We start from the raw sequence: 130,749 nt of genomic DNA, 5'->3' as shown, positions 1-130,749 counted from the left end.
TCATTTATAAACGTTGGGTCAGGGTTTTCTATAAAAAATTTGAATTTTAGCTTTCTTGGGTCAGTATTCCAATATTATTTGTTGGGTCTCAAAAGCGTGTCGATTGAGGTTTGCATCAATTTAAGACTCTATTTTCTATATAAACCCATAAAAGACGGCTTAGCCCATGGTTGATATGTTATTTCCATCATTTTTCAATAAGAAACTCCCTGAGAATAGATTCTCTTATATTTTTCCTCGATTCCTTGATTCTTCTTGGTTGGTTTTGAGAAGAGTTGTATAATTTTTGTGTTTGTTTGATTTTGCAATCCACCGCATATGAAGAAGGGCTTGTTGCATCAAGGCTTTAAGTGTGAAATTTTTGACATAAAAAACAAGGCGTGTTGCACCGTTTTACTTCAATTTAGTCTTGTATGAAGCCTGCCCATTGCTACTTTGTAGACCATTTCTTAGAAAAACTAAAAAGCCTGAGAAAAGAAAAATTTGTTGAAAGAAAAAAAAAAAAAAAAAATGCCCATGGCTCATCTTTCGGCCCCTTGTTGGCCCAATTTTTTGGCCTTGGTGGTTTTATTTGATGACCCAGCCCATTTAATGCTCATAATTATCCTCATTTCAGCCATTTGTTGACTCTCATTTAGCCTATAGTTGGCCCATCTCCCACCATTGACCGCCACCAACTCTAGTCACCACCATTGGCCGTGCGCCTGCCATCTCAAGAAAAAAAAAAAAAAAATCATTCTTTTTAAAGTCAAGCTTCCATAATCTTTCACCTTAAGGAATGTTAGAGTATATTTGATTACCCTACATTTAGGAATTTGATGAATATTTAATTAAATTATATTATCCTAAATAAAGAGATTTAATTATAGACTTGATTAGATAATTTGTAAACTCTATAAATAGAACCTTTTATACAAACACAATATATTATCAATTAAATAAGAGCAAGATATAAACCTTAAGGCTTTCACTGGTAGACATATATTATAGACCGAACCATATAAAATTTTTTGTTTCCAATTTCTATTTATTCCTTTATTTATTTGTTATTCCCTATGATTTTCTTCATTGATTGGGACCCAAACTAGCGCAATAACAAGGGATCAACCTTATCTATAATGAAAGATAGAAATTTTCTATTTCATACAAACTCATCTAATAAAATGACACGTGTCCTATAGCTATTAAAAAAAAAAAAGTTTAACACAATTTATTAAAAGAGTTTGTATGAATTTGCATCAAACCAATTTGTAGTTAGGTTTATCCGTTGAGGCTATTACTAATATTATCTCCAAAATGTTGGGTATAAAATCTTATTGCTTATATATATATATATATATATATATATATGGAGATCTTACACTAATAATCTGTTACATTTAGTGATACTTTTATTGAGACAAGGGTTTTTCCTTCAACAAATTACTGTTGGGTTGAGACTTGAGAAACACGAGATACCACATTATCAATCACCAATCCAAGGTCTTCTAGCTTCTTGTCAAGTATCTGCACAACAAGATTATCTGCATTATTCAGCGCAGCGTGGCAAACGTTGCTGGAAACTATGATGTGTCCGACCATGTCTTTCAATCCATGGGCATCCGAAACCGATTGCGTCGTCTTCATATACACTCTCAGCTTGTGGAGCGTTCTTCTCACGTTGTCTAATCCCTCAATCAAACCCTCCACACAGATATGAAGGTTGCCTTCGGCGGCGGCGATGATCCTTGTCGCACCCTTAAGACGTGGGATTAGGAGGATGAATTCTTTGGTGTAGCCAACCTCGCCGATGCCTATGGTGATGGCATCTTCTGCTGCCAGTGCTCGGCACTCGTCAGCACTAGTGCTGCTGCTGCAGCTGCAGGAGGCAGGTTGATTGGAGTCGACTGCATGGGCGATGACACCGAGTAGTAAAAGGGTGAGTAGAATGAAGGTTTGAGTTGCCATTGGTGTGAGGGGAGATTAGGTTGATGAGAAGAGGATGGGGCTTGGGTTGTTTTTATAGGAAGACTTAGATTACGTGCATGAAAGGAGGCTAAGAGGTGCTTTTGGTGTGCTATGAATTTGTTGAGTATTGGAAAAGATATGTTTAAATTAGTTTAACTACTTTCCCTTCCGTCTCCAACTACTCATTTTAAGACTTGTTTTAATTCGTGGGAACGTTTAGCAAAGTTGTACATGATTGTTAGAAGTTCGCAACTAAGAAAATGTTTGAGATTGTGTTTGATAAATAGAGTTTTAAGTCAAAAAGCGGGTTTTGACAAAAAAATTATTTTTAAGCTTTTGCCAGAAGTGCGTTTTGGCAATTTTTATTTTTTTTTGCTTTTTAGACCCTTATAAGGACTTTCAATTTTTTTAACCAATTACTTTTTCTTCAAACGGTCTTTTTGAGAGTTAAACGCACGCCCAAATAGGCCCTAAAAGTATTCAAAACATTGCTCATTTTTTGTTTTTTTTGATATATCCGCACAAGAGAGAAAGGGGGATGAAACTTGAACTAGTGACTTAAGGACAATATTGCGGCAATTTTCAAATTACAAGTTGGGCAAGGAAAGGTTTTTGTGGGAGGGTATAATAAACTTGCTGCAAGGAAGGTTGGGCCAATGGAGGTCATTGGAAATAATGTACTTAACCTTGGTTGGGCTCTTAAAGTTAAAGCCCATAAGCAGTTGAGAATTCACCTACTCACTAGAATTTTTATGAATTTTTAAAACCCTACGGAGATAGTTGTGTCGGGAAACATATGATTAAAGTTCAATTCATGGTCCAATCTGTACCCCTTTTTCCTTTCGTCTGTCTCCGACCACTCATTTTAAGCCTCCTTTGTTTTAATTTGCGGGAAAGTGTTTAGCAAATCTGCGACGATGGGAAGTTGGCCACATGCATCTTTTAAAATTACAAGTTCGGCAGGATGAATTCTACATTTTTAAATCAAGAAAAATAAGGGGCATGGGCACAAATACGTCAAAGATTAAGGAAATTAGATAGCCATACAGGTTTAAACACTTCTGGTTAGTTAGACGCAGTGCTCCCAAGGGATCATGTTTTCGCCAATTTTAAAAAAAAAATTAAAATTTTACCTCTCAATTTTTTTTATTTCTTAATTTTGCCCTCTCAAACTTTAAATGTTAACTTCGTGCCTGGTTAAATGAAAAAGCCAAGTTAAAAAAAAAACCCTATGTCCTTTACTGGCAATTCTTACTTCAAAAGGTTCTTCTTTTTTTCTTTTTTTACAGCCGAGGAAAACACTCGCTCCGAATTTTCAAATAAAGGTTTCATTTTGGGCCGAGATCGGTGAAGAGACGACCCATTTCAGGCCACACCGAACCGAACCCAAGTGGGACGTAGGTTAACAAGCCATTTTAAAAAGTCTCATCGAACCTTTTACGGTTTACCAGAGAGAGACGGAGACGGCAGTAGCAGAGGAAGGACGACTCGAATCCGATCAAAACTGAAAACATGGGTCGCCAAGCCGTGGCTAAGCTGATCGGCTCGATCGCCTCCCGCAGAGCTTCAAGCACAGCGGCTCAGGCTCGGCAATACGGGTCGGCTCCGCATCCCTCGCCTGCCGTGTTCGTTGATAAGAACACTCGCGTCATCTGCCAAGGCATCACCGGCAAGAATGGCACCTTTCACACCGAACAAGCCATCGAATATGGCACCAAAATGGTATCTTTCTCTTGCTCTCCCATATATGTGGTAGTTTGTTTTAGATTTCAATGGGCTATGTGCTATTTTATACGATTTATTTTTTAAAATGTTGTTTAATTCACTTAAATTCCACCATATTTAGTGAAGAAATCCCATTTTCAGAATTGATTTATACCTCAAATGGCACAATTTAGTCGCTTTTGTATGCATTGAACCTCTTCTCTTTCACTCCATATGATTTATTGTGCATGATCCTTTTCACAACCCTGAGATTTTGTATTTCTTTTTTAGTTACAAGTCATTTTAATAGTTGGACTCTTTTATTTAAGTACCGTTTCTATGGTTTTATGAACAAGTTATGGTCCATAAATTATTATATATATTAGGGTTTTTTTTATAAAGTTTCAATATGATTCTGGGTCTTTGTTTTGCCTACACATAGGCCTTTCTTCATTGCTTCATGCCATCTGTTTTGGTTTCTAGCAGGAGTTTGGTAGAAACCCCTTCAAATTATATGTGGATTCATGCAAAATGGTTACGTTAATTTTTGTCTACTTGTTGCATTGTAGAGGTTACGGGGTAATGGTGCAGGGTGACAATGGCTGGATTATTATGTTCATCAATTGCAAGTTTTATTTTGCTTGAATTAAAATGTCTACTAGGGAGTCATACATTTTAGCTCAAATGCATGTGAGACCTCCCTGTTTTTGTGTTTATTCTTGGTTGAAATTCTTGTGGCTTCTTAATAGTCCGATACTTTGCTTCACAAAAGGGTTGGAAAGTGAAGTAGGTTTTTTAGCCTGTGATCTAGACTCTGTATGAATGTGTTTTTTAAGTGCCTAAATATAACATCTTCTTTCATATTTCTGTTTTGGAATTGGTATCTACTTTCATTTGGTTATAATATCATTTTTATTTATTTTTAGTTATAATTTCTAAGGGCAATGTTGTGATCTGTATTTTTTTTTTTGTTTTTAAACTTTTTTTAACTAGGTGGGTGGTGTGACACCAAAGAAAGGTGGAACAGAACACTTGGGACTTCCTGTTTTCAACTCAGTTGCAGAAGCAAAGGCTGAAACAAAGGCCAATGCCTCAGTCATATATGTCCCTCCACCATTTGCAGCTGCAGCTATTTTGGAGGCGTTGGAAGCTGAGTTGGATCTTGTTGTGTGCATCACGGAGGGGATCCCTCAACATGATATGGTACAATAAATTTTACGTGAGAGGATTCTATTTTGAAAGAGGATGAATGTAGTGAAACTCAAAATCTGTTGACTGAGGCAGAGCAATTTACATTTCTTAACTAAAGAGTGCTTGTTTATGGCATCAATTGGACTAATTTAGTAACTTATATTGGGATATTTTTTTCTTTCAAGGTATATCTTATTCTTTTAATGGACAGAAAATCTTTTTGGTTCATATTTCTAATGGATCGTTGGCATTAAAATATTTTCATCTACGTGATTCAGATTGAACTCTTTAATCCTGCTTTTTTTTTTTTATTTATTTATTTTCATTGGGGTTATGTCTAGCTGCTAGAATAATTATTTGGTTTGCAATACCCGGATATCTATTAGATGTTAGATAACAAATTTGATCAAATTTATAGACTATGGTCATGCCATATTTGATCTTTTGACATGCCTAGTATTTACAAATTACTTTTTGCTTTTCAAAGTTTTTTGGAAAATGGCCTTGAAGTTATTATTTATGGTTTCAGGTACGAGTGAAGGCTGCTATTAACAGGCAATCTAAAACTCGGTTGATTGGGCCAAACTGCCCTGGTATTATCAAGCCTGGAGAATGTAAAATTGGAATTATGCCAGGGTACATCCACAAACCTGGTCGTGTAGGAATTGTTTCCCGATCGGGTACATTAACCTATGAAGCGGTGAGTCCTAATTTTGACCAAATGGAGTACCTTCTTATGAGACCAAGTCTGTAAGGGTAGTTTGATTTATATTTCAGAAATTGATGTGATTATTCTTACTTGATTGATCTTCTGTGGGGCCTAGCTGAGGTGACTTCTTTAAAGTTGACTCCGACAGCAGTAGTATTGTGTTAATGTGTTATATTTTTCCTTATGGAAATGGAATTTCTTGCTTTGTCCCTCTTGATCTCACACTCATGGAGAGCTTATGAGAATTAATCGTCATGGAAGTATTTTCTTCTGTCAAGATGACCCCTAATTGTGCTGAAATATTGTACCTTTCTAACAAGAGCAATTTTATTTTATTTTTTCTACACACATATGCCATATTACACGACCTGTGAAAAGTTGGACCATCAAATTTCAGCCACTTGGTCAATTTGGGTTTGAAGATGCCTTGAATTACCTTGTATCTTTATTTGATGTCTATCTGTTTTTTGGGTACTATGTTCAGCCAGTTGTTCATAGTTTTGATGTTTATGATTATTTACTTTGCAGGTTTTCCAAACAACTGCTGTTGGCCTTGGACAATCAACATGTGTAGGTATTGGAGGGGATCCTTTTAATGGGACAAACTTTGTTGATTGCATTGAGAAGTTCATAGTGGACCCTCAGACAGAAGGTGAATTGTTTTTTTTTTTGAATATTTTTTTTCCTTATTGTGGTTTGGCTAGCGAGTTATAGTTGCTAGTATTCTCCTTGTTTGGGATTTTTTAGGTAATGCCTAAATCAATGATGGAGTTATTGGCGTTTTGGGGGCCGTTTTAAGATAGTAGAGTAATGTTGTTTAAAATGCCATAACATTATGGCTTATGTGGAGTATTTGGAGGGAGAGGCATGCTAGGACTTTCGTGGATCTGAAATATCATTTGCTTAAAATGAAGTCAGTATCTTTGTGTTCATTTTATTGGATGAGAATGTTTGGGGTTTTTACTTGTCTTTCTTGGGTTTATTTGATCTCTTTTTGATGATGAATTCTTGGATTTATTAGATCTTTGTGATTATAGATCTTAGTTTTATTTTTTTCTTTTTTTGAAAGAAAAAAGAAGTTTTTGAATCTCTTAATGCTTCCCATGCGCTAGGCCTATGTCTTTTTGTTCTTTAGTCAAATTTTAGTACTTATTAAAAGTTTGTTTGGTTATTCTGAGTGTACCTTTCAGTTTACAATGTTAGGAAGAATTTGTGAATTATTGTAGACTAATCATTGGGAGTTGGAAAGATTTCAGGCCATGTATGTCTCTCTCTTCTCTCTAATCGTTGGTAGTGGACACTGGCTTTGCTCATTACCCTCTAGGGTGTATGGTTGTATTCATATGGAATGTAACATAGTCTAATATTACGGGGTTAATTTATATAGAGAAATGCAGCACAACTGAAAAGGCGTAGGAGTATTCTTGGGCGTTAAAGTCATTGGGTCTTATGGAAATCATCAGGTAGCATAGAAATTGTTTAGGCATTTTCAAATGATTTTGTCAACCCTCCCTCTCTGTCTCTGTCTAACACTGTTGTTTGCTCAAAGCCTCTTGTGTACTGCTATGGGATTTTTTTGCCGTTTTTGTGTAAAGTTTTAAAGTACATTATCCAGAAATGGGTCAACAAATATAGTTCATCTTATAAAAGTGTGAAATTTATATTTAATTTTATAGTGTTCTAGGTTCTACTTTAATTAAGGTTCAAATATGGTTTTCTTTTTAAAATCTCAAAAAACTTGTTCTCCACTTTAGTTGAAAGTGTGATGTCAGTATATATGGCCAGCTAAAACTTAAAAAAAAAAAAAATTGGATTGGATTTGATGTGTTGATGGGTCGCCCGCCCAGTTACGCTATTTGTGGAGCGTGTTTTTGTTGTTTGAAGCTGCATCCGGTTTGAAGGTTAATTTAGCTAAGTCGATGCTAATTCCGGTGGGGAATGTGGAGCAAGTGGAGTTGTTAGCTGGTATTTTAGGGTGTGAGGCCGTTACTTTGCCAGTGAAGTATCTTGGTCTCCCGTTGGGAGGCTCTTATAAGTCCAAGCATATTTGGGATGGAGTTTTCGAGAAGATTGAACATCGGTTGGCCAGTTGGAAAAGGGTGTATTTGTCGAAGGGGGGTAGGGTCACCCTTATCAAGAGCACTCTCACTAACCTGCCCACTTATTACTTGTCTTTATTCCCTATTCCGGTGAGTGTTGCTATGCGCATTGAGAAGCTTCAACGCAATTTCTTATGGGGTGGGATAGGTGAAGAGTTTAAGTACCACTTGGTGAAGTGGTCGCAGGTTTGCACTCCGATCAAGTAAGGAGGGTTGGGAATTAGGAATTTATTGGTGTTCAATCGCGCTCTTTTAGGGAAGTGGTTATGGCGATATGGGATGGAGAGAGATGCTTGGTGGAGAATGGTGGTAGATTCGAAGTATGGAAGCTTATGGGGAGGGTGGTGTTCTGTTGAGCTTGGAAGAGCATTTGGGGTGGGGCTACGGAAGAATATTAGGAAAGGGTGGGAAACTTTCAAAGGCTTTACGAGATTTGTAGTGGGGGATGGGACTAGGGTTAGCTTTTGGCATGATTGGTGGTGTGGAGATACAGCTCTCAAGATCGCTTTCCCGATTCTTTTTAGTACTGCTTGTGCGAAGGATGCCTCAGTTGCGGATAACTTGGAGATGATAGGTGGGTCCAATCAGTGGAATGTGAGTTTTTCTAGAGAGGCTCATGACTGGGAGGTGGATGTCTTTACCTCTTTCTTCCAAATGCTGCATGCAGCTAGAGTGAGTCGAGGCTTTGAAGATAGATTATGGTGGACCCCCTCCAAAAGAGGACATTTCAAGGTCAAGTCTCTCTTTTTCTCTTTGGCGTGTTCGGAAGGGAGGAGGTTTCCCTAGAAGAGTGTGGCGGACACAGGCTCCTCCAAGGGCAGCATTCTTTGCATGGTCAGCGGCTTGGGGCAAAATTCTAACCTTAGATAATCTCAAGAAGCGACATGTGATTGTGGTGAACAGATGTTGTATGTGCAAGAAGAGCGAGGAGACGGTGGATCATCTTCTTCTGCATTGTGAGGTAGCGTCTGTGTTGTGAAGTGCCTTTTTTGGTTGCTTTGGGTTATCGTGGGTGATGCCTGGTAGGGTTGTCGAGTTTCTGGCATGTTGGTGGTCTTCAGGTAGGGGGGGGAGTGCTACGGTCTGGAAGATGGTGCCTACTTGTATGTTTTTGGGTGTTTATGGAGGGAGAAATAATAGGTGTTTCGAGGACTTGGAGAGGTCCTTTGAGGACATTTTATCCTATTGTTTCCATACTTTGTATCTTTGAACTGTAGCGTTTGTCTTTCCGGTGTCGATTAGCTTTGATGATTTCCTTGTACGTTTTTCCTCTTCTAGTTAGGTGATCTTCTTTGTATACTTCCAGTGTACTTTGGGGCGCCTACGCTTTTAATAAAGTCTGCTGATTACTTATAAAAAAAAAAAAACAATGTAGCCCAAACTCAAGAAACCTAGGTTGTAGCAGGATTATTGATATGTTCTTTTTAGATCTCTAAAGGGAAGGAAAATTATATATGCAACATTGCTGAAATATTTGAGGTTGTTGATAACAAGTCCTAGTGCTAGGTTTAGTTGGGTGGTAATTAACACTCCCAAACATTTCAACAAGCTCATATGATATTTTAGCAATTACATGGAAAAATTACTTGACTTTGGTTTAGTAGTTAAAGTTTGTAGCCCAAACTCAAGAAACCTAGGTTGTAGCAGGATTATTGATATGTTCTTTTTAGATCTCTAAAGGGAAGGAAAATTATATATGCAACATTGCTGAAATATTTGAGGTTGTTGATAACAAGTCCTAGTGCTAGGTTTAGTTGGGTGGTAATTGACACTCCCAAACATTTCAACAAGCTCATATGATATTTTAGCGATTACATGGAAAAATTACTTGACTTTGGTTTAGTAGTTAAAGTTTGCTAGGTCCAAGTCCAATCGAGTTTGGATATATCCCTTTCAAACACCAATACCAATTTACTCAAAATACTAGGAGAGATCTTCCAAATCCGAAGATTAGATTAAATAAAAATTGACACCAAAGAATCAGAGTGGGACACTTCCTTAATGTAATGTCCCTAGTGAAGGAATAGACAGAAATGTGGTAGGAACATCATCTTCTCATGATTATGGAGGCTTATGGTGTCTTGCATTGTAATACTAACCAAGCAAGTAATGTATACAAGCATAAACATTTTAAAAATATACAAATATAATTTTTTTCCCCTCCAAGAACCTAAAAAGAACATATCAGTAATACTAGGGCACCGTGAAGTAAAGTGTACTATGAACAAGTTAAACATTTCAATAAGTTAAAAAGTTACTTGAGTTTGAGCTTAGTATCCAAAACCCATTAGGTCCAAGTCCTTTTATAGTTTGGTTTAGTTGGGCAGCAAACATCAAGACCATTTGATCAAGGTCCACTCAAGTTATTTAAATCCATTATTGGAACATATGAATGCTGAAAATCATAAAGTACCCGTGACTCCTAAAATTAAATAAATTTTAAATCAAACTAAACCAACTTCTTGAGTGTTTTAGGGTAGTTCTTGGTCTTGTGGAAATTATTAGGTGCTGTATATTTTGTTTTTAGACATTAACAATAGTTTTGTCAACTCTCCTCTCTCTCTCTCTCTCTCTTCGACACACTCATCTATCTCTTTTGTTTCGAGCTTGTCTATCACCCATAAGATTTTTGGTTGTCTTGGTGTACTGTTTTAAAGTACATTACTCAGAAATGAGTCAAAATGTCATTTGTCTTACAGAAGTGTGTTATCGTTATTTAATGTATTATACTGTTCTAGGTTATACTTTAAAGTATTTAGGTTCAAGTTTGTTTTGCTTACTTGATAGACTTGAAATTGTACAAAGGTGATGATATAGTTAATCTGCTGTGGCCTAAATGAAGTTGTGCACTCTGTTGGTAAAATTTCTTGCTGTAATAGTGTATCTTATCCAATTTTCTTTGATTGCACAAGAATTTTTTTTTTTTCAATCTTATATTTAAATAAGGTGGTTGAAGTGACTTGTGATTGATGTATTCTTTTGTCCATTGCATCTTTATTGTGTTTACTCTTCTTTAGACACCTCATGCTTCAGTTCTGTTGATAATCTGAGATAGAGTTTAAAACTTTATGTTGAAAGTCAGGAAAATCATGTGCAGATGATCAAATAATGATATGCTTTGTGCGTGTCAGGTATCGTACTTATTGGAGAGATAGGTGGAACTGCAGAAGAGGATGCTGCTGCATTGATAAAGGTATGCAGTGCCAGTGATAACAGTACCTTCCAACTATTTTGTTGAAATCATCTAATCATGCCTTCCTACCCCTGAAGCCCCACCCCTCACAGAAAGAAAAGGGGGGAAATACATTTTACCTCTTGTGATTAGGCTGCAACACCGAATACCCTCATGGTCATGTCCAAAGTATGAAAGTTGACATAGATGTTACACATTTACCCATTAACCAATTATAAATAGTGTTGCTGAATTTTTTTACAGCTTTCCTGGTACTATCACATATTCAATCAAGGTTAAAAACCTAAATCACAGTAGTTAATTTGTCAAGTTTTCAGGCTGATCGTCATCATTATCTAGCTATATAGGATGATAGTGCAGATAAAGTGTACAATTAATGCATGTGGTGTAATGTGATTGTGCTATGTACACATTGACTTTAAAAATTTTGAACCTTACTCATGTGTTACATACTAAAGTTTAAGGAGGTTCTGTTTTATGGCCTACCTACAAGAGGATAATATGTATCTTCCCCAATAAAAAATTGAAAATTCCTAATATGTATTATTTCCCCTTTAATTGTTGAAAGTTTCTTAAGTTTACAAAACTTTGGCACTTTCCCATACTTTAGTTGCCTTTCCATGAAAAGGATTCTTCTTTTAGTATCTCTGAAAAAAAACTCCTCTCTCTCTTTCTCCATGAGCACCACATGAGGGACGGTGGTACCATCATAGGCATGGAGTCACTCTCTTCTTCGATTTTACCTCTCCCTTCGCTACTTACCCCTTTACATTGTTCCTCTCCATGCAAACAAACAAAATGAAATAAGAGGTATTCGAAGCATATAAGGATATGCTTTGAGGTGTCATCCAAAAGCTTCACCTTTAAATTTCCTCGTGTTAGAAAGAAAGAATGAAAGAACAAAAAAACAAGAAAAAGAAAAAAGAAGAGATTATTGTGGAGTCGTGTTGCATGTACGAGAGCAGTGATGAGATTGTGTATCATCCTCTTCGTCACTTGTTTAGTGGCTAGAGGGTTATGGTTGCTTGTATTTTCTATCTTTGGGGTTGTGTGGTTATGAAAAACGTTGAATCATGTTTTATGCCTTGGGTTCTATTTGTGGTCTTTTCTAACTAGGCCTTACGATAAACCAAAGTTTTTTTTAATTCAGTTTTATAATATATTCATAAGGGATAAAAGAGATCATATGTGCACCACATTATGTGGGTGAAGTGGGCTAAAAATTATCCTGCTGGTACTGAGCTTTATTTGATACAAATGTTGTTATAAGAATATCTATAAAGTATTGTTCTTATAGCATTACAGGGCATAGGAATCCTGGAAGAATATCAGAAAATGGTGGGAGACATTCTCAGGCTTTACTAGGCTTGAGGTGGGGGATGGGACTAGGATTAGCTTTTGACATGATCTATGGTGTGGAGATACGGCTCTTAAGGTAGCATTTCTAGTTTTATTTGGTATTGCTTGTGCAAAGGATGCCTCTGTTGTTGCTAATCTGGAGTTTTTGGGTGGATCCAATCAATAGAATGTGAGTTTTTTTAGAGAGGTGCATGACTGGGAGGTGGAGGTCTTAGCTTCCTTTCTCCAGGTATTGCATTCAGTCATAGTCAAACGAGGTTGTGAAGATAAACTGTGGTGGGTCTCCTCCAAAAGAGGTTTATTCAAGGTCAAGTCATTCTTTTACTTCTTGGCTTGTTTTGAAGTTGCTTTCCATGGAAGAGTGTGTGGAGGACGCAAGCTCCTTCTAGGGTGGCTATTTTGCGTGGTCGGCGGCGCTAGGAAAGATCCTGACCTTCAATAATCTTAGGAAGCTGCATGTTATTGTGATGAACAGATGCTGTATGTGCAAGAGGAATGAGGAGATGGTGGAGTATCTTCTTCTTCATTGCGAGGTAGCTTCCGCTTTGTGGAGTGCCCTCTTTAGTCGTTTCAAGATGTCTTGGGTTATGCCTAAACGGGTTATCGACTTGTTTGCTTGTTGGTGATTGTCTGAAAGGCTGAGAAGTGCTGCGGTTTGGAAGATGGTGCCTACTTGCCTTATTTGGTGTTTATGGAGGGAAAGAAACAATAGGTGCCTTGAGAACTTTGAGAGGTCCTTGGAGGATTTTGTATCCTCTTTCTTTCATACATTGTATCTTTAGCCTGCGGCATTTGTGTCCCCTTTGTCAATTAGTTATGATGATGTCCTTGTTCGCCTTTTCCTTTCTAGTTAGATCATTCTTTTTGTATACTTCTGGTGTACTTAGGGGTACCTTATGCTTTTAATAAGATTGATTTTTGTTTTTGTTCCATAGTTTCTTTCTTCTTTTTCTTCTACTTGGCATGCTTGGCTTTTTTGTTTTTTGGTATACCTTGTACAATCTTGTACAAGATGCCTCTTTATAGTTTCCTTAAGTTGATTACTTTTTGCTTTGAAAATTAAAAAAGTTATAGTCCACACCATGTAGATTCTATACATCACTGCTTCAGCATTTCTTGTTTGTCAGTATGAGTATTAAACTGATCCTAAAACTTATCAAACAGGAAAGTGGGACTGAGAAGCCAATCGTTGCATTTATTGCTGGACTAACTGCTCCCCCTGGCCGTCGTATGGGTCATGCTGGAGGTATAATACTTTGAAAATGCTTAAATATGATTGTTTGATTTGAATACATTGAATTGCAGTGCATATTATTTGTAAGGAATCATGATACATGTACATTTTTAACTTGTGATCTGCAATAAAAATTACAAGGGATAGATTTATTATGTTACTGCAAGATTGGGAGTGGAATCCTTGGGTGCCTTTTTACCTGCTTTACAGGCTAAATTGAGGATAGGAGAGTATAAGTTGGACTGACAGTAAACTCAGGAATATAATTGAAGGAAATCCTTTCTATAACTTTTTTAGGGGGGCCACAAGAGGAAGAGTCTAATTAAGGGGAGATTAACTGCTAGTTGTTAATGCATCTGTAAAAGGAGTGGAGGCTCTGCTGGCCATCTTGTGTTGTATTGTTTAGTAGCCAAAAAAAAAAAGGTTTTTGCATTTTTGGCTGCAGTTGCCTGGTGATGCAGAGAACAATTGAACTTGAATAGTGTTTTATTTGAACTTTGTGTTTCAATTAATCTATAAGTTAACAATTTTTAGTTAAATTTTCGTTTTGCTATTTGTGCTTGGAGTAATGCCACCCTTCACACTCATTTTACATTGTTGGCTAACATAGTGTGTTTTAAGTAGTTTTTCTTTTCTTTTTCTTAAGTAACTAACATAGGAAGTCACTTAAAACACACTACACCAGCCAATGATAAAGAGAAATGCTAGGCTTACAAAAAGTTTTACAAAAAAAACTTTTACAAAGTGATGTGGCACCACATGATTGAATTTCTCAATATTTGGATTTATCTTATTCCCAATCATGTTGTGCCACATCACTTTATAAAATTTTTTGTAAACTTAGCATTTCTCATATTCTCAGTATGTCATTAAACAATAGATGAGTGCTACACATCCCAAATTTGTTTCCCCAAAGTTGGTTCTCAAATGATGTGTCACCATCTCATGAGATTTATTATTTTGGGAAGTGTGTCACTAACTCTTGAAATTGTGACACATCATTTGGGAACTAAATTTTGGGAAACAAATTTGAGATGTATAGCATTTTTCTAAACAATATGAGTCAATAGAAATTGATTAGAACCTCTCTCATTGAGAAGTGTTCTAATTTCTATATCCATTTTAACTATTTCATACTACTAATATGTATAACTAATTGGAGTCGATATATTTGCTGTTTTCTGCACATGCAGCTATTGTATCGGGTGGGAAGGGCACAGCGCAAGATAAGATCAACACCCTAAGGGAAGCTGGGGTTACAGTGGTAGAGTCTCCTGCAAAGATTGGTGCTGCCATGCTCGATGTTTTCAAACAAAGGGGCCTTGTAAGTTAGTTTGGGCAATTGAACTTGGCAGCAATATTTATACATTTTGTTCTTGCACAATATCGGAAACGGTGTGAAAATTCCACCTTGATTTTTAGTACTGATCCGGATGGTGATAGAGTTTTTGGAAGGTTGAGAGTTCTTCCATTTTCTACCTAATAGAATTGTGCTTATTCAATAAACCACACTCATTGTTTTTGAGATATCTTTTTTACACATCATGGATGAAATGTCCAAAAATTCAATATAATATTGTGTTAGGGATGTTCTTTCCTAATATTGCTTTCAATTTTTAACAAGAGGCCTACTAGGTTTCTTCTTTTACACGTCAGGCCAATAACATGATGTGGTGTGCATGGATGACCATGTCAAAGTTGCATATTCAGATTTGTTGCCCTTGTTGCCATGAATTAAGTCATACTAGAAACATAGAAAATGTTAATTCATGGAGTTCCAAAATGTAATGCCCTAATGTTCATCTCAAAAGGTGAAATTTTACTTATTCAGTTTTCCATTATACCCTTTTTAAGGTAAACAATATTGTTATTGAAAATTGTGTCACCTCTAATATAATGTAAAGGATATTTGAGAAAGATTACTATATTTTTATCATTTTGTTAATAATTGAGCCATTTCAAACCAAGACGTACAAAGTGAGACACAAGGAGTGCATTTAATTCTCAGCAGGGTTCATGCAACTTGCAAGTATATGGGCGTATGGAGTGATAATTTATTGAGTGATAGTTTCTCTTGAAACTTACAGGAATACTTTAGAACAGAAAATTAAATGCTTAAAAACATGACGTGGCCATATCTCTAAAAATTAAAATTACAGATTAGGCCAGAACATTGACCCTTCTTCACTACAGTAAGGAGCATAAAAGCAGACATTTGAGTGTATCTTGATATATCATTTTGCATATGTGTGTTCAATACCGTTTGACCTCTATTGCCATCAACAAAGTTAAAGCATAGGAAGATTATCAATCAGCTCAAAAGATTGTAACCCAAATCATTCTCTAACCTTTCCAACACATACAGTTTAGAGACATGTTACACATTATTCTCTCAACCATCTTTTAACCATCTTTTTTTGCAAATCTAATAGATTCATCATTGAATTTGTAGACTAATGTGGGTTCCATAAAAATTTAATTGTAAATTCATTCATTCACTAAACGGAGATGTTGAAAGAATGATTTTTATCATTTCTCTATGGTTTAAATCTAAATAACAAGACTTAGACAGCATTTCCAATATTGACTGGGATCAATAGGAGGAAAAATTGACCGTTTGCAACAAAAAGAAAAAGAAACTAGTCAGCATAAAACAAAAATAGCCGACTCTTACCATTCCTCTTAACGCCAGCCACAAACCACCTAAGCGTGACTATTATGAAGAGACTACTTTTGATCCATGCTTCAAAGCATGCTCAAATTTACGTCCACCAAAGCTGTAAAAAGAGTGTTAAGAAGTTTACAAAAGCTTGCATCATTGAAGAATATCACATGCATAAGAGAGATATGCTAGGATCAAGAAATGATATGAAGTGCTTCCATATAGGGCTGTAAACGAGCCGATACACTTGACAGCCCGCTCGATACTCGTTCGGTTAAGCTCGATCTGAACTCGAGCTCGACATAGTACAAACTCGCTCATTGCTATTGAAACCCGCTCGATTAACTAGTGATACACACCCGACTAGCTTGATTTAATTCGACAGGGGCTTATGAGCTCGACTCATTTAAAGCTCGACTTGCCTAGCTCGCCCGACTCGTTAACTCGATTATATATATATAAAAGTATGCCTTTCAATAGATTAGTTAATATTTATATATTTATTATCATACATGAAACTTTTGATAATTTAACAAAGTTTTTAAAGGCTTGCCAAAGTTGTACACCCCATAATTAGGGCTGTTAAGTGAGCGAAGCGTCTCGCGAGCAAACTCGGGCTTGGCTCGTATAAGCTCGGCTCGTGCTCGACTCGAATATTAAATGAAGCGCTTCGTGAACACAAATCCTGGCTCGAATATTAAACGAAGCAAGCTCGGCTCGACTCGACTAAGCTCGTGAGTTCGGCTCGTATAAGGCTCGCCTCGCTTATTAGGCTCGGCTCGTATATTTTTTTATCAAGTAACAAATAAGAATATATAATCAACATTACTTATTTACTCAATAATAACAAATATATTATATACCTTTGTTTTTTTAAAAAAAAAAAAAAAAAAATTATTTATGCATATGTGTGTGTATATATTATATATATAATATATGTATATATTAATATAAAAACATATAAGAAATATATATATTATCATTAATAACTATTTTTTAAAATTTTAGTTGATTATGTATGGAATTGTGAGATGGAGATTAATATGTTATATTTGTTTAATGTTCTTTAACATTTTAGTTGATTATGTGTGGATGATTGTAATGTTGGGATTAATTTGTTTTGTTTGTTTAATGTTCTTTAGCATTTTAGTTGATTTTGTTAGTTTTAATTGTAAGGTTGACATTAATCCGTTATGTTTGTTAATTTTCTTTAGTATTTTAAGGTGCAAAATATTCTGTATGGATGATTTTTGTAATCTAATACACTTAAATTACCAAAAACAAAAAACAAAAAAAAAACAAACAGTCGAGCTCGAGCTCGAGCCTGGGCTCGAGCTCAAGCAAAATTGACGAGCTCGAGCTCGAGCTCGAATAGGGTTCCAACCCTGTCGAGCCGAGCTCGAGCAACAAAGTCGGGCTCGAGCCTGGCCCAAAAATAAATGAGCCGAGCCTAGACAGCCCAAGCTCGGCTCGTTTACACCCCTACCCATAATACCAAAAAAAATAAATTAAAGAAAACATAACAGCAGTTTCGTCACTCCCCTTTTTGGCACGAGAGACAGAGGGGCTAGACTTTGTCCTTTGGATCATCCGAAGCTTTAGATTGGAGGGTGACTTTGCAGTAGATACTACCTTTCTAAATGACCGAGCTCTTGTGGTGGTAGCACTCTGTTCATTTTCTTCAGCCACCTCTTCATCACAAAAGTGACATCCAACTGTACTTGCGATAGCTTAGAGTAAGTGGAGTTGTGTAGGGCTGGCAATTTTGATATGACCCACGAACCTAACACAAACACGATACGAAGTTACCGGGTTTGGGTCATAAACGGTTCAACCCGTTTATTTTGTTCTTGGGGGCTCAACTCGAGGGTGACACTCGTTTAAATTATTTAAAAAAATAATTTTTTTTTTAAAAAAAAGCCCACATGTGCAGCCTTTAGATTAAAAGCACATTTCAACCCAAGCTTACTCAGCAACCCATAACAAGCTTCCTTCTTATTCTTTTACTCCCAAAACTGCATGTTTTTTTACCTTGATACAGCTATTAAGCATTATATCAATAATTCTTGCCAGCTGATTTTACCTCCATGAAATGTGCTCCACGTGTCCAACTTTATTGAATAAGCTGCAAATCTATTTTCACTTCATCGAGAATATTCCCGCCTTTCTCTTTTTGCAACCCAACCCTAGCCGTCTCCTTCTTCTTCCTTTCTTCTCACCCTAATTCCATCTCTTAGGTTTAACTCCTCATATTAAACCCTAACACGCCGTCGCTCGTCAACCTCGCCTCTCTCTCTTGCGTCGCCGCCGCATCCCTCTCTCTCAGCTCGCGTCTCTTTCTCCCTCTCCCTCTCACTCCGTCTCCAATATCTCACTCTCTCATGCTCTGATTTTGTCTCCGGGTTGACACGGTAACCACTAATTTTAGTGTGTCGTGTCCAGGTTGGAGATTTCCAACCATTTAGCTAAATGGGTCGTGTCCGGGTGGAGGCCAATCAGGTGGCAGGTCATTACAAGTTGACGGGTTTTGCCAACCCTAGTAACACCCCACCCTTTTGACACACAATATTGTTCGCTTTTGGCTCTCCCGAACCAAACTTCTCAGGAGTTCACCCATCCTGGTACTACTCTCGCATAAGCTTGCTTAACTGCAGAGTTATGATGGGATCATGCTTTAAAATGCGTTGTTGTCATAAAGAGTGTAAACATACATATAAGCACATCTCCATCTCCATACTCAGACAATGTAGGACGTCACAATCACCCCCTCTTGGGACCCAGCGTCCTCGCTGGCGACCTTTATGGGATTAGCCCATTCTTGGCTTCCCAGCGAGTGCCCGTTAGCGACCCCATGGTCTTGTGCACGCTCCTTTATCTCAGGTTGGGCAATGGCTTTGATACTATTTGTAACACTCCACCCATTTGACACACAATATGATCCGCTTTTGGCTCCCCCGAACCAGACTTCCTAGGAGGTCACCCATCCTGGTACTGCTCTCGCATAAACTCGCTTAACTATAGAGTTCTGATGGGATCATGACCATCATGGCTTTAAAACGCATTGTTTTCATAAAGGGTGTAAGTATACATATAAGCACATCTCCATCTCCATACCCAGGCAATGTAGGACGTCACAGGAGCTTCTTGAGTCTTCAATTGAGTAACTACGTTTGTAAGTGCAAATACTATCGATTGAATCCCCGTAAGCTTAGTGTCAAAATGCTCCATGTGAATACCCATCAAATTTAGCTTCTCCATCACACTAGCTAGAGATACATGTGTTGTAGCACTATGAGCCCCAGAAGGTCCAACATCCTAAGATGTCCCATCTGAATTGTTGGGTGCTAGAAATTCATCAATGTCCATATTTTGGTTGTGAACACACATTTGAGCAATTGATCTTCGCACAGTTGCTCGAGAGAATGGACTAAGAGGCTTGAGTTTTGGTTCAGTGGCCAGTACCATGACAAATTTGGTAATGATGCGCGAGATGAGGCTTCCAAAAGGCAAGGACATGGTTGTTTCAAAGAAAGCAGCCTCCATAAGGGGTATAGCGACTGAAGAGAAATCAATTGATACATCCGTGAGTAGCACATACAAAAATCTTGCTCGGGGAAGATCCAAATCCAAATGATGATCAATCGAATATATGTTGAGCATCATAATACGAGCAACTAGTTTCACAAGGTGTGCCAGCTTCCCAATCGAGAGCACATTTTGGCAGAAATGCCAATGCTTGTAAGAATCAACAGAAGTAAAGACCTTGGACATGACAGCCTTGGATGGGAGGATAGCAGGGATCATCGATGATCAGAATGTCAGTGACTTCGGCAATCATTTCCCAAGTGCTTCTATCATGACACCACAAAGATGAGTAACCAAGTGCAAAGGGTCGTCTTCTTCTTCAGACTCATCCTCCTTCCCCTTGATGTTTGCATAAAATTCACGAACAAGTTTGACATATGGGCGAGCAGGCGGTAGCACAAATACTCCCATTTGTGCTGAGTGAAGAGCTAAGGGATGAATTGAAATTCCCCTTCCTCTTGAAGATTCGAGCAATTGACCTCACATTCTGCCATAACAGTCGGATCCTCAAACTGATCAAAGAATGCATCATGGGTAGATTGATGTGGTCTTTTTGTGTGCAAAAACAATCAATAATAAAATTAACACTCGCAATAGGACGAATCCTTGTAGGATAAGACTATATAGAGGGTTTCGAACCTCAAAGACTGCAATGATGTTATTATCAAGTTTTTCAGAATTAAATATAACTTAATTAAAAGATGATTGTCTGTTTTTGGATTTATAAAGTAAATGCATAAAATAAAGCAAAAGTAGATTGTGATGAGAGAGAGAATATGGGGTTGATTTCATCACTAACTGCATAACAATGGTCAATCATAAATTAACAAGGAAAATTCATATTATGCATGATATAGGGCTCGTCTTACTCAAGTAATCTAGAAAATACCATAATTAAGAAATAAGTATAATCCATTTACGGATGGCAGGGACAATCTGCTTAACCTCTAGATGTGGTACGGTCTGTCTTCCCTAAGTATGGACTATCAAATATCTTAATCAGTTACACACAATCAATGGATAAGCATAACTCATCTTCGGTTAGTACGAATTGTCTACCTAAATTACACCTAGGGTGTAAAGTAATTCGCCTTTCTTAGGCATGGCCTATCAAACCTTCTTGATCATGTGTCAGTTAAAACCGTTGTATAACAATCATTCATATAATCACAGAAAATATGAAGGATTGAATTCAATCAATATAAAAGACTTTCTAAGACAAGAGAGTAATTTCATAATGATTTAATATAAACATTAAGATCTATTTTCACAGTTATACAACCATCATGCATATTGAAAAATCCAAATTAAAATATAATTAAACTATTGTTACTTTGAAAGGGCTACATCAACACCCTATTACACAATTAGTTGCTCATGCTAGTGCTGGGATGGCCTCCTGCCATGTTCATCTCCTCTTCAACTCTCCAAGCCTCCAAGAAGATATGTTCTATCTAAAACAAAGCACGCCTCTCTTCAATGCTTAAAGGCCTATTTATAAGGTGTAAAACAAACCCTAGAAGCACTAGGAATCCTAGAAAAATCGTACTTCAGTCTCCTAGTCAAATTAGGAAGCAATCCTATTACAAATCGGAATAGGATTCGTCCAAATTTACATTCTTATATTGCGGGACGATTTCGGTATTGCAAATGCTCGAATTAGGAAAATCCTATTCCAATGATTTGTAGTATTTTGAGTTAGCTTTCAAATGACGCTAGTTTCACCTCAATCCAATACTTAAACTGAAAGTTATGGTCAAAATACTGAGACATGTGCAGAATCTGAAATTTAATCTAATCCGATTTTAACTCCAATTTGAGAAATTTTGATTTAATCATTTCCTTGATTTGATTAAACTTAACCATATCTTCATGAATTGGTTAGATTCAACCACATCTTCTAGGTTTTCTCAAAGTATGCTTCAAGCCCAAAATCAATGAAATTTCTTGCATCTTTATTTAAAACCTGAAAACAATAAAACAATACAAAATCAAACAAACAACAATGCTAAGAAATTAACATATGCAAGTTAAGGGGCTTGAATGTGCAACATTCGGCGCTTATCATAGACACACTCCAAAATGGTACCCAATCTTAGGCCTTTCTTCAGGAGCGGGAACTGGCTCGGAGACAAGTTCATCTGCATGTGCCGTTCTCTTTTGTGCCTTCGTCTTAGAGCGAATAGGTAGCTTCTTTGAGGATGGCACACCACGAGCCATATTCTACAAAACAAATTGAGAACCAAAAAATAAAAAATAAAACAAACCAATACAGCCAGAAAATGTGGGCTTTAGGATTAACCGTGAGGTAGTGATACTAAATAGAAACTCAAAAACATCACATAGTTCATGTAAGCATTTTACCGAGCACATGAAAAGCCATGAAACATTTTTGAAGATAAACATGCCATGAACCATATGTAATATGACCGCAATGCATTATAGAAACATGAAAATGAGATGCATAGGCAATACGAACCAAATAAAAGGAATTTGCATAATTTAGAAATTTTATCGAACACGTGATGTGCATAAAATCTTTCAACCTATGTGAGGTGCACTCCAAGTATGAAAATGACCTAAGTACAACGTAGAAATTCTACGGGGATGCAACCCAACCAACTACCATCAATAAGAATCAAACAAGCGAACCCCAAATCCAACAGAAAAACCCCGAACTCGTAATGTATGAACCTTAGCCTTATGGAGTTTCCCAAAAATATGAAATGCAGAAAGAAATTAGAGGAATCATACCTGAGATAAGCACATAACAATAGAGATTGATTAGAGGATTTGAGGCACAGACGATTGAGGAAATGCAGAGGCTTACACGAGAGAGAGAGAGAGAGAGAGAGAGAGAGAGAGAGTTGAAGAATAAACCTACAAGTGTTGAGCGGCAAGCACATAAATATTTAGATGAATCAGACAAGATCTCAGTAAGGACCTCGTGCAGACGAGGTTTAAACACGCTTCAGACGAGCTTCTCTGTGATGACCTTGTTCTAACCGAATTCAGATGATTCTGCAAACGAAAGTCTCGGTGAGACTTGAAGTAGTTTCTCATCCGAACACACTCCAAACACAATAGCGGACGAGTGTCTCTGTAAATATTAGATTTGTGACTTTCCTTGACTTCTCTTTTTGCTTTGGTTCAGTGGAGTGCATAATAGTGGCCATAATGTTCTTTTGCTCACATGACCACCAAAATGGTGGAAAAGAAATGGTGCAAAAGAGATAACCTTGTTTTGTCCACATGCATTCATTTCTTTAATGGCCCACTTTGAATTTCTCTTGGCTTGGCTTTTTCTTTTTAGCTCACTTGCACCGAATTTCTTCCACCAAATTGGCTTGGGCATGAAACCACCCACTTGCATGTTATTTTTTTAATGAAAACAAATAAGTCGACTTGTCTTTGTGAATTAGTGGAATTCGATGGATTCTAGACTATAAGCCACTCTTTCATGACCCATGCCACAATTCTTTTTCATGACCTATGTGGCTTCTTCTAAATGCATTTTAAACTAGAATAAATGCATTTTTCCTTAAGAACCTGTAAAAGACTATAAACATAAAAATAAATAAAAAATAAAAAATACAACATTATATTACAATGTAACTAAGGGATTGATGTGTGCAAGTTAAAAGGCTTGAATATGCAATATTCGACACTTATCAGTATTGTAGAATGACAAGATATGAAGATTTTAAAAGTGGCTTCATGAGTTTTGGACACTTGTAGAAGGAGTTATGATTTTTGGAAAGTGCAAGTGTCAAAGTTGAAATCCCAGTCAAATAGAACCACCGAATTTTGAGAGACTTTTAAGGTATCAAAAAGCATTGGGTTGCTATAATTTTTGGATATGTTGTAAGGCTTTGAAGAAAGAAAATTTTAAAATAAATTTTGTCTCATTCAGAGTTAAATTGAAAGAGTTGTGATTTTTTCCAAGTTTGATAGGTCAAGCTGCCAAACAGGTACAGTACCCACAACGTGTGGAATTATTTGGATGGGTTAATGATCTCAATAGACCGCTACGCTCACTGATTCTCTTTTCTGAATCTAATTGTCTCTAATTCGTTCTCTTTCGTGTTCGTTCTTTCTTTCAGCTCTTTACTAAAGTGAGGAGAGGCTTTGGCCATTGGCTAAAGTGAGGAGAGGCTTTGGCTATTGGCTTGTATAAAAGCCTCCTCCTCTAGTCCCACATTGCTAAGATAGAAGCTTCATTCCTCATATCCTCTCTATAAATAAGAGAGCATTATATGTATTCAATAACTCAAATTAAATAAGACGTAGCCTATAAGGCTTTAGTGTGTAAATGTAGGCTATATGTCAAACTGCCTTAATCTTATGTCTCTTTCTCCTCTCGCTTATTATTCTGCATTCTATTCTCATCACATTATGAGTTTCAACATGGTATTAGAGCTAATAGGCTAATGCCGATTATTAGATTCTGGATTTAAATTTTTAGTTTTGTTTCTTAGCATTTGATTTGGATTGTTTTCACAATCACAAAACCCCTTATTTCTTTTACCTTTGTTTCCACCATAAGCTTGTCAGATTTTGTTACTACCTTGGCATTTTCTTTGCCAAATTTTATTTCTTTTGGTGTTGGTACCACTCGTTTTCCGCAGTCAGACAATGTGTGGGCTGATTTCCACCCATCACAATGGTTCCCATTTCTAGTTAGAGAGAGCATTCTATGTATTCAATAACTCAATAAAAATAAGATGTAGCCTATAAGGCTTAAGTGTGTGAATGTAAGCTATATGCCGAACCACCTTAGTCTTGTGTCTCTTTCTCCTCTCTCGTTTATTATTCCACATTCTATACTCATCACATTATGAGTTCCTACACTATGATACCCTTAAGGCTTGAAATCCATTGCTATTTATAGTCATATGAGGTCCTCTTTTTAAATGAGCCTCATTTAATCGGACAAAGTTTTCCTCCAAACTGAGTTGAAGAAATTTCCTTCAACCTAGTCTATAAAAGTGACATGTGTCCCTTGAACATGTGAGATGCACATGTTTTTTTAATCGCAGGGACAAAGTTGGAATACATTTTATTAAAAACTCATCTGAATCTCACATGTTATTAAAAAAATAGATACATGTTACTTTTATAGACTAGGTTGAAGGAATTCCTCCACCCCAGTTTGGACGAAAATTTTATCCCATTTAGGTGGCGTTTGGCAACCAGTTTGTTGCCTGCCTAGACATTGTTCAACATCTGATTTCATGCTTTCCAACACTTGACCCCCAAACCCAGTTTGTAAAATTATCTTTTTACCCATTTATTTTCTTTTCCAGCCTACAAACTCTTCTCCTACACACTTTCCCTTCGTCGCTCACCCCCTTTGTTAGAAAACCTTTACCTCTCCCGCTCTCCCTCCCTCACGCACCCTCTATGAGAAAGGGGAGAACTCCTTTTCCTTCATTATAAAGGAGCAGAGCTTCTCTTTTCTGTAAATCAAAGTCCCAGCCAACGCACAGGGAGGAAGAAGAATAAGAAAATTTGGGTATTCTTCTTTCCTTCTCTCTCATCCCTCCTTCAATTCATTTTTCTGAATCCCTCTCACTTTCACTCACACCCTTTGGTCCCCCTTCAATGCCCGAGTCCCTCTCCCCCACAACAAGACAAAATTTCTCCCCTCTTCTTCAGTAATAACCAAAGGCAGGAGGAAACCAATAGGATTCAGTTCGGCAACTACTAGAGGCAATTTTTCTCTCTCTCGCTCAAATCTTTTTTTCTTCCCTATTGGGCTTCAAGTTTTAGAGTGTGTGATAATAATGATGAATTTGGTAGCTTTCTTTGAATGAGCATTCGAACATAAAGTCAAAATTTGGGTGAATTGTAGAAATTATATAGTAGAAACCCGTAAACCCCCTTTTTCATGTCACAAATTGGTCTCAAATTTGTGTTGAAGCGTGGTTGTCAGTTTTGAGGTCAAATTTTTGTCAAGAACTGAATGGGTATTTGTATTTGATTACTATTTGAAGAGTAACAATTGTTTAGGAATTGGGGATTTTGAAGGGGGAACAGTAAACCTATATATTGCATATCACGGTTTTGTCTTAATTGTGGAGTATTGATGTTACCTTTGGATTCCATTTGTTGAGTGGGGTTACTCATATGGGAAGTAGGGGGCAATACTCGCGTCGGGGGGGGGCGACGCTTGGTTCGGTAGGCAAGGGGATTTTCAAGGAAAAAAAATAAAAAGGTGAAGGATGGAGAAGCATGGGGCAATATGGTCAAAAGCGGGTGAAATTTTGAGGTTGAAAGTTCAAACTTGATGGTCAACCAGTCAAATTATGCACAGTATCTGGGACAACCCGGTTGCCAAACTAACCCTTAATCCACTCAAACTCACAAACATATCCACAATTTTTTCTTCTTCAAAGAGTAATGACAACTACAACTTGGCAACCACCACTGTTTACCAATTGAGCCAATAACTATTTCTTTCCTATATTTAGGAAATTCCTCTAACCCAGTTTGGAGGAAAACTTTGTCACATTTAATCCACCCAAACTCACAACCATATGCACCATTTTTTCTTCTTCAAAGAGTAATGACAACTACCACTTGGCAACTACCACTTTTTACCTTTGAGCCAATAACTCTTTCTTTCCTATATTTAGCACATGGTGCTTGCATTGTTTGAGTTCCAAGATCCTTTTTTATTTTCCTATTTTTCCTCTCTTTTTTATTTTTTATTTTTTGCATAGCTTACCATACCTTTATTTCAACCTCAGTTTTGGCCCTCAATATGTTAGAATTTGGTATTCATCGTGAAATAATGAATTGTTGCTCTTTGAGTCATCTTCCCAACGCATCCGACCTGGCCTTAATCCGAATTTCAAATTAAGTGAATTTCTCATTAAGACCTTACAAAACACTATAAACATAAAAATAACACAAAAAAATTATATTAAAATGTAATTAAGGGATAACTTGTGCAAGTTAAGGGGCTCGAATATTCAATATTCGATATTTATCACAAAACAATAAGGAGATGAGAAAGATGTTGATCGTAATAAGCGGAGAGAATAGTGAAAGAGTATAGGTTGTTGAGTAATCAAGAAGGGAGGAGAAATAAACAAAAACAATAAAGAGAAGAAGGTTGTTGGGCGTAATAAGTTGGGAGAGAATAGTGAAAGAGAGTAAGTTGCTATGATTCAACTCACAAATAAGAGAAAAAACAAAATAAAGTGAAGATGTGTGTGGCTCTAATACCATGAGAAGATTTGAAAGGAATTGATATAATTCACAATTTACAATACATTGTAGTGAGGAGAATGAGCTATATTTATACATCAATGCTTTGATATGTTGTTTTGTTTCTTCCTTTCTCTGTTTGGTGTGAAACATAATTAGAAAGAAGAAAGACCGAGAAGAAAGAGGAAGAAGGAAGAATGTGTGAAAGAGAAGGGAGATGGGGTGAAATTTTTGAGAGGAGGAATTCTATTTATAGAAAAACTAGCTCCATCTATTAGTCTTCATTTACCATTTTCTAATTACCATTTCCAACTACTATTCACCAATTACCATTCATTCCTATAATAGGCTACGTTTGGCAACCGGTTTGGCAAGTATGTCGTTCATTATTGTTCATCGATGGACGGCTGACAGCTACAACCTGCAGAAGAAAAAACGTTCGCCCAGCTACCCCGTTGAAAAAAATGCTCCCTGCCTCGTTAACCCAACCCTGCTTGTTGACGAAATTGCCCCTGCAATTTGTTTAGGTGTCTAATTTGTTTAGATATGAGGAAACGAAGGACAATTTCATAACATAATTAGGCATTGTTAACGAGGAGTGGCTTCGGTTTTCAAAGACCGAGGAGTCTAGCATACGATTTTGTAAGGAATAGGCTGATGGGCTGCCCATCAAGCCATAGTGCAAAACCACAAACCCCTTGAAATTGGTTACCAAACGCCCCCATACTTATACAATATCATAAATTTCTCAAGAATTAATATCATTGCCTAATATGAATATTAATAAAATTATATTATTAAATTAATATATCATAAATAAGGGTTTTAAAAATCTGGGGCACTACACTTCAGCTCTTGTATATTCAATATTGTCCATCACTCAAATTCTTAATATCAAGTGAAGAATTAACCGCAACACTTCAAATACTCAAGATTTTTGATTGTCAAGAGTTGGAGTGTTGAACCTTAGATTTTAATTACTTATTATTGGTATATTTATTAGAGGATAAGGTTATAAGAATATCCATATTAGACAAAATATTATTTCTTGAGTAATTTATGAGATTATATGAATATTATTATAATAAATAATTGTTAGTTAAAAGTATAGCAAGTTAGAAAGAAGAGTCATATGGTTTTGGACACCAAAATTTAATAGGAGGAAAGAATGAAATTGTTTTAAAGGATTGTAAAATGATAAGATATGAAGATTTCAAAAGTGGTTAAATGAGTTTTGGACGCTAGTAGAATGAGTTATGATTTTTGGAAAGTGCAAATGCCAAAGCCGAAATCCCAATCAAATAGAACTATAGAATTTCGAGAGACTTTTAGGGTATGAAAAAGTATTTGGTTGCTATGATTTTTGGATATGTTGTGCGCCTTTAAATGAAGAAAATTTCAAAACAAATTTTGTGTCATTCGAAGTTAAATCGAAAGAGTTATGATTTTTCCAAGCTTGATAGGTCAAGTTGTCAAACAGTACACAAGAGGGTTTTGGAGTGTGGGTTTAGCTATGTGACAAGAAGGTAAGAAATGGGTGTTGTACATGTTTTTGTGAAATAGAGGCTAGGCATTTCACTTTATACACTTGAAGAGAGAAGAAGGTTAAGAAGATATTTACTTCCTTACAAGTTTATCTGATAAGCGTTTATCCTCTTATAAAAAAATACTACTTTCCTAAATACCATGTGTCCTTGATTACATGCCTATTGCATCACTCTTATTTTATATTTATCTACGCTTGCATAACTAGTGGCGGTTATAAGATCTTGTTTTTGTAGGGGTAAGGAGTGAGAGTAATAATTAATATATATAATATAATGATATATTTTAATATACTTTATCCTGTTATATATAAGACTCATATTTTTTATTTTATTTTCAAATGTAATGTGACTTTTAGAATCATTATTAAATCAACATTTAATACCTTCTTTAATTTAATTCCCCAAAAAAGGTAAAATTATTTTACAATTATTTTCAAATTTATTACTACAATCTTTTATGCTATGATAAATATTCTTGGTTTCTCTCTTGCAAAACATTTAGAGTAAAAACATGTGGTCGTACAAGAGGATTTGTTTAAGCCACTAAAATGCCACCACAACCCAGGTGAGTTGACAAAAAAATAAAATAAAAGAAAAAATAAAATAAAAGTAGGTCTTGGAAATATCAGAGAAGGGATCCCAAAACAACAACGTTTTAGGCACAAAAAAAAAAAACGTGTTTTTTTTTAAAAAAATAATAATAAACAAATCATTAAAGATTAAAAATTATAAAAAATCAATAATTAAAAAAATTAAAACAAAAAGTAGAAAAAAAAAAAAAAAAAAAAAAAAAAAAACCAAAGGGGTGGCTAGAGTGACCTCCCATGGCCGGTCTAGGGGTGGAAGAACCGTCCCCATGGCCTTTGGGGTGGTCCAACCACCCCAAAAAGGCCAAAAGAAAAATAAATAAATTTGGGTTTAGTTTTTGGGGTGGCCGGACCACCCCCATTGCTCTTGGGGGTGGTCCGGCCACCTAGGGCTGGCAAAATGGGTTGGCAGGTTGACCCGTTTACAATTCATCACCCGTTTAAGATAAACCCAAATACGACCCGTTTAGCTAACGGGTTAGCCCCACCAAACCCCGACACGATACAACAATTTCACGAGTCACCCGATATGACCTATTTAACCCGTTTATTTTATTTCATTTTTTCTTAAAACTCTTTTGCTTTCTCTCTCTCATCTATGTCGTCTCCGTCTCTCTGTCTGGTCTGTCTTTCTCGTCTCTGCTAGCCAAAAACCCATCAACGTGAAGGTATGGTAGAAACCCATTTTTGAATGAAGGAAATTTCTATGATTTTGTAGAAGAAAGATATGTTGGTGTGGGCCTTGTAGCTTTGTGGGTAATAGGCTAATAGCAGTAGGAGAGAAGAAGGATGCGTCAAGAGTAAGTCTCTGAGAGGGAGAAAGAGAGAAGGTTGGAGCAAGAAGGAGGCGTCTTGAGTTTGAGTAAGTTTGTGTCTCTGTAAGAGGGAGAAAGATAGAAGGTGGGACTGTGGGTTTGTGGGAGGTTGAGCAAGAAGAACAAGGAGAAAAAAGAAAGGAAAAAATAAATATGAAGGAGATAGGGGTGGGTGATGTTGTCGGTAGAGAAAGAAAAAAAAAAAGGAGAAAGTGGTGGGAAAAGTGAAATTGCGTGAATCAAGACTTAGAGTTTCTAGGTGATAAGGATGAGTCATGAGTGAATGGGTAAAAAACAAATTCAATTATTTTTTTTTTTTTTTTTTTTTTTTTTTAATTATAACTGTTTTTGGCAGGTCACCCCGTGGCATGACAAGCCAGACACGAAATAAACGAGTCGACCCATTTTTGACCCAAACTCATTTATGATAAACCCAAATCCGGTAATTTCGTGTCGTGTTCGTATCAGGTTATCGGGTCGTGTCAAAATTGCCAGCCCTACGGCCACCTTGGGGTGGTCAAACCAAGTCAAAGGCCATGGGGGTGGAAGATCCACCCCCAGACCGGCCATGGGAGGTGGCTTTAGCCATCCCCTTGGCCAAAATGGGCTGGCCAATAAAGCTGAAAGGAGATAATAGATTGTGGAGATTGGGGTTCCCGGGCTTCTTCTCATTCTGAGTGGCTTTAGAAATGCGCCTCAAGGTAGGGCAGGGTTAAGAATTCTTCCACCTTGATGGACCTTAATATCTTAATGATGACTGCGATAATGACCATGATGATATTAAATCTCAACAAAAATCCACAGAATGATTACTCCTAACAATGAACTTTCCTTTCGATATATATATATATATATATATATATATATATATATATATATATATATATATATATATATATATATATCTCAAGGCAGGGCAGGGTTAAGAATTCTTTTGAGGTGGACGTTGAGAGCCAGTAAACCTTGCTTTTGTTAGTGTAAAATTGCTCTCTTTCTCTCTCTCTCAAACTTTTTTTTTGTCTCACTCTCTCAAAGTATGGAACCTTTGAAGGAAAACAGAAGGTTCAATCTCCACTCCAGTTCTCACCCGTTCATTAAACACCTGTCTAAACTTTCTAGTCTGGAAATGAATATACGTTGGAATATATATATATATATATATATATATATATATATATATATATATATATATATATACTCGAACTCAAGATACTTCAAAGCAACTTACAACAACAACTATACAAAGCTATACAAACAAATCGCAATCTTCTGAAATTTAACCTAAAGCATTGTCCTATACAACAATGAAACAAAACAATTGCAAATCCATAAAAGAAGTAACATGCAGACAACTTTATAACCCTAAAAAATAGAGACATAAAAAGAAAACATAAAAATTTCAGGATTTTTGCAAGGGCGGGCGCCCCTGCCCCGGCCCTGCTTGTATCTGCCATTGTGCATAACCCACGTGATATCCCACTCTTCTCTACCCTTGCACCAAATTAATTAAATCCCTAATATCAAGTCTCAACATTATTTTGTCCTTTTTTTTTTCAAAATTATTAATATATCTTTATGGCTTAAATAACTCCTTTAACCCTAAATACAATTGTCTGATGTTTTTTAATTCATCCATAATGTAAATCATAGTTTAAAACAAATAAATAAAATCAAGACCTATAAATTAAATTCCACCAATCAAAATACATTTCCATAAATATCAACATATTTCTTTAGACACTTCTTTTTTCTTCTTCTATTTTTTTTTTTTTTTTGAAAAGGTTCTAAGCATTCATTCATCAAAAGATCACAATACCTCAGATATATGTTCATGCATGCTAAAACAAGAAATCATCCCTCTAGATTCTATCTTCTCCCAACGTGAGCGCAAGCTTTGCAAGACAATGTGCACCACCATTTGCAAGTCTATTGACATGCTGCATTGTCCACTCCTGGAAACTGTTCATCATCTCCCTCGTGTCATTCACCACTTGTCCATATAAGCTTTAGCAATCTTCATCCCTCCAGAGAGCAGTGACAATAATCAACACATCACCCTCCAAAATGATTCTGTGTAGCCCCAACTCCCTTGCGAGTTCAACCGCCTTCCACACTGCCATGGCTTCAGCCATGGTAGGATCATATACATGCTCCTTTCTAGCACAGAGCATTGAGAGAGTATCCCCTTCATGGTTGCGAACAATTACCCCAATACCCATCCTGTTATGATTGATGTCCATTGTTGCATCCCACTTGAATTTTACACTCCCCATACTAGGCTTATGCCATTCAACTAAGGGAATGGGATTTGGAGCTACTTCCCTTCCATTCCTTCTCTTCGCAGCATTATTACAAGCTTCCACTTGTTCCTTTGCTCCGCTAAAAAGAAACCTAGGGCCCAAAAATTTCCCACAAAAATCACTGAATTCCTCCTTAGCCATATTAATCTACCTAATGTTGCCATCCGTTACAGTTGATCAAGATTAAGCCTATCCATAAGCTTTTCGACAATATGGATAAAATCATCTCCACCGCTTGTGCATTTATGGATCTCCAGTACACACTCCATCCAAACATCCATTGTAGATGGACAACTCCAAAGAATATGTCCAATAGTTTCATTTTCCAACCCAGAAATAGGGCATGGGGGATCTTCTATAATATGTCTTTTGAATAACCTCTCCTTCGTGGGTAAAATATCGTTGCATGCCTACCACATGAAAGTATTCACTACTCTTGCTGCTTTGCTATTCCATATTCTCTTCCAAAGGTCTTGTAATGGCTTCAGAGTTAATTATGTCCAATTCTCAAAATTAACTCTTTAATTAGATATTAAAATTCGGGTCACTACAGAATTATCCCCGTCGTGAGAGATAAACTCTTACACCGAATTATTCCTCCTCAGCTCAAAGGCCAAGAAAACAATTAAAAGAACTAAAAATCACAAATCCAGTAGCGGCAGCAAGGAGCGAGATGGAGGATGGAAAAGAATTGACTGGTATGTGAGATTCATACGAAAGCGAGTGAGATTCACGCGATCCACGCTCCGATGCGTGACGAACGGAATGAGAACCCGTCAGTGTCAATGGGACGCAGGGGAGCCCGTGAAGTAGGTGTAGTGGCGCGTGGATGGCTTGAGCCAACGGAGGAAAGTTATAACACCCCGGTCCCATATTGGGAAGATGAGCATAAGCCCACATAGAGTGGGTGGTTTATAAAGATAATTATGGGTGCTAAGTCCCGCATTGCCTAATTACTAGGTAAAACTAGGCTTTATAATGAATTTTAAGAAAGCTCCAAATTGACTAGTCCTTTTAGGGTTTTTAACACCCCAGTTCCATATTGGAAAGATGAGAAGAAGCCCATCTAGAGTGTGTGATTTATAAAGATAGTCATGGGTGCTAAGTCTCATAATGCTTAGTTACTAGGTGAAATAAGGCTTTATAATGAATTCTAGGAAATCTCCAAATTGATTAGTCCTTTTGGAGTGATAGCACAGATGTGGCTAGACATTTTTCCTATGTTGTTACAAGTGGTACCACATGATCTTTTTCCTAGGTCATGTGGTACTGGAGCACTGCATGACGTGACATTGACAAAGACGTCAAGAATTTAAGAGGGAGAGTTTGTAACACCCCGGTCCTATATTGGGAAGATGAGAAGAAGCCCACATAGAGTGAGTGGTTTATAAACATAGTCATGGGTGCTAAGGCTCATATTGCCTAGTTATTAGGTGAAACATGACTTTATAATGAATTCTAGGAAAACTCCAAATTGACTAATCCTTTTGGAGTGATAGCGCAGATGTAGCTAGCACATTTTCTTGGGTCGTTACAAGTGGTATCAGAGCTACCTAGTAACGCCAGGTCATGTGGTACTGGAGCACTGCATGACATGGCCTGACGAGAATGTCAGGAATTTAAGAGGGGGAGTTTGTAACACCCTTGTCCCATATTGAGAAGATGAGAAGAAGCCCACATAGATTGGGTAGTTCATAAAGATAGTCATGGGTGCTAAGTCCCACATTGCCTAGTTACTAGGTGAAACTGGGCTTTATAATGAATTCTAGAAAAGCTCCAAATCTGTGCTATCACCCCAAAAAGACTAGTCAATTTGGAGCTTTCCTAGAATTCATTATAAAGCACAGTTTCACCTACTAACTAGGCAATGTGGGACTTGGCAGCCATGTCTATCTTTATAAACCACCCATTCTATGTGGGCTTCTTCTCATCTTCCTAATATGGGACCGAAGTGTTACAAACTCTCCCTCTTAAATTCCTGACGTCCTCATTAGAGTCATGTCATGCAGTGCTCCAGTACCACATGACTTGGCATTACTATGTGGCTCTGATATCACTTGTAACGATCCAGGAAAAAGCGCTAGCCACATCTGCTCTATAACTTCAAAATGACTAGTCAATGTGGAGATCTCCTACAATTCATTATAAAGCCCAGTTTCACCTAGTAACTAGGCAATGTACGACTTAGCACCCATGACTATCTTTATAAACTACCCACTTTATGTGGGCTTCTTCTCATCTTCCCAATATAGGACCGGGGTGTTACAAAAGTAAATCGGCTTTTAAGAAGGCCGATCTAAGAATCCTTTTGACAACCGACGCGAGAAGGAGCCAAGCGGTAAGGTGGAGGAGACTGCCAGCGTGATGGAGGAGGTGCGCTGCTGCTAGGAACTAAGCAAAAAGAGGGCAAAGGAGGAGGGAGGGAGGAGAAACCATCCCTCCGACCTTAAGGACCACACTAGCTGAAGAGCAAGTAGAGAGAAGTTGGAGCTTCTCTCTCTAAGCTGAATTAGTTAAAAAGTATGCATTTTAACCCAACCCCCTAAAAATCTACTAATTGAGTGGACTTCATGGTAGCTGGCCACTAATTACTCCAACAAAAATTTAACAGGATGAAAGAAATGAAATTGTTTTAAAGTATTGTAGAATGATAAGATATGAAGATTTTATAAGTGATTTCATTAGTTTTGGACACTTGTAAAATGAGTTATGATTTTTGGAAAGTGCAAGTGTCAAAGCTGAAATTCCAGTCAAATAGAACCACAGAATTTCGAGAGACTTTTAAGGTATGAAAAAGTATTGGATTGCTATAATTTTTGGATATCTTGAAGGCCTTTAAATGAAGAAAATTTCAAAACAAATTTTGTGTCATTTAGAGTTAAATCGAAAGAATTATGATATTTTTCAAGCTTGATAGGTCAAGTTGTGAAACAGCTACAGTACCCACAATTTGTGGAATTATTTGGATGGGTTAATGATCTCAATAGGCCACGATTTTTGGGTATGTAGTAGTCAAAAGGTTTAAGTTCATTGAGTATTAGTTATAAATTTTTTACTACCACATTTTAAGGTAAAAGTATGAGAGCTTAGCTAGAAATAATAGTAGTATGTTAATAATGGGTTTGGATAGTTTGTAAATGATAGCACAAGATAAAAGGATGGCCCGTTCTTCCATTTCTTATTTCTCTTCCACTATATTTTTCATCAAATTCCACTATAAATTAAAATGCTCCACTATAAGTTTAATAAGAGTCATAATACTCCATTATATTCTACTATGTAATTTGAATATATCAAAGAGTTATATATTGTAACGCCCTAAATTTTAAAATCCTGATTTAAAGAGACATTAATTAGATGATAAGACTATTTTAATATTAGGCGAGATAATAATTCATGAGAAATTTATTAGTTTATGTGAATATTATATGTATAAATATTAGTTTGAGATTATTACATCATAAGCCATGATTTTTATGAGATATTATAGTATGATAATTTTATTTGGTGATTTATGAGATAGAATGATTTAGTAAGGCAAATAGAATATTTGGGTATTAATTTAGAGTATAATTAAAATAATAGAGGCATTAATTAGATATCATATTGAAGGTTTGTTGAGTATGGATGTGTTTGAAATTTTGTGCCGGCAGAAGGGTGAATGGGAGGTGAGGGAACTTTGGCAGATTTATTATATGAGTTTTTTTTTTTTTTTTTTTTTGAGAAAATAACACTTCATTTCATCAGAAAACAATAACATCTAGAGCTATACAACACTCTAAATAGAAAAAGCTGAAAGCTCTACATCAACAACAGCAGAAATACAATTTGGAACTTCATCTAACCAAACCCTGTCCACTTGATTTCTAACTGCATATTTGGCAAGTCCATGTGCCGCTTGGTTCGCATCTCGTTTAACATGCCCAATCATCCAACTTCTACGCGATTGAAGAACCATCCTAACGTCAGCAATTATCTGTCCATGAGCACTCCAATCAGCAGTTGGATTTCGAATACTCTGAACCACAATCACTGAATCACCTTCCATAACAACATCTTGAAAACCCAAGTCTCGACATAACTCTACAGCCCGTAATGCCCCCATAGCTTCTGCTATCACTGGAGGGTGAGAACAAAAATAAGTCTTGCTCTGTGCTGCATGCGGTAGACCTTTGAAATCCCTTACAATAATACCAACCCCCAATAGTTTATTTTTATCATCAAGAGCCACATCCCAATTTACTTTATAGTGCCCAAAAGAAGGTGGTTTCCAGCTAATAGGTTCCTCAACTCCATGCACATTCCTTCCCTGGAGACAAGGTTCACTAGAGAATAAAACTAGCATAGCTTCTGCCTCCTGTACCAGTTTATTCGGATGACAAAATTCCCCTCCATGCACAACTACATTCCGCCTCATCCATATTTTCTTGGCCAAAACAGCAACAAGCCGAACATCCTCACTGCAGCAACGTGTAACAATTTTGCCAAATAGGTCCATAAAAGACCCACCATGCATATTAGATTTTTGCAGTGATCTTCTGCAAGAAGCTCCCCAGACATCCCTTGCCGATGGGCAATCCCAAAGGATATGCCCAACAATTTCAGAAGATTGAAAACAGAAAATACAAGTAGCCTCCTTAATAATACCCTTCCGAACTAAATTGTCTTTAGTTGGAAGAATATTGTGAAAAGCCCGCCATAAAAAAACCTTAGTCGAATTTGGCACTTTCAAACTCCACAATACTTTCCATAAACTGTGATCTTTGGTTTGCTGAGAAGCCTCCCCATATTGCAACAACTGCCTTTCTTTCTCTAAATGATAAGCACTGCGAACCGTAAAGGCCCCTGTTTTAGTAGCTCGCCAAACCAATTTATCCGGAAAATTGTATCTACTAAAAGGCAAATTTCTAATTACTTCCACTTCCTCTGCCCAGAAAATTCGCCCAATGGTATCCCTATTCCACTCGCCCGTGTATGGATCCATAAGTTCACTTACAGTTGCATCCTCTGCCAACTCTCTACAATTAGATTGTACCTTAAAGGAAGAAGGGCATGGCAGCCATTTATCCTCCCAAATACGAACAGTTTTACCATCTCCAATTCGCCAACATAACCCATCAAGAAAAAGTTCCCTAGCCTCCAAAAGACTTCTCCAAGCAAATGAAGGACGACTACCCAGCTTGGCATTTTGCAGAGATCCCCTTGGGTAATATTTCGCTTTCAAAATTTGTCCCACCAAACTACCCGGTTCCTGCACCAACCGCCACCACAGTTTAGGCAATAATGCTTTATTGAAAGCCACAAGATCTCGAAAACCCATACCACATTGGTCTTTTGAGAACCCCATTTTCGCCCAACTCATTCAGTAAATTTTCTTATCATTTTCCTTGTATCCCCACCAGAATTTTTGCATAATCGAATTTAACTCCCTACACAAAGTTGTCGGAAGCAAGAATATACTCATGCTATAAGTTGGAATGGCTTGCACCACAACTTTAATCAAAATCTCCTTACCAGCCTGTGACAAAAATTTTACTTTCCAATCCGACACTCTCACCCGTACTCTATCAATAATATTTTGAAATTCTCGAATGCGAGAGTTGCCTACAAGTGCTGGAAGCCCAAGGTATTTATCATACCTTTGAGTAGCCGGAATCCCTGATAAATAAAGAATACCCCTCCTAACTTCCTGGCTTGTATTTCGACTGAAAAAAAAAATCGAGGTTTTCTCCCTATTCAGACGCTGACCCGATCCCTTCTCATATTTTCCCAACAAATCAGTCAAAATCCCCCAATCCTCCGGGCATGCTTTACAGAACAACAGACTATCATCTGCAAAAAACAAATAATTTATCCGAGGGCCCCCTCGAGACGTAGGTACTCTAGTTAAGACACCAGTATCAGATGCATGTTGAAGTTGAGAACTAAGGGCCTCTGCACAAAGGAGAAATAAGTAGGGGGAAAGAGGATCCCCCTGACGTATCCCCCGAGATGGATAAATGGCCCCCACCGGGTTCCCATTAACAATCACTAAATACTGAACCGTGGTTATGCATTTCATGATTAAATCAATCCACCGTCTTGCAAACCCCATTTTCTGCATTACTTGGTCTAAAAACCCCCACTCAACCCCATCATAAGCTTTACTCATGTCGAGTTTGAGTGCCATATAACCCACTTTCCCCCACATATGAGCTTGCATAGTGTGTAAAGTCTCATAAGCAACAAGAATATTATCTGAAATCAAATGCCCCGGAATGAAAGCACTTTGATTTTTGGATATTATTCTAGGAAGAATAATTTTCAGCCTATTAGCCAAGACTTTAGCTAAAATCTTATAGAAAACATTGCATAGACTAATTGGGCGAAAATCAAAAACCTTGGTGGGTTTACTCAATTTAGGAATAAGAGCTATATGTGTGACATTCACATGTGCATCCAAAAAACCAGTATTAAAAAAATGTAGTGCAGCTGCACATACCTTCTTTCCCACTCCATCCCAGTTATCTTGGAAAAAACACACAGGAAAACCATCCGGCCCTGGAGATTTAAGAGGAGCCATTTGATGAAGAGCCATAAGCACCTCCTCCGAAGTGAACTCACCCAGTAGATACTCATTCATTTCAAATGAAACCCGCCTGGTCACATGTGCACAACTATCCTCCATACAAGTATACGTAGGTTCTGATGAAGTGAAAATATTTTGGAAATACCCAATGAATGCCTCCTCAATACCTGCTGGTGACGTGAAATTCCTTCCTTCCATATCCAAAACATTTGTTATTACATTTTTCCTCCTTCGTTGAGTAGCACTAGCATGATGAAATTTTGTGTTCTTATCCCCCATTTGCAACCAAAGCTCCTTAGACCTCTGGCGCCATTTTAATTCTTCCCCTTCCAAAATTTCGGCCACCTCATCTTGAAGTCCCCTTATAGAGTCCAAATCCAACACACCCTCCTGATCTTGCAAGACTTGGATTGCATTGGACTTTTGTTGTAGAGAATCTTCTATACCATTGGAATTCCTACGTGGCCATGTAAGTAGTGCTTTCTTGCTCATGTCTAATTTTTTTCGAACAGCACCCCAAACATCATTTTGTGCAACCTTAGCCCTCCAAACTTTGCAAATAACATCTCTCAACTGCCCATCTTTCTGCCAGCCCGCCTCATAGAAAAACCGCCTCTGAGTGCCCCTACGTGCATGGTTTAAAGACTGCAACGAAAGAAGGAGAGGTGTATGGTCCGAACTTCGTGCAGCCAAAATTGTCACTTGCTGTGTCGGGAATAAATCACACCATAATGTATTAGCCATAGCTCTATCTAATCTCTCTTTTATAAATTGGTTTCCATCTTGGCGATTACACCAAGTGAATTTTGGCCCAGAAAAACCCAGATCTAAGAGTTGACAGAAGTCCACCGTATCACGAAATTTTTTTATTTGCCATCGAGGTCGCATAGCTGCACCAAACTTTTCAGAATCAACCAAAATCTCGTTAAAATCCCCCAGACAAAGCCAAGCTATCGGTGTAGTCGAGTTAAGATGGCGAAGAAGACTCCACCCCTCATGTCGCTTCCAGGCCTCAGGTTTGCCATAAAAGCCGGTAAATTTCCATACTTGACCATTCGACCCAGTACCAACAATAACATTAATGTGACGGCGGCTAAAATTTTGTATTTCCACCAAGAGATGGTCATTCCATAACAATGCCAGTCCTCCACTACGTCCAACACAATCCACCCCAAAAACATTTCCAAAACCTGTTTTAACACGAACCATTTCCAATCGCTTTGACAATAATTTAGTTTCCATTAAGAAAACCAAAAAGGGTTTCTTTTCCTTTACCATTCGGCAAAGGTCCCGAACTGTCCGGTGGTTCCCAAGCCCCCGGCAGTTCCAACTGAGGATACTCATCGAGATTGGCGGGGCTGAACGACAGCCTCCGCCACAGATTTCTCAATACTCGTAACACACCCAGCCTTCAATCTTCCTTTCTTGCTACGCATAGGTATATCTTCTGATCTAACCAAATCCTCTGCTTTTCTTCGCCCAGTAACCTGTGTAGAAAGACTCTGCACAAGGTTGTCTTGTGAAATTCCCCTTGCTTTTTTCTTCCATGTCCCATGTTTTGGCCGCAAAGGCGACGAGCACCCATCATGAGAGGGTAAAGAATTAGCATTACCCGCTTCTACCATATGCCCCTCCGTTGCTGACTTGCCCATCATACTGCAATTATTCTTGACCCCACCTAAAAAATCAGCACCCTTGTTCAAAACAGCCCCCTTATCAACCTTCTCCACTAAAGGTGGAGTCCTCTCAGTAGGAGTCTCCGAATGCAATTTAAATCCTTCTGATAATACAGGGGTAAGATAGCAATCACAATCTCCTTCATGAAGCAGCCCACATGAGACACATATACCCCCCCACACCTTTATTATTTGCAGTACAGCTGGAACCTCCTTGTGTCTACAGCCCACTAGTATAGCATGCACCAACTCCCCCATGCAAAATACCCCTTGATGAGCACGTAGCCACCTTATCTACATGACATGCCATACCCTTTGTGACACCGAATAAGTGGTTAGATTGCAGTTCAGAATTCTCCTTTGACGTGTCCACAACTCCCGCGCCACTAGAAGAAGTTAGTAAGAATGGACAAAGCCCTTCTCTCCGATCTTCTCGCTCAACTGCTGCACTTTGAATCTCTCGGCTAACTACTACATTTCCCCCACCGGCACCAGCCTCCACCGTAGACGGCAAACCATTCTGCTGGCCCCCCGTCTGACTTGGACTACTAGCTCCCTCTGGTGATGATGGGGAAGTCCGGTGAGCCCATGGACGCTTACCAAACCACTGCAGCCCCTTCTCCTTCCCCCAGACAGACGGCGAGACCCTAAGCCAAAGACCAAATTCAGGCTTCGCCTCCTTAATACCCATGCACCCTACTTCTCCATGGTGAAACATTTCGCAGTGAAAACAAAAATGAGGAAGCCTTTCGTATTGAAAAGGAATCCAGACCGTGTTCCCTAACAGAGTGAGCCGCCGACCTCGAGATATAGGCTTAGATAGATCTATCTTCACCCTTACACGTAAATACTTTCCCCAGCCAATACCTTCGTCGTCAGTTTCAACTTCTTCAACCGTCCCTATTGTAGAGCCAATTTGAAAGCCCACCTCTTGTCCCATACATCCTAGCGGAAGGTTAAACATACGAACCCAGAAAGCCGCCTTATCAAATGAGATCTCCAGAGGAGGCGTTAGTCCATCAAACTCTTCCAAGGAAAACAAACTACCCTCAAACACCCACAGACGGCCCTCCAACACCCGAATCTTGTCCCATGAATGCTCAAAATCAGCCAAAAAAAGATTCTCCCCTATCACCTTAAAAGATATCGACCCCATAGGTCTCCATAGTTGCACTAGTTTAGATCTTACAGTGTCCTTACCAATGATCCTGTCAGAGATGAGTTTACCCACCGAGCAACAATTTCCTCTTGTTACAACCTCTGCAAAAGCTTGTGGTTGGACAAATACTTCCGCACTCTCACCCTCCGAAAGTTTAAAATCTTGCCACTTCTTGGTCAGATCGTCAGCCATCATACCCTCTTCCAATTCACCGTAAAGCAAAGAACCCAATCACTCCTCCAACGTCAACAAAGACTTGGAAAACTTTTCACTTCTCCCCTAGAAAACTATAGAGAAAACAAAAGGCCTGGATTACCCAAAATACTATTCTTGCATGGGCAGAAACATTAAAAATTCATTACGATGTATTTTCAAAGAAAATATTGGGGAAAAGCCCTAATTATTTATTATATGAGTTTTAATAAGTGGTGAAGGTCAGTTTTGTGGAAAAATCTGCACCCAAATCATGTACACCTTTGCAAAATACAAGTTCTTTACCTACCCTCACTTTTTTCACAAAATTTTAATACAATCTCTAATTAAAGACAAAAAGATAAAAGATGGGAGATGAAAGATGAATGTTTATATTAAAAGAATGTATACACATTGAGAAACACTGTAACAATTCTTGAGGGATGGTTAAAAATAACTTGTAGAGAATTTGATGTGAGTAGGTTTTCATGGTTTTTTTGAAATTTTCCTTAAACATGAGGAAGAGAATGACATAAGATATCTGCGGCTAGTACTCTAAGGTAGGTTTGCCAGTACTTTCAAGTCCCTTGGTTATGGGCCTTCTGACAACATCTGTGGCCCATGGGTGACGTACTAGAAGCCTATTGGTAGTTGGGCCCTTCAGTAGTCATTTAATCGGCTAATGGGCCTCCACTGTGACACTTGTATTTTATCTCAAGAGATAAACCGAAATGATTAAGGCACAGTTCAGAGCCCCAATTTGGCCTGTTTTGGGCCCAACTGAAAGTCAAGAGTCTTTCGTCTTCATTCCACTTGCTTTTCAAAACCCTATTCCCCTGTATGATGAATCTCGGGTACTGGCACCAAAATATTCACATTTCCCTTTAGCATTTGGATCATCTCACAGATTATCCAGTCCACCAGATCCGCATTTTCCACTCTCCCAGTGCACTGTACCAGTGCATGTTTTACTCTACTAAGGGCAACAATTTCCATGGAAAACCCCAACTTCTGAATCATCTCAAGTTAAACGCTCCTCATTTTCTTATCTCCCAAACATGGCGGGGAAAACCGAACCCATAAACGGGTCTGTGAAATTGGGATCGAAGGAGAGTGCCCCGATGCCAGCGAGCCTGAAGAAGCCCGATCTAAGCTCATACTTCTCTCTCAAATCCCTAAAATTGAAGACCAAACAGCAAGAGCTCTTGATTCGAGTGTCGATCCTCTGCCTCGTCTATGTCCTGGCCTTCATCACTCGTCTCTTCAGCGTGCTTCGCTACGAGTCCATGATCCACGAGTTTGACCCTTACTTCAACTACCGCACCACCCTCTACCTCACCCGCAACGGCTTCTACGACTTCTGGAACTGGTTCGACTCCGAGAGCTGGTATCCGCTGGGCCGCATCATCGGCGGGACGCTCTACCCGGGTCTCATGGTCACCGCCGCCATCATTTACTGGATCCTCCGCTTCCTCCACTTCGCCGTCCATATCCGCGAGGTCTGTGTGTTGACGGCGCCGTTTTTCGCTTCCAACACGACCCTTGTCGCGTATTTCTTCGGTAAAGAGCTCTGGGATTCGGGGGCGGGGCTTGTGGCGGCAGCGCTGATCGCCATTTGCCCGGGTTACATATCGAGATCGGTGGCCGGATCGTACGACAACGAGGGCGTGGCCATATTCGCGCTGTTGCTCACCTTTTACATGTTTGTGAAGGCCGTGAACACGGGGTCGTTGGCGTGGGCCTTGGCCTCCGCTTTCGGCTACTTCTATATGGTTTCGGCGTGGGGAGGATACGTGTTCATAATCAATTTGATCCCGCTGTACGTGCTAGTGCTTCTGATCACGGGCAGGTATTCCATGAGGCTCTATGTGGCCTACAATTGCATGTATATCTTGGGAATGCTGCTGGCTATGCAGATTCGGTTTGTGGGGTTTCAGCATGTTCAATCCGGGGAGCATATGGCGGCCATGGGGGTGTTCTTCTTGATGCAGGTATTGCTTCCTATTCTTTACAATTGCTGCTTCACTTCCCCTCTCTTCTCTCATTTCACTTCACTTTGCCTCAATTTAAAAAGAAAAAATGTTTGACTGCAAGCTTTTTAGCACTGACTAACTATGGTCTTCTGTATGCGTGCATACTTGTATGCTATGGACTTCAGTATATCACACATGGCCTGTATAGTAGTTATGCTGGCTATCATCAAGAATGTTTGGCTTTATTCCTAACTCTTCTCTGCAAGTCGGTTTGTTGCACTAAATTGCACCATTTGTGCAGGTATTCTACTTCTTAGAATGGGTTAAGCACTTGCTAAGTGACACAAAATTGTTTGAAGCCTTTTTGAGGATCACTGTGACGACTGCAGTAAGTGTTGGTGCTATTGCTCTTGGAATAGGCACAGCATCTGGGTACATCTCTCCATGGACTGGTCGCTTTTACTCTTTGCTTGATCCAACATATGCAAAAGATCACATTCCAATTATTGCTTCCGTCTCTGAGCATCAGCCAACGGCTTGGTCATCTTTCATGTTTGATTTCCATATCCTGCTTTTTCTTTTCCCTGCGGGTCTCTATTTTTGCTTCAAGCGGTTGTCAGATGCCACGATTTTTATCGTTCTGTATGGTCTGACCAGCATGTATTTTGCTGGAGTCATGGTTCGTTTAATTCTTGTTGCTACACCTGCAGTATGCCTTATTAGTGCCATTGCTGTTTCTGCTACTGTAAAGAATTTGACTCTGGTAGCAAGGGCAAAGAATAAGGTTGCCCAGACTGGTTCTGCTAAGGGAAGCGGTAGTTCGAAGGGATCATCTAAGGTGAGGCCATTGCCACTTCAAATAGTTTGCACTTTTTATTTCAGTTGGTAAAAGTAAGCATTGTTTTTATTGAATACGTGGGGATCTCAGTGGTTCAAGTGTCTTTGCCAAATGCCTATAGCATCTATAAAATGAGGTTACTACTTGTTCCATGATAGAGGAAATGTTGTTACATGCTTAGCTCTTTAACTGCATTTTTATTGCTTAATACTTAATAGGATCGTGAAGTTATATCTATATGCGCCTTGAGTGTTAGCTGATCTAGTAAACGCCAATAGATCCTATTTTCAAGCCCTACTAAAAGAAAAAGAAAAAAACTGATAAAAGGATAGCGATACTTCTGAAGCATCTGAATTCAGGTGGTCTTCCCCGGTGGCCCTGAATTTTCGTGGGCCTCTACCATGCCTCTATTGGTGCACATCTTGCTGGTACCTCTACCGGTGATGCTGGGTTGTCATTGTCTTCTTCATAGATGGGGTTGCAGCTCCTTTTTTGGAAGTAGGACCACATTTCTTTTATCCACCTTCCCCTCGTTTATCCACATTTCTTTTTGCCAGTGGTTTTGGTGGGTGGGGGGGGGGGGGGGGGGAAATGGGGTGGTGATGGTGGGATTAGGCGGTTAGTTTACAACTTGGCTCTGGGTCAGGATTTCAATGTGGAGTTTCTTTGCGCCCCTCTGAGCTCCTATCTCCTTGTTGTGTTGGGTATCTTTGGTTATTCAAATTGGGTTTTATGAGGAGCAATTCATGACTCTTTTGACAGTTATCGAAGAGCGCCAATGTTGTCTTGAGGAGTGAATTTCTCTTTCTAAACTTGGTAATAAAGGCAACAGGGAGCTAAGAGGGTTGGAGAGTTCCATTAACTATGATCCCAAAGGTGAGAATTCAAGCCTGATAAGGGGGCTTTCAAATTTTTTATTTTTTATTTTTTATGAAGCCTAGATCGCTATCATGGAACGTGAGAGGATTGAATGAGGGGATAAATGTATGAGTGTGAGTGTGAGGAATTTGCTTAGAGAATGGAAAGTTGATATTGTCTGCTTTTAAGAAACTAAGCTTGAAGTCATGTCTCGTAGTGTCATGCATAGCTTGTGGGGGTGTTATCATGTAGATTGGTATTGCTTGGACTCCAAAGGGGTTCAAGTAGTATTTTGATTACGCGGGATAGAAGAGTGGTGGAGAAGATAGACAAGTGTGTGGGGGAATTCTCTTTGGCTGTCTCTTTTAGAAACGTTGAAGATCATTCCACTTGGGGTTTTGCGGGTGTTCATGGCCATAATTCTAATAGAGATAGAAGGCTTTTGTGGGATGAGTTGCTTAGTTTACTCAGTTGGTGGAACTTGCCTTGGTGTGTTGGGGGTGATTTTAATGTCACTTGTTTCCCCAGTGAAAGGTTGGGAGAAGCCCGCTTAACCCCAGCGATGTTGGACTTCATTTTTGAGCAGGGATAGATGGATCTTCCTCTTGTTGGTAGATCTTTTACTTGATCAAATAATCAGGATTCTCATACTGAGTCCAGAATTAATAGATTCCTTGTCTCTCGAGTGTGGGAAGCCTAGTTTCCTACTGTTTCGTAGAGGAGGCTTTTTAGACTTTGTTCATATCATTTTCCTGTCCTCCTTGATTGTGGTGACTTTCTAAGGGGTAGTAAGTCCTTCGAATTTGAAAACATGTGGCTAAAGTATGAAGGTTTTGTGGACAAGGTGAAACAATGGTGGAACTCTTATCATTTCCAAGGCTTTTAGAGCTTCATTTTAGCAAGAAAGCTCAAGGAATGGAATGAGGGGGTGTTTGAAAACGTAGAATGGAAGAAGTTCCTTTTAGAAGAGATATGTGTTTTTTCATGTCCTTGAAGAAGAAAGGGCCTTAGGTGTTGAGGAGAAAGATCTACTCTCATGGAGGAGGTGAGCTGTTTCTAAAATCTAGGGTGTTGTGGTTGCGGGAGGGTGACAAGTGTACTAAGTTTTTTTCATAATGGCTAACTTCAATAGAAGAAGGAACTCTATTGACTCATTGTTGATTGACGACACAAGTTCTACCAACTAGTCGAAGATCAACGAGCACATTGTCTAGTTTTACCAAAAGTTGTTCACCAAGTAGTTCAATTGGAAGCCTGTGGTGGATGGTCTTTTCCTTTGACTCTATTGATAAGGCTGAGGTGAGATGGTTGCAAAGAGATTTTGAGGAAAGGGAGGTGTGGGAGGTTGTGAAAGTTATGAATGGTGGTGACAAGGTGTTGGGCCTTGACAATTACTCTCTGGCTTTCTTTCAAGCTTGTTGGGTTGTTCTGAAAGAGGACATCATGAAGGCCTTCCGCAATTTCCATGCTAGTGGTAAGTTTGAGAGAAGCCTTAATGCTACTATCCCTGCCCTCATTTTGAAGATTTCAGGGGCTCTTGACCCTAAGGATTTTCCCTCCATCAATCTAGTGGGTAGCATTTACAAGATTATTGTTAAGATTCTAGCAAATAAGCTTAAGATGGTGCTAGAGAAGAATATTTCTAAGTCATAGAACGCTTTCATCCGAGGTAGGCAAATCCTAGATCCTATTCTTATTGCCAATGAATGCCTTGATAGTAAAATGGGATCTGGAGCACCGGGGGTTATATGTAAAATAGACTTAGAAAAAGCTTATGATCATGTTAATTGGGATTTTCTGATGTACATGCTGAGAAGGTGTGGTTTGGGGGGAAATGATGCTCATGGATAGCTACTATATTTCCTCGATGTGTTTTCTCAGTTTAGATGAACGACTCTCCCACATGCTTCTTTAGCAACTCGCTTGGCTTGAGGCAAGGAGACTCTCTTTCTCCTTTGCTGCTTGTTATAGTGATGGAGGCGTTGGGGAGGATGATTTTAGCCGCAGTCAGTGGAGGTTTGTTGTCTGGCTTCTCTGTGGGAACATGGACTAGTATCTCCCATTTTCTATTTGCTGATGATACTTTGCTTTTTTTTTGTGGGCCGACCCAAATCATCTATGCAATTTACAGAGTTTATTCTTATGTTTTGAAGCTGTGTCAAGATTGAAAACAAACTTAGCCAATTCGGAATTGTTCCTATGGGAAATGTTGGTAATTTGGCTGGGTTGTGGGGTTGTATCTTTGCCCATGAAGTACCTTGGTCTTCCGTTGGAGGCCTCCTATAAGGCCAATCATATATGGGACGATATTATTGAGAAGGTAAAAACATCGGTTGGCTAGTTGGAAAATATTGCATTTGTCTATGGGTGATAAGATTAACCCTTATCAAGGGCAGCCTATCCAACTTACCCACGTACTTCATGTCCTTCTTTCCTCTCCATATTGAGAAGCTTCATGTGATTTCTTATGGGGTGGGCTAGGCAAAGAGTTCAAATATCACCTGGTGAGTTGGTCCAAGGTTTGTATACTGATCTTTGAGGGAGGGTTAAGGGTTAGGAACTTGCTGAGGTTCAATCATGCTCTCTTAGGTAAATGGCTTTGTCGTTCTAGGCTTGAGAGAGGCTTTGTGGAGAGTGGTAGTGGACTCTAAGTTTGGAAGTTCTTGTGGAGGTTGGTGTTCTAGTTAGTCAGTTGGGGCGTATGGGGTGGGTTTATGGAAAAATATTAGGAGTGGCTAGGGGAAGTTTTGTAGTCCAGATTTAATGTGGGAGATGGCTCCAATGTTAGATTTTGGCATGATCTTTGGTGTGGGAATATGGCTCTTGAGGAAGTATTTCCAGTTTTATGTGGTATTGCTTGCGCAAAGAATGCTTCTATTGCGACTCTAGTGAAATGTTTTTGGAGGTGCTGCTCAATAGAAAGTAAGCTTTGCTAGAGCCGCTCATGATTGAGAGATGGATATCTTTGTCTCATTCTTTAGGGTGTTGTATTTAGTGAGAATAAAAAGGGAAGGGGAGGACAAGTTGTGGTGGACCCCTTACAAAAGTGGGTTGTTTGGTGTTAAATCCTTCTACAGTGTCATGGGTTGTAATGATGGTTTTCATTTTCCTTGGAAGAGTGTTTAACAAACTAAGGTCCCATTGAGGGTGGTTTTTTTTTTTTGTTTGGCTAGTAGCCCTAAGAAAGATAATTAGCATGGATAATCTTTGAAAGCGACTTGTCATTGTGGTTGACAAGTGTTATGTGTAAAAAGGAATAGGGAGTCTTTGGACCATCTTTTTCTTCATTATAAAGTTACTTGTGCCATTTAGAATGTTTTCTTCTGTCATTTTGGGCTGCTTTGGGTTATGCATAGACAAATAGTCGACTTGTATGCTTGTTGGCGAACTCCCAACAGCTCTCAGTGTGGTATTGTGTGAAAGATGGTGCTTTCATGCCTTTTGTAGTGTCTATGGAGGAAAATGAATGATATAAGTTTTGGGGACCGTGAGGGGACTTTGGAGGAAGTTAAATCTTTATTTTTCAATGAGTAATGCTATATATCATCATTTTATCCCCCAAAGTTGATGTGCCTTTTAAAATCATCTTTGGATCGAAATCTTATAGTGATCCATCCCAAATCTAATGGTAATTTTAGAAGCCACATCAACTTTAGAGAAATAAAATGAGTATAAGAAGATGGTACATAGCATTAGTGTTTCTCAACACCTTGTATCTCAAATAGTTGCTTTTATTGCTCTTTTGGTGATTAGTTATCATGGTTTTCTTGTTTTTTTACTCCTACTAGTTAGGTAGTTTCTATTGTATACTTCTTGTATATTTGTGCTTTTAATGATATATTGATTACTTATAAAAAAGAAGTATAGGTCTACTTGTTGATGTGATAAAGCTTTTTTTTGAAGATGTACTTGGTGCAAGTATTGGTTCTCTACATGGTAAGCGGTGTAGTAATGTACTGATTTTAGATTCTGCTTACTTCTCAGACATATGCAAGTACTCAGATGCTGTTAATTTGACTAATTGATCATGCTCGTCAGCTAGAGAATAATTGAGGCCGTGCTGTCTAGTATGTTATGTTTGTACTTAAGATTTCCATTGTGTCGGCCCAAAAGAAAACCCAAATTTTGGTGTGATCGTCCCTCTATTTTATAGCTGATCTTGCTATTTTTTGATGTTCTAAAGCTTCTTTCCATGTGCACTCGAAGTAGTATCTACTGTCTACATAGTAAGATACTAGAATGATGTTAAATGCTACTCACTTTTGAGGAACATTCACTTGCACTGAATCTTGTTAATTTTGACTATTTGATTTATCCCTTCAGCTTGGCATTAAGTAGGCCATTTATTTTCTTATCCACAATTTTTTTTTTTTTAAAAAAAAAGGTTTTTGCATGATAAATCCTTGGTTAGATGAAATATGGAAGTCAGTTGGTCAAGGAGCTCTCGGTCAGTGTTTTCAAATCAACTGATTTTATAAGATCAGTCATGTTGCTTAAACTTTAGGACGATCACTAGACACCATATCTATCTAAAGGTGTTAATTTGTCTTTTGTACTTCCAATAAATAAAAAATAATTTAATTCGTTGACTTAAATTCGGTTATATTTATATTCATTGATGATCTATTCTAGTGGCTCATCTAGGATTAGGTGACCTCTAGTCTTGGATATATGAACTCCAAAAGTCGATGCCTAATTGCTTGCTTATCACATATATCCATAATTACTGTATGTTTGATCATATTTTATTTTTAACACCAATCTACCAAAGCCTTTCCTTCTTCTTTTTCTTTTATTTTATTTATTCATTAACTCAATGGCTTTGTTGTTCAGAATTTTATGGCTGTCTCTACAGATGGCAATGTAAGCATCCAATTACAAAGCCATTGAGTTAATGAGTTGGTACTGTGAAACATAATTTTTTGGTGGCTTACTATTTGGATTTTGTTAGATTAATCTTTTATTTCTCATTGTTTCAATGGTTTGCATTCAAAAGTTTAGTTGGTCTGGAGTCCATATTGGAAGAACTTAAGTATAACATGTTCCTTTTCTGGACCTCTAAACTTTTTTTCTGATGCTAAACTAGTATTCAGGTTCATCAAGTAGTATATGTTAGTAAACACAGTTTAGAGATAAGATAGAGGAACATGAATAGTTGGACTCTGCTTCTTGCTAAAAACATTATGCAGCGATCTCCTTTCAATTATGTTGTATATATTAAAAAGTATTGTTACTTACTTCTCCTGCACAAACAGGCTTCACTTGATCAATCCCAGCCTTTCCAAAGAAATGTTGCTTTTGCGTTACTTCTCGGTGCTTTTTACTTGCTCAGTAAGTATGCTACCCACTGTACCTGGGTCACATCAGAGGCATATTCATCTCCCTCAATTGTCTTGGCCGCAAGGGGTGCCCATGGCAACAGGGTCATCTTTGATGATTATCGTGAGGCGTACTTTTGGCTTCGGCAGAATACTCCTCAAGATGCTAAGGTGATGTCATGGTGGGATTACGGGTACCAGATCACTGCAATGGGAAACAGAACTGTTATAGTTGATAATAACACCTGGAATAATACACACATTGCTACTGTCGGGCGTGCAATGTCATCTTATGAAGATGAGGCATATGAAATTATGAGGTCGCTCGATGTGGATTATGTATTAGTTGTCTTTGGAGGTGTTACAGGCTATTCTTCCGATGATATTAACAAGTAAGGCCATATGAAATTCCATTTCGAATCATGTGGAATGTCCTGCACTATTTGAAAGACTTCTTGAAGCATTCGAAAAATTTTTTTTTTGACTTAGATCACAACATTAGCTGTCATCTGAGTAATATATATTTAAGGTTTTATGGCAAGCACCTGCAAATGAAACCCCAGAGCCCCTATTTTTTCTTTTTTTTTTTTTTTTTTGAGGCAAGTGGTGTGACCTTTAGAGAATAGTTATAACTTATGTGGGTTATGTATTAAGCAATTGTGGCATTTTTTCTGACTCTCCTCATAACGGTTGGACAATCTGCCAAAAAATAATAGAGTTAATTCCAAAACTACTTGGTGTGGTTTGTTGAAATTACTAACAATTGTCCATTGAATTGCCATAATTTTGGGAAACATTCTGATCCTAAATTTGCATCTTTGGCTAATGCCCAGACCAATTTTGGTACCTTTGTCCTTTTAATCTATTCTGTAGGGATTAAAAGTAATGCTACTTAAACGCACTCCTGCTAATGTTAATTCTATGTACTTTAGAATTTTTTTGGTATTTTCATCCTCTATTTGAATTACTTATCAAAAACAAAACAAAAAATCTCTGTTTGAAGTACTGGACCTTATATGTCTATGTTTACCTTCCATCATATGCTAACTCGAAATTGATTTATCCCAGATTTTTGTGGATGGTGAGAATTGGAGGTGGAGTTTTTCCTGTAATAAAGGAACCTGATTACCTTGTTAATGGCGATTACCGTGTTGACAAAGGGGCAGCTCCCAAGATGTTGAACTGTCTCATGTAAGTTTCTTAGCATTGCTATAATGATTTAGTCATTTCTTCTATTAATTGTAGTGAATTACCCTTGTCAGAAGTGTGTGCCCACTCAATGGTTTTACGTGTTTATTTCTTCTGGTAATCAGGTACAAGCTGTCATATTATCGATTTGGAGAACTGACAACAGAATATGGCAAACCACCTGGGTAAGTTCAAAGTTTATCTTCCATTTTACTAGAAAAGGTATCATATGAAAGTGTGTTTGTAACCACAGGCACACACTCTTGTGGATGCGCGTATGTCAATTATAGCATGGTATTGCATGTCATAGCTACTTCATGAATGAGCTTGCAGTTGTGTATACATGCAAGCAGAGAAGAAAAATTAGAATTCAGAACATGAATTTGACACTTGGAATACAAGTTTTTACCTGCAATTCACTTAGTTGGGGTGTTTTAATCATTTACATCATCGGGAGGCCTTTTAATAAAATCAACAAGCACCAGTTGATTTGGTTTTGCTTAATCAAGGCTTAGGAGGTAATCCCTCTGGAAATGTGTGATAACTGCAGTTGAAAGCCATGGAGAAAAATTGACGCCAAAGAGCTCATTGACTTAATTAATTTTTTGTGCAGCTGAGTACTGAATTTGTGATCAATGCCTCCAATGTTCCTTCTCAAATATTATTAGATTGACCATTTACATTGACCTTTAATAGTCTGGTTTCTGCTCAGAGATGCTTGCAATTCTACAGATTCGTGGCATTAGAGGACTTTAGTTTGAATATGCTATACTTTGTAATGGCTTTTTTTGGAATGGCAGGTATGATCGTGCAAGAGGGGTTGAAATTGGAAACAAGGATATCAAACTTGAACATTTGGAAGAGGCTTTTACAACATCTAACTGGATTGTTCGTATTTACAAAGTCAAACCACCTAATAATAGGTGGTGAGGCTCTCTCTGCGGGATAGTAAAGAAGATGGTAGAGGCAACTTTTCCCTCAGAGCTAGAGTCTTGAAATATAGTGTTAGAGATAGAAAACTATTTTCATAGAGTCTGCATTTGTAGCATTCAAGGCTCTTAATGTTCTGGACCACCCCCTTTTTGGAGATTTTGAAATGCCGTTTTGCTTCCTCTATTTATACTGTTTATTTAATGGCATGGTTGAGCGACAGTTCTAATACATGGTGCAACTTACTCTTTCTAATTCAATGGTGATATCTGTTGCCCTTATAATTTTCCTCTTTATCATTTATAATTTGTAGGAAAGGCTTGTGAAAAAGTCCTTGGCTGGGCTTAAAACATTTTGCTAATCTTCGAAGTTAACTGCTGTTGCAAGAAGTTAGAAATCATTAATTCATGGCTCAACAGCAGAGTGAGTTCCATTTACAGTGGGTCCTCATTGTGCTGGGCCTGGATATGATGAATGGATTCAGGTTTTCTTCGAACTCCTTTAGAATTGTTGGATTGGGTAGTCTGTGTTGGTTTGATTTTGATTTTCCCCGTGTTGATTGAATCGAGATGCGGTTTGTACAGGAGATTGAGATGGGAAATAGCCATTTTAGAGATTAGGGAAAATGCAAAATTCAAAATCAGTCCAGTCCTTGTGGTTTGCTTGATTTATAATTCCAATGTTATCAAAATGAATTCAAACGTTTCTGAGGTATGTCAAATTTTTATTGGTTTTAGAGTCAAATTTTTTTCACTGACTTAACATATTTCGTTAGTGACGCTAACTTAAATAGGACAAATGTTGCCATTTCATTGGTTTTAATATGACAATCAGAATCTATTGAGTCAGTAACAATTTGACTATAAGAAGTAAATTATTTTTTTGGCATATGTTAGGAACCTTGTTCATTTTGATACTACGGAGAGCTAATTGTCAATTTGGAATATTCAAATTATCTCTATATTTTTTTTGTGTGGAAACATGTAACAAAAGTTACAAAAAAAAAAACAAAGAGGGGTTAGGGGGTGGTCAACCACTCATTGAGGCTTTTGGGGATAGTTGAGCTTTTAAGGCCAAGTGGTGGTTCAGACACTTAAAGTCCAATACATAGGCTCTTAACATATTTTCTAGGGTCTAAATAATCATTTTCGACTATCCACCCTTCTACAGATGGAATGCCCGTGCTAAAGTTTTATCTTGTCCCAATAGCGGACTAAAAATTGTCAAAAACTCAATGTGAAATGAGGATCATAATCCAATATGATGGGCACTGGGAAGTCAAACAATTTTGTCGATATAATAGAGACCCAAAGAAGGCTCAAAAAACTAAAATAGGCCATTACCTAAAATGCAGATAGTGGATAATAACAGCGTGAATATGATTTGTAAAAACATGATATGAATGTGGATGCAAATATCTAAAAGTAATATTCACATTTTGCGAATGCAGCTGTGGACATTATGGCAGTGTTTGCCAATAGCCTGGGTTGGTACTGTATCAGGGCTGGTACTGTAGCACTTTTTTAGGAATATGTGTTTGATTGGTTTTAATGAAAATGCTTTGTGGGGAAAAACGAAAAAATATATTTTATATGAAAAAATGTAAAAAAGGCAAGCTTACGGTGTCTCTGTTACATCATATACATACTTCTTAGTAAATGCTTGATAGCTGTCCTCTATTAATATCATCCAACAGCTATTAGATCATCAAAACATTTTGGACAGCTACAATTACACTTATATACCATAGATCAAATTCAAATTCAGCTATGATTAAATTCAATAAAAAATTTAAAATTCAAAATTTAGGAATTAGGAATAAAAATTGTGTTATATAGTATTATTTAGGATCAATTTATTATTTCAATTTCAATAATTACGATTTTAAAAATTGTGTTTTTTTCAATCGAGTATTTTTTTTTCTTCTTATTTTAGATTAAGTATTTTTCAAATCACAGCGTAAAACGTTTTATGTCACATACTCACACACACTAATCACTATTATCATATTACATATAGTATTATTTAGTTAATATGTTAAAATGTTAATGCTTAACACGGGTCAAGTATATAATGTCAATATTAATATATATTGTATTTTATATGTAGACATTTATATACTTATATAGTTATATGATTGTATCATTATCTAATTTATATGGATCAATGTTAATTGTTATAACTTATATACTTATATTATATATTCTTATTATCACGATTCATGATATAAGATTTAAATTCAAATTGTTAAGTTTTTACTCACCGTAAATTGTGATTATAATGTATAAAATTGTTACAAATTGTTCAAAAAATTCAAAATTGTTCAAAAAATGGTTAATTTTTTTTTTTTTTTTTCAAAAATGGTTAAATTTCTTTTTCTAAAAAATGTTCAAAAAATACATTAATACTTCAATTGTGATTATAAGTAACACATTGTTGAATCTAATGTCAATTACTTAATTTGATATTATATAATCATATAATCTCATTAAATTATATCATATGATTAATTATTTAAATTATTATCATATTTACTTATAATCTTTTTTCTTTAGTAAATGGTAATGTTCAAACTCCTGAATCCTAAATTCATAAAGTATCTAATAATGCTTTAATTAAATTGTAGTTATAAGTAATATATTGTTTAATTCAATTGAATCAATTGTGATTATCATTGTACATGAATCATATGATTAACTTGTAGACTTATGACTTATGAGTTATGTCATATTATATATGTATTATTTATTATTATATAATCATATGATTTAATGATCAAGTCATCATGTGATATAATAATATCAATTATAGTGATAATATATAAATTACTAAAATTATAGTGATAATACATTAATACTTAAATTTTGTTTATAAGTAACACCTTGGTCATTGTTTAATCCAATATCAATTACTTAATTTGATATTATACAAATCATATCATCATTTTACATTAATAATATGATTCACTTGAAGTCTTGAATAAAGTATTTGAATTGTCATTGAATCATATGATTAAGTATTGATATTATACATTTATATTATTCATATGCATATGTAGACTTATATAGACTTATAAGTTTATAACATACATTGGAAATAAGTTTATAATTTAGGAAAAACTTCACTGAAGACTCCCAAACTTCCACTCGTTTTGAAATACCCCCCCTAAACTTCAAAATCTCTCAATTTAGTCTCCTGAACTTTCAATTGCTCTCAATTTGGACCCTTCCGTTAATTTTAGCCGATAAAAATTCAAAAAAAGACCAAAATATCCCTGATTTTTGTTTTTTTTTTTTTTTTTGTTTAAATAAAAAAATGTTTTGGAAGTTGAAATTTTATACAAAAGTCAGGGGTATAAACGTCATGTAACGTTTAAAATTTGACGGAAAGGTCCAAATTAAGAGTAATTGAAAGTTCATGGGACTAAATTGAGAGATTTTGAAGTTTAGGAGGGGTATTTCAAAATGGGTGGAAGTTCAAGGATCTTTAGTGAAGTTTCCCCTATAATTTATTATTATATAATCAAATGATTTAATGATCAATTGATCATGTAATATAATTATATAAATTATAGTGATAATATATTAATACTCAAATAGTGATTTAATTATTTTTAAAAAAAAAATTGTGATTTAATGATCAAGTGATTATATGATATAATCATATAAATTATAGTGATAATATATTAATACTCAAATAGTGATTTAATTATTTTTTAAAAAAATTGTGATTTACTGATCAAGTGATTATGTTATATGTATAAATATTTTTATAATTATAATTATAAAAATATTTATATAAAAAGGCGGTTAGCGGTTACGGTTAGTAGACCCAAAAACCGCTAACCGCTAGGTAGTTATAGCGGTTAAGCGGTTAGTGGTTAATGTGGTTAAGCGGTTAGGCGGTTAGCGGTTATAGCAGTTAGCAAGCGGTTAAAAACCGCCCGCATTGACACCCCCACTGATAACCGTTTTAACGGGTTCTAAAAGAAATGTTGGCACCTGGTCCCAATTAGTTTAATTCATTGCTGGTGATATCACTCCGATGGGAATACATTAGAAAACAAGCGTCTCCAATATAGATCAATATACATTCTTCATGACATACCCAAAGCACGAAATAATACAATTGTGATGAGGTGAACTATTGGGAAGGAAGCAACGTAATTTGACTCAATTATGTGACAAATGAGACTAATAATCTACACTTAAATTCCCAGTCCAAGCATGGGATTAAAAATTGAAGGAAAAAAGAATGCAGTTGTTTACCTTTTTCATCACACTTTTTTTCTATAGCTGCTACTGCCTCGTACTAGAAATTTCATTCTCATATACAATTGGGTAATCATCAATCGTTGAATAGATATTTAAATACTTGATTATCTTCCCTCCTTTTCCTCTCTTGAGCTTTTTCTTCCTTCTCAAATACACTTTGCAAGTATACGATGTATCTGTAAATGGTAATGTCTGGCTGCGAAATTTCAGTGCAATAGATTGAAGTGGAGAAGCAAATTAATTCGACAAATGCGCAAATGTATGATGCTAATCAAGGGCAGCTTTGTTCCTGCGGCCACTTATTGGATTTGGTAAGCCATCAAAGATTGGTCTAGTGATGGATCCAGTTGAGAGAGCTTGCAAATCTGGTTTTAAACTCCACTTTGAAGTTGGCCAAGCTGATGTTGAGCTATTAGTTTCCTGGTCTTTCAGGCTTGATGCGCTTGACGATTTCCGAACTGCAGCTAGCCCATCAGCTATTATGGAATCTCCTAACCCCACTGGAATAGAACTCAACCAACCTGACTCTGAATCAGTGAACAGTGTCGTTCGGCTTGCTGATTTGGGCCTCATGGCTAAACCTTTACCTGTTGAAACTGAGTAACCGCTGCTTCCACCACTGTTTTCTCCTTTCAACAGCCTTTCTGGTGTTCCAGCCCCAGCATCAACCTCAGCTTTCTGACGCCTTCGGACAGACTTTTCATCAGATTTCTCACCCTCCCCATCTCCAAGTTCTGGAAGAAGCCCATACTCAGCAACTGCACCATTCTGAGGCAAGAAACCATCAATTGAATTTCTGGAGTTCTGATGCAAATTTGAAGGTGAATCAGCAATTGGTGAGGCTTTGGGCAGCAGTCCATCATCGAAGTAATCTGAACTTCCAGTTTTATAAACTGCCATCTCTGTGCCTTCAGCTGCACCCTTGAGATTTGGAGATTTCAGGCCATAGTACTTCTGTAAACTGCTCATGGCTGAAGTAGCCTTCTGTTGGGGTGGATTCAATCTTAGGGACTGGAGTGATCCCAACATACTAGATTGGCCTAGACGTGGGGGTGTTTCTTGAGTGCTGTTTTCTCTGCATAACAAGTTTATTATAAGTGACTGTAAACCTGATCTGGATATCAATTCCAGAATATGTTACTCCAAAATCTACACATTAGAAGTTATCTACAAATAGCAGAATATGAGAAACCCTGACATATTTTAATTTCTTATACAAAACTTTAATTTCTACAACAACCAACCAGGGTAGTGCAGTCCAATAATGAATTTTTGGGCATAAATCTTTTATACTTGCATGGTATAGGAGATATAGAGCCATAGAGGTGCTAGTCAATACCAGGCAGGAAATGTTAAAACTAATGATAAGTCACATAACATGGTAAAATTGACTTATGGTTGGATTGTTTTCGGGAAGTTGAAAGACAAAGAAGGAACGGTTACAAAGGTTTCTCAAAGTTCCACAAACTGTTACTATGCATCCAGATTTCAATTGCATTATACGTAAACCAAGGCTTAGGCTTGTGTAAGACAATGAAATAAAAGTGGTGAAATTAAAAGACAAAGAAGGAATGGTTACAAAGGTTTCTCAAAGTTCCACAAACTGTTAATATGCATCCAGATTTCAATTGCATTATATGTAAACCAAGGCTTAGGCTTGTGTAAGACAATGAAATTAAAGCGGTGAATAAATGGATAAAATTTTACAGAGTCAAAATTTAAATAGTGTTGTACTATTATTTTGAAGCAACCCACAAACTGGGCAAGCAAATTAACTATCTAGCTGAACTGGGGTCTGATGACTGATGATTCTTTTCTAGTCCGACTTGGCAGCCCTATATTACAAGCCTATGTTCTGTTTGAATTGGCAGAGATACCAGAAGATAGATTACATTCAATGTCCTATTCATGGAATTAGGACTTAAAGAAGAGTACATGATTTTTCTAAATCTTTTTTTAAAATTTAAATTTCTGAAAAACTGCTGATTGGGATGTGCACGAAAAAGAGAGACAGTGGCCTCACAGGCTTTATTCATATTTGCACATAGAATAGTTGACCTTGATTGGGCAAGAACTGAGAAAACTGTAATCCCAACAGCAACTCACTAGGCAGGGAAACTGGTCTCCATGCTGGTATAGTTTTTGCCCTTAAAAGTATGGACAAAGGAAATCTTACCATAGACCAGGTGTTGCACATAGAGTTAATTGGTTTTTTTTTTTTTTTTTTGATAAGTAATAGCCAGTTTTATTGAAAGCGTAAAAGCGCCCCAAAGTACACCGGGAGTATACAATAGGATCACCTAACTAGATAAAGAAAAGCAAACAAGGAAATCATCATAGCTAATTGATACCGGGAAGACATACACACAGTCCAAAGATACAAAGTGTGGAAACAATAAGATAGTAAGTCTTCCAAAGATTCTTCCACATCCTCAAAGCACCTATTATTTCTCTCCCTCCAAAGGCACCAAAAGAAACAAGTAGGCACCATCTTCCAAACCGCAGCACTCCCCCTCCTTCCCGAAGTCCACCAACAGGCGAGCAACTCAGAAACCCGTCTCGGCATCACCCAAGACAACCCAAACCGCCCAAAAAAAGCACTCCACAAAGCATAGGCCACCTCATAGTGAAGAAGAAGGTGGTCCACCGTCTCTTCATCCCTCTTACACAACCAACACCTGTTTATCACAATCACCTGCCGCTTCCTCAGATTATCTAGGATCAAAATTTTGCCCAAAGTAGCCGACCACACAAAAAAGCTAGCCCTTGGTGGGGCATGTATATGCCACACTCTTCCAAGGGAAGCACCTCCTCTCAGAACCAGCCAAGGACGCATAAAGAAGTCTGACCTTGAACTGGCCTCTTTTGGAGGGGATCCACCACAACCTATCTTCACACCCTCGTCTCACTCGAGCCGAATGCAGCATCTGGAAAAAAGAGGCAAAAACATCCACCTCCCAGTCATGAGCCCCTCTAGAAAAACAAACATTCCACTAATTATAGCCACCCCTCTCCTCCAAAAGGGTCGCAACAGAAGCATCCTTCGCACATGCAATACTGAAAAGAACAAGGAAAGCTGTCTTAAGAGCCGTATCTCCACACCACACATCATGCCAGAATCGAACCCTAGTCCCTTCACCCACCTCAAAACGCGTGAAGCCTTGGAAAGTATCCCATTCCTTCCTAATATTCTTCCATAACCCTACCCCAAAAGAGCCTCCACACTCCAAAGAGCACCACCCTCCCCATAAGCTTCCAAACTTCGCATCCACCACAACCCTCCACCAAGCATCTCTTTCTGAACCATAACACCACAGCCATTTTCCTAGCAATGAGTGATTGAAGACCACTAGGTTTCTAATCCCCAATCCACCTTCCTTAATTGGAGTGCACACCTTCGACCACTTCACCAGATGGTATTTGAACTCTTCGCCTAGCCCACCCCATAAGAAATTATGCTGTAGCTTCTCTATGTGCTTGGCAACACTAACCGGAATAGGGAAAAGAGATAGATAATAAGTAGGCAAGTTAGCAAGAGTGCTCTTGATAAGCGTGACCCTGCCACCCTTCGACAAGTACAACCTTTTCCATCCGGCCAACCGACGTTCTATCTTTTCGATCACTTCATCCCAAATATGCTTCGCCTTATGAGGAGCCCCCAACGGCATACCTAGGTATTTGATAGGCAGAGTTGCAACCCCACACCCTAGAATGCCTGCTAGCATGCCCGCTTGATCCTCATTCCCCACTGGAATTAATACCGACTTAGCCAAATTGACCTTCAGACCGGAAGTAGCTTCAAATAATAGAAATAGACTCTGCAAATAACGGACTTGGGAGGGCATAGCATTGCAAAACAGCAAAGTATCATCAACAAACAGAAGATGAGAAACCACAGTGTTACCGACCTTGAAACCATCAAGCAGCCCCCCATTCACTGCCGCCGAAATCATCCTGCTCAAGGCTTCCATCACAAAAACAAATAACAGAGGAGATAGGTGATCCCCTTGTCTCAAACCCCTGGAAGTGCTAAAAAAACCATTAGGAGATCCATTAACTAGGATTGAGAATCGCACCGAAGAAATGCAATGTTCAATCCAAGAGCACCAAATCCCCCCAAAACCACACCTCCTCAGCATATATAACAAGAAATCCCAATTCACATGGTCATAAGCTTTTTCCAAATCCATTTTGCAAATGATCCCTGGCTCCCCCGATCTCAATTGACTATCGAGGCATTCATTGGAAATCAGAATTGAATCTAGAATTTGCCTACCCTTAACAAAAGCACTTTGCGACTGAGAAATAATCTTATCCAAGACAACCTTCAATCTATTTGCTAATACCTTGGCTATGATTTTATAGGTACCTCCCACAAGACTAATCGGCCGGAAGTCCTTGAGATTGATGGCGCCGGGAACCTTCGGAATAAGCGAAATAAAAGACGCATTGAGGCTCTTTTCGAACAGACCTCCTGCATGAAAATCTCTAAACACCTTCATAATATCTCCCTTCACAACCTCCCAACAAGTTTGGAAGAAAGCCATAGAGAACCCGTCAGGCCCCGGCGCCTTAAAGCCATTCATCTTGAACACTACTTTCCTGATCTCTTCCTTTTCAAAGTCTCTTTCCAACCAACTAGCCTCCTCCGAAATGGAGTCAAAAGAAATACCATCAACCAGAGGCCTCCAACGGCATTGCTCCGTAAAGAGTTTTTTATAGAACTCGACTATGTGCTCATTAATATCGGTCGGGTTTGAAGAGGGGTTATCTCCAATCATAAGAGTATCAATAGCGTTGTGTCTTCTATTGGAGTTGGCTATGGAGTGAAAAAATTTAGTACACTTATCACCTTCCTTCAACCACATCACCCTGGATTTCTGCCTCCAACTCACCTCCTCCATAAGCAAACAATTCTCTAACTCACGAACCACCTCTGTCTTCCTCCTTACCTCCTCCTCTACCAGGGCCCTATTTTCTTCATTCGCATCTAACACCTGGAGCTCCTCAAGAAGCAGCCTCTTATTCCTCTCAATGTTGCCAAACACCTCCTCATTCCAAGTCTTCAAGTTCATCTTCAAAGCCTTAAGCTTACGGGCAAGAACAAAACTCGGTGAACCGTGGAACACATAAGAGTCCCACCATTGTTGCACTTGGGCCACAAACCCTTCCGCTTTCAGCCACATATTTTCAAATCTAAACAGCCTTTTTCCTTTGGGCATTTCCCCTACCTCAAGGATGATTGAGAAATGATCGGAACAAAGGTGAGTGAGCCTCTTCTGCTTGACCCCTAGAAAACAAGCCTCCCAAGCTGGGGAAACAAGAAACCGATCAATCCTTGACCACACCGGGGGATTGTTGGATAACGACCAAGTAGATGAGCCCCCAACCAGGGGAAGATCCATCAGCCCTTGTTCAAGGATAAAATCAGAAAACTCCATCAAAAGCCGCATCTAGATGAGCTCCCCCTGATCTTTCGCTAGGGAATTGAGTGACATTAAAATCACCCCCAATACACCACGGCATGTCCCACCAACTCATAATGCTAGCCAACTCCCAAAGGATTCTTCCATTCCTGTATAAATTCGGGCCATACACCCCGGCAAAAGCCCAAACCGAGAGATCCCCCATATTCCTGAAAGACACCGCCAAGGTGTGAGCCCCCACACAAACATCGACCTTCTCCACCACCCTATTGTCCCACATAATTAGAATACCACCTGAAGCCCCACTTGAATCCAAGCAACACCAATCCACATGGCTCCGCCCCCAAAGACTACGGGCAATATTGCAAGACATACTTCTGAGTTTCTTGAAGACAAACAATGTCAACCTTCCAGTCTCTAAGCAAATTACACACCCTTAAACGCTTGTCCCTCTTGTTCAACCCTCTCACATTCCAAGATAAAGTGTTTAACTTCATAGTGTTGCTATCTGCCCCTTCCCCTTCCTGCTGCCACGTCTTGAGCCCATACTTCTAGCATCATAATTCACCGAGCATTCCAAATTCTTAACCTCCCTCTTGCCCTTCGATCCGCTGCTTGTAGTAGCCGTCATATTATTCCTTCGTTCCTCTTCTAAGAAAGTCAAAAGGGCTAACAGCTGCAGCTTGTGGCACATATAAGAAATCCCCACAATCGGATAGATCTCATTGGCGCATTGGATCACCCAATCTAAATAACCCAAAGCTCCCCCTGCCACATGAGCATGCTTGTTCCGAGGAGAAGACACAATGACGTCTCGACCCCCAACCCCTTCATCCTCACTACCCAAGCATCCTCTGTCCTCGTCCCCAAGAGTCTGAACTTCGACTCCTGGCTCAACCACCCTGCCATCCTCTCCAGCAAGCAGGCCCACATCACAGAGCTCGACCACTCCTGCATTCCGGAGTGGGGAACCAACCCAGACCCCTACGTCCTGATAAGAGTCCCGCCCCTCACTGACTTGCACAACCTTCTGTATCTCATCGCCGTGAATACCGGTTTCTAAAAAACTGTCCTCACCCACTGGATTTGACCTCTCCACTGTCGACAGTTGCAGCCCTGTCTCCCCGTGGACCAGAGACGCGCACGCCAGCGAGGTCAGGGTGTCACCGTCCGATATTTGCGCGCCAACACCGCCTGAAGCCTTCCCAAACACTAGCAACTCTTGATCGGCAGTGGGCTCGACCATCGTTAGCTTCGCCGACGAAATCAGCATTAAGAACATATAAGAATTGAAAACATACATCAGATTCAGAACCATGTCTAGTGTCATTTTAACAAGGGTAGCTTATTTTCTGAAAGAGGGGCACATAGAACTATTTGATCCCTTAGGAACTCTAATGGGCACAGAAGAAAACTATCTTCAAATTCTCTTGAAGCCCCAATCTGAGGAGATGATAAGCATAGAGGTCTAGAAGCCTAGCTGGCAAGCAAGCTAAAGAGATGTAGAAATCATCAAGAAATAGACAGTATAAGATATGTGAAAATGGTGTAAAATAGACATCTTATATCAGCTAGCTGTGCATCAGGTTCATATAAAAGAAAGGTAATATCTGCCTTCAAATGCTAGTAAAGTCACCTTGCTTGAAGGGACTTGGGGCAATTTTTGGTGCCTTGCCTTTGCTTCACAGCCAGGCAAGCACTCAGCAAAGCTTTCACTACACCGAGAATAGGCGAGCAGTCAAAGTACTGCCCTTAGTCAACTTCCACATTTTTATAGAAGTGGATAAAATCTTTGATGGAGAGAGCAATAAGCTGGTTTTCTTTGATTCTATTCAAATTTAGGAGTTAGGATATTTTTATAATTTTCAAATTTTTAGGTACAGGCAGAAATTTGAGTGCATGAGGTTTTATTTTGGGTTGTATAATGTTATTAGGTCTTATTTATTGTGTAGTTATTTGGTTTGGGCTTAGTAGTTAAAGCCCATGGAGTCCAAGTGTAACAACCCAGAGAAAAGCACTAGCCACATCTGCGCTATCACCCCAAAATGACTAGTCAATTTGGAGCTTCTCTAGAATTCATTATAAAACCCAGTTTCACCTAGTAACTAGGCAATGTGGGACTTAGCACCTATGACTATCTTTATAAACCACTCACTCTATGTGGACTTCTTCTCATCTTCTTAATATGGGATCGGGGTGTTACACCAAGTCTATTACAGTTAGGCATTAGATGACTATACGTATGGATGTAATGGTTTTTTTCTACAGTGATGATTAAAAGGAATATAAGTTCCAACAATGCTTTATGAATGGTGATGCACTCATATCCGAGATATGATGCCAAGGAACCCCAAGTCTGATGCTTAGGTTTGTCTTTCTCATTTATATTTTCTCTGAAATTCACAACAATCCCATCTAAAAGGCGGATGTTTGAGGTTAGATCCTTTTATAATGCACTTTGCGCCCAAAGGGATCCACTTTTCCTTAAAAGAGCATTTGGAGAAATAAGGCTCCTTCAAGAGTAGCGGTTTTTGTTTGTACGGCAGCACTAGGGAAGATTTTAACTTTGGACAACCTAAGAAAGAGGCACGTAATAGTGACGGATTGGTATTGCATGTGCAAGAAGAGCGGGGAGACCATAAATCATCCTCTTCTCCACTACGAAGTGGCGAGAGACTTATGGTTTCAATCTTTCATCTTTTTGGCTTTGCGTGGGTTATGCCTCAAAGGGTGGTGCAGTTGGTGGCGTGCAAGAGAGGTTAGTTGGAAAGCCGTTGTAGATCAGAAGCCTAAAGGTTGGCTCCTCTGTACTTAATGTGGTACATTTGGAGAGAACGAAATGCTCAAAACTTTGAAGATTGTGAGAAAACGGGTTAGAGTTAAAAGCTATTATGTTCAAATCACCGTATGTTTGTATGGCAGCTTACTACAGTTCTTTCTTTTCTAATTTTTCATAATTTTTGAATTTATGTTCTTCCTCTCCCTAATTGGGATTTCTCTTGTATACTTATGTGTACTTGGGTTGTGCCTCTTTTCGCTTTTAATGAAATGAATTTACATACAATTTTTTTAAAAAAAAAAAAAAAAAAAAAAAACTTTTCGCTTTTAATGAAATGAATTTACATACAATTTTTTTTTTTTTCAAGAAAAAAAAAAAAAAAAAAAAAAAATCTTGAAGCAAAATGTCTACTTTTTTCTTTTTTTTTGATAAGTAATGATTATATCTCAAAAAGCGCAGAAGGGCACAATCCTAGTACACATGAAATATACAAAAGAATGCCCAAAACGGAAGAGAAACAAAATGTCTACTTTAGAGGCTTAGCTTGAAACTACCCTGTAACTGAAAAAAAACTTACAATTTGGTATTTTTTTAAGGGTTAAATACTAAATACCCCCCTGGGGTTTCATAACTTTATTTTTTTCACCCTAAGATTTGATTTTTATCACAGGAGGTCCCTATGGTTTTGATAATAGACCAAATTAGTCCTTCTGTCAGTTGACCGTTAGTTGACTTAACAGAATTCCACGTGGACCAATCAGATGTTGACACATGGCACCTACTTAATTTTTTTAAAAAAATGTATTTTTTTTTTAGAAGAAAAAAATTGGGAGTGGCTCTTGGCCATTTGGGGGTGGCTGAGGCCATGGGGGTGACCTGGCCACCCCCATCTGGCCGGATGCCACCCCCTAGGCTCCATGAGGGTGGCTCGTACCCACTGGGAGTGGGTTTCGACCACCCCCAACGGTGGTTGGGGGTGGTTTCGGCCACCCCCTAGGCTCCATCGGCCACCCCCAATACCCACTGGGGGTGGTTTCGGCCACCCCCTTGGCAAGGGGGTGGTCGAGCCACCCCCATCCGGCCAGATGAGGGTGGCCAAGCCACCCCTATGGCCAAAGGGGGTGGCCGAGCCACCCCCAAATGGCCAAGGGGGTGGCTCGTCCACCCCCAATTTTTTTTCTTTTTTTTTTAAAATAAAAATAAAATAAAATAAAAAATACATTTTTTTTAATTTAAAAAAAATATTAAGTGTCATGTGTCAACATCTGATTAGTTCACGTGGAATTCCGTTAAGTCAACTAACAGTCAACTGACAGAAGGACTAATTTGGTCTATTATCAAAACCACAGGGATTTCCTGTGATAAAAATCAAACCCTAAGGGGGAAAAAATAAAGTTATGAAACCACAAGGGGGTACTTAGTATTTAACCCTTTTTTTAACTAGTTGCTAATTGCCTACCAAGCCTAGCCATAAGGAAAAAGGAGTCACCATTTATAGAAACATAAAATCTAGCTCAAGAAAAACCTAGTGCAACTTTAGAAGGACAAAGACACTCATGTAAGAGACTAAACACCCTTCATGGCCTAGTGCCATCTAAAAAACATAGGTGGCTCCAAAAGTCATGGGGCATTTCAAAGGATGTATCTCGACCTAAATAACTAGGTTACAAATTGCTTTGTTGTCTTTGTTGATTTGGTGAGTGACCTGTGTTGTCTCCCTCGAACTTAGCTTGGTTTTTGTTGCTTGTGATTGGGATATGCTCTTGTGCCCTTCTACAGTGTTTTTTATTTTATATTATTACCCATCCTACCCAAAAAAACAATTTGATGTAAGGGTACACAAATATCAGATCTATGTTTCACACTCTACTGAGGGTTTTTCATTACAAGCATATAAACACATATAGATGGTCAGGCGCAAGCATGTAGTACTTGACCTCCTTGCAGTTTGTCCCAGGGGCATATGTCATTGGGCCTCAAAGAGTGACATAATGCTCAAATGGATAGAAGAAACAAGTCCTAAGTCAATCATATTATGAGAAATTCAAACATATAATAAGAAATGATTGTAGCCTTCTATCATATCCCATTCATATAGGAGGTAATATTGGAATTTGCTCCTTGCAGTTAACTCTGGGGGAGTATGTGACATGGGGCTTTCATTGTGCCATGCTCCCCATACAAATCGTATTTCATAACTCAAAATATGCATACCTTTTTCGGTGGTAAGGTAAGCCCTAAATTCAGTATTAGCATCCAGCAGAATAACATTAGGACCATTCCTTGTAACCTTCCATACTATATCTCATTAATGAAAGTGTATATCATGATCTCATGCTTGTGCAATGAACAGAAAAAGGAATGAGTAAAGTTATTTAGCACACATTGTACTTCATTTTTGAGATTCATCACAATCACTAAGCAGCAAGATTTAGATGATGGAAGAGACCAAGGGAGTACAATTGTAACTCTAGGACACAAGCTCAAGCCACACTCCGATAAGGACATAAGCTGCAACACATGGAATCTCTCCAAAATTAAAGGTATAGGAGCATAGCAATAGATTACATTAAACTGAAGATATCCAATTATTTTATGCTTGATTTTGTAAAGAAATGCATAGTTGCTTAAAAGAGCAATTCATTGTCATAATATGGCTATAATAAGAATTATAGTGTTCTCTATGTACTCATGAACACAAAAAAGTTAAACAGAAAGAAAAAAATTTAAAACCTCTCTGTATAATATGCAAGTCTCCTAGGAAAAACAAAAGAAGAAATTAACATTGAACAAGTGGATACTACAAGAATGAGTTGCCATACACTAAGGACACAGTAAGTAAATTGATGAGTGAATAAACTGAAGAGAAGAAGAGGTCTATATGTCATAGCATTGTATAATATATATAAATTCTCAAAAAAAAAAAAAAAAAATCCTTGCAGGGTTTTTTCCTTATTTTTTAATATGTAATTCTTTGCAGGCTAAAAATCAAAGATGACAACGAAAAACTGATGGGCTGTAAGTAAAAAAAGAATTATATGCACAAATGAAGCATATCAATACCCTGGAGAAACAGACCCATCAGACAAACTGGGAGATGGTGGATGCCTTCCTGGTAATGGTATTTGCAAAGTCTTGAGAGCAAACATTTGAAGATCTGTGGCCAAGCCATTTATCCTTTTAACATCGGCTACCTAATGCATTATAAAAACATTTAAATTAGAATAAAGAAAACCCAATATCAGCTCGAGAGGCAATAATTCATGATGTTTTTCTTGGCAGATAAAAACTTGAATGCCCAATCAATAGAAACAAATAATCATCATCATACAGCCTGATTAAACAAATAATTCATGCTTTTGGGCAATCAAATGAACAACAAATGGGTGAACAAAGGAAGACATAAAAGAAATAGGGAAATTCATGAATGGGAAAGAAAAAAGAGTACCTCAACGCCGTACTTGATGGCCACACCGGCGAGGGTGTCAAGCTTGGACACTTGGTGCTCTATGTAGTTCACTCCATTTCCTCCTCCGCTATCACTCCGTCCATTAGACGGAGACATTTCCCTCCTATTCTCTTCTTCTTCTACTTCTTCTTCTTCTTCAACAGCCACCGACACCCCCTCTACGATCTATGAAACTGGCCCCACCTCCAGATCCATTGACAAGAATTGGGTGCTCAATTGCAAGAGATCGGGGAATTTGGACTTTGAAATTTCAATTTTCAAAGCTCTGGAAAAAGGAATGAAGGAAAGAAATAGGAAATGGCTGCAATCTGGTAAGCGGCCAACTGGACTCCAGTAGACTAAAATAGTAGTAAATGGATATGCTATCTCAATTAAAACTAACATATATATAATATTTTATAAACTTTTTCAAATCACATTCAACTTAACTTCTACTTTTACTATTTTTTTTTTTTTTAAATAAGTCAAATTTATAGTAATTTATCAATTTTTACGCTAAAATAGCTAACCGAATCGTAACTATATTTTCACTTAGTACTCAGATTAATTGCACGTCGCAAACGTATACTGTACAACAATTTTCACCATTAATCAAACTCCTACAGATAACTGACCTCACCCGCCAAAACCAATTACCAGATAACCTATGAGCCAATTAACACATATAGTATTAAAATAAACTTAGAGATTCTTGAGGTAAAAAAAAATTAATAATTTAATTTTTACAGTCAAATTTTGTTCGCCGACAATAAATTCTGATAGCGTGCAACATCAAAACTAAAAAATTTGTGACACTTGGTAATGGACAAAATTTAACCCATTTTTCATCTCAAGTTGTTCTTTGTATTCCAATTTACAAACACATTAAAAAATAATTTTAAAAATAAAAATAAATAATTAAATGTTATCTTTATATCAAAATAATTGCTTAAACCAAAATTTTTTGTAAAAAAAAAAATAAAAAATCGTAGAACACAGTTAATAAACCATGCTCAAATTTATTCCTCTCAAATATTGATGGCTTCGCTTTATGTGATCTTATAATATTGTAAACAACAGTTGTCGAGTCTCTAAGATAATATTCGGTGGACATTTTTACTCCATGTTACCGACCACCGACAACCCCCGGCAAGGCCATTTGCATTTGCGGAGAGACGAGAAAGGACCGGTCGTGGTTCGTGGGGCCTACTTTTCGTGTAATATTAATCTCATTTTCCCAAACAATTATCAGCCGTACGTTACTCCAGCTCCGTGAGATGCGTGATATGTTTTTTAGTGCCTTACTTATTTCGTGCCTTCCACTAGGGCCGCACCTCTCGCGCACGGTAGGAGGCTTAACTCTTAACGTGTAATTTTTTTTATTTTATTGAGAAAATTTTATTTTAAACTCTTAAATTGTTTGGCGTTTTGAGAAGGGTTCTTTAAATTTTAAAAATTTTTAATTTTACTTTCTGAATTTTTAATTTGATGTAATGTATCTCTCCGTCAAATTTTAAACATTAAAAGTAATCAAATGATTATTATACTCTTTACTTTTTTTAAAATTTAAAATTTACCCTTAATTTTAAATTAAAAATTAAAAAAATATAAAGTTATCCTTAAAAAAAAAAAATTCACAAGGTAACCCACGGTTTGAGTCACATTGTGACCTTTTTTTTCTTCATTTTTTGTTAAAACTAAAACAAAAATCGAATGGTAATTTAATCTTTTTAAAGGTTTTCGGTAGGGTTTAATAGCAAAAATTGACGGATGGAGTAAATTGCATCAAATTGAAAGTTCGAGTAGTGAAATTGAGAGTTTTTAAATTTTAAGACATCTTTTAAAGACACGTGATAGTTTAGAGATACTTTATGAAGTTTTCCTTATTTTATTTTTTATTTTTCACTTCATAATCATTATTTGAAAACACTTTCACGTTGTTCCTTCACCTTTATTGGAATAAAAAATAATGAATCAGGCTACATGGAGCCGTTTCTTTATTTTTCTATTAAGAAAAAAAATATGGTAGACTAATCTATATATATATAAGTATAAAAACAGCAAAATGCCTGGGAAGAAAAAAGAAAAAGAAAGGGAGACGATCAATTGTATCAACATGGCAACACCAAGTACAAGATTGTTGTGATCAACAAGAAGGGTAACTGTAACGCCCTGAATTTTAATCTCCAAATAAAGAGGTTTTAATTTTATGATTTAGGCCAAATTATAATTTTTTATGGACAAAGTAATAGTTTTGGAAGAACTTAAAGAGAATACGTGAATAGATAGATATAGACATAAATATTGGTGGGTGAAATTTAGTTTATAAACTTTGATTTTTTTTTGTTAAAGAATTTATTTTAGGCTTTGATTTTACTACGGGGATCTAAAGTATCTAAGGATTTTATTTGGGGTTAAATGAGTTATTTTTGGGTTGTAAGTGGTAAAGTAATAATGCTGATAATGACAATATAAAGCGATAGTAATTAAGGAGATACAATAAGAGGTACGAGCTAACCCTCTATAATTCTCAGATAATAGGGGCATGTTTTGGCCCGTCTTCTCAGCCTTTAGGCACAAGAATTTTATGTAGTTCGGTCTATGACCTACGTCAATAGATAAAATCTTAAGAGCTACATTGTGCTCTTATTCAATTGATAAAATTACAATACAAAAAAGTCCCGAGCTGTAGAAAATACAAAAAAAGGTATAGGAAATTAAATCAAATTAGATTTAAATGTTTTTAAATTTAATTTGATTTAATTGCAATGAATACTGAAATTATATCTCATAAAATTATATCTAAGAATGTATTCTAAGTCTAACATAACAAAAGACCAAATAACTAGGCCATCAAATGGCCAGAATAATATGGGTAACTAGGACTCTTTTCTTTTACTCCTTTTTCTTTCTTTCTTTCTTTCTTTTTTTCTTTTTTTTTTTTTCACCCATGATTTTTTTTTTCAACCGTTCTTTTTATTATTATTATTATTTATTTATTTATTTTTAATCCAACATAATCTTTACAAAGCAACAAAGGTTGCTACATTTGACTTTGAAATGATATATATATATATATATATATATATATATATATATATATATTTCCCTTTTCTTTCTTTCTCACGCCACACGAACCTTGTTTTTTATTTTTTTTAATATATATATATATATATTCGAGCTGAATGCAAAAAAGATGAGGTATTATACCTTCAAACCAATTGAGTAGTGCTGGACAATACCATACATCCTCAGCCTCCAAATCGAGGAAAATCTCCCCAGGCATAGAAAGAAATAAGCCCAAGTGTGGGGACCAGATTTTCTGGTCTCCAAGAACGAAAAGACCGATCTCATAGAAAGAAATATGCTGGTGGCCTGCTCGCCAAGGCATCCATCTGCTGCAAGAATTTCTTCACAGCCCATGGTGCTTGTTATGTGCTCTTTCTAGGGGTAAAAAAGCGGTTAGTAAAATTGACTAACTGCTTAAGCAGTTAATAACTCTAACAATCGCTAACCATTTAAAAAAAAAAAAAAAAAAAAAAAAAAAAACGATGTCATTTAAGCGGTTAGCGCAGTTAGCGTTTAGTGGACGGTTAATAAGCGCTTGCCTTTTCACCCCTAGCTCTTTGTGTGAGAGAGTGAAATTTGTTCTATCTAAGTGAGACAAATCAAAATGAATAGCAACTAGAATAACAAAAAGGAACCAGCTAAAGGTGACGGGCAAAGAATGCCACTGGGTGAATTTTTTTTTTTCATCATATATAAGTGCAAGATCTATGGTGCGTAGAGATCTGCAAAAGTATTGATTATCATATCAAGAACAAGAATTCATAGGACCAAGAATGAACACCGACGTTAGCCTATAGGTTTGAACCATGAAAGAAAAGATAAAGCTATAAAAATTAAAGGTAGAAAATAAAATAGATGAGACACAAGAATTTTACGTGATTCAACCTATGACCTTTGTCCACGGATAAAGCCTTAAGAGTTACATTGTGCTCTTATTCAATTGATAGAATTACAATACAACGGGTCCCTATTTATAGGGAGGGAGAGAGTAGAGATCAAATCAAATTTAAATGTATTCAAATCTGATTTAATTTGATTACAATGAATACTGAAATTACATCTAATAAAATCATATCCAAGAAAATATTCTGACACCGAAAAGAAATGAAGGAGGGTAGATAGGGATGGATGGGGAATGGGGAGGAGGGGGACACTTGAAAGGAGGGAAAAGGGGTAAGACAACAGTTAGGGCAACATGAGGTAGAGGGGAGGGGACTAAAAGGCATAGGGAAGGCATAGGGAAGACAAAGAGTCTTCAAAAAAAATACTAAATACTCCTTTTTCGGTTGGTTATAGTTAGTTTAGATTCTGCGCAGTTTGAAATCTTAGGGATTAACCGGTTATTGGTTATCAACCTGAACCCAACCAATCAAAACAAGCCATATATCCTACTATACAGGAGAGCTCTCAATATTCTTTTCTTTTCTTTTTCTTTTACCCATTTGGTAATGATGTGAATATGAAACCACTGACTGATGCATGGCATCCCAAAAGTGTCCATGATTTTTCGCCTGTTCAAAAACTAAGGACTAACTAACCCTGTGGTGATGCATACAAGAGCCACAGAGAGGAAATAAGAGTAAATTGCAGCATCACTTACGAGCTCAACATGTGACAGTAAAAAGGATTCCATGAAAAATAGCATTCAGAAAGTGTGAAGTAATCCCGAAATGGTAAAACGTTAACAATATGCAAATAATAATGCACATAAATCTCTCGTAAAATGATCAATCTATAAAAAATTCTAAACATCAAACTGAAGATGGGTATTTACCTATGATTATTACCAAAAAAAAAAAAAAAAAACTAAAATGCAACTCACTTATATGTAAGATCTTTTCTATATTCAACATTGCTCATTGCTTGCAAATTCGCACCGGTCTTGATACCTGCCAAAAGACAGTCCTTTGGTTAAAAACACTCGGATAAGATTTATTGCAACAGAGCAACATGTACTAAAAGCACATAAAAAGCCACACAAATCTTGCACGACCAGCAGAAGAACCATAAAAGGTCAAAACATAATACCAGAAAAGTAACATACAGCAACTTAAGCAGAGCCTCCTCTAATTATTCAAGCCAATCAAATATATCAGATTGCCTCAAAGATCGTCAAAACATTTGTAGATAAATACAAGAATTGATCCATATGCCAACAAAATTATATTAGTAGAGTAAATTGACCTTAAGTGCCATTACTAACCAAAAGCAGAAGCATAAATTTCCAGTTCATATGAATACTATATGGTTCTTGATGCACACATCCACTAATATCAACAAACGATAAATGTCCCATGTCCTAGAAGCATCGGGCACTCATGTGGAAGGTCTTCAGACCACATCTGAGGACAGACAAGAACTTCAGAGAAATTCGGTTTCATTTGACAAAATTGTTCTCCGGCAATAGAAGAATCTTTCAACAATTTATATGTCACCTAAAGATTATTTATTTGGTTAACCATTTGTAACACCAGAGCATTCCATAATCAAGCATCCAATAACCTGAACCATCCAAACCGCTACAGCTTTAGAAGTCATGTTTGCCTGACAAAATCCCCCAGTATCAATAAAATTGTTTTCTGAATTTGATGGGCTCAAGAAACTAATTGTTTAGAAATCATATACGTCCACAGAGCACTTATTATTACACAAATTAATCATGCAGTATAGTGAAGGGATAAAGGTACAACAGATACACAATGGCAATAGTTTTTTTTTTATAAGTAATAATGATATAAAAAGCGCAGAGGAGCGCAACCCACATACACGGGAAGTATAAAAGAGAGCGTCTAAGAGGGAGAAAAATAAAAAAGGAAATCTGAGAAACTAATCCCTATAGGAGCAAGCCAAGCGGCCGTCCAGGAAAACAATGGCAATAATTGATGTTAATATTCTAAGAAACTAAGCTCAACTATCCATGTCTTTCAAATGGAAGGAATGTAACAGACAATCTCACGGGCACATAACTCTCCGCACATTCAGACACAACCAAGTAACTTTTTGTTATTATGATTATAGCCTAAGAATGTAACTCAATACGCCAATATCAAGTTTCAATAATTTCTGTCAAAATCTGACATGCTAAATGAGTCAGAGAGTCAACGAGCCAAAATATCTTTAGTGCGACAGTAAAGCAAATATGAACAGCACTGACAGTTCCATTGAAGCTTAGAGCCCAGTTCCTGCATTAAATATAAATAGTCAAAATAAGAGGCAGGAAGGTAAAGAGATTATCCAGAAGGCAGTGGCAAGTTCTTTAGAACAAAAAGGTTTTCCTGGAATCTAAATTACAAGATTCTTAGAAATCACCAACCTCCTCCAGCTATTCTCTCAGATCTTAGTCTAGTTTTCAAATTACTAAAAAGAAAACATTATAGCAATTATATGTATAGGCATCAGGCTACCAAAGCTCTGGTTTTGCAAGAAAAAATACAATATACCCGACATAGCAATATCTAGAAACATAGTGGTAGGAGATCAACAGAAAAATGAAGAATTATTTTTTTAAAAAAAATCAGGGACAGTTGTGCAATTAAGTAAAAGGGATGAGAACCAAGAAGCTATCACCATTCCAATTGTAATTCTAAGTGTTGTTTCACAGCCCTAATGTAGGAACATTGGAAGTTTGATCATAATCCAATGTAAGAAGAACAAAGTTAAGACAATAATGCATCCCAAAAAGAATTGATATTGGCCGTCTCCTGTCAACAACTTTTCAATAAAACAGGTCGCATTTCCTTGCTGATTGGGAGTTCAAACATGCAGGTGATGTGGATTAAAGATCAAAAAGATCAGTAGAAGAATGTGCCCAAATCGTTTCCTCGCAATTAAGTCGGACCTTACCCTTCAACCTTTATAACATTAGCCAAAGTATGAAACGTGTAGAAGATCTTACTTTTCCAACTTTATCAATTCAGTGAGTCTATGGAGAAGTGCAGTATTATACTAGTGTATTTAACAATCTCACGTCTAATGAAGATTGTGTATTTGTTAGATTCTTTTATGCCTTTATAAAGAAATCGAAGGCCATCCGGCTATTCTCTTGACTCGAGCAATCCCATATAGCTAGTAATGGTACTCTCCCTCATTATCATGTAATATGTTCAGCTCGTTTTCATCTCCCTGCTCTCTCAGTGAAGGGGAATGGCTACCTGTAACCAAGTGCAGGCTTCTTTTAACTTCCGAGCACCAAGAAGACGATGGAAATTTTTTGTAATCCCACTTTTGATAAAAATAAAATAAAATCTGGATCTCTAAAAGTGTTTTCCTTCCCCCCACACATCTCCTCTCTTTGTCAAGCGGCACGCCATCTGCAGATCATCCTGTGTCTGACTATTAGTATTATTGTAGCATGCCCCTTTGGGCAATACAGCTTTAAAAAATAGTTAAGCAGCTGAACCATAGCTCTTCAATCACTTTGACCACATTTTCCGTAGGACAATTATCTCTTCCTTCTCTGAGCTCGGACTGTAGAAGCAGGAGAAGAAAGAATTGATCTTTTGTCTTTTCCTTGTATAATCAGAAAATACCAATTTGCTCTTTTTCCAAAGCTAGCTGGCATTAGCAAAACAACTAAGAAGCCCATAATAGAGTCCCTCATAAGGCAAAGCTAACACAACTCAAGCAAAAGAAACTTATTCAATGGTCACTGCTAACCGCTTTTGTTCCATCAAATATTCTGTTTTTTCCCGGATAATCGGCCTTAAATACCCATGGATTTGCTACGAGCCCTATTCCCAATAGATTGACCCCACAATAGCATATCCAAACTATAAAAAATCCCATACCTACTGTTTCTTTATTGGGGTCAATATCAATAATAAACCTAATTCAAATTATAGATCTATGACATGATGAAACTTGAATGAACAAAATATTCAAGTAAGCATGACGGCCCTCAGTCAAGCATTCTTGAAGTTCAAGAGTGAATAAGGAAGTGCAGGCTTGCTGGCAGCTGTCTCATGAATTGGCTCTTAGATTCCATTGTGGACACAATTTCTTTTGAATAATTCTCTATGATATAAATTATCCATGCATAATATCATGAAAAATAAATACAAATATCTGGTTACTACTTAGGATCAACAAGTCTGAAAAGGTTTTTTTTTTTTTTTTTTTTCTAAAGAATCAAATTTCAATAAATTAAAAAAAAAAAAAAAAAAAAACAAAGGGCACGCCAAGTATATTGAAAGTATACAAAAGAAACACCTAATCAGAAAAAAAGATAAAAGATTAAAAAAAGACATGAAAACTAGAAATATGAAAACAATCATAGGCAGTCATCCAATAAAAAAGGGTATTGAAGAAGAAGGCCTTTTAACTTCGCCACCGTCCTCTCATTGTCTTCAAAGTTTCGATCATTTCTTTCTCTCCAAACACACCACATCAAACAGAGCGGAGTCATCTTCCAAACAGCTTCACTTTGAAGACTACCAAACTACCCTCTCCAACAAGCGAAAAGATCTCTCACTCGACAAGGCACGACCCACGCTAAACTGAAAAGAGCGAAGACATAGTTCCATAAGCCACTATCTATCTCGCAATGGAGTAAAAGGAAGTCAACAGTTTCATCACTCTTCTTACACATGCAGTACCAATCTACCACAATGATATGCCGCTTTCTTAAGTTAACCAAAGTGAAGACCTTACCTAAAGCGGCTAATCAAGGGAAGAAAGTCACTCTCAAAGGGGCCTTACTCCCTGAAAAAGTAACTAAAAATATCAGATTTAGATATTTGTAACCTATCAAAGTAAGGAACCATGGCAGTCAATCTACTGGATTAACTTCAGCCTACCCCACCAAGTAAAGGATCGTAGCCTGAATTGGCAAGACCATGACATTCTATAGTTTAATCATATGAAATAGCTATGAGTACACAATAAAAGGAACCATTGAATCTTATAAATGTCCACAAAGGATGATGACAACTGAGAAAGAACAATTTTGAACCTTAAAGGTGAAGATAAGAAATTAATTCTGTTAATCCTCAAGAGGCTTTGACCATGGAAGCAAATGAATAAAAGAAAGAATAGATGGTGCATCACATTCTTGAAGAACGCAACAAAATCCTCATGCCTCAAGGCAGGGGAAGTCCAATATGAACAAATAACGCTCATCCTTCCAAGAAAACTATTTTTTCTTTTGATCCAGGTCATGTATCATATGGCCAATGCTCTTACATAACAGATATAAAGATAAAGGTAAGTCTTTTACTTCTGTTAGGTGATCGATTAGAATAAGACCTGCCCAAATCCTTGAGAATATATGAACAATCGAGGACCACTAATAGGCACCCATATAAAGTTGGTGACACACTAAACGCTGGATGTTCACAGGATGATCATGTGCATTCAGTAGAATTTTACAAAAAGAGGATCAACCTAACAGTTTTAGAATTCATTTAATCATGGCTATTGCATCAAATATAAGTGGATAAATTTATGATTTAGATCTCATGGAAATGATATCAATCAAAATTTGACACTAACTACATAACTTTTTTTGATAAGTAATTGCAATTTATTAAAGAACGTAAAAGTGTAGCCCCAACACACAAGAAGTATATAAGAGAAACACCAAGGTAGAAGAAGATAAACGACTAAAAAAAAAAAAAAAGCTAGAAATATTTTAGTCAAAGGCGGCTGTCCTATGGTAGAGAGACTTGAAAAAAAAAATCCTTTAATTTCACCACCATCCGTTCGTGGTCTTCAAAACTCCAATCATTTCTTTCCTTTCAAAGACACTACATAAGGCAAGACAACACCATCTTTCACATGATGGCATTCCTAAGCCTACCAAATGCCCTTTCCAGCAAGCGAAAAGGTCTACCGTATAACTTAAGCCAACCCTACAAGGCTGAAGATGGTATTCCATTGGGCACTAGCCATCTCACAATGGAGTAAAATGTGGTCCATTGGCTCCCCACTCTTCTTACACATGCATAACCAATCAACCATAACGGCATACCACTTTCTAAGATTATTCGTGGTTAGTATCTTCCCTAAGAGAGCAAATCAAGCAAAGAACACCACTCTCAAGGGAACATTACTCCGCCATATACTCCAAGGGAAAGGACTGCTATTATTAGGAAACAATGACATTGTAGCATGATTTAACATCAAACACTTTGAGGGTACCCAACAAAGCTTGTCTTTGCCACCCCCATCTCAATTTAAAGAAGTACAACAAATTGAAGAATGAGGTAAAGAAATCCACCTCCAGTCGTGAGCCACTCTAATAAAGTTAACATTACACTAATGAGTCACTAGAAAACTCGAAATAATATGCCATGAAGGCATCCTTACAACGGGCCAAATTGAACAAGTCCAGAAAAGCGATCTTGAGGGCTTGATCCCCACACCACAAGTCATGCTGGAATCTAATTTTAAAGCCATTACTGACGTCAAATCTAATATGACTTGAAAACTTCCCCCCAACCCCTCTTGATATTCTTCCTGATGCTCTTCCATAGCTCACCCCATACGACCCATGAACCTCATTTGAACATTACTCACCCCACAGGCTAACATATTTAGAATCCACAACCACCCTCTATAAGGCCTCTCTCTAGTGAACATTAGGTCAAAGCCAATTCCCCAAATTACAAACCCTCAACCCTCCTTCAAAGATCGCAGCACACACTTTAGACCAACTAACCAAATAAAATTTAAACTCTTCACCAATACCACTTCACAAAAAGTCACGCCACAACTTCTCTATGCGGTTGGCAACACCAACCGAAAGGGGAAAAAAGCAATAGGAAGGAAGTAAGCAGATTAGATAAGAACTACTAAGTTCACCAAAACAGAACAGCGCACTAAAGAAATACAATGCACTATGCAATCTCACCATCTCTCCAAAACTGCATCTCCTCAGCATATACAATAAAAATTCCCAGTTAACATGATCATAAGCCTTTTCAAGATCCAACTTGAATAGCTCACCTGGATCTCCAGATCTAATCCCGCTATCAAGGCACTCATTGGCAAAGAGAGTCTAGAATCAGCCTACCCTAGATGAAAAATTATGAGGCTTGGAAATGATCTTTTCAACCTGTAAGCTAGAATTTGGAAACAATTTTGTAAACTCCACCTACTAAGCTAATAGAACGAAAGTTCTTAATATCAACGACCCCAGGTTTATTCGAAATAAGAGTGCTGAAGGTGGCATAGTAGTTTTAGCATCAGATGTTAGAAGAGTGTCAATTATATGCTACTACCACAACTGTGCTCATTAAGCTCATCTACACAATCTTTTACCAGATTCATTAAAAGGTGAAAAGAGCAATCTCATCCAACAAATGAATTCACCTCTACTTCCAATTTAAATACAGACAAGGCTCTATTAGCCACAAAAAAATTTAAATCAAATTGGATGTTTTCTTTTACACACTTATGTATTACAATCAATTTCTGCACTTCAAAAAGGAAGTGCATAACACAATGATTTCAAATTAAGACCTGTTATGAGAAAGTACAGCTAAGTCACAAATAAAATTCACAACAAAATGAAAATGTCATGAACAAGTTTAGTTAAAAAAAAAAAATGAAAGTTAGCAGCCAAAATGAGAATAAGTCTTGAGCTTTTGATCCTCCAAGGACATTAACATGGTTTCAAATAACAGCTTTAGCTAGTAGGGAACTAGTTGTAAATCCAATCATCATAAGAGGAGTTGTTGGTGGTATTACTATCTTGATCCTCATATCTACAGAAGCATTCCAACTACTCACTCCTCATCATAGACTTTTTTATTGATGGCCCAGTAGTAGAAGATGCAAAGCAGTACAAACTAATCTTAGCCATGAAAGCAAAGAGAAATTTCTAAGAAAGCCTCCTTGCACAGTTTATTCCATTTGGAGATTAATCTGTAGGCAACTTCATCCCGCCACCATCTAGGGATGGTTCTAGTAGGTGACAATGATGATAGGAGTCCTAAATCATGTCTCTGACAAACTCAGAGGAGAAATAAGATCAACCAGAAATTCAAATCAAAGAAGATTCTCAATTACTAAAACCTCTCGAGCAGATACACATGCTTCCCAGACGACCATGGCCCCCTCAAAAATTAACAAAGCAAAATCATACATACGTAGACAGTAGGTAATAGGACCCAGTCAGCCAATCTTCCCCACCATTCAGGTAGACAGTAACCCCAATCCTTTCCCCACCGGTTATCACCAGTCCTTCCTGTACCACACACATAACACATGGTAACAGTACAGTCAGAGACTTTTTAACCCAGCAGGCAACAACAAAAATAGAGTTGGCACCACCTTCCTACTTCCCAAATTTGACTCTCCCCGAACGACAATGCCCAGGTGGTAAATGCGATAATGTTCATGGTGGACCTGCCATTCTTTGTCTCTGCTGACTGATTAGAAATCGGTCACTTGCTCAAAGAATACAGCCAGGCGTTGTTAACGAGTGCATGTCTGTGTGTGTATCAGTGTTTGTTGGACTCTTTGTATATCCATTATCTGATTGTAGCGAGGGGGAAAAAAACTGTCCATGTTTTCATGTTTATAATTCTTTTAAGAAAAAATCTTAGCTCCTCCACTGCAGTTCAAACAGTTAACAAGAAAATGAAGCCCGCATCTTACCTATTTTTTGACTTCTACATGGTACTTTAAATTTTTTTTTGATAAGTCACATAGTACTTTAAATTTTAATTTTCAATACCTTAAAATCTCTCATTTGTCTTGTATCTTGTCAAACTGTCAAGAACCGCAATTGATGATATTTAAGTAAACCATCTCAGTGAATACAGAAATTAGTACCATCAACATAACTGTGTGCATCCTAAAGCCTTTAAAGACTCTCATGTATTCTTATTTTCATATTGACAATAAAGCTAAGAGGATCATTCACATGACCTACACAAAATGGTTTGCATCATAAGCTGCTATAGCTCTTGCCTACTAACCTGGAAATAAAAAAGAACTCTATACTCAACTCCTTCAATTCTTTCAAGGAAATGGACTTGGTAATTGGCTTTTGGACTAGTTGGAAAACAGGCTTCCAGGATTCCTTCTCTTATTATGTTGTTCTAACTTCCCCCCTCACCCACTGACCAAGGAGCTAGTAGTATCGCGCGTCATACGCCAATGCTTCTACCGTCCCATGCATGCTAAACACGCTATTTCCTTTGTTATAGCATTCTAGTCTCGTTCTTGCAACTTGGTGCACGAAAGGAACTCAGGTATAGGCAGTTGACTTAGTGAACTGCGCTTAAGTGGAGTCAGTAGATTATCTATTAAGCTGTCTAAGTCAAGCCCCTCAGAAGGAAAGAACTGTTTAAAGCTGTCAGTCACAAGAGGCCTCCCTTACTCAACTAGAATAGATAGGGTCAGGAAGTGAATGCCGAGTCCTCTACAGGGCCTCCAAATCACAAATTACCAAACAAAAAAGTCATAGAATCAAGCTTATCTGATATTCAATGCCCCATTCACATTAGCTTGATAATGCGGAGTGTCAGATCCTATGCATAAATAAACAACCGAGGTATTTACAAGAATAAGCAATAAGTTGAAATGATGAAACAAAAAATAAAAGAAAAAAAGAAGAGTTCTAGAAAACGAAAAAGAAAGTTCCGTGGCTTGCACCAAGAACAATACCATTGGTCTTCAGTCAAGATCTTCCTCTCTGGTCTCTGATTGGAAGTTCTGATTTCCTCTATTTCCAGGATTCCCTTCACCATCATTGCTTGCATTGTTGTTGCCACTCCCACTATTGCTTGTCTCGGCAGGTGACCCGAACGCCCTAAATGGCCATTGAAATGGTAATGAGATCCTAAACCTCCTCTCCGCGGTCCTCGGGGTCGGCGGATTCTCTCCAGAACCCTCAGCCTGACTCTGATCGGCAATACCACTGCCACCAGCACCAGTACCAGCACCAGCAGCCGCTGTCTGATTCCCAGCCCCCAAAGACACAGACCTTCTAAGAGTCCTTTGCTCGTAATCGGGATCATCGGTCGGCAGCTCATGGCGACATACAGGACAAGAATTATGCAGTTCCAACCAAGGCAGAATACAATCCGCATGGTAAATGTGCTTACACGGCATCTGCTTGGCCTCCTCGTCCAGCTCGAACGTCTCCTTACACACCGCGCACTGCGACGAATCTGAAGCCAACAAATCCTCTGAAATCTTAACGTCCGGCAACGCCTGGACGGCCGATTTCGATGCTGGGGGCGTCCCGTACCGGTTTGGATCGTTCTCGGCCAGCTGTTGGATCAGTTGTTCGAGGCCCGGTCCGAAGAAATAGTCACCGAGATTGATGTTGGGCGAAGCGACACCGCTGCGGAATCCTGTGTCGCCGGCCGAGTTAATGACGACCTCAACGTTGCCGCCTAGGGTTTGGAGGTAGTTCTGTAGGAAAACAAAGGGGTTGAAGGCGTCAGGTTCTTCGAAGGGCGAGGTGCGGGCGGCGCCCGCCGAGGCGCCGAAGAGGGCAGAGAGATCGTTGAACATGGGGACGGCGTTGGGGGAGGCGGAGAAGAGGAGGGGATGGGCGCCGGGGAGGTCAGAGGAGGAGGAAGTAAAGAAGGAATTGTGGAAGGGCATGGGATTGGGGAAAGGGTTGGGGTTTTCGAGTTCTTCGAGGAAGCCGCCGTGGCAATCGGGGCAGGCGAGATCGGAGCTAGGAGAGGGGATGAGGGTCACAGTACGGCCGCACTGGTGGCAGAAGTAGAGCTGAGGCGCCGCTGAGGTGCTAGTGGCTGCGCCGCCTCCTCCGCCAACGGGGTTTCCGCCGGAATTAGACATTATCAAACCAAATGAGAGAGAGAGAGAGAGAGAGACAGAGAGGGAGAGAGTCGCACCAGTTATGGGGAGACGGAAACGATGTAGACCACAGCCTTCACGAATTTTAACGGAATGATATCGTTAAGCTTAAGAGAAGAGATAGTTGGGGTTGTGTAAAACTTCGTGTGAAATTAGAACCGCCAATGGCGTATAGTTGTTGGAGATAGCACGCGCCGATACGGGAAGGTGAGGAGGCGAGCAGTTTTTTTTTTTTTTTTTTTGCCCTTTTTTTCTTTTTATTTGGTTCCAGTGTTATATAAATTTTTGGTCCATGCGCCAAAACAAAATCATAGTTTAAAATGTCTTTTTTTCAGTTTTAGCACAGTAAGTTTATCCAAAAGATGTAATAAATCATTTCGTTGGCACTTTGGCACCCAAACCCCCTAGGGTGGTCGGCTTGCAATCACCACCAACCTCCTAGGATGTATAGTGGAATAGGATCTTCTTCAATCTAATTTAGTTCATGATTAAGATTTTTTCTCAAAAATTCTATAAGCACAAATAAAACACGTGTTTTACTAATAAAAAATAATAATAAAGTATTATATAACATTAAAAAAAAAAACAAAAAACAAAAACAAATTAATAAAAAAAAAAAAGAGTGTCTGGCCATCCATGGCCCTTGTGGACAGTCCAGCCACCCCAAAAGCCAAAACAATATATATATGGGTTGGTCCTTGGGGGTGGTCCGGCTATCCCAAGGGCCAAATGAAAATAAATAAATAATGGGTTTGCCCTTGGGGGTGGTCCAACCACCCCCAAGGGCCATAGGGTTGGTTCAGCCACCCCCGTTGGCCATTAGGGAGTTAAAATGGAGGTGGTCCGGCCATCCCCTATAACCAAGATGGGGTGACCAGCCACTCATTATTTTTTTATTAATTTGTTTTTTATATTTTTTTTAATGTTAAATAATATTTTTTATTAGTTGACCATATGTCCCATTTGTGACTCTAAGATTTCTGAGAATAAATCATGATTATGAATTGGATACTCTCCGGTCCAAAATGGACCGGAGAGGATCCTGTTTCATGGCTTGTAGGCCACCCCACACCCCTTTGAGGTGACTTGCGAGTCTTAACCTTAGAGCTGTTTATGATTATGTTTGATAAATACAGTTTTTAAATAAAATAAAAAATAATTTTTTTTTTTTTTTTATCATTTTTGAATTTTTTAGAACCTTAAAAGTGGTTTCAATTTTTTTTACCAAACATGTATTTTTTTTCATCAAACGAATTTTTCGAGTGTTAAACGCACTCTTAAGCTTTCAAACGCATATACAAACATGCCCTTAGTCACCCTATATCCTTGATGACATTCTGTACTTATCTTTGTATTTATTTTCATGGAAGTTAATTATCAACGCTAGTGTTGCTAGGAGATTTGAGCCTAGTCTTATAACCTTAGTCGCCCTTTGACGACATTGTGTATTCACATTCATATTTATTTCCATGGAGATTAATTATCAATGTTAGACCGTTAGTGTTGCTGGGAGATTTGAACAATAAACAAACAGAAAATTGTGGAATGTGAAACCTTCGAAATCACAACTGGAAAGCTCCAAAGGTAACTATAAAACACACCAAATTACATCAGAGTGAGTCCCCAAACTTCCCCAACTAATGTACGGAATGTACCCTCTAATCTGATCTTCTTCTACTTTAAACCCCAGCACCCAACACCAAGATTCATACTAAAGGATCTAAGGAGGTAGCTAGTGTTATGTCAAATACTACCTAAATTAATAGATAATATTTAGTACGTTTTACTCGCAAGTGCACTAGATCAAAAAAATAGTATAGTGCAGCAAGTACGAGATCGATCCCACGGAGATTATTGATTTTGTTTTAGAAGTAATTAAAATATCAAAAATTGTCACAAGACTGATATTGATACTAAGGAAAAGAAATAAAGATAAAGATAAGATAAAGGTAGGGCTTTGATATCCACCACTAATCATACTTAGATAATATAACAATATGCCAATGATCAAATTATATTATGAATATTTAATGTTTGCCAACCTAAGGGTATGTGTGTCTATTCCTTAAGCTATTGATTTTCATAAGCAACGAATTAGGCATGAGTGTCTAATTTAATTCTTGTCTTTCTTAAAAGATTTAGCATGGGTATCTACTAAGTTGTTCTTTAAGAAAGCATAAATATATGGAAATCGACAAAAACATGAGGCCTAGGGCATGAGTGTCTACTCCCAGTTCCCCATGTTGATTAACCCAAAAACCTGGTGTGGATTTCTTTTGTTACTCTTATTAAACACAGGACTCGATTATCCAAATTGATTTAATTAACTAATTCATACCACATGCATATAATGGCCAATCACATACATATGAGGAATTCAAGAAAATATGAATTAATCAAGTTAAGCAATACAATATGATTATTACAAAGACGCCAATATTGAAATATTAAATAAATATAATTACGGCTTCAATCTAGCCCTCCTTAAGAGTTAGTTACACATAATTAAAATAAAACTAAAAAGAAAAGGGAAAGAAAGAACCGAAAACAGCTCTTAGAAGTAGCCTCCAATTCCTCTCCCCAAAGTTGTGTCTATTCCAGGATAATTATTCTAAAGGTTTAGAGGTCTTATCTATAGGCTTAGGAATATTCTAGAAAACCTAGAAACCCTGGTAAAATCGTAGGGTTTAGTCCTAGTGCAACTATGACTAGAAAAACCCTAATATGGAAAGCAAAGGGAGTCTGGCCGCAGCTTCTGGAATTATCTAGCACATGGGTGTGCTCGATCGTAGCCCATGTGCGCTCAATCGCATCTCGGCGATCAATCGAATGTCTTCTGGGCTCAATCGCAATGCAATCGAGTCTTCTCTTGTGTGCACGAGCACACTCCTCACTCTTCACGTTTGGACCTCTCTGGAAGTGCGCTCAATCGTAGGGGACCTACAATCGATTGCACTACTAGAATGCTTTTGCTTGCTTTAAGTCTTTTAGCTTTTTCTCAATTTTATCCTTTAAGTTTGATACTTCTAGGAATGCTTTCTTTTCTTCCAAAAACCTATGAAAAAAAAAAAAAGTAAAATAGCACAAACTAGCAACACCAAGGAATTAACACATATAAGTTTAAGGGCTAAAATATAAAGTTAAGCGGGGCAAGATTAAGATGGTAGTTCGCACATGATCGCCAGATGTTTGATTAAATGTCTAGCAGATGACTGCTTGGACATTTTGGCTTTCAGGGACAATTTGTATATCGCCAATGATGAGAGTATACAATGGTTTCAAAGAGAAGCCCTTGTATCCCTTTCCTTATTTAATTAAAAAAAAAAAAAAAAAATAGTTTCAAAGAGATTCTGAACATTCAGTGGTGAGCTATGCTTACACGAGTAACACGTGAGTCTAGTACCACTTCAAGCTCCTGTATAATGCTAAAAAAATGCCTTTGTCTTGGTGGTTATGTTTTTATGGCCTTCTCTATTTTGTGGCCTTTTTTGTTTCTAGGTTTTTGGTGTTGCAAAACGAGAACTTGGTATTCTAGAGCTAACTCCCATGGAAGTGGCCGCAAACTATCCCATAGGGGGTGGCATGGCCTGCGAGCCTCTCCCAATGGGGTTGGACAGGGGTGAAACTAGAATATTTAGTTTGAAGAGCAAAATTTTAAAATAAAAAACTTGGGGTGCAAAAGTTATTTTTTAAAGTTTTTTATTTTTTATTTTTGGTGGACCACCTCTGAGCTAGCCTAGGGGTAGTTCCACCCTTGGGGTTGGGCGGGTGGTCGTAAGCCACTAGGAGCGGAACTTCAGCCACCCAAACCATAAGGTATATTTTTTTTTTATAAAATATACCTTTAAAAATTAATTCCCCCTTTTAAGTTTCGCCCCTGCAAGCCACCCCCACGGGGATTTGGGGTGGTGGCCCAACCGCTTGCTTCTCCTTCAATTTTTTTTTTTATTTTTTATTTTTTATTTTTTTTAAGATTTGATTTTTTATTTAAATTAATTAAAAAATTAATATTTTAAAGTGATGTGGCAAAAATGCTGATGTGACACTAACGGACAACAAAATTTCGAACGAAAAACTAACAGAATGATCTATAACACCTTTTCGATAAACTTAGGGTATTAAAACTAAAAATAAAAATAAATAAACATTGACGGTGTAACTTGTTTTGACACGTTGACTTGAAAATTTATCTTACAAATACCCTAAAAAAAATTGTGCCGTAAATTTTCAACTGTCCAAATTAATTTTACTCTCTCATTAAAAAATTTAGAAATAATTCTGAATGGTTGAAAAAGTTACAACATTACTTAAGCCAAATCCTTTTCTTTTATGCCATTGTCCTAGTATGACCCTTCTTTAAATTGGGCATGAGGTGGTACATGAAATAATATTTTTATGGAATAGTTATTTTATTATTTTATTCCTTTTTTTTTTTTTTTTTTTTTTGTAAAGAATAGTTATTCCACAATAATATTTATTGTTTAAAATGATTAATAAATATTCCTCTAAAAAAAAGTAAAAGAATAATGGAAATGGCGGAACATATTATTCTCCCAACAACAATACAAGAAAGTTGTTCATTAGCAGCGACCTTATTAGCGTTGACCCAAAAGTCAATGCTAATACTCGATCCTAATGCTATACATTAATATTAGCGTCTACTTTGGAGTCGACACTAATATCATGACAGGAAATTATACCACGCGCGGGTTGAGTTGAGAAAACAATTAGGGGCGAAAATTAACTATTAGCGTCGAGAAATGTTGATACTACTAAAAATGAATTCCTCTTAAAAAAAGTAAAAGAATAATGGGAGTGGCGGAACATATTATTCTGCCAACAACACTACAAGAAAGTTGTTCATTAGCAGCAACCTTATTAGCGTCGACCCAAAAGTCGATGCTAATACTCAATCCTAATGCTATACATTAGTATTAGCGTCTACTTTGGAGTCGACACTAATATCATGACATGAAAGTATACCACGCTCGTGTTGAGGTGGGAAAAAAATTAATGGCGACAATTAACTATTAGCATCGATAAATGTTGATACTACTAATAATGAATCGGCGTCGACATTCATGCCGACATTGATATTTCTTCTCAAGAGCCACATCAACATCGAAAATATAAGTGGATGCTGATAATAGGTCATTAGAGAAGAAAAGAATAATCTGGGTGTTTGTAAAATAGAGTAAAATATGGAGAGTTGTGATTTAAAATTGGTGTAGGCATATGGTTGATTAAATAAACTGATGTCAAGAAAGCATCAACCCAATATTTATTTGAAAGATTTGATTGGGCAAGGAGAGATAGACCAATTTCAGCTATATGTCTATGTTTACGTTCTGCAATTCCATTTTGCTCATATGTATATGGACAGGTTAATCGGTGTAATATACCATGTGTTTCAAAAAAATTTTGAAATGCACGTGAAACATATTTACCACCATTATCAGTTTGAAATTGTTTAATTTTGCAAGAAAATAAATTCTCAACCAAAACTTTAAATTTCATAAAACACAGTAATACATCAGATTTATGTTTTAATGGATACATCCAGGCAAAACGAGAATGATCATCAATAAACACGACATAGAATTTACAACCTCCAACAGACATAACCGGAGAGGTCCATACATCCGAATGGATTAATTCAAGGGGACTATGTGAGACATGACTAGAAGCATGGAAAGGCAATTTTTTACTTTTTGAGAGATTACATGGTTCGTATAGAGTTTGAATTTTTGTAGGACCTGTGATAGTGAGAAATGATTTCTGTAGGAGTTGTTGAAGAACAGGTGTTGAAGGATGACCTAACCGTAAATGCTAGACATTTATTGGTGCAGTGACGCCTATGAAAGCAGTAAATGAAGAAGTAGCTTTGCAAGAAGCTTTATTGGAACGAAACTGTTGCAGAAAAATAGGATATAGCCCAGCTCTACTCGGCCCTTGCAGGAGTACCTCCTTGGTAAGCATGTCCTTGATCACAAAAGAAGATGATGAAAGAATAAAATAATAGTTATTGTCCTTGCAGAATTTTTGAATGGAAAGAAGGTTAGAAGATGCATTAGGACAATGTAAAATATCTTTGAGTGATAATTTAGAATGAGGAGTAATAAGAAGAGAGGATCCAGTATTAAAGATCTGCAAACCATTGCCATTGCCGACAGTGACACTCCCATTGCCTTGATAAGGTTGTTTCTTAGTTAAGTTCTCAAGGTCAGCAATTACATGACAATTAGCACCACTGTCAAGGTACCAAGGTTGTTCTTCTTCATCTGCAACATGAGTATGGGCTGCCATTGTAGCCAATTGAGAAGGTGGATGCCTTCCTTGATAAGCAAAGTCCATGCGATGGTAGCAATCCAACGCTTGATGGCTTGATTTACCACATATCTGACAGGGAGATCTATTAGTGGTAAAAAACTGAAAATTATTTGAATTGGGCTTAACCTGTGCATGCTGATCCATGCTTGATGTAGTAGCTTTGTTGTTGGGCACAAATGGTCTGGTATAGACACGATTCTAAGGCATAAATTTGTTCTTCTTATAGTGCTGCGGGGCCCGTGATTTTTGAGTGAAGAAGGCAACTTGGGTTGCTTCAGGTGGCACCGTCTTCTGATGGGTATCAAGTAGGTGCTCAAAATTGAGCAGGTCAAATTGAAAATCATGAAAAGAAATTGCCGCATCTCGGGTAGAAAAACTCAGTGAGGTGATAAACGATTGGTAAGAGGAATTAAGACCTCCTACTACATATGAAATCAGATCTTCATCATCCAAAAAGTCCCCTATGAATAGAACAAGATGTTTGACACTGAAGACATCAAACGTCTTGATGTGGCTGGGCAACTTCAACTGGTATGCATTGGGATTGATCTTCTGCACAATCTCTACCATACCGATCTTGTGGGCTGCAACTACAGTGCGCTCGAGCGCACACGGGCGGCAGAGACAAAAAGGAGTCCGAAATTGAAAATGAAAGTTTTTTTAGGTTTCCCAATTCGACTGGGAGACTGAATTACGATTTTTCTGGGATTCTTAGGGCTTCTAGGGTTCTCCTAATCTCTATAAATAGACATCTAAGCATTGAGAAGAAAGACACACCGCTTCCTAGAACTAGAAATCAGAAAATTATCTTTAGAGCTTAGAAAATCATAAGCGGCTAAACCCTTTCGTGGGGTGTTGATGTAACCCTATTCAAGCACAATGGTTTGATTATATTTAATTTCTTGATTTTCAATTTATGCATGTTGATTGTATAACTATGAGAATTGCTACCTTTTGATTTTGTTCTTAATTATTAAATGCAATTGTTCTTAATTTCCAAAATCAATATTTGTGAAATTCTTCTTGTCTTAAAAAGTATTTTACTTTTGTTGATCTCAAATCATTCTTGTTTTTTGTGATTATGAGAATGATGGTTATACAATGGGTTTAATTGACATATAATTAATAGGATTTGATAGGCCATGCCTAGGGAAGACGGATTGTACTACACCCTAATTTAGTGTAATTTAGGTAGACAATCCGTGCCAACCGAAGATGGGTTACACTTATTCATTGATTGTATGTATTCTGTTAAAGAATTTGATAATTTATACCTAGGGAAGACTGGTCGTACTGCATCTTAGTGGTTAGGTGAAAGATCCGTGCTAACCGAAGATAGATTATGTTTATTCTTTAATAAGGTAGTTTCTTGTTTATTTATAACATGAATTTCTTGAATTAATTATGATTAGCCATTGTTGTGCGGATAGAGATGAAGTCAATACCCTACACTCTCTCTCTTATTTTAAATCTATTTTATTTTCATGCACTTTACTTTTTAAAAAAATCAAATCAATTATCTTTTTAATTAAATTAATTTTGGTCTTTCGAATTTGATAACAAAACCTCTGCAGTCCTTGAGGTTCGACACCCTCTCTATAGCAGTATCCTACAAAGATTTGTCCTATTGCGAGTGGTTATTTTTATAATTGATATTTTTTGTCACAGAAATACCACATCAATTTTTGGCGCCGTTGCCGGAGACTGCTTAACAGTTTCGTTATTAAGTTTTAAAGATTAAATTTAGCTTAATTATTTTCTATTTTCTATTTTCTATTTTTATTTTTTATTTTTTTGTTGTTTTCTAATCTTTTCTTTTGGCTTAGTTTAGTTTTTGGGGAAACTTCAAAAAGCCCCCCCTGAACTTCCAGCCGTTTTGACAAACACCCCCTGAATTTTCAAAAACTCTCACTTAGGCCTCCTGAACTTTGGTTTGCTCTCACTTTGGACCCTTTTAACGTTAAAGTCAAACAATTTGACTTTTTATATCCATTTTACCCTCAACCAAAACTACGTCGTTTTGGACTCTAAAACTACACCGTTTTGGGTTTCAAAACTACATCACCACCCAACCCAAAACGAAGTCGTTTTGAGCATAATATGAAAAAAAAAAAAAAAAAAAAAACGAAATCGAGGTGGCTTCAGCCACCCCTTGGCCGGTCTGGGGGTGGTCCAAAAAATAAAAATAAAAAGGGGGGGGGGGTCGGGTGCATTGGGGGTGGCCGGGCCACCCCCAAGGCCAAAGGGGGTGGTTTCGGCCACCCCAGCCCCTTGCGGGTGGTCCGACCACCCCAAAAGCACCCGATCCCCTTTTTTGTTTTTGTTTTTTTTTTTTTGGCCAAGGGGGTGGCTCCAGCCACCCCTTGGCCAAAATGGGGTGGTCCTCCAGCCACCCCGATTTCCTTTTTTTTTAAAAAAAAAATATTTTGCTTTTCTTTTCTTTTCTTTTCTTTTTTTTTTTTTTTTTTTTTTTTAATATTTTGCTTTTTTTTGAAAAAAAAAAAAAAAAATTAATGCCTAAAATGACGTCGTTTTGGGCTGGGTAGGTGTTGTAGTTTCAGGACACAAAACGACGTAGTTTTGGAGAGGGTAAAATGGGTATAAAAAGTCAAATTGTTTGACTTTAACTTTAAAAGGGTCCAAAGTTCAGGGGGCCTAAGTGAGAGTTTTGGAAATTTAGGGGGTGCTTGTCAAAACGGCTGGAAGTTCAGGGGGGCTTTCTGAAGTTTCCCCTTAGTTTTTCTATTCACAGGCGCGGAGTTGCGCAAACCCCCAGAACGCCTGCACTCGAGCCCAACCAGCTTGCGATCGAGCCCATCATAAGCAGTGCGATCGAGTTCACCCTCAAGTGCGATCGAGCGCATATACGCACTCTGCCAAAAACCAGCAAGCGTAGCGCACCTACACCCTGTCCCTGCCGACAGTGCGATAAAGCGCACCTACGCCAGTGTGCCAGTCTAGCAGCTACTGCACCTCAATTTCAGCACTCCAAAGCTACATTTTTGGGTCGTTTGTGAGGTTTTATTTCTGTTTTTATTTTTCTTTTGTTATTTTATTCTCTTTCTGTTTTTGTAGTCATGTGGGGAGATATTCCAACACCATGTTCATATTGCTATAGTTTTTATCACCATGTTAGAGATTGCCCTATTGCTGGACAATTTTCTAACTATTCTTATGAGCGTATGAACATACCGTTCTATAGACCGAGGAATGACCCTTATTCCGATTCCTATAACCTGGTGTTGGGCAACCAGTCTAATCTCTCGTGGCAAGCTCAAGCTCTTAGGAATTGTGCTCCACAATGTCATGAACTGTACCATCAACCATATTCGCAGTTCAATGAGTAATCATATTCCTCTCAATATCAAGCAACTCCACAGCAGCAATATCAAGCCACACCATCTCTTCAATCGAATTCCAACTTCTAAGATCAGATATTGAAAAGTCAAGAAAATATGTTAGCTTCTTAGGGGAATTTGTTAGAAAAGATGTCGAAACTTGCGAACGAGATGAGTCAGGCTATGAAGTCTCAACAAGAACTTTATACCCCTCAATTCTTCGCCGAACTAGAAGCCAAGATAGAAGCTCACAGTGAACAAATCATCAACCACCTCAATAGGATGGAAGAAGAAGAGCTTCAAGGTCAGCCGGTGTAACACCCCACTTCAATGACACACAATATTGTCCGTTTTTGGCTCTCCCAAACCAAACTTCCCAGGAGGTCACCCATTTTGGTACTACTCCAGCAGAAGCACGCTTAACTGAAGAGTTCTAATGGGATCATGGCCATCATGGCTTTAAAACGCGTTGTTGTCATTAAGGGTGTAGTATACATTTAAGCACATCATTATCTCCATACCCAGGCGATGTAGGACATCACAATCACCCCCTCTTAGGACCCAGTGTCCTCGCTGGCGACCCTCATGAGATTAGCCCATTCATGGCGTCCGTCCTAGCGAGTGCCCGCTAGCATCTTCATGGGCTTGTGCATGCTCCCCCCATCTTAGGTTGGGCAATGACTCTGATATCATTTGTAATACCCCACCTCAATGACACACAATATTGTCCGGTTTTGGCTCTCCCAAACCAAACTTCCCAGGAGGTCACCCATCCTGGTACTACTCCAACAAAAGCACGCTTAACTGAAGAGTTCTAATGGGATCATGACCTTCACGGCTTTAAAACGCGTTGTCGTCATTAAGGGTGCAGTATACATTTAAGCACATCCTCATCTCCATACCCAGGCGATGTGGGACGTCACAGCCGGTGGCCAATCCTGAATAACACGACATGGTGGATAAGAATACTTCTTATCCTGAGCAAGCTATCACCACACTAAGGAATGGAGAGAAAATCGAAAACCACGTTGAAGAGAGGAAGCAGGAGCAAATTGAGGCCCCACCGGATCTACATCGGGAAAAAGGGAAGGAAGTGAGCACTAAGGCTTCTTCACCTTCAACTCCTATTCCTAAGACACCATATGAGCCCAGAGCCCCCATTCGAGGTAATCTGAAATCTTCACTTGTAAGGACATATGACACTCTCCCTATTATTATTGCTTATGACTTACAAAGAGGCAATGAGAGTAATCTGCAAGAACAAAAAGAGGCCATCGAGGTAGAAAAACTCCTTGAGTATTCTCCTCATTTCAATCTAGTTCATGAATCCCTTCCGGATGAGAAACTGCTTGAGAATGCTCAGAGTGATCTACCTCGATTTGCGGACATTATGAATTACCTTTCTATAGGTAAAATTCATTCTCTTGGTCCAAGAGAAGAAAAGATTGGTGGTTCAAATTTAAATTTAAGGGTCCAAGAACACTGAGCGCATCAAGGATGTGGATTCCGTTGATTTGGCTGATTCCATATATTTCGACTAGATGAGTCAACTTCTTAGGTTCAAGTGCAGACCCTATGCACTTGAACTTCACTCCACCAGGGTACATGATCTCCCTCCAGGTTTATTTTATCCATTGATGTTTCATTCTTTGATTATATTTATACAACAATGTGTTGCACTTGACTGGTATTTGGTTGGAGTATCACTTTTTTTTTTGGGACGTGTTTTTGCATACAAGTTTGGGGGTATGATATGCCCCCATCTGCTCATTCAAGTATTTCTATACTCTTGATCTTATTCTTTAGTTCTATACATACATTAGGGACAATGTATGATTCAAGTTTGGGGGTATGAAAAAATAAAACACGGTCCATTTTTGTTGTCATAAACTCTTTGGATTTTGTATTATCTTTATTCATTAGTTAGATCGATTGTGACAAAATCGAAGGATTGATAATTAGTCTGATCGATTCTATTGCATTAGTCCGATTGACTGTGATACGATCAATGATCGATCGAACTCTATGAATTTTGTATTATTTATCATTATGAATTAGTTTGATCAATCTTGGTAAGGTCAAGCGTAATAAATTTTGCACCGCAATAGATTTTTCCAACCAACCTAGAAGTAGTGTTAGCCTGGGGAGTCATGACTTTTGTTCGAACAATTTTCGATATGGTGTGGATTGCGTGTTTTTCGGAGCCTTTTAGATATGTAATAAGTCTTTGCTTATCCAAGATTGCTGCAAAAGAATAAGATGGTCAAAAAGCTATAATGACTAAATTTATAAAAGAATTATAATAAAGTTATTAATAATAACCTCTTTTTTACTTGCTCCAAATTTACCCAATGTATTAGAAGAAAGGATAAAACCTCAGTCAAACTATGGAAGCTTTTCCAGACACATAAATAAGTAGAGTTATAGTACCTAGAGGGGTACAAGGCATTGATTAGCATGAACTTTAGAATCATCATATCTAGTGATTGTAGGAAACTAATGAAGTTAGTTGACACAAATATGCTTTTTATTGAGCATAAAACTAATATATTTTTTTTTTTCATATTTATATAAAAAAGCAGCTTTAAGTAATGCTATAAATTACATTTTTATTCCACAATGCTGATGTAATAATCTTAACCAACATTTCAATTAATTTTTGTCAAAAAAAATTAAATTAAATGGTTGGCTAAAATTATTATGTCAGTTTTGTAAGATAGTTGTGGAATAAACATATAATTTTTAACATTACTCAAGTGCAATAACGTTTACACTTGTCGGCTCACCGCCCGCGACCTATTCCTCTTCCCCATTCCTCTTATAGCTTTTCTCCTGAAGTTTCTAGCAATTCTCATAATTCTCAACCTCTTTGCTTCTTGAACTTCAGTCTTCTTGGCCCCTTCTTCTTCTTTAATTTCATTGCTTGCAGCCTTCTTACGTTTGAGGAAATTAACAAGCTCTTCAAAAGCAACATCGCGGTGATCACTCTTCATTAGCTCCTCTGCAACCTCGGCTGGGGTGACCTCTGTGCTGTCTATTAGGGCTTCAATTTCTCCATAGAGTTGGTGGTTACTGCGCTGATGAATGCCGAGGTAATTGGAGGCCAAGATTCTAAACCCACGGCTAGTGCAATATGACATGTTAATGTGCACGTCCATTCGACCAGGACGCAGCAATGCAGGGTCAAGCCGATCCTTCTTGTTGGTGGTGAAAACAATAATTCGCTCGTCCCCACAGCTTGACCACAAACCATCAATGAAGTTCAGTAGACCCGAGAGTGTCAACTGCAAAATCATAACTCATAAGACAAAAAACAAAAAAAACTTTAACCTTTAATTGCAACTTAAAAAGTTTCTATTAAAGTTATAAATACAAATAATAAAACTAGTGTTTTTTCTTGCATAGATACAGCAACACGAACACGACAAATTATTAAATTATAGATAGAATATTATTCTTTTTTAAAGATAAGATGGTTTCCAAAAAAGTAAACCCACTCGGCCTGCAAATGCATGAATCGCTTAACCAAAAAGGCAAAGCTGTTTGTTTTGGTACGTAGTGGAGGAGCTTTTGAAAGGACAGATTTTTTTTGGTAAAAATATATAAACTGAAGTTATTAATTAATTTAAATAATATTTCCATCATTATTAGCTTCTCATTTTTCTTAAAATAAAATTAAAAAAAAAATTGTAAAATTAGTCTACAAAGTTTATCTGATTTGCAATTAACTTTACGTGGTATCAAAACAAACTTAAAAGTTCATAAAATATGCCCAAAAAAAAAAAAAAAACAATTTAATCCCTTCAATCAAATTTTGCCACTGACTTGACAGATTCTGATAACGTGAAACATTAAAACCAATAAAATTGTGATACTTATCATATTTAAGTTAGTGTTACTCTAACATAATTGGTTAAATTAGTACACCAAATTTAACTGTAGAGATTAATTGTTTTTTTTTTGGCTTAACCTTTCGGTTCATTTTGACACCGCATGATCTAATTGTAAATCATGTAAGGATTAATTTTGCATTTTTCTCTGTTAAAAAAAAAAATTAAAAAAAAAACCGATCATTTTATAAATAAACGAAAAATGGAAAACTTTATACCAACCTTGCTGGAAGAAGTTCGAAACTCGCCAGGATTCTGGCGATCTTGCATCTCCACGCTGCAATCTATATCCTCGATCACCAGAATGGAGCGATTGGTGGTGGACAACAGAATCCTCCTCAGATCGGAGTTTCCGTAAATGCTTGTGAGTTCCAAATCATAGATGTCGAACTTGAGGTAATTAGCCATGGCGGCAATCAAGCTCGATTTACCCGTACCAGGTGGACCGTACAGCAAGTATCCTCTCTTCCAAGCCTTACCCACCTTCTTGTAGAACTCCTTCCTCCTTACAAACCTGTCCATGTCGTCGACGATGGCCTTCTTGAGGTCCGGGTCCATGGCCAACGTCTCGAATGTGGCCGGATGCTCCAGATTGACGGAGCCCCACATGCCCGAACCGCCTCCCTCCACGTCATCGCACGGGCAATCGCGGTTATACAGCTTGACAACCTTCTCTTGCTCTTTGATGGCGTTGGATCTGTGCAGAACGTACGGCAGGTAAGAATCGAACACTTGGTCCTTGAATTTCTTGTTGAAGATGAGCTCGAAGAAGCGCTTCTCGCCGGAGCGTTGGTTCTTGGGTTCGGTGCAAATGAAGCGCCACTTGACGTGGAAGTTCTCGAACTTGTCGTTGATCTCCTCGCCCTTCTCGATGGCGACGGTGAAGTGCTTTTGGCGCGGGGTTTTGCTGACTCGGAGGCGGTCGGTGGCGGGGGTGATCTTGGTGCGGAGGTAGACCTCGGCGGCTTGGTAGACCTGGTTGCGGGCCATGCCGGAGCACTCGTCGATGACGAGGGTGAGGGTGGAGGAGAGGGGGGTGAATAGGTAGCTCAAGGCGGAGCTGAGGTAGGAGCGGAGCTCGTGGGGGACGAGCTCGTTGGCCATGGACCGCACCAGCATCATGGAGGCGGCGAAGGAGGCATAGGCGGAGAAGAGCGTGGAGGCGGAGGAGGGCATTTCCTTGAGAGAAAACATTTTCAAAGGGAGTGATCAGTGGCTCTGGTGGCCACCGTTTCGTTTCATTTAAAGGTAGCTTGGATGTGAGTAGGCCGAGTAGATCATTGGATATGGAAATATATACAGGGGAAAAAATAAGGTACTAAAATAATTCTCAAATTATCAAAATATATAAAAAAAGTCACTTATTTTTTATATTTCTATAATATTCTTATTCTTTAACAAATAAAACAATAAAATAATTGTAAACAAAACAAAACAATTGTTTTTTTTTTTTTAAAAAAAAAGAATGGACGAATAAATACCACAAAAAAAAATAGAATAAATAAATAATTAATCATTATAGTTGGCCTAAATTACAAATTGTTTCACGTCATATTAAAGTAAAATCAATTTGATAGTTTGATGAGCTACTTTAGTACTTTTTATTTTTTGGAATATCTCAATAACTGTATATTTGATTTTACTTTAATACGGCATGAAACAATTTGTTTTAGGCCAACTATAGTGACTAATTATTTATTATTTATTCCAAAAAACATTTTTTTTTTATTCGCCCATTGGTTTTCTTGTATTTTTTTAAAATTGTTTTTTTTTTTACAATTATTTTATTATTTTATTTGTTAAAAGAATATAAGTATTATAAGAATATAAAAAATAAAAAAAATAAAAAGTGGTCTTTTTGATACATTTTGATAGTTTAGGAGCTACTTTAGTACCTTTTGAACATTGAATGACTCTATTGCAAACGGCTGATAGTTTAAAAGCTTTTTTTATATTTTTCTCCATATATATTCATCTTTTTTGTCCATGTTCTATCTCTTTTGCAAATTAATTTTAAATTTCACAATTTTGTTTTTTTAAAAAAACTATATAAAGATGAACACCATATGTTAAAAAAAAAAACAATTCTTTGAAAAAAAAAAAAAAAAACACACATTTTTCTTCTAATAAGATTTGGTTTAATTTTCACCCTTGATTAACTAGCTAGCTGTTCAATTTGGCCGCTTGATTTATCTTAACTTTGATAGATTATTATATATAAAAGAAAAAAGAATCCTTCTAAAAGCATACGTGTCTTTTACCAGTCATCCTACTACTAATGGCCAAAGCGTTTGGACAAATGACTCTTGAAAAAGTTGAATAGCCCTATCTAATAAAAGTATAAAACCAGTAGAATTTCCAGTCGCCATCGCTTTGATAATAGCATTGACGCCAGTGCACTTGTCAGTGACCGTAGAATCTGCGCAAGGATTCCCCAACACTTTTATGGGTCCATGGTCTACGTCAATGGGCCCCTGGGAATTTTAACTTCAGGCAATTAGGTAACCCGGCCCAACAAGGAATTCGCATGCATTAATTTACACGCCTAAATGCGACACTCGAAGCCCGAACATTCACATGAGTACACACCTAAGAAAGGTTAATAATTTTTTATATGATTTGTGAATTTGATATAAATTTAACATAAAATTAGTGGGATTAATGTTTGTATAATTGAGTCCAGATTAATTTGGCTCTATTAGAATTAATCCATTTAATGAATAAGTCAATTCAAATTCAATTTTATATAAAATTCATAAAAATGAAAATTCTCCTTTTCTTTTTCCTTTTTAATTTAAAATCATATACACGTCGAAAATTGCCAAACGTGTGTTTTTGTCAACTAAACACGACCTATTGATTAAATGAATTGTGCTGATCGGGTCGGGTCGAATCAACCCAACACATCATGTTTATTAGACAGGTTAGCAGGTTGTGTCATGTGACTCACTAATTTAAATGGATCATTTCAGGGTTGAGGAATTTGATACATTTAACTAAATTGGTCAGATTCAGATTGTTCCTTATACACGACACGTCAACACGAATTGACAACCCTAACTATAAGGTAAGGCGCATCTAATTTCATATGGTTGGTTAACGGATCACATTGTCTCTTGATATTAAGCTTTACTTCCTGAGCATGGTTAATTACTGGCCAAATGTTTTCATTTAATTGAAAGATTTCCTCTTTTAAGTTGATCCAAAATTTTGAAGTGTAGGAAGAAAACATTTGTCCCACATTGGCTAGATTCAAAGATGTCAATTTGTTTATAAGGAATCTTTCTTCCTTAACAATAAATTGAGTGATGGAGAAGAGAGATAGTTGCATAGCGGCAGCAAAGCCACCCGCATCAAGCGACACTCTATCACGTTTAATGACAATGGGCTTTGGGTGAAATGAGATGCACTTTGCGAGCAACTCTATTTGGAGCAAACTCGTTTGCAAAGATTGTAGAGGAGTTGTTTCAGATGCGATTTTAAAGAAAATATGAAAGTTTTCTAGTCGTTGGAAGGGTTTATTATTGCGATTTATAATGTCTATTAAAGTGGATTTAGTGGTTACAGTTCATGGCCATTGGATGATTGAGTGATTATTATCCTTTTAACATGAATCTCTACATGTATGTCGTGGTCACTATCGTAAATATTGAGTAACTTTATGAAAATGAACATGCAACAGGATATACTAGTTGTATAGACTTGACTTTGTGGCCAAAGTCATGTGTGTGAGTTCTACTAAAGTGCATTCCCTTGCTCACATCACTAGTTAGGGTATGTTTGAGATTACGATTTCGTAAGAATAATTTGCGTTTTTAAAAGATATCACAAAACGTAAGGTGTTTGGCATTGCGATTTAAAAATCACTTAATCTAAAATAGGAAAAAAAATCTACGATTTCTATAAACGGGATAGGGGATGCTTATTTGAAAATGTGCGAATTTAAACTAAAATTACGATTTAGCATAACAAATATTTGATTTTTTTTTTTTTAAAAAGGTATTTTTTAACATGTTTTATCAAACACTTTTACGATTTTAAAAAGTAACGATTTCAAAAATATAATTTTTAAAATTACGCTTATTAAAACCGCAATCCCAAACGGACCCTTAGGTGGATTACCCGATGTCAGACTCGGTCGGCTAACAAGGGAATTACTTACCATGTGCATTCTGGGGCACCAAAAATGTACTTGATGTCCTTATTGAACATGCAAACCCTACTGTGAAGTGGTTAAGTACGCGGATAAGCCATAATGAGTAGAGTTATGACTCTTTTGTAAATATTTATAAGTATATAATGCATTGACATGATTTTCTACATTGTTTCAAAGATGATGAACTGCTATATGTAATGTTTTACCCTGACTTCCATCAAAAGAAGGTTCATACCATTCTCATGTTTACGAGGGTGTACTACTCACTAAGTCATGAAATTATCGTTTTGTGTATGTGTTTCCACCTGTAAAACATATTTGTTTTATAAAGGACCTTGGAGATGGTGCATGGCAGCACGCCTAGGAGGACATCTATAACATCCCCAGCCCGTTAAGGCTGAGTTTGCCACTTTTCTTCTTTTACAACAAAATTTTTTGTAAAGATCTATAAAGTCTATCAGAGTGCTTATTATAAATTATTGGATAATATATTTCCGCCCCCATTCCGGCCTTGTATTCCAGCTTGCTCCTTATCTGAGAACAAGAAATAAAACTGAATGAGCCCAAAGGGGGCTTAGTAAGCAAAATCCACAACCATAAATAGTTTTACTCATTGTCCCTAGTTTTGAAAAATGTTTGCACAATTAAATATACAACCAGTCATAACAATATATAAATGTACGGTTGCATCTCTCGTTGTATATACATACTATAACATTTAGCAATAGATTATCGTCAATAATTCATCAATATAAAACATCATCATAAAACATCATTATAATTTATCGTTATAAATCATCCATGTATTTATCTTTAGTCATTATCTCATAATAGGGCCCATGTACACTGTTACCCCTGTGTACGAGGGTTGCAGGTCCTTGTGACTATGACACTGAACTGTGCCTCAGCCATGCTCGATCGTCAATTAACTCTTCTTGGTGTACTCATCGGTCATTATGATGGAATACCACCTCGTGCATAGCCTCCTTAAGTGGTTTTGCCTCCATTCGAGTATCGGTACCGAACTCATTTATTTTTTTCTTGGGGCCAAAATACTCTCCTCCATATATGTGCCCTCATTTCATAAACATTTATCTCATCTATTGTACTTTTCTTTGTACTTCTTTTGATGCATCTTAGGGCAGCATGTAGGAGAGTTTATTATCATTCTTATTTCTTATAATCATCATCATTTCTCAAATTTCTTTTCTCAAAATGGAAACTTTCCCAAATATAAACTTATTGTATTTAGAAAGCATTTAAAAGAAATAGAAGCTTTCTAAATCATTCTTTAAGAAATCTTTCATGCATACACATATCTCCATGATAGGCAAATAAAATAATTATTTACAATTTGATACAAAAAATATAAGAATAGCATGACATGAAATTTTAGAAGGGATAGTGAATTTACTTACCTCTAGACTGAAGCTATGAGCAGTCTTTAAATTGCTAACTAATCATCTTGAAAAATATCTTGTTGTTCCATTTTGTTTATTCACAACTAAATTAATAACAATTCACAAAAATCAATTAACTCCAGTCTACTCCTTTAGAGAAGTTAACCCATTAAAATCCAACCCAAAACATCTTATAACTCAGTCCAAAAAATAGAGAATCAACTCCCAAAACTAATTCAAAATCCTCAAGAGTGAAACCACCCAATATCATCCTGATTAAATCAAAAGGTTCTCATTTAAGACCCATTACTCAATTTAAAATCAAATACCCATAGCTAAAGGAAAAAGAATTTTACCTTTGAAGAACCCATTTTTATTATTCTGTAAATCTCTCTCTTGGCCATCTTCTCAATCTCTGTTTCTCCCCCTCAACATCTCACCCTCTTTCTCTTTCTCATGCTTCTCTATCCATCTCTCACTCTATTGCAACATCTCTCTCTCCCTGTCTTCTCTTTCTTACATCTGTAAGGCCCCCTCTCTCTATCTTCTCGTTTCTTGCTCTCCGTTAAGTAATAAAGCAATGTGAGTAGGTGAAGTCAAGAAAATGAAAAGAAAAGTCCAAGCCGCGTGGTAAAAGAAGGGGAGTAAATGGTGTTGGGGAAAGCGGGGGAAGAAAGGGATTTGTGTGTTGGTAGAAAAATAAGAAAGGAAGAAAAGACAGTGGGTCTGACTTCATGGAAAAAGAGAGGGGAGTGTGGAAATAGAGGAATAAATAAAGGAAGAGAAAGAAAATTGTGTGCATTATGCATGAATGGGTCTGGTCCTATATAGTAAGAGATGAGTATTATTAACAACACTTTGGGCCCAATCCTTATTAAAATTATATTTAATCTCATCTAACAATTCTCACACCCTTCTTCTTTTGCTAACACCAAATCAACTATCCCTCAAAGCTAACTTTCATTCAAATGTATAATATGTATCATTATACCATCATATCTCTTAAAGTCACCAACTAAATTATCAAGTTATAATCTATCCTAAACGTTAGGATGTAATGATCTCAAATAAAAATTCATTCCTATAATACTCATATGATCCATAAATTCTTCAAGAACAAATCTTATTACTTAATATAAATATTAAAATAATATTATCTTCAAATTAATATCTTTAAATGGGGATTTTAAATCTGGGGTGCTACAATCTTCCCTCCTTATTGAAATTTCGCCCTTGAAATTAAAGTCTATAAATTATCGTCCAATCTTCAAATTGAGCGACTCAGATTTAAAATATTCATTTCAATCATTCATCAAAGCCTACTCTCTAATATTTACTTTTATCATATTGAAATTTCATCTCCTTCTTCTAGGAGTAAGTCTTATTCACAGTCTAAAGTCTCGATTTCTGCGATCGTTCATCAGTTCACACTAAAAATCCTATCTCATCAGCCCGCAATAATTTCCTCGATCTAATTTAATCAATCTTATCAAAAAGGTGTCAAAATCATCTCTGTCTATATTTTCTTTGGTATCTCAGTATTCCAAATAATGTATACGAAATATTAATATGATGCTCTAATAATCATTAACTTCTCACCATCATAAATCCGTAAAAGTAAATAGCGCCAACATTCTACAATTTATATCTCCCAAAAATGTCATTACATGAATATACCTCAAAAGCGACATCATAATTCGATTCATTCTAAATACACAACCGTTTCTATTTTCTCTTCCCAAATCTTGTGTCGATGCTACAATATCAACGAAAATCTCTTTGTACTACATCTTTACTTGATAAATCATAACTCAGCAAAAGAAACTCATAATTATTATTCCAACTCAATCGAAACACACGATGACATCAAATGTAAGATTCTCATCCATTCTTGACTAATATATGTTGTGTTTTGCTGCGTTCTAGAGATGAAATTGATAAGCAAGCAAAGCAGGATATGGGTAAGTTTCCAAGCTGGAAGTCCCAAAACACTCATGTTATAATTTCTCTCTCTTGGGTCTTGCAAGGTCAAGGAAAAAAAAAAAAAAAGAGACAGATAGTCCTGTTATTTTCTAGAAATGAAGATTTGATAAGCATTTTAGGACATGATATGCATGTGACTCTTTTCAGAGACTTTCAAAATACCGACATCGGATGCTCTCTCTCTTATGCCATGTATGGATACTTGAAGAAAAGAGAGACATTTAGCCTGAGAAGCATGATCAAGGAAAATCTTGCTTCACTAGGACATGAACAAAGATAATCTTACTTCAATGGTTTACTACTGAGAGTATAAGGTGTTGGGTTTGTGAATCAACTAGGAGACAAGTCGAGCTTTCATTGTATGGAAGGCTATTAGTAGAAAATCTCAAGTGAAGTGGTATGATCAGAAGGCATGCGTTGCAATGAAGAAAGAGGTATGAATTTATAAGGGGATTCTGGATAATGAACGAGCGCGTGTGGTGCGCATTGGCATGACAATTCATTTGGTTGCCCACGCATGGAATTCAAAGTCGTTGAGTGAATAGTAAATTTGAAAAAAAAATGAGCGCTAAAAGTCAGTCGAATTTATGACAGGAGATCAGATCCTACTTCAAGGAGATCTTTTGACAAAAATCCTTCACGGCCCGAGGTCGCCTAACTTTTGCTGTTTACTGTTCATTTCACCTGAAGTAAAAAATTTCTTTAAAGCCACTCACCTGCTGCTTCCAAAAACTGAAAAAATTTCTTCAATTTCTGATGCTTAGTCTCTTCTGCACACTTATTCCCAATACTTCATCTCTCTCAAATTCTTCGTATTCTCAATTATTTTCCTTACTCTCTTAAATATGGCAGCATCATCATCATCCATTAACAACATCAACTTGAATGTTGCTCCTGCAGCACAACCCATTATTATGCCTAATGTACAACCTGACGTGCCTGTTGTTCCCCCTAAAGTGCCTGCTATACATCATATTGTACATGTTGCACACCCTAACGAACTTGCTACACATCCTGACATATGGCAACCAACTTTGGTCTTTGACAATCGTCTTATCATTATTCACGATTCTGCCGTGCTCCATGATTCTATTGCTGTAGCGGTGGCCAAAGGTTTCGTAATTCCATGAGATCAAATATTGTTAGCTAATAGGTCGGATACTGATGCCATTAATAATTCATTGGCGTTCAGTAGGGGTGGAGGCAGACGTACACAAGATCTCCCGATTGAAACACCCGCTCTTTATGGCCTTTATCATAAACTTGCTTCATTCGATTTTGAGCCTCCCCAAGCTTAAGCCGAACTTGCCTCAACAATGTGTCCTGCTCCAATAATTCTTGTTCCACAAGCTCCACTCGAGCAGTCCCCAAAATATAAGAGAGAAGACTTGGGGAGGGACGTCCGTATATCATTTCAAATGGTGTATGTCCCATGCTTGAATGCCAACTTGTGTTGCATGTGAATTCTACCCATGGCAACCATTTAACCCAATCATTTGGCTTATCATCAGTGAAACACCTAAGGTACATTTCCAAAGTTCAATTAACTACCTTAGTTTGCCCATCTATTTGTGGATGATAAGTTGAACTTAGTTCCTTGTAAACGAAAAAGCTCATTCTATAAGTTGCTTGTAAATGTAGGGTTTCTATCCCACACAATGGATGTGGGCATCCTATGCAACTTGAAAATATGACCAAAAAATTCTTGAGCTACTATGATTGCCAAATACGAATGTTTCAGAGCCACAAAATGGGCATATTTGGAGAATCTGCCTACCACCACATAGATTACAGACTTACCTTGGGAGTTAGGCAATCCATCGACAAAGTCCATCGAAATGTCTGCCCATATGGTAGTGGGAATCGTAGAGGCTGTAGTAATCCATTGGGTAGCGTGAGCTCAGCCTTATTTCATTGATAGATATCACATTCACGCAAATATTCTTTTATTTGTGAACATGCCCCTTGCCAATAAAATACTAATTTAAGTCTATGCCACATTTTATGGAATTCTTCATGAGAACCACTATGAACTTCTTAGATTATGGCTTTTGTGAGAGGAGATGGAGCACGTAAATAGATGCAATTTTTAAAGAAAATCAAATTAGATTTCAAACTCCATGGGCCAATAGCTTCCCCTTGTTGAATTCTGGCCACCAAGTCTCGTAGCTACTTTTCACGTGATATCTCATCCTTAATGGATTCGACTCAACTGGGAACGGGGCTTGAGAGAGCCATTGCTAGACCTTGATGCTCTTTGCGGGATAGGCTGTCTACTACTACGTTCTCAAGACCCTTTTTGTAACCAATGGTGAAATTGTAGCTTATCAATTTTAACAACCACTTTTGTTGAGCTTTTGTCGTGATTGTTTGCTCCAACAAGTGTCGCAAGCTTTTTTGATCTGTTCATATGACAAATTGTTGTCCCAACAAATATGGTCACCATTTTTGAACCGTTGCAATGAGAGCTATCATCTCCCTTTCATATGTTGATCGGGCTAAGTTTCTCTCCTTTAAAGCTTGGCTGAAAAATGCTATAGGTCATGAATCTTGCATAGGTACGACCCCAATTCCTACTCCCGACGCATCACATTCCACAACAAATGGTTTGTTAAAATCTGGTAGTGCTAGCACCAGGCCTTTAGTCATTGCTTGTTTCATGTGGAGAAGGCTTTTCCTGTTGATTCTGTCCATTCAAATGCATCTTTTTTTAAGAGTTGTGTTAGCGGGCCTGCAATGGATCCATAGCCTTGAATAAATTTTTGATAATAACCTGTAAGGCCCCAAAACTCTCTCAACACCCTTACAGACAAAGGTGTAGACCATTGCACCTTTGCCAAAAAAATTTCGGGATCTTAGCCACCTCGTGCTCTGAAATCACATGTCCCAAATAACAAATAGGATCTTGCCCAAATTGACATTTATCCCTTCGTACGAACAACTGGTGAGTTTTCAAGATCTCCAAAACTTCCCATAGATGATTTAAATATTCTGCCCAAGTCTTGCTATATATTAAAACGTCATAAAAAAAAAAAAAAAAACAAGAACATACATCCGAAGTAATCCTTTAAAAATTTCATTCATGAGAGATTGAAAGGTGGAAGGTGTGTTGGTTAACCCGAATGGCATGATTAGGAATTCATAATGGACATGATGCATCCATAATGCGGTCTTGTCTATATCTTCCTTTGCCATTCTTATTTGATGATACCTTGATCTGAGATCTAATTTGGAGAAGACATGGGCGTCGTTGAGCTCATCCAAGAACTCATCAATTAAAGGAATTGAGAATTTATCCGTAACTACTGTCACATGATTAAGTACACGATAGTCCACAAAAAGTCTCCACGAACAATTTTTTTTTTTTACAAGCAATACCGGTGACGAATATGTAATTGTACTTGGTCGAACGACCCTCGATTTTAATAATCCTGTGACAATCTTCTCAATCTCATTTTTTTTGATAATGAGGATATTTGTAGGACCTTACTTTAATAGGACCCCTTTCCTCTTTGAGCTGAATTGTATGGTCGTGTGACTTGTTTGGTGGCAGCCCTTGTGGTTCATTAAAAAGCTCTGAAAATAGAGTTAATAGGTCAATGAGTTGATTCTTTGTTGAGCTTGGTCCAACTTGTTAGGCATCCTATGTTATGGCATGCAAGCTTCCCTCCGAGGGTACCCACTGCCTTGTTGGCATAATGTGACAAAGCCACCCAATTTTTCTTCTTTTTAGTTCCTTACCCATTACTTTATTCTCCACCACACGGTGCACTGGAGGTTTTAAACCTCTCAAATCCACTTTTCTTCCCTTCCACGAGAAGTTCATTTGCAACCTTTCAAAATCCCACCAAATTGGACCCAAGGTCCTTAGCCATTGTGTACCGAGCACCACCTCACACACATCCATGGGTAGCAAAAAGAAATCTATAACAAATAATTCTCCTTGGAGCCACAACAACATTCCTGCACACATACCTGTACAACGAAGCTTCTCCCCATTGTCCACCGTAACCTGCATCTAAGGGTGGCAAATTAACCGGTTACTGATTACCGACTGCTTACCAAATTTAACTAAACCGATATTAACCGCAACCAATAGTTATCGGTCGGTAATCGGTTAAAACTGATTAGTTTAAAGGTCAGTTAATTTTTTGCTATCGAAAAACCAATATGACCAATAAGGGTTTTTTTATTGAAACCACAACGACGTCGTTTTGGTTTCAATATATAACCCTCTCTAAGCTCTCTTTTCCCCTAACCTAATTTCCTTGAGTCCCTCTGCAGTTTGCACTGTCGCACCGCACGCCCATCTGCTCTCTCAAGTCTCCTCTCTCACTCTCTCGCACCGTCGGAACTAGCACGCCCGTCTCCCCATCTTTCTCTCGCTGAGTCGCAGCCTCGCAAGTAATCTCTAGACTCTAGTATTTTGTTGGTGTTATTTTCCTTTTGGTAATCTCTAGCTCCAATTTTCTTGACATTGGCTAGAATTTTTTGGTTATTTTCCTTCAGATCTCTATCTTTTGTTACTGGGTTTTCTCAAATCTGTTTCATTCATTGTCTCCCTCCAGACCCTCCCTACTTTGTTTTTGGCTTTTCAAGTCTTTGGATATCATTTTCCAAGTTAGTTTAACTAGATCTATAGATATGATTGTTGTCTTGTTATAATGGATCTGTGGCTCATTACTAAAGTTATAACATTTGGGTTGGATAGATCCATCGACAATGATTTGGGTTCCAATCAAACTGAAGTTTGATTTTTGTTGTTGCTTGGATTTTGATGGAGTAATCGTTGATTTTTTTATTGTGAAGAGGGAGTTTAGTTTGTGTAGCTTAGGTCTAGGTAGAGGTGGGTAGATTAACCGTTACCGTTTAACCGGCTGTCTACCGGCTTTGACTGAACCGATATTAACCGTAACCGTTTAACCGATATTCTTATCGGTTCGGTTCGTTCCGATTAACCATTTGTTATCGGTTAACTGTTTTAACCGATAAGAACCGGTATGGGGAAGGCTAGTAACAAAACTAGTCTAGTTCAGTTGGTAGGGAACTAGAGCACAAGGCTCAAATCCTCGTGGTCGTGGGTTCAAGCTCCTATAGACTCTTTCTTCCTCTGTTTTTCTTTCTTTTCCTTCTCACCATTTCTTTTCCCAATTCCCACGCCACATATTTCTTTTATTTTCTTTTTTCTACTCCTCCCACACAACAGACTCTTTCTTCATTGTTTTTCTTTATTTTCCTTCTCTTCCCAATTCCCACGCCACATTTTTTTTTTTTTTTTTCCTCCTCCTCCCACGCAGCAGACTCTTTCTTCCTCATTGTTTTTCTTTCTTTTCCTTCTCATCATTGCAGGATAATGGGTTTCTTCCCTATTTTTTTTTTCTCTTTCTAGTTCTCGCCACATCCGCCCCATCTGCTCTCACATACGTCTCTTTTAGCATCAAAGATTCAATTCAGGTAAGAGTTTTTACCTTTTGGTACTTGGGGGTTAATGAAGTAGAGAACACTGAAGAAGGTGAGATTTATAATCGGTTAACTAGTTTAACCGAACCGTTTAACCGTGTACCGTTATAACCGATAATTTCGATTAAAATTCTTATCGGTTCGGTATCCGTTAAGAAACCGTTTAACCGAAAATTATCGGTTAATAACTGATAAGAGTCAAAACCGAACCGTTTTGATCGATACCCACCCCTTGGTCTGCGTGTGATGGGATACTAGTAAATATGAGTGTGAGAACCATAATGAGTATTAGAGCTTTTGGATGCGGAATAATATTCCACTGAGTTGTAAAATCTGGCCTTTTTGTCTCTTATTTTGCCAAGTTCCCTGCAATGTTTGTACTTTGTATGTGTGTGTCTGTGTGATCTAGTTGCAGAGGTTGCCTTTTTTGCAGATTCAAATGTACTTGGTTGGCCGATTAAGGCTTGATGGATGAACTACGGAGTGATGATTTGTTGAAAGGATTTGGTAAGTTTTTTGCATTTCTTACTTTATATTTATTTCTTACTCTTTAATATTAATCACTAATAGAGATTCACTATGTTTTTGTTTTGATTTGTTGGATTATTGAAGGAAGCAAATTTATGGAATTGAAGATAATCCATGTTTGAGGTGGATCTTGGAAATTATTGTGTAACCGTGTTTATGTTTATCCATATTGATCACTATCTTTATGTTTTTTTTTTTTTTTTTTTCTACTATATTTGTGTCATCGGTGTTGCCCTTTATGTGGGTTATTTAACTTATTTTCCTTTTACTAAGTGACTTTACTTAGTTTATACTTTGTTTATTATTCTTGGATGAATTTTAATTTGGGTTTAGGTAGGTTTGATGGAAATATCAATTGAAATACTAATCAGATTGATTATTGCAAAGAACTAATGGAATTAAGTTTGTAACTGCATTAGCTAGGCTTCTCTGTTTTATTAATGCAGCATTTTCTTCTTTGTAAAAGATTTACTGGATTAAAGCATCGTGGCTTTTATTGTAGTCATTTGGCAGTTTGATTTTTATTTTATAATATAAAAAAGATGTGGTAGATCAATATAAAAAAAGTTTCAATAAGTTATTTTAGCCAAATAATAATAATAATAATATTTGGGCCCCCAAAATAACTAATTTTTAATAAGCTATTTTAACCCAACAAAATGTATTTGGACTTTAAAAACAACTAATTTTTGACCCAATTAGCAAACAATAAAAAGCCCAATAAAAAACCCACGAAAATTGAATTAACTGAACTGATTTAACCGATTACCGATTAACCGATAATTTTCGGTATAAACCCTTATCAATCGGTCACTAACCGATAGCTTATCAGCCAGTAACTGAAAACCCCCAAAACTGGACAAATATGACCGATAACCACCCCTACTTGCATGACGCTAGATTGGGTTGGTTTCAGACCCAGCCGTAGAGCCACTTGTGCCTTGATGAAGTTGTGGTGCTTCTGGAGTCCATTAATATTGTCATGCTCAGCTTGCCCAATGCTCCTCATACCCTCATCGTTTGTGGGGAGGGTGTTCCGGTGAGTGCATAAAGTGAGATTACAGGTTCCTCTCCTTTTTTGCCTTTAATTTCGACTAAATCTGCCTCCTCCCACTCTTCCTCCGTCGTATAAACCCCCTCAATTACAAATAATTTTTTCCTGTGCCTAGGGACAAATTTCTCGCCATAATTAAAGCATAACCCTTGAGTTTTCCGGTCTTGCATCTCGGCCGGAGATAATCTTCGAGAGGGTGGTTGTCTTGGCCGTACCAAGTTGGACGAAGGAATAGGTAGGGCTGCATCTCTCTGTCCCGAACGTCGATCTTCGTTTATGGGTGGTTTTTTTAAACTCCAATTCCTTGCCTCATATAACCAGGCTAACCCAATCGCCTTTGTCACCGATTTGGGTCTCGCTACTTGTACCTCCGTTTGGAGATTGCCTTTGAGCCCGCTTACAAAGCATTAATTGGTTTTAGCTTCATAAGTTCCCCACTAGGCTGAGAAGTTGATCAAACTAGAATTTATAATCCCTCATCACACCTGTTTGCTACAATTTTGTGAGGTCCCTGAAGTGGTCCTCGAATGTTGTTGGTGCATACCGAATGTGTAACGTTGCCTTTAGAGATTCCCATGTTACTACCTCTTCGTTGTCTTTGAATAATTGATACCACATTTGTGATTCCCCTTCAAGATGATAAGCCGCCATAGGTAATTTCTCTTATTCCTCTGTTCGCTGGAAGCTGAAAAATTGTTCTACCCGGCATATCTAGCTTGTGGGATCCTCTATCCCGTTATATTTTGGGAAGTCCATCTTGGCTAGCTTTGGTGTGTATGAGTTTGATGAACCGTGATGCTTATCACGATTTCGTGCAGTTGAACTCTCTCCCGAGCAACTTGCACTACCTCCCTTAGACAATAAGCTGTTTACCTCGGCATTATTTTCCTCCAATCACTTTGCCTGATCATCAGTCTTTCGATCATAGTTTTGATATTGGTAAATTGTTTTGCTCGAGTTTGTCCACACTTGGGTCCGCCATTGAACAAGATCGTTGCTCTGATACCAAAATGTTGCGTGATTGAGTAACCGATCTCGTAATCCGTCTATCAACAGGGAAGGAAGCCGGATCCGACTTCTTGTTCTTTCCTATGATTGCTAATGGGTGCTAATTGTGTGATAATTAGCAGTAGGAATTCAAAGGATTCTTGGGCCTTGTAACAAACGTGAAGTTTGAGATAAAATTCTGCATACCTTCTATTTCTTAGACTGGACTTTAAATAGAAATTACAAAACATAAACTTGGAGACTTACTCCAACTCCTACTAGGATACGTGATCCCATTATCTAGAGCATGAGTCCTACTACAACTAATTCTATTGCATTAGATCTCATCCTTTACGTTAGGGGTGCAAAGGCGGGCGGTTAAAAACCGCCCGCTAACCGTTAACCGCTCTAACCGCTAACCGCTAACCGCTCTAACCGCTTAACCGTATTAACCGCTAACCGCCTAACCGCTATAACCGCCTAGCGGTTAGGGGTTAGCGGTTATTGGGTTTACTAACCGTAACCGCTAACCGTAACCGCTAACCGCTAACCGCTAACCGCCTTTTTATATAATATATTTTTATACTTATAATTATAAAAATATTTATACATATAACATAATCACTTGATCATTAAATCACAATTTTTTTAAAAAATAATTAAATCACAATTTGAGTATTAATATATTATATTATCATTTATATGATTATATCACATGAGATTGATCATTAAATTATTTGATTATATAATAACAAATTGTACATATATAATATGACATAACTCATACGTATACCAATTCATACTAATACAACAATTAAATATCTAGAGACTTATTTTCAATGTATGTTATAAACTTATAAGTCTATATATGTTATAAGTCTATATAAGTCTACATATGCATATGAATAATATAAATGTATAATATCAATACTTAATCATATGATTCGATGACAATTCAAATACTTTATTCAAGACTTCAAGTGAATCATATTATTAATGTACAATGATGATATGATTCGTATAATATCAAATTAAGTAATTGACATTGGATTAAACAATGACCAATGTGTTACTTATAAACACAATTTAAGTATTAATGTATTATCATTACAATTTTAGTAATTTATATATTATCACTGTAATTGATATGATTATATCACATGATGACTTGATCATTAAATCATATGATTATATAATAATAAATAATACATATATAATATGACATAACTCATAAGTCATAAGTTTACAAGTTAATCATATGATTCATGTACAATGATAATCACAATTGATTCAATTGAATTAAACAATATATTATTTATAACTACAAGTCTACAATTTAATTAAAGCATTATTAGATACTTTAGGAATTTAGAATTTAGGAGTTTGAACATTACCATTTACCATTAGATATTAAGTTCAATTCAAAGAAAAAAGATTATAAGTAAATATGATAAGAATTTAAATAATTAATCATGTGAATCATATGATATAATTTAATGAGACTATATGATTATATAATATCAAATTAAGTAATTGACATTAGATTCAACAATGTGTCACTTATAATTACAATTGAAGTATTAATGTATTTTTTGAACATTTTTTAGAAAAAGAAATTTAACCATTTTTTTTTAAAAAAAAAAAAAAAAATTAACCATTTTTTGAACAATTTTGAATTTTTTGAACCATTAGTAACAATTTTTTTAAAATCGAATCATTGATAGTTAATAGTTTTATCCTTCAACCATTTTTTTTTAAAAAAAAAAAATTATATAGAAGGCAAAACTACATCGTTTTGCACCTGTATATATTCATCTCTTTCTTCCAACCCTAAATCTCACGAAATCTCAAAATCACTCAAAGTTGCTGAGCAGCCTCTCTCAAGTCTCAACTCTCTCAAACTCACCCGCTGCTCATGATCGGCTCAACGAAAATACTGGGTAGTTTTTTTCTCAAATTAGACAGCCAAGGTCAGTGATTTTGGGTTCATTTTCTTGGAGTTTTTCCCGAGCTACTTTGATTTTTGATTTCCTACTATTTTACAATTATTTCCAATGATTTTGGGTCATTTATTGTGTATTTGTTGATTATTGGGGTATGATCGGAATGGGTTTTGGTCCTTTTGGATTATATTGGGCCCAATAAGATATTAAAAATATAAGAAAAAAAAAATGAGGGTAAAAAAAAGCTCAAAAAGCCCTAAAGAAAGCAAAAAAAAAAAAGCTCAATTTTAAAAAAGCGGTTAGCGGGCGGTTATCTATTTCGCTAACCGCTAACCGGCGGTTAACCGCTAACCGCTAACCGTTAGGCGGTTAGCGGTTGCGGTTAGTGAAATTTACTAACCGCTAGGGCGGTTACGGTTAGCGGTTATTGCCACTAACCGCTAACCGTAACCGCCTTTGCACCCTTACTTTACGTAGCAGTAGTTGGATAGAGCTTAAGACTTCTATCTCACTACAATGCTAATTCCTACTTCTTCTGGAATTGAAATAACAATTAGATAATAATGGAATTGAAATAAAGAAATAGATAATACTGCAGCACACTTTACCTCTTGACGTTGTATTCTCATAACATCTAATGAGGTCGATCTTTGTGGCTAACCCAGAGATGATAGTTTGTATGGAGGCTCATCATCACGAAAGGGTTTCTCCATTCTAGCACTCGTGTGATAGTGGTACATAATTTACCATTGGGGACCGGGGACCCTTAAGGATTTATTTTGATAGCTTGATTAATTTTCTAGATTTATCTTGTATCTTTGACATTATGATTTGGTCTGTAATGGTGATGCTGACATTAGTATTACTAAGTTATGTTTTGTTGTTTTGCTCACTTGAACGGTTCTTAAAATATGTTTTATAGGGTGCAATTTCGAATGTCATAAAAGGATTTGACTTCCCTCATTGTACATCAATTAGTTTAACCCCAAAACCATTATGTGACTCCAGACTAATGAATTTCACTTATAAGTGAAGAGGTAAAAATAAAAAAGATATCAGATTTACCACCGTTGCTATAAATTTGGTGTTGCAGAGAGAGCTGGAAGACAAAAATGACCTCGCAAACCAATACAAAGATATCAGAATTACGACCCATTATGAGAAATATTCAAATAAAAATTTTCGGCAACTTTTCATTCTTTCTCCAATACTTATAATTGTAACAAACAACCCACTCCGCTGAGCCCAATACAATAACACTAAACATTGACTTCTTTAACCCAAAAAAAAGGAAAAATTACTAGATTGAGATTACTCTCTCAATCATCCACTAAAAGAAAATCTAAGCTTGTGAATTCTTTTTAAGAGATTGGCCTTCGTTTACTGAAGAAATCCTAGATTGATATTTCTCTCTCTTATTTTCTCTATAGAAATACTAGGAGCTCCTTGTCCTATAAGAAGATTGTGATTTGTAGGTTCAAGAACATTTTGGTGCTTGTGCAACTTACTAATCAAAAGTTAAATATTAGTAAGTAGAGATTGAAATTGAAAACATATGATCTTGCATATTCGAGATGACTAGTCATCTTTTGATAGTTGATATTCAAACATGCAAACATAGTTCATGATTTTTGCTGAAAAATGGAGCAACTGCACCCTAATAAAATTAAAAGAAAAGGAACTTGGCTTCTAAATCAACCTTGCTTCACATAAATCCTCCAAACTTGGGAAGAAGTGAAGGGTTCTTTTCAATTTCAATCCAACTAGATCCAGGCATTTTCTTCACATCCCTAGTTTCCATTAGTTCTCTCAGCATCCCAACGCTGTCCCAATTGCTAAAACCAGCAAACAAGTTAGACAACACAACGTATGTTGAAGGGTCCTTTTTGTCTAGATGTAACACCTGCTTTGCTGCACGCTTCCCAATTTCCATATCACCATAAACATGACAAGCACCTAGTAGAGTTTTCCAAACCAGCACACCTGGCTGAAATGGCATTCTTAAGATCAATTCCTCGGCTTCTTTAATACACCCAGCTCGGCCAAGAAGATTTACCATACATGCATAGTGATCCTCTTGAGGGGGGACCCCATAATCACTGGTCATGGAGGAGAATATCTCCCATCCTTCATCAACCAACCCTCCTTGGCCACATGCATATAGTACAGAAATGAAGGTTATGTAGTTTGGCTGGACACCCTTCAGCCTCATTTCATCATAGATCTTAAGAGCCTTCCTAGCTTGGCCGTTTATTGCATATGCCATGATCATTGTCGTCCATGAGACAATAGAATGATCATTCATCAAGCAAAAAACTGCCCATGCGCTATCCACACATCCACATTTTGCATACATATCCAGTAAAGCATTATCTACGCAGACATCCATATCAGCTCCAAGCTTAATTCTCATGGCATGAACTTTCTTCCCTTCCTCCAAGGAAGCCAAATTGGAACAGGCATTTAGGGCAGTTGCAACGGTAAATTTGTTTGGTTTTACACCTACCTTCTTCATCTCAGCAATGACCTCAAGTGCTTTGCTTGGTTCCCCACATTGCAGGCATCCAGCAGCCATCTGGGTCCATGAGCACACATCTCTTACTGGCATCTCATCAAAAGCTTTGAACCCTTCTACCAATTTCTGATTTTTAATATACATATCCGCCAAAGAGTTCCCCACACAAATCTCAACACCATAACCACATTTGATAAGCTGAGCATGAACCTGCAATCCCAACTTAAGGTCAGAAAGGGCAGCCAACCCAGTAAGAACACTTGCAAAAGTGAAGTTATCGGGCCTCAATCCCCCAACAATCATTCGACGCCAAAATTCCGGTATGTCAGAATAAGAGAACTGCAAAAACCCGGCCATCATGGCATTCCAAGACACAATGTCCTTATTAGGACAATTCTCAAAAACTTCCAAAGCCTCTGCTAATTCACCATGCCTTATCAAAGCTGTCAGAAACACATTCATTAAGTAGATATTCGACTCAAATCCTAAGCGAACAATGAATGGATAAATTTGATATGCTTGTGTCAAATTCTCCAACAACGAGCATGCGTGGAGTGCGCTGACGAGGGTGAACTCGTTGGGCTTGGTCGTTCCATCTCGGTGCATACGGCAAAACAAAGAAAGAGCTTCACTAGGACGGCCATGTTGAACGAGACCCGCAATGACAGCTGACCACGACACCACGTTCTTTTCAGGCATTTCCTCAAATAGTTGGAGCCCATTAACAAGATCGCCGCACTTTGCATACATATTGAGTAAATGATTGCGGAGAAAAAGAGAAAAGGGAAGAGACCCTTTGATGAACTTCGCATGAACTGCTTTACCGTGGTCTGAGTCAGAGGTTTCGGCATATCGGCGCAATAGAGTAGAATAAATTTCTTCCTCGGTGGCAGAGTTTCCAAAGCTATTTGATACAAAAAGCCTTCGGAAAGTTGGAACAAAAGAAGGTGATCTCGTGGCTACGAAGAGAGGAGTTGGACGGCGCATCTATGTCTACACTTCATGCCCCCGCGCTGGCATGGCGGTTATAATGGGATCAGGTCCTCTCTGGATCCATTTAGTTAAAACAAGAGGGTATTTTTGTTTAAAATTTGTCTAAAATATTTGTTAAGGACAAAAATGCCCTCATGTTTTAACTAAACGGATCCCCTCTATTTTATTTGAAATTGAGAGATATTTATTATTTTGTTAGTAGTTAGATACGTGGCAGAAGTCTTCAAGAGGTAGTTCAATTGGCTGGAACCACACTTAATGAAGTGGAGGTCACTAGTTCGAATCCCCCTCCCCTCTCTTGTGTGGACATGTAAAAAAAAAAAAAAAAAGATACGTGGCAGAACAATGACTATTGAATAAAAAATAGATGGCCTGAATTCGAAAATGTAGAAACTGAAATTCCCTTGTTGGTGTCATGGGAACAAGCGAGCACACAGAAAAAATGAAAGAGAGCATTAGTAAATAACTTACAAAAGAAAGATATGTTATACTTTCAATTTTTTTATTATCTTAAAGTTTGTTTCACATTTCTTAAAATAATAAATCTCATTAAATTCTAACACATTATTTGAAAATCAAATTTAAAATTTTTTATTTTTAGTTTTGAAAAATATAACATTTCTCTGCAAAACAACCCACTCATTGTCCCTCTCTCCCTAGCTATAGGACCATAGGTACACATTTTTTATAATCTCCGGCCCAAAAAAGGAGGACATAAAAGATTGTAAAGAAGATATGAGAGGAGATTCTTCCCATGCTTGAGAAGGAGGACCTCTTAAGTGGGCTCTTTGCTCTGGTAGGGAACTCCTGTTCGAATAAGGAGCCATCTCTCATATAATTTTAATAGACCGTGCGACAAAAAGCATTTTGGAAGGAAGCTCATCCAACCTAAGAAAACTTTGTCCAAATAAATATGCACATTTCCATAAGAAAGACAATTCGTTGCTCCAAGAGCCTCACTATATCAATTAGAATAATGTATATTTTTATTTTGTAACTATTTTACAACATTGACATGCTAGTATCACCATTAGATATTTATATAACTCATTATTAAAAAGATAATTCAAAGATTAATTAAGACTGTTACCTCAGTATTATAAGATAATTGTGAAATAAAAATATAATATATGCCATTACTCTATCAATTATTATTTTCTATAATAGAATAGTACTAAAAACTACATTTATATTATAATAATTATGTCAAAGAGTGCCGCACAGGTAAGGTAAGCCTAGGTTTGGAGAGGAGGGACGGACGTTGGCTGTCTCCCTCCTCCCCTCGCCCCCTTCGCGTGGTGAGCTAGCCTATTTACTTGATGCCCCTAACTCCATTGCCTCCTCCCTCCCCCTTCTCCAAACTCCACCGTGCCGTCTTTTTCCACCGCCATCTATCTCTGCCCTGCCTTCCTACTCTCCTGATCCGTCAGTGTCCATCCCACCTTTTGCATTAGATCCGTCACTTCAGCTGTGGTTTGTTTCTGTTATGTTTTTGTGGCTTTTTTTCCCTTCCTGATTTTGCTTGTTATTTGTCGTTTGCTTCTCGTGGTGTTTGTGTTTGTTTCTTGTTGTTTTTCCTTGTTTGGCACACGTTGTGGGTGCCGCTCTTGGGGGAATCACTCAAACTCTCCCTCCAGTTTCTTTGAGTGCGCCGCCGATCTCCTCCACGTCTGCTTTACTGTCCACCGTCCGTTGTTGGGTCTTTGCACGCGTCCCCCCGCGATGAGCTTCTAACACCACCCTCCACGTCAGTTTCTAGCCAGCACACGATCGGCCTTCTCCGGCTGTTGTCATCCACTTTGTGTGCTTCTCCTGTTATTTTCCCTATATTGTGGTTTTCTGTTTGTTATATTTCATTTTTTCATGTATTTGTTATTTACTTTTCTGTTTTATTTCCCTTTTTTCTCTTCTATTTTTTGTTTGTAATAAGTCTTTGTCCTCCCTTTATGATCTGCCTGTTTGCTTTTAGTCTAGACCTTTGGGTTGTGGATGTAAACGTTATCCTGACTTTCGGGTCGAGGATGATGAGTTTCTGCATGGGGTTTTTTGCTCTCAGGGCCGAGAAATAAGCGTTACCTATGCATTAGATTGTGTCTGTTTGGTGCTGATCTAAACTTAAACCTGATGAATAGTTATGGGTTAGCGGTTATTATTGACTTTGTTTGGCCTGTTTGGTTGATGATTGTAACTTTAGCTTCGGCTATGATTTGCTTCAGAGCTTTTTCTTTGTTTGTAAGATCTCTTGCTCGCGACCTTTTATCAATGAATAAGTATGAAATGTTTTCCCTTTAAAAAAAAAAAAAAAAAAAAATTATGTCAATCTCAACCAAATTTTATCTAATATATATATAATAGGAAAATGTTAAGGTCACAAAACAAACCCAACTCATGGCTAACTTCTCTCCTACATGTCATTTTTTTTAGGGGGCGTTTGGCAACAGCCTTGAGGCCGACCTCAACTATGTTTGTCTTTTTCTGAATATGTCTTTACACTTTTGCCCCTGATTATATTTCTCCCAAAACCGTCCGAAAGCAGCGTCTGTTTTCCCCCAGCATCTCAAATTCCTTCAGCCCACTCTCCATCTCCGTGGCTTCTCCTGAACGCCTGAAGCACCCATCCCCCTGCGAAAATACCTGCTGCCGTTTCACCCCCCACCCCTCCCGAAAATACAGCCTCAGTCGTTCCCGTTTCACCGTGGCTTCAGCGTATGCTCTGTTTCGAGCAGGGGGAAAATCAGTGCGCGTCCACAAGGCAAGAGCCTGAATTTCCTTTTCTTTTTCTCCCCCTGTGTCGTTCTTTGTTGAATTCCTTTAGGTTTGGTTGGTTTTTCCTCAGAATTTGGGGCCATTGTTTCTGGCGTTTCGGTTGCTGTTTGGTGTGTTGTGAGGGTTCAAAAATTTTAGGGTTTATTTTTGAGGGTTTCCATTGTAGTTTAAACGGGGTTAGACCCATTGGATGAGGGTTTTTGTTTGGAAATTTTGGATGTGTTGTGATTTTGTTGATTTTGGGTTCAAATTATTGTGGTTGGTTGTAGTGATTTTCAGTTGTTGGTGCTATATTGTACCCACATTGAGTTTTATGATAGGATTTGTAGTTGTTGATTTTGGGTTCAAATTGGTGTGGGTTTACTTGCGATTTTGGGTGTTTGGAGCCGTGTTGATGGCTGAGAATGGGTGGAGAAAAACGACCCAAAACAAAATTCCACCGGCCCCTACAGAGTGTGTGTGTTTATTACGTTTTTCTTTTTCTGTAATCTGTTTCTGCTTCTGGCCTGTAATTTGAGTGATAAAACTCAAATTACAGTTTGATATATTCTGAAGCTTGAGAGGCATCCTCCATTTTCCTATATTTCGTGCCCAGTTTTGATACACCTCAATAGCAACAGGGCATGTAACCCAGCGTAGAATGTTTCTTACATTTTTAATAGCAACGTGGTACTTAAGTGAGGATTGCAGTTTGCCACTGACCAGGAAAAGAGAGGGAGGGAGGGAAGATATCTTTTTGGAGTTAGAAACTTTAAGCATCAATTTCTTTAACAAGGTTAAGGAACTGGGCATTTCTGGTTGAAATAATGGGCATGCTTAAAGTGTTCGGGGTTAGGATAGGTCTTAGGTACAAGTCTTGCCTATACAATCAGTCGCGGGGTTAGGATTCAATTCTTGTAGGGGCGGTATTAATAAGTTTTTGTTTTTTTTTTTCCCCCCTGAAATTACATGTGCTTTGTATTTGATTTTTTTCCTAACAGCATAATCTAAACATTGAGTGGATTAGAGAAATTTCATTGGGTGGGTTTGATTGTTGGAGCTCTGTAGTTCTGTGTAACTGATCAACACTGTTGGGGTTATGATTTTTTGGCAATGGATGGTGGAGGAGTGATTGTGATTGTTGGAAATTTTTAGTGGGTGAATTTTCTGCAGATTTTATAAAGCAAATGGGTTAACCAATTTTCTGCAGTAAGTATAATCTAAACATTGAGTGGATTAGAGAAATTTCATTGGGTGGGTTTGATTGTTGGAGCTCTGTGGTTCTGTGTAACTGATCAACACTGTTGGGGTTATGATTTTTTGGCAATGGATGGTGGAGGAGTGATTGTGATTGTTGGAAATTTTTAGTGGGTGAATTTTCTGCAGATGTTATAAAGCAAATGGGTTAACCAATTTTCTGCAGTAAGTTTAATTTTTTTTTTAGCGTATTGCTGTGCTGGATCGTTGAGAGTAGAAATTGAATTTTTTTTTTTTTCCAGGGGTGCCTTCAAAATTTTAACTTAAAAATACTTAAAGAATTTTTTTAAATTTTTTTTTACCAGGGGCGCCCCCCTGTATATCCGCCGTTGTATACAATAAAATAAAAGAAAAGGAAAATGGGCTTAAGTGAGGTTGCTTTGTTTCTGACTGATTGTTTTCTACTGAGAGGTTGTTGAGCATCCAAGCTCTTCGGTTTACCACCACCAGATCTTTTTCTGTTGTTACATCTTTGTTTTCTTCACAATATGACAAGGTTGAGTATGTCTGCAAATAGTGATGCATCGAGTGGCCGTCCATTATGCCGCTGTGGAGCTGTAGCGTGCGTAAGGTATTCCTGGACAAATGATAATTACAGCAGAAAGTAGTATGGGTGCGAAAAGTATAAGGTATTGTATGACATTTATTTTCCATGTTTACATTTTTTGACCAGTTTTATTTGGTTTAGGGTATATTATTGACTTTTCTTCCAAATTTTGTATGTTGTAGCAAGTTGGTGATTGTGGCTTCTTTCTTTGGGCTGACAACGAGATGACAGCTTACGAAAAAAAAATCATGCAACGCTTGAAGGATATAGAAGAGCAAACCCGGGCAGAAATTGGTAGACTTGAAAAATTGTTGGCTACCGAACAAACACAGTATAGAACACGTCTAGAAAACATGTTTTAGTCTAGGGATGAGATGTGGAAATCTACGGTAGCGAATAACTAGTCTAGAGAGGTTAAGTTCCAGTTAAAACAAATGACGTATCAGGCAATGTTGGCTTTGCTTATCTTGCTGGTGTTCCTTTATGTTGGCGGTTACAATGCATCTAGTGGTAGCAAGTTGATGTTAAAATGAACTATTTCCCTCTAAATTGTAGATACTTAACCGTTGTAATTTATATTTTTTTGTGTTTTGTATTAATTGTGCTACTCATTTTACGCAATCATTGTAATTTATTTCTGCTTGTTCTTGATATACAACGTATCGACCTTATTTGTGCAGAGCTGGGACAGATACTCTTTTTTTTCCAGAGTAATTCCAATATTAACATAAAACACTTTTTAATTTTAATTTAGATTATTTATAGTTTATTTAATTTATAAATTATTAATTTTTAAATATAAGTATAAGAAATATAAGTATAAGAAGCTGTTAATGCACATCCAATGATACGTAAACAATGCATTCCTGGTCCTTTATAGAGAATAAAGAAGATAATATATATCATATATATTTGTAATCTGTATCCAAATACAAATCTAGAATTTTTCTAGTCAAATGCCTAAAAAGGGGGAAAAAAAAAAAAGAAAGCCCTACAAAATGAGTATATAACTCAGTATCCTTATACACTTCTAGAATTAGAAGACAATTGAATCAAACAAAAATGCATATACACTTGGAAAACTGGAAACCAGCCCAGGACACAACCAAACAAAGTCTGCTATCAATAATAATTCAAAAGATTCTCGGACCCCTGTTACAATTATATCACACAATCTCATGTGGGCAACAATATCTAACCTACACAGGAAAACTTGCCCTGCTCTCAGCAAGCAGCTGTGCAAAACTGAACCCAAATTTTGTTACGAAATGTTGTGGTGTCTAATTTTCCTCTTTCTCAATGGGGCATGCATAAACAGGTTTTCAAGCAATTTATTGTGATTCTGCCAACATTTATAAGGAAAAACCAAAATAAAATTCTACACAAGATAAGCAAAAACCAAACTAACAAAATAAAATTTTACAGAACCATAACAAAAAGCTATATGCAGTACCTTCGATCGTGATCGTGTGCGTGGAGTCGTGGCTAGAGCTCTTCTCCACCGAGATTGGCGTCTGGCTTCACTGGCAGATGAATTTCTGGATGGGTGCTCTGGATTTTTGGGAGGCGAAGCCTCTAATATACCCGAGGAAGACAGCTGACCAGGTCCAGGCATTGTGGGGGGACTTGATACGCATGGGCTGGACGCGTGTTAGGGGGGGGAAATTCTGCAAACAAAGCGCAGCGGGGTTAGGGGGCGAGAGAAATCCCTGGGTTTTCCCTCGCCTGCTTCGGACACGTGGTAGAGGGGAGAAATTTTTCTTTGCTAACAAATCGCAGGGGGTGGGGAGGGGCGAGAAATCAGAACTGGTTTTCCTTAGGCAGCTGCGGACGCGTGTGAAGGGGGGGGGGGGGAGAAATTTTTCAAACAAAGCGCAGGGGGTGGGGGGGGGGGGGGAGAGAAATCAGAAATGGCTTTCCTTAGGCAGCTTCAGACGCGTGTGAGGGGCACTGTGTTGGGGAGATGCTGGCCTGTTTCCTTTGTTCAGCGTGGGAAAGTCACAAAAGAAAGCCTGTTTCAACTTTGGAAGAGAGCGGGGCAAGAAATCAGAACTGGTTTTCCTTAGCCAGCTGCGGACGCGTGTGAGGGGAGGGGGGGGGGGGAGAAATTTTTCAAACAAAGCACAAGGGGTGGGGGGGGGGGGAGAGAAATCAACGTGGGAAAGTCACAAAAGAAGGCCTGTTTCAACGTTGGAAGAGAGAGGGGCAAAATGGGGAAAATGGGTGTATTTTTACCCCAAAAACCGAGCCTTGACCCAGACACTGAACAGTGTCTGAGTCAAGGCTGTTGCCAAACAAAGCCTTATATAAAAAAAAGTTTGAATTTTAAACCATACACATCGTCTTTTCCCTTTTCAGTATCCAAAAATCCTCTCTCAGTCCCTCACTCTCCCTCCCACACTCATCCTCTTTCTCCTCCAAGGAGTTCTTCGGCCACCGGCGAAGCTGTCTGTACGTCACTCCTGTCTCTCTCACTTTGGCGCAAGGTTCCGTCTCTGTCTCTCTCACTCCGGCGACGTCTACGGCCACCGGCGAAGCTCCTGTCTCTCTCACTTCGACGAAGCCGAAGGCTCTGTCTCTCCTCCACCGGCGGTAAGTAATCCCTCTCTCTCCTCCACGTGCAAAATCTAGGGCTTTTTGAACACTATTGCCTGCTAGAATAGTGTATTAGATTTCTGTGTGTTCAGAGTTTTGAACACTATTGGCTGCTGTTTTTTGAACATTATTGGGTAAGGGTTTTTATTTCTTTTTTCGTTGGTTGAGGCTGTGTTTGTTCATGCCCTAGAAAAATAGTTTTTGGTTTGAATTACATGGTGAAATTTCAAAGCATTGAAGAATAGACCTTTGAAGAATTTCGAACATAATAGGGCTTTAGTGTATTTAGAGTTTAGATTTAGGGTTTAGATTTTTGTGTATGTATGGTTTAGATTTCTGTTCTTTGAAGAATTTCTGTTCTTGCACTGCCATCTTCTTGTAAATGAAATTGTTTATTTCATATTACTTGCTTGGATTTTTCATATGAATGGTAATGGGATTGATTATTTTGCATGCAATTGGTGTCCAAATGGCCATTTAGTATGTGCACTAGAATATATAGGAGGTCTGATTTAACATCCAAAGCCCTCATTGCTCTGTTCAAATCAAAATTTTAGACTTATGGCACTGTTCATTGTTCCAAGGATAAACCTGTTTTATCATTTAAATTGATCAACTTACTAAAGAATTTCACAATATGTCCTTCAGTTACACCAGTAATGGTATACTTCTGTAGTGAGTTATCCTAGTTTTTCTATTTATCAACAACCAGTAATGGTTATATGTACAAAACACTTGATTAGTAGTAATAGTTGCATCAACACTATACTGCTGTATAAATAAGCTCATTAAGAGCTTGTTATGGTTATATTTCAGATTTGCTACATATATAGTGCTTGATGATAGTATTGATGAAGTTGGATTCCCTGCTTTTACATCTTTCTATATCATCTGAAGTAAATAGTTCACTCTCTAAATTTTTTCAACTCTTGATAGTTAAACTTGATTATGTATGTTGTACTTAATCTACTCGCTTATATATTGAAATCCATTCTGATGTATATCTTTATAGTTTTACCTGATGTGTCATTCTCCTTCAGAGAACAACACGCCCTTATAGTTTATGCATTTTGGGATTGAAGAGGTTGATCAGAACTACAATTATTTTGGTAACAAATCCACATTAGAATTAACCAAGCCTTTGATGGCAATAGTTGTTGTGTACCTCTCAAATGCCACACGGGGTGGTGAGATTCTCTTTCCTGAGTCAAAGGTGAAAGATAAACGATATTAAAACTTATTGTATTAATTATCATTTCTAGGTCATGAATTCACAACTGCTCATTAGCTGCTGCTGAAACTTTCTCAGCTGGGCAAGATTTGGTCCAGTTGTACAAAGAGTAGTAGCATCCTGAGACCTATTAAAGGGAATGCTATTCTGTTTTTCACTCTTCATCCTAATGCATCTATTGACAAGAGTAGCTCCCATGCCTAGACGCCCTGCCCTTAAGGGGGAAATGTGGTATGCCACCAAATTGTTCCACATAAGATCTATTAGTGGGGAAAAAGTCTCACCTGAAGCAGATGGCATTGAATGCACGGATGAAGATGAAAATTGTCCCAGGTGGGCTGCCATTGGGGAATGTCAAAGAAATCCTGTATTCATGATTGGTTCTCCTGATTATTATGGGACATGTAGGAAGAGTTCCCACCCCCCCCCCCCCCCCCCCCCCCCAAATTTGGGGCTAATGTTACATTCTTTTACTTGATACATAGTAAGCTATTGAGCTTGCGCAGCTTAATAAGATACTGTTGATGTTGGAGAAATTGATTAGTAACAACACTATGAATGTTGTGAATAAAAACGTACCAATATGAATATCTCTGTTATTACTTTGGTTTTCTATGTATCTCTCAGTTTTTTGGACTGTTTCAAAGTTGATTGTTGCTTTATGGATTTAACATTAGTAAAATAAAATTTTTGTTATAAAAAAAATATTTTCTTTTATCAGGGGAAAAGAAACTTACTAGATGACAACGTAAGAGTATTCCACATCAATTGCAGTACATTCGGTTAGGTTGGTTATGGTCTTTTGTGCAAATGTTTTTTTTTTTTGGCAATATTGGGAAGAGAGGTGTGGACACTTTATTGTAGTTTCGGTCAATGTAATTTATAATGCATAGTATGGGAGCTGAATTCAAATTTGCAGTAGATAGAATGATAGGTATATGGGAAGTAATTGGCGTATGGGTGTATTTTATTGTCCCTTGACTTCATCTGCATTCCATGGTCCCTTCCATGCAGCTAAACTTAATCACTGTCGTGACTGATAGGTGTCAAGGACCATAAATTTTTGGAAAATATAGACCATTTATTTTCTTTCATCCAATGAGGTATAGGTCTTGATACATTGTGCATATAAATCTTTTAGTATCAAGCAACCTAGTTTTTCGAGTTCTGGACAATGCTTAAGTTTGACTATCAACATATGGATGTTTCTTATATTAGATAAATAGTGTATTGATGCTAATAGTACATAGACAACTATATTCTGATTTTTGTGTCAAAACATATAAATTCTTGTTATCAAAGAAGGGTCTACTTGACCTTACTCAGTAGTTTATCATTTAGTTAAATTGTGTTAGTTCTTCCAGAGAAGATTGCATGACATATGTTGAATGCCTTTAAATGTTTGTAAGCACTGATATAATCTCTATTCTAAAACATCTTTCTGTAAAGGCATAACAATGAGTGGAAAAACATGCAATCAATATGTTGAATCTCAAAACAAATGATATTTTCATATCCTCACTCCTATGTTTTGGAGCTATCATTCCTTTCATTCATTTTTTATCCTCTGCGAATCAATATGATTGAATTGTGTCAGGAAAAGTTAATTACTAAGGAGATAGAGGAAGTAGAAGTGGTTGAAAATTTTGAATTGACTTATTGTATGTACAATTGAAGTCTGACGGAGAAATGATGCTTTCAAGTAGTTTTTTTTTTTTTTTTTTTGGCATCACTTTCATATATAGTTTTAGAAATTGAATGTAGACCACACCTCATGAAACAAAGATTATTAGTTTAAATATTCCCTTCCCCCTCGTCTTGGGGCCAAGACCACACCTCATGAAACAAAGATTATTAGTTTAAATATTCCATTCCCCCTCCCCTTGGGGCCAATTACTTTTTTTTTTTTTTTTTTTTTTACAAAAAAGGGTTTAGATAGCTTATTGCTGTATTTTTTCCATGGGCAAAGCTTTTTTGCCAAGTGGTTAATATGTTGTAAGCAATCTTGTCATTGGAAGGAGAAGAAACTTCCACAGGAACTGGCCTACTGAGATGAGATGGTTCTTTGGCACCCTCCTGTTTCTGAATTACCTCAAAATTTAATGTTTTTGGGTGTTTTCTGCAAACTGTAATGAAGTGTCGCATGACTCTCCAAGGAACCAAAATTGTAATGACACGAGTGTCTAAATTTATCTTTGCACAAAATTTAGGACCTGCAAATGCGTTCATCTACATTTTCTTATAAAATACGCCATTTTGTTACAACCTAATTCTCAAGGACATACACGCTGTTTTTCGACAAGATAAAATTTTAACTTAATACTTGAGACAACTCTAACCTTTCCCGAATATGCAAAACAAACATAAAATAGAGAACTAGAAATAATAGATACATTAGATGCCACATTAAGATACACAATAACTGTGAAGAGGAAAAAAAAATATAGACACTAAAACAACAATCACCCTACTAAAACCCACTCCCCCAAATTCACTATTTTTCCTAAAGCTACATTCAGTTTCCAAATATAAAGAAACAAATCCTCAAAAAACCATACATCACAGACGTATAGTGACAAAAGATCAATCGGACCAAAAACCAATACTTGAATAACTAAATCTAGCTTCGATTATAACATTGACACCTTCATTTGCACGTTATAACTACAAATTAACAGACACTTTCACTGTCTAAAACAACTAACAACCCATAAATCCAACTTCCCCCAAAAATAAATGAACAAAAAATCAAAGAACCCTATAAAAAACTTTCATAAACAGTAAGAAATATGCAATAAACATAAATGACAAAAAAAAAAAAAAAAAGAAGGAATTTGAAGCCGCTAGCCCACCTTGAACCAAATGTTCTTATAGACAAGCTCTTCCATGTTGCTCCCAACACAATCCTTTTAAAAAGTTACATGACAATTTCTCAAAAAGACAAAGTCATATGACAACTTCCCAAAAAAACAGTTACATGACAATTCCCTAAAAAATATGCCAACATCAAAGGCATAAACTATATTAAATTTTACTTGCTCTTGGACATAATGACATGTATCAGAGAGCGGATACTTGAAAGCTCATCACCAGTAATCGTAGGCAAGTTTTTTCAATGGTTGAGAACGGCATAAACTTCATTGAAGATGGGCTGCGCATGCATTGCAATCATTGGGTCTGTTGGGATTATAGCATTGGCGACGCTTATCATCCAACCAAATGTGTGGGGCATATTGATATTGATACCGTAGGTTAGATGCCGCAAAAGGTGAAGCAATACTACTTGGCTCAAAGGAAGGTGATATATAGACAATATATGCTGTAGATCAACCTAAATAAGGGGGAAAAAAAAAAAAAAAACTTTAAGGCAACTTCTTTTAAACATATAACATTAATAACTAAGATAACATGGTGAATTTATAAACCTGAGAGCATAGCCAGTATACAATAGACATATCACATCTTTAAAAGGCTGCGACGAAGGCTTCTTCATATTTGTGTTGGCTAATCAATTTTGACAACTCAGACATTGGATCAACCATTGTTGCTGCCACATTGATGGAACCTTACATAATAAATTAAACAAATGAAAAATCATATTTGAGCAAATGATATGTGCACCCAAAATCAGGTAAATCGTCATATTAATCACCTGTGTTGTATGAGGCAATGAAGTTTGAGAAGTGTTGAGGTCATCTTGAGATAGGTTATGTACCTTCTTCTTTTTCCCCTTCTTGTTGACAGTGTTCTCGCCCTGTTGCTTATTTCGTCCTTGGGATCTTTTACCTTGTGACTTTTTGGTCACTTTTTCTATAACTGGGACCATTCGTAGGAAGTGTGGTCTCCCTTTCTTTGTAGCCTTAACAGGAGTAAGCACCTTCTCACCTTGCACCGTGGTGCCCTCATTACTTAAAATTACCTCATCACAAGTTGGAATGACTTCATCACATTGATTGGGCTCAGCCAACGTTAAGGCACGGTATTTCTCCGTTAACATATCAACACTTTTCATCACTTCAATGAAATATTTCACGTTCTTGGATGTGAGCAATGCTAATTCTTCACAATGCTTGCAAAATTCGTCATACCTCTGGGCATTGGAGTTATTAACCAATACGTCACCACTACTCTTAATCAAAACATGTTTTCGATTTATATCCTTCCTCCATCTAT

The 130,749-nt window shown here is 37.5% G+C and overlaps 8 protein-coding genes and 2 pseudogenes across 9 annotated transcripts in view; 3 read left to right on the top strand and 7 right to left on the bottom strand.

Annotated features, from left to right (window-relative positions):
* The first annotated feature begins 3,289 nt into the window (after window positions 1-3,289).
* LOC132184456 (succinate--CoA ligase [ADP-forming] subunit alpha-1, mitochondrial) lies at window positions 3,290-14,965 on the top strand. Its single transcript, XM_059598098.2, has 7 exons — window positions 3,290-3,669; window positions 4,645-4,854; window positions 5,372-5,542; window positions 6,080-6,203; window positions 10,782-10,843; window positions 13,367-13,448; window positions 14,630-14,965. Exons 1-7 carry the CDS (start codon window positions 3,460-3,462, stop codon window positions 14,767-14,769), a joined length of 999 nt encoding a protein of 332 aa, XP_059454081.1. The 5' UTR covers window positions 3,290-3,459; the 3' UTR covers window positions 14,770-14,965.
* A 3,757-nt stretch (window positions 14,966-18,722) lies between these two features.
* On the bottom strand, window positions 18,723-21,903 carry LOC148584606 (uncharacterized; annotated as a pseudogene).
* A 9,950-nt stretch (window positions 21,904-31,853) lies between these two features.
* On the bottom strand, window positions 31,854-32,288 carry LOC148584605 (uncharacterized). Its single transcript, XM_088518535.1, has one exon. The coding sequence runs from the start codon at window positions 32,286-32,288 to the stop codon at window positions 31,854-31,856; it is 435 nt and encodes a 144-aa protein (XP_088374661.1).
* A 10,214-nt stretch (window positions 32,289-42,502) lies between these two features.
* Window positions 42,503-53,107, top strand: STT3B (staurosporin and temperature sensitive 3-like b). The gene is made up of 6 exons (XM_059596965.2): window positions 42,503-43,733; window positions 44,017-44,553; window positions 50,667-51,121; window positions 51,798-51,920; window positions 52,043-52,102; window positions 52,718-53,107. The coding sequence occupies exons 1-6, from the start codon at window positions 42,801-42,803 to the stop codon at window positions 52,845-52,847; spliced, it is 2,238 nt and encodes a 745-aa protein (XP_059452948.1). The 5' UTR covers window positions 42,503-42,800; the 3' UTR covers window positions 52,848-53,107.
* A 3,751-nt stretch (window positions 53,108-56,858) lies between these two features.
* LOC132185670 (uncharacterized) lies at window positions 56,859-69,133 on the bottom strand. 2 transcript variants are annotated; one of them, XM_059599436.2, is made up of 3 exons: window positions 68,775-69,133; window positions 68,390-68,520; window positions 56,859-58,196 (listed from the first exon to the last, which is right to left on the bottom strand). In XM_059599436.2, exons 1-3 carry the CDS (start codon window positions 68,889-68,891, stop codon window positions 57,389-57,391), a joined length of 1,056 nt encoding a protein of 351 aa, XP_059455419.2. In that variant the 5' UTR covers window positions 68,892-69,133; the 3' UTR covers window positions 56,859-57,388. The 2 variants fall into 2 exon arrangements, with proteins under 2 accessions (XP_059455419.2, XP_059455420.2); XM_059599437.2 differs by having other exon boundaries at window positions 68,405-68,520.
* A 4,322-nt stretch (window positions 69,134-73,455) lies between these two features.
* Window positions 73,456-83,855, bottom strand: LOC132184234 (RING/U-box superfamily protein). The gene is made up of 2 exons (XM_059597788.2): window positions 82,458-83,855; window positions 73,456-73,732 (listed from the first exon to the last, which is right to left on the bottom strand). The coding sequence occupies exon 1, from the start codon at window positions 83,604-83,606 to the stop codon at window positions 82,467-82,469; it is 1,140 nt and encodes a 379-aa protein (XP_059453771.2). The 5' UTR covers window positions 83,607-83,855; the 3' UTR covers window positions 73,456-73,732; window positions 82,458-82,466.
* Window positions 83,856-95,854: 11,999 nt separating this feature from the next.
* LOC132184279 (AAA-ATPase At2g18193) lies at window positions 95,855-98,436 on the bottom strand. Its single transcript, XM_059597847.2, has 2 exons — window positions 97,405-98,436; window positions 95,855-96,576 (listed from the first exon to the last, which is right to left on the bottom strand). Exons 1-2 carry the CDS (start codon window positions 98,374-98,376, stop codon window positions 96,061-96,063), a joined length of 1,488 nt encoding a protein of 495 aa, XP_059453830.1. The 5' UTR covers window positions 98,377-98,436; the 3' UTR covers window positions 95,855-96,060.
* A 17,754-nt stretch (window positions 98,437-116,190) lies between these two features.
* Window positions 116,191-118,249, bottom strand: LOC132184670 (putative pentatricopeptide repeat-containing protein At3g15130). The gene has a single exon (XM_059598389.2). The coding sequence runs from the start codon at window positions 118,193-118,195 to the stop codon at window positions 116,399-116,401; it is 1,797 nt and encodes a 598-aa protein (XP_059454372.2). The 5' UTR covers window positions 118,196-118,249; the 3' UTR covers window positions 116,191-116,398.
* Window positions 118,250-126,384: 8,135 nt separating this feature from the next.
* On the top strand, window positions 126,385-127,247 carry LOC132185174 (putative prolyl 4-hydroxylase 12 pseudogene; annotated as a pseudogene).
* A 2,727-nt stretch (window positions 127,248-129,974) lies between these two features.
* The window catches only part of LOC132185175 (protein FAR1-RELATED SEQUENCE 1-like), a 1,109-nt gene continuing 334 nt past the window's right edge, over window positions 129,975-130,749 (bottom strand). The window contains exons 1-2 of the mRNA XM_088518534.1: window positions 130,229-130,749; window positions 129,975-130,001 (exon numbers count right to left, since the gene is read on the bottom strand). The exon at window positions 130,229-130,749 is cut by the window's right edge and continues 334 nt beyond it. Coding sequence (XP_088374660.1) covers window positions 129,975-130,001; window positions 130,229-130,749 — 548 coding nt within the window. The remainder of the gene's footprint in view (window positions 130,002-130,228) is intronic.

The sequence above is a fragment of the Corylus avellana genome, chromosome 7 (assembly GCF_965113065.1).
Source record: "Corylus avellana chromosome 7, dhCorAvel1.hap1.2, whole genome shotgun sequence".
In the NCBI taxonomy this organism is placed as follows: Eukaryota; Viridiplantae; Streptophyta; class Magnoliopsida; order Fagales; family Betulaceae; genus Corylus; species Corylus avellana.
This window is presented reverse-complemented; position numbering and strand designations above follow the sequence as displayed.

Coding starts and splice junctions, on each gene's coding strand:
- LOC132185670 (XM_059599436.2), bottom strand. CDS start 68,891: ATGTCTCCGTCTAATGGACGGAGTGATAGCGGAGGAGGAAATGGAGTG. Junction 68,521..68,774: donor CCATCAAGTACGGCGTTGAG/GTACTCTTTTTT, acceptor ATAATGCATTAG/GTAGCCGATGTTAAAAGGAT. Junction 58,197..68,389: donor GATGGGTCTGTTTCTCCAGG/GTATTGATATGC, acceptor CTTGTTATGCAG/AGAAAACAGCACTCAAGAAA.
- LOC132184234 (XM_059597788.2), bottom strand. CDS start 83,606: ATGTCTAATTCCGGCGGAAACCCCGTTGGCGGAGGAGGCGGCGCAGCC.
- LOC132184670 (XM_059598389.2), bottom strand. CDS start 118,195: ATGCGCCGTCCAACTCCTCTCTTCGTAGCCACGAGATCACCTTCTTTT.
- LOC132184279 (XM_059597847.2), bottom strand. CDS start 98,376: ATGTTTTCTCTCAAGGAAATGCCCTCCTCCGCCTCCACGCTCTTCTCC. Junction 96,577..97,404: donor TTCGAACTTCTTCCAGCAAG/GTTGGTATAAAG, acceptor ATGATTTTGCAG/TTGACACTCTCGGGTCTACT.
- STT3B (XM_059596965.2), top strand. CDS start 42,801: ATGGCGGGGAAAACCGAACCCATAAACGGGTCTGTGAAATTGGGATCG. Junction 44,554..50,666: donor GTTCGAAGGGATCATCTAAG/GTGAGGCCATTG, acceptor CTGCACAAACAG/GCTTCACTTGATCAATCCCA. Junction 51,921..52,042: donor AAGATGTTGAACTGTCTCAT/GTAAGTTTCTTA, acceptor TCTGGTAATCAG/GTACAAGCTGTCATATTATC.
- LOC132184456 (XM_059598098.2), top strand. CDS start 3,460: ATGGGTCGCCAAGCCGTGGCTAAGCTGATCGGCTCGATCGCCTCCCGC. Junction 10,844..13,366: donor ATGCTGCTGCATTGATAAAG/GTATGCAGTGCC, acceptor CTTATCAAACAG/GAAAGTGGGACTGAGAAGCC. Junction 13,449..14,629: donor TCGTATGGGTCATGCTGGAG/GTATAATACTTT, acceptor CTGCACATGCAG/CTATTGTATCGGGTGGGAAG.
- LOC148584605 (XM_088518535.1), bottom strand. CDS start 32,288: ATGGCTAAGGAGGAATTCAGTGATTTTTGTGGGAAATTTTTGGGCCCT.